Genomic DNA, 121,029 nt, shown 5'->3' on the forward strand with positions numbered 1-121,029 from the left:
ATGTAAGATAGGGAGCTTGACATTTCAGATTGTTGCAGCTTTCTATAGGAGGAAGCTGCAGAAGGAACTACCCAAACCATGGTCCTGCCACACCTCATCAATCCTTATTTAGCCCTTTGCTTGGGTCAACAGTGCTTGGTATTGTTTGGGCTGAGGGTGAAGTAATTTCCTTCACAATTTTATATGAAGTTTCATATCTGGGTCTGGTGACAGATTGAGAAATCAAGTGTTTCAGCTGGAGGTTTAGTTCAACAACATGAGCCAATTAAACAAGGATGTAAAAATGGGCAGAAATCTGGCTTCTGAACACTGAACTGACATTAACTGAAGACTTGCCTGCATTGGTACAGTGCATTCTTCTGTAACCCAGATCCTGTTGCTTTTGTGAGCCACTTTCTTCACACTGGTACTTACTGAGCTGTTAACATCATCCTCTCCTGTCAGAGTCTGTGAGAGGTGGCTAGGAAACTGTCTGGAAAAAAACAGAAAAGACAAATAAGCCCATAAGAATAAAACATGTCAGCTTCTTTGTACCATTCTTGAACAAAAGGCACTCCAAGATGAATGTCAGATGGACATTTTCAAGTAGGTGAGAGAATTTTTGAATGAGACACATCAGCTGGATCAAACTCTGCCTTGGTTTCACTTTCACAGCTTTTGGCTTTGAATTGATGTACACAAGAAGAGAATTTCTATTTTCCCATCTTAAATGACACAGACAACATGAGGTTACATCCTGACCCTTCAGATGCCATTTGGGAAATAGCATTTATCTGCAACAGGCCTTGATGTCATCCAAAAACTTTCCCCCATGCTGTGTTGCTGTGCACCTACACTCCGACTTTTTCTGTCACAAATGGTAGTGTCCTGTCCATGTTGTTTTTTTTTAAAGAGCTTAAAAACCATTTGCTTTAATTTTTCTGAGTGACTGTTTTTGTGCCTCATGCTGATTGCTTCAAAAACCTTGGCCTAACATTTTTACTTTCTCATTAATTGAATGTGTTAAGGAGGAAGGACACCTCTGTTCCAAAGCTGACAGGAATGTCACCCAGCTCATCTAACTCATAAAAGCACTGTCAAGTTTGAAAAAACTATTGTATGTTCAGAAGATACTTTCTACATTACATAAAAGTCTATATAAAAGGCTTGCTTTGAAAAACAAGCCACAAGCACTTGCACCAATTCAGGTTAACAACAGACTTTTCTGGGTGGAGATAAAATAGAACCTGAAGAACAAAAATACAAAGCAACTGATCAATGTTCCTTTATTTATATCCTCTATTTTGACAGCATTTCAGCCTTTTCCTCCTGGAGAACAGTGCTTTGGGATAACAATGTTGTTGAAAAGTGGCAGTGGGAACCCAGCTCTGAGCAGCAGAAGGTGGGCACAGAACCTTAGTAAGGCCACTTGGATTTCCTGCAGACTTGATCCTTGGTGCGATTGGGATCAGTGTGCGCAATGTCCTGGCCTGCTGCCCTCCCAGGAGAATGAAACCAACTCCACCAACCTCAGCAGACTTTGTTCAGCAGACTTATCACTGAGAACAGCCCTTGCTTGGCAGCACAGAGCAACATTTGCCCTTTAGAGGCAATCAAATATGGCACATTCCTTAAACATCTTATTGTTCTTGGAATCTGCTGCAAGGGGTGACTGACCATTTCATCTGACCTTGAGCAGGAGGCTCTAAAGAGCAGGCTCTAGTCTCAGAAACACTGGTGTAAACCTCAGATCAACCAGTGGAGCTATTTTGGATTTTTCAGACAAGAAACAAAACTGTGAGTGTTTTTGAGAGAAAGCTGAGTTAACTCTGCCTAACCAACCCCTGCTTGTTAAATAACATCCTATGCCACACTCCCACCTCGGAGGATCCACAGCCACATCCACCTTCCAAGGTGGTCAAACACCACATCAATGCTTTTGTTGCTGCTATGGCATCATCTCCCCTCAGTACTACCAGACTTTGCCAGTCTGAAGTTATGCTGGGACAAGTGGGGCTAAATGGATGGAAGCCAGCACCAGGCCAGCCTCCTTCTGTGGCCTGGTTCTCTACCTCCAAAACTTCACACCAGTGCAGAGAAGGTGTAACTCTTCTGGGCTGGGCAGAACACACAGCGCCCACTCCACAGGGCTGGCAGTGCCAGGCAAGGCACAGGGCAGTGGGGTTCTGGGGTTATCAATGGCCACAGAGATCTCCAGCTTCTTATCTCATATTGCTTGGGACACCATTCTACCTGGTCTTAGACTTGTTTTACAACAAGTGCTGGGACCAAAAAGGGGCGATGAAGTCACTGCTCCTCTCAGCAGAGCCAGTTGGTGGCACATACCTTGGCTGTGCCTCTCCTGCTGCACAGTCACACAAAGCTGCAGCTGCTCAGTGTGTTCTGAGCCAGCTGTGTGCATCTGGGCCAGGGGCAGGAGTGGGGTGAGGCCACCACTGACACTGTACACACAGGAGGTGGGGCTGGAAACATGCAGAGCTCTCAAGGTCTGACCTCCAAATCCCAGGCTCAGAGTCTGAAAGACACAAGTTTGGATAAGAATCCATTAGACCCAGATTTAAAGGACCAGGATCCTCTCTCATGCAACACAATACTCTCATAAAGGCACAAAGTATACAAACCCTACAACACAGATCTAATGTTTTTCTTCCAATCCTTTAGTACTTTAAATCACTTACAACTGTAGACATGACAAAACATTCAGAACCAGACAGACTTCTTGGCTGTTGGTATTGTCCTAAATGCCTCAGCTCACAGGAACAAGCCACGTTCTGCACAAACAGGCTTAATTTTTAAAGACATCTATGATCACTCCTTACGCTTTAGCTGACCACAGTACAGCTGCAAGTGGGAACCAGGAACAGGCTGGGGATGCATTTAGGTACTAGAATAGCCACAAAGAAATTAATTTTTAATATATCACAGTCAGACCTATGTGTACATACAGCACAAGATTTATAATAACAGAAACAAAGAGGATGGGTCAGATTGTTCGAGCAAAGCCGTATGGTATCCTCTTCCTAAAACCTCTTGTTTTCACACTAACATCTTCCATCTGGTCGGGATCTGACCTCAGCAGCCGGGCTGGACGCATTCAGGCTCTTGTCCGTGGTGTTCCCATATAAGGTGATCTCTCTTCGGGGAGCAGGATTCTCATTCGCTCAGGTTTCTTCCCACTCGGATTTGCTGCTCTCTGCGGTCGAGCTCTGTCACAACTTTGCTCGGCAGCATCTGCACAGCAGTGGCTGCAAAGGGAGGAGAAAGTCGGGGGGAGCAGTGCAGCTGTGCCTGCAGATCCAGAGAGCTGTGGGTTGTTTATTTCCGTTCTCTTTCCTCCACAAGTCACCTCTGCAGGATGTCTTTGCAATAAGCAGCTTCCACAAGCCCTTCCCAAGCTAAATATCTATCCAGAGAACTGGATGGAACTGTAGAGCTGAACTCTTTTAACAACTCTCATGTCAAACTTTCCTTTAAAATCTCTATCACTCTCCATGCAAACTAATTTGGGACTAATTTTGCCCCCAGAATTATACAACAAATAAACTGGAACACTCGAGTCTGTAAGACTTGACTCAGACAGCACATCACCCAAACTGAGATAACTTAAGACAAGTTAAGCATAAACAAATCTCAGCTGCTTCCTGTAGTATTTACCCTAGGCTGCACTGAGAGTTTATAATCTCTATCATATCTGTGAAGATTCTCTTCTGATAAAGAGGTCAAGGCACTGAGCTAAGCCTTGATTGTTTTCTTTCAGGCAGTAATTTTGAATATTCAGACACCACTGTAAATACCAAGCAGCAGGGGGGCAGCCAGGGGGCTGCATGCATGGAGAGCACAAACCTGGTGGAAGAAAGGATCATGATAACTTAAAACTTTAAGGATGACACAGGATCTCTCTCACTTTCCCCAGATTGGGAAGTCCCACAAAACTGGACTCCAATGTGTGATTTCGCTCCTGCCTCCAATCACTTGAGCTTTCAAATACAACAAGCTCAGCCAGTCCAGTTCTAACAAGGTCTGGTCATGGAATCTCCTTTCCCAGAGCCAGAACAATCAGACTTCATGGGTTTCCATCTCACCATCTCTTTTTCTTCTTATCTTGGCATTATCTAAAGTTTCCATCCTTCCTCTTCTTTAACGTTACAGAGACATGAGAAGAGGGGGATGTTCCTTTCCTTCTGGCAAGGTGAGAGGACTGGAATAGTCTCAATAGAAAGCAAAATCTCAGAGCAGCAGCTCCCAGTGCACCCAGCCCAGATCCCTCTCCACCCTCACCACAACTGCCTTTCCCTCAGTGCTGAGGAAGAAAGGATGAGTATCCGTGTTTACAGAAACAGTGTTTCTCCAGGATTAAGTGATGGGGACCTCATAGACACCTCCATCAGAAATATCATTCTGATCTGCTCTCTCTGTGTTCTACATGCTCAAAATACTCATCGGAGAAAACAGTAACTGATACCAGGAAAGCATGACAAAGGAAAGGAGATCTCTTCTGGGAACTTGTAGGTAAATACGATTCCTAAAGGTCAGTATATGGACTGAAAGCACAAAGGAAACACGATCTGGTTTTAAAGTTCAGATCCCAGAGTCAGGAGACTTGGATTACGTTCCTGGCTCTACCACAGCTCTCATGTCCAACCACAAGGCAGCCGTCCATCCCTTCTGTCACTTCATTTAACCAGTTAAGAGCTCAGACACCGATCAGTGTCACTTCCCAGCCTTCCTGTGAAGACCAATAAACTTTATGAAACTACTGTATGAAGCATTTTCTGTTTCTCAGAAGGAAAAGAGGAGCTAATCTAACTTAGTCGCAGTGCTTAGAATTGCAAAGTATTACATTTATGGTTGCTACTTACTGAGTCAAATTCTGCAGTGATTTACAACCTGTGCATTTCAATTGGCACCAATTTAACATGACTCACTGCATATTTTAATCCATCATCTGGGGACTCACATGGGATTCTAAGACTATCCAAGAACCTAATTGAAATAGCAGAGAGGCTCCAAAATCCAACTATTTCAGGCCTAAGCATGGCTTTTGAAGGATCTGCGAGAACAAACTTACAGACTGAGAGATTCCATGAGCGAGTTTGACATTAATTTATAGTCTGGTTTGGATTGTTTGGTGTTTTTGAAGCTGCTGTCCTTGCTTCAGATTTATGCACTACGTATTTATTGCTGCTTTGAGGCACGCTGACAACTGATGTTCAGCCTCGAGGACATAAATTTGCCATTTTTCCCAGATGAAGCCTGGGCCCAGGACTGGCTGTTCCTGTTCCACATGGATCCTCTGCACACCTTTCCATTTCCAAGGAATTAAGTAACCATTCACCTGACACGTACATCAGCCACACTTGACATCCCTTTGTGCTGTCAAAGGATGCCAGAAATCTTAATTAGGTAACTGCAGCAATCTGTTTGTACATCTCCTACACATGCGACAACAACCTCCCTCAGAAGGAGCCGCAGAGCCAAGTTTATCCTCCAGAGGCTGAATCTCGGACCTATTTCTGCCACTCCTCGCACTCGTTCCGTGAAGGAGCCCCACGAGAGACTTGCCCTGTGCCGTGTCCGCCCCAGCGCCCCTCAGCCGCAATTCCCGGGCTGCTCGCGGCGGGAAGGGGACAGGACGGGGCTGCGGGGCGCAGCGGGAAGGACTAACCGGGGCATGCTGTGGGGACACCGGGAGTGCTCCCAGTGCGGCGGGCTCCGCGCTGCCGCAGCTGGCTGTGAGGGCAGCGATCCACGATCCGCCAGAGGAGCCCGGGGCCGGTCGCTGTCCCGGTTTCGGTGCTGGTGCCCTCACAGTTCGGCCGCGCCCCTTCACGGCAAGACCACGCCCCCTCACAGGCCCACCACCCTTGGTCACGCCCCTCCAAACAAGACCACGCCCCCTCACATCGCGGCCCCGGCCCGGTTCGCGCCGCTCGCCGGTAACGCCGGAAGTGACGCCGCGCCCGTGTCCTGGCAACGGTCCCCGCGGTAACGGCGCGCGCGAGGCTCCGGTCGAGGCCTCCTCGCCGGGACCCGGCCCGGGCCCCGATCCCGCAGCCCCGCCAGGGCCCGGCCCGGGCCCCGATCCCGCAGCCCTCATCCCGGCTCCGAGGGGCGGCCGGACCCGGTCACCGCCCCCCCGGCATCTGCTGTGTGTTCTCTGCAGAGGCTTTCCCGAGACACAGTTATGGGTGACCAAATGCAGTTCATTGTTGAGAAGCTCAATCAGGAGCCCTTCAGGAAGAACTACAATTTGATCTCGTTTGACTCCCTGGAGCCGCTGCAGCTGCTGCAGCTGCTCAGTGATGTTCTGGGGGAGATTGACCCGAAGGTAAGGAGGGCGCTCAGGATGCTCACACCTCCTGAGGTGGCCTGACACTGGAATTCGCTTTCATTGAAGCCTGGCTCAGTATAATCCTGCAGCGTGTTTGTCTCACCAAAAGAAGCTTGTATGAATCTTCCAGGAAATAAATGTGCCTGGCAAGAATCCTTCCTGCCTGTACGTCTGAGTGCTCTTGGCAAAGCAGCAAATGCTCCTTGGGGCAGGGCAGCAGCATCCCTGCTCCCCAGAGGCTGCTGACGATGTTTTTCCTGTGAAATTAAAGATCTTGGTTCATACTGACAGTCGTGTTTAGTCAAAGTCAGGCTGTGTCCTGCACGCACCCAGGGCAGGAGCTGATCAAGAACTGAACCTCATGACTGTGCTGTTGCAATGGAAATTATATCCCAGTCCTCGGAGGCTGCCAAAAGTGTGTGTGAGATCAGGAGGGACCATTCACGCACCTGGAGAGTGGGTCCCTGGGCCAGGATATCCGACTTCAGCGTGGATGTGGTCAGTGTGACTGCACAGATGAGATCCCACGAGCAGGGAGAAGAGATTCCTGGAGTAAATTGACAGGAAAATCCATTAGAAGAGAATTGAAGTTTGGTGATTTAAGGGATGTTCTGTACAGAGCATCTCACTATTATGTGTTAAATTAATAAAGTCAATTCTTTCAGTGTTGCCAGATAACTAACATCACTTGGACAAACAAATTTATAAAAATAATAATAGTATACTTGATGGTAGGAAATAATATAGTGTTATCCTAAAAATTAGTAATTAATTATTAAACGGATTGTTTTCTAATAGTAACAATACTTTTTACTATATGAATAATAATAAAGAATAATTACTTATTTAATTTTAAAACCCGTTCAGCATGCTGTGGACATCAGAGAGGAGCTGCCAGAACAAACAGCTAAAAGAATGCTGAATCTGCTTGGAATCCTCAAATACAAACCTCCAGGGACTGTGTCAGACCTGTGAGTACCTTTTTGCCTACAGATCACGTTAAACCATCTTTTTGGGGTTATATGATACTGACCAATAGTCCAGATGAGCACTGCTCCAATGTCCCCATGGATGTTGGGATGGGATCCCAGGTGTGGCTCCAGGTGGGCGCTGTTCCTGTGTCCCCGGGGATGTTTTGGGGTCCTAGGTGGGCGCTGTTCCCGTGTCCCCGGGGATGTTTTGGGGTCCCAGGTGTGGCTCTAGGTGGGCGCTGCCTGCAGTGGCGGCTCCGGCCGGCAGAGGGCGCCTCCCGGCCCTGCCCAGCCCCGGTCCCGGTTCCGGTCCCGGTCCCGTCTTACCTGTGCCAGGTGATCCCAAATCCCGCGCTCCCCCCGCTCTGCCGGCATCCCCAAGGCTGTCACAGGAAATGAGGAGCTGTCATTGCTGGGTTTATCCTTGTAGTGTGTTACGGGGTTTTTGTCTGACTCAAGGCAGAAGAATCTGGAGCCTGAACTGCAGACTTCCAGCTCAGAATGAGTTGGGTCGGAAGGGACTTTAAAGATCACTTGTGTTCCAACCCCCTGCCATGGGCAGGGACACCTTTCACTATCCCAGGTTGCTCAGAGCTCCATCCAGCCTGGCCTTGAATACTTCCAGGGATGGGACAGCCACAGCTTCTCTGGGCGCCCTGTGCCAGGGCCTCAGCACCCTCACAGGGAAGAATTGCTTCCTACTTCAAAGCCCTCTGTCACTGGGAGGCCATTCCCATTGTCCTGGTAAAAAGTTCCTCTCCATCTCTATTCCTTCAGATTCTGGAATGTGCAAATTCCTCAGCCTTTTCTTTTCCAGGCTAATCAAACCCAAGCCTCATCATGAGCATTTTCTCTTCTAACAGCCTGACGAAAGTCATTAGGCAAGTGGAGAAGGAATGTCAAAACATTGCCGATTTTTTGTTCCAAGCCAGCATTCTTTTGTTTGAGATTTATTGGCATTTTCTCCTGGTTGGTTCCATACAGGAGTGCTTTTCGCCAAGGGCTGGTTACTGGAAGCAAAGCTGTAATTCATCCTGTCTTGCATTGGCTTCTTCAGAGGACCAATGAACTCAGGACCAGAGCTTACCTGGCACGTTTCTTGGTGAAGCTGGAGGTGCCAGCAGAGTTCCTACAGGATGATACTGTGGCTGACTTCAACAAACAGGTACCATTCCTCATGAATGCCAACATTTCATCTTAATTAAAGTGCCAGTGGGAGGAGGGAAAAATGAATCAGGGAGTTCATGCTGGCATAATGTCCAAGTGAGTTATGTTAAAAGCTTGTTGGAATCAAGGATAAGCAAAGATTCATAATAAAAAGTTGATGTCTTGACCACTTTACTTCCAATAACCCTGAAATTATGTATTAATAAGTAGCATTGAATTAAAAGGCCTTAAGCCCATTAAGCACCGGGTGCCAAATAATGTTCAGAGCCATTTTGGCTTAGGTAGATGTTAGTTCTTAATTTTTGAGCAAGTTTGAGGGTTTTTTTCCTATGAAATATGACCTGGATATTTTTAACTTTATAAAATTACCACTTCAAACAAGTCCGGAAATGTTAAGACTGAAAGTCGATGTCTCCTAATTGTCCATTGATTGTACTTTTAGTCATGATAGTCCTGTGATGGTATTTGATGCCTAATATTTGTATGAGCCTTACTCCACTTTTTACTTTAACCATTTATTTTTTCGTGAATAAAGAAAAGATTTCTTTTTCTCTGTGCTGACATTCCTACTTATTATGTTCCCACTTCTTTTGTGAGCATTAAATGTTGATTTTAGATAGTCAGACTGGGTGGGTTTGAAATGTAAAGCTTGAAGTGAACCAAAGTTTTGGGTTTATTATCTGAGGTACATATTTACTTATTTTTTTCCAGTTTTCTGTGCCTTTTGTTCTGCTAAACCACAGTGGGTTTGAGTGTTTGTAAGAGGTAACTTGATCTGTTAACTCTGCACCAGCAAAGCTGAACAGTCTGACTTAGACTTGACTAAGCCTTTTATTTTTTTGTTACCTCTAACAATACTGGATTTATACCTTGAAATAACTCAACAGAAGTAGCAGGGAGAGAAAGGAATGCAGATTGTATGTTTTGTTCAGAATGTCACAGTCTTAATGTGTATAAATATCCACCTCCATCATTTCCATTACGTAAGATGTGTTCCTTTTTGGGATTACAGTAATAGAACCATCTCATTAAACTAATACTCTGCTGATTATTTCAAAACAGAAGCTGGGGTAATAGAATGCCTTACTGCACTATAACATGACAATGCAAATATTTAGATACTAATGGAGTAAACAATTAGACTGAATTATTTAGATACAGCCATGCAATGGTGTCTTTTAAGGGAAGTTTCAAAAATGAGAGTTTGGACACCTTTTAACACAGTTAAGTTTTGTGGGTGTGTAGAATCAAGCTAAAATGAACTTTTGTAAATTACTTATAGAAGATACTCAGCAAACCTGCCACCTTCCCAGCTGTGTTGTGATTTAGACATTGGATTAGACATTGGCCTTGGATTTAGACATTGGCCTGCAGCATATAATTTAAGAAATAAGCAACTTCAGCATTAATCTTGTTGTTCAGGCCTCAGTGATTTGCTCCCAGGTGTCAGAGATCTCTTTCCATGCAGGAACCTGGTGGTGGTTTTTTGGTCATTTAGTGTGTCCCTTATTTCAGGTGCATGTGGAGCACCCAAAGGGAAAAGTGAAAACCTTATTTTTGTTGTGATCATCAAACTCTGCTCTGCCTTGTTTGAATCCTGTAATTGGCCTTGAAATTTCATGTTCCAGAAGGGAAAAGTCTTATGGAACTCCTCTTTTGACAGAGGTAGAGACACACAAGGGAAAACTCTTGGACACCAGCAGTGGGAATGCAGTTGCTCAGAGACCACCTGCTCATTTTCATTCTTGTTAAAGGATTTCCAGAGTGCATAAGGGGCATCATGGAAGCCAGTTGGGTTTTACTCCTGCATTTTGTAATTTGTTCCTCCTCATCCAGCCTGTGCATTCCTTGTCACACCATTATTTGCCACTTAATCCAGCTCTTTGTGATTTTATCTTCTCCTTAGCCATTTTATTGCTATTTTTTCGAATTCCTTCCAGCTTGTCAGTGTGTGCTTGCTACTGAAACAACCAGAACTGAGCAGAGTGCTCTGGATGCTGCTTCCCCAGGGTTTTATAGAACGGAGGTGCTGCTTCACTGCTCAGGGCTCTGATGCCTTTGTTTGAACCAAATGGCCTTTGCTGTTGCCATTTGGTATTCACCTTTCATATCAACTGCTCTTTCCAGGAAGTAAAAAATGACTTGATACTCTCCTTTTAGATTTTCCCATCTCATTGAAGGGCTGTTTCTGTGGAGATAATCTTTCCTTCTACCACAGCTCGCGTTTCTCCCAGTTGAATCTAAATTTATTTCCTCTCCATATTTCTAAACTCTTGCTGTCCCCTGTTATTTCTCTACCCACACAGACTTTCACACTGCCTCTCAGTTTAAGATTCCTGGTGGGCAAAGTACTGGTGTGGAAGTAGCACACTGTCTCCTTGTCTCTGAGTGCTGAGCTGCATCTATCAATCTCTGGGATGTTGTGAGGGTTATGCAACATGGCACAGCCATTTCTCACGTGTTCACTCAGCTCTGCTCTTGGGCCACTCTGCAAGTTCAAACCCCATTGCTTCCTTCAGAAGAGCTGTTAAAGCAAACACTTCCTTTTGGGGGTGATTTATATATGTGGCATACAAAGATGTATAGTAAGAGAGAGTAATTTATTAATTTGTCCCTCTTGGGTGACATCTTCCTGTTTTGCAAATACACTGTGTACTACAAAAGGTGAAAATACTGAGGAAATTGTGAAGTTCTGATTGTCTCTTCAAATGGAACATAATGCACTGTGATTTATTTCTGCTTTATAAGTTGACAGGCTTTTGCAATGAGAAAATGCCTTTTTATCTTGTTTTCACCATATTTCTATGTCTACATTTGCTGTTTTAGTAGTAAAACTGTTGATCTGAAAATCTTTAGACACAGAGCTCATTCTACACAATTTCCATTTCATTTCACAGTATGAAGAACTCATGGAAGCATTTAAAAACCTACATAAGGAGCACGAGCAGCTCAAAATATCTGGTTTATCAACTGCAGAAATAAGAAGGGTAAACAAACTCCACATTTTTTTTTCTTTAGTTGGTGTTTTGCATGTCAGTTCCATGTTTGTTGGCTTTGTGGACAGTGTGAAAGCTGTAGAGGCCAGAGCTGGTGGGCACTGCAGCTGCCTCTTGAGCTGCTCTCTGTTGGCAAACACAAAGTCCTTGCTCGTGTTTAGAGCTGAGATTTCTGGAGCAGATTGGGGAACGAGACTGCCAAGACTCTGTGCAGCATGATTTCCAAATATTGGAACTCCATTTCCTCTGAATGCAGACTGATACAAAGCCTTTTGCTTTCCTGATAGCAGCTAATAATTCCAGAGGGTGTTGAATGAATTATGAACTTAAATCAACAGAAATTATGAACCCACGTGGCTCAAGTGTTAAGTAGAGATATTTGCTCTGTTTCAGCAAAATAATTAAGCTTGTATAAACTTTCCAGTGGACACACAGAGAAGCCAAGCCAATGCTGAGATAAGGTCTACATTTGGAGAATTCATTTTCCTTTCTCTCATAACTATTAATCTGCAGAGTCTTGCTGTTGTAAAATAGGACTAAAGGAGAATAATAATAATCAGATACATGTTTCAGCACTAGAAAATGTTTCTTTTAAGACAGTTTTAATGTAAAAACTGGCAGCAGACATCTCTCATAAGCAACTTCATGCAAATTGGTCTGTCAGGAAGTGGGTAATGCTGATGACATTAAGAACATATGTCAGACTGCATCAGATGTTGAATTCATACTGATTCGTTCCTTAGTGGATTCTGTTTGTTTGTTTTTATTTTAGAGAAATCCACCTGCTTTTATTTTAAATGTTCACTGTAATACTCAAGGATGCAGATGAAGAATGTTAGCATAAAGAGAGTGGGAACTGTGGGGGAAGTAAGAGAGAAGAGAGATTGGAATCCTGGATGTTTGATCATAGATCAATAAAATTACAGACGCCTCCGTGTATTCAGGGAAGAATTCTGATTTTCATATTAATTTGAAGAGAACTTAGTCCAATCCAATATACATGGGGAATAAATTAATATTTCTTTATCTGTTTTTCCTGCTTTTTAGGACATCAGTGCAATGGAAGAGGAGAAAGATCAACTGGCCAAAAGAGTAGAGCGTCTTAAGAAGAGGGTAATAAGAGAAGTAGCACTCCTACATTTCAGTGTCATAATCCTTGGCCTGCAACTCCCATGTTGGAATGCAAACAAGGATTAAGATAAACACACTGTATGTCTAGGAAGGAATCAAGTAACTAATTGACCTACAGGGAATCTCCCCAGGCGTTGATCCAGAGCTTTTAAGAATCTCGAGTCCAGTACTTTGCTGTCATTTCTGAGTAGTAACGTGTATGGAAGGGAAGTGCTAAGTGGGCTTGTGAGACATATGATCTCTTTAATGTATTTCTCAGCTATCTGACAGCAACATGCACTATTTATCCACTTGCTGTAGGTGGAGACAGTACAAAATCATCAACGGATGCTTGAAATAGCAAGACAGCTTCGCTTAGAGAAAGAGAGAGAAGAATCTCTGGCTCAACAGAAACAAGAACAGAAAAGTCAGGTACTGGCATAACAACACACCTGTTAAAGAATTGTTGATGTTTGTTTGGGAATTGTGCACTTTAAAAATACATCAGGAACAGCAGTAGATGGGAGAGTTTCTCCCAACCCCAGAAAATTAAATTCCATTTTCAAGATCTCTGTACATTTTAAGGGAAGAGGCTTGACCCTGCAAGTTTTGAACACCACACTGAAGGTACTTGGCTGCCTCAGCTCCCACTGACATCATCCTTTAGCATTCCCAGGAAATGTTCCATGACTTACTGCTGGAGCACCCAAAGGGAACTCTTCACATTTATGGTAGTGAGCAAATGTTTCCTTGGTTTGATTTCTATCTCTGTGATCTGCACGAAGGTTCCAGGGGCTGAGCAACACAGCAAGTACCTTGTATTTTTCTTGGGTGGGGGCAGTTTGTATTCAGTATCAACCTGGGGATTTAGACCCCTGCATTTGGGAAAAATGATGTCCTGAGAAGCCCTGGGAGCAGTTGACATCTAAGTGTAAGGGTGGGGTTTATTCTGTCCTGTGTTGTCAAAACAAGATACTTCAATAGAATCCAGTGCCATTTTGTTACAGTGTCTCACCAAATTCTGTAGCCTGAATTTCAACACTATTAAAATGGGAAAAGCTCTCAGATTTCTGATATTGCAGCCTTTGTCTGGATGTGGGAATCAGTGGCCTCTCAAGGTGCTGGGTCTTTGCTGGAGCCTGAGTAAAATCATGACTAAAATGAATGTGATGTCCAGTTAATTCCAGTTCTTACTACACATCTCTCTAAGTCACAGAAATGCAAATCAGCTGGGGCTTGTTTGGCCGGAAGCTTTCCAGACTGCTCTTGGGATGGACAGTGGATTGCTGTGACAACTCAGCTGCACAGCTGTATAAGGAGAGTTATCTGCTGCAATCCTGATTCCTGCTGCCTTTTGTTGTTGTTGTTGTTGTAATGCTCAAGCCACTCATATTTTTGGTTGAAAATTGTTGGATGAATTTCTGCCATCAGAGAAAATATCACTTGGGAAAACAAGAACACTATTCTCAATTAACAGGATGGAATATCAAGTAAACCTAGGCCAAGTTTTGAAAATTTGGTCTGGCACATTTCCCTTGTAAAACAGAAAATCACCAGGCATTAAAGCTGCCATGTTTTGTGTTTGGGGCTCTTTTGGGGCTCTGTGGGTTGAGTTGTTTGCATGTGGATTTCCAAGCAATGACCCTGTGTGTGTCCAATTGTCTCTCCAAAGTTGTTCCACTCGGAGCAGAGGCTGCAGAGAGCCCAGGTCCAGCTGAAGGAGATGCAGAACATGGTGGCAGATTCCAAACCAGAAAGTGAGTAGGGCTTTTCCTCTTCCATCCTAGGTTAGTGTGGTGCAAAACATGCCATAGAATGGTGTATACATGACTTCCAAAATGATAGAATCTGACTACTTCTCAATTTAAATTTAGTCAACCAAGTCATTGTCCTGCTCTTTCAAGAGCATTTACTATTTCAGTTGCATCACACAACTGCTTTGGCAGCTCTTCTGAGTTAAAGGATTTTTCTCAGTCACCACCTCGTAGCAATGTTATTACTTTATAATTTTACTTTGATTTTTTTTTAATGATTCTCATCTCCCACTGAACCAGAAGTGGAACTAAAGGAGTATCTGAACCATCTCACAGGGACTTGCAGTGGATTTTATAACTGTTCCTTTTTTGCAGTAGCTATCAGAGAGTTTCTACAGCAAAGCTGTGTCAACAATTCTATTTCAGTTTCTGGGTTTTTTTAAGGCCAATGGAAACTCGATGGGTTCAGTTCACAGAAGCAAAGGTAACATAATAAAAAGCCAGTAAACATGGCATTTAATCATTGAGATGAAAATAAAGTTAACATATTTAATTTCCTTATCTCTAGTCCTGCTTGCAGGGAAAAAAACAAAAAGTATTTAGATGTTCCCAATCAAAGCTTGGAGTCATTACTTAAGAAAACTTGTGTTGAAATTTTGCCCAAACAAAGACCTCAGGACTCAGCTTTGTAATTGCTTTCCCCAGTTACAAAGGCACTGCCTGTAGAAGCAATTGCAGAATGCCAACTGTGGGGTTTTTTAATAATTGAAATTAGGTGACCACAGTGCACTGAATGGGTTCCATTTATTTTAAAAGCTTTGTTGGTCTACAAGGTAGCACAACTGATTTCATTCTGAAGATTCCCTTTGGCTGCAGTTTGGTTCCTCAGCTGCCTGCTGGTATCAGCCCTGTCTGCTGACAGTGCAACAGCTGGATCAGTCAGATCCTTCCCTTTAAAGGGAACTTCCTGCATTTTTAATGCTTCAGGTGTTTTTACTTCCTAAACAGGATAAAATGTTCAGAATTTTTGCTAATGAGCAGAAGCAACAATTCTGAAGCTTTGTTGTTTGTCTTAGGGATTTGATTACTTCACTTTATAATTAATTTTATATTTAAAGAAATGTAAAGGAAACTGTAAGGAAATGCAACTAACACATATTCATGAGTGCTATTGAGCTGTGCCAGGAGAATTTGCCTTGTGGTTGGTGGGATTTTAACTCTTAGAAACATCATCTTTAGAAGACTTTGTATTGTATCATTAATTGTTATGAGCTGCTGCAAAACAGCTGGAAGTGCTGCTGCTTCACAGAACACTCCTGCCCTGCTCATTCATTTCAGTCCTTCCCTGTTTATTAACTGCAGCCTTTCCTCCTGAAGTTTAATAACTTCAGTACTACTCAGGATATTGTTTAAAGAAGGATTTGCTGCTGGTAGCACTAAGTAACATCAGTTTTCATATTCTGGAGGGGTTTTTTGTGGTGTTTGTTGGGTTGAATATGAGCAGTATTTCTGTTAACACTGAGCTCTGGTCTGAATAACCACAACCCAGCTCACATTTACTCTGCAAGATTGACATAATTTTGCTCTGCTGCACAAACAGAAATTGATAACATGAAGAAACAAAGCAAATCACTGCATTCTTGGTCCCTGTCCATTTTACAGGACATTTCTGGTTACTTTATTGGCAGATACAGGAAGAAGTGAATGAGTAGTTTGAAAATATTGATTAAAAGAATGTGTTAAGATGATCTGTTGGTGAACAGTAAAATGTGTAATTTATAAACTTCATCAAGTTAATATGAAAAAATAGATTTAGAACACTGAGAACTTCAAAGGTACTTGTCAAAGAGGAATTGCTTTGTACAGATGCCTATTTTATTTCATTCTTGATGAAAACCAGAAATTTAGGAACCTATCACTTAAATATTCCATTTGGTATAAAAAATTAATATTTTTCTCTTCCACAAAACGATCTTTTCCTAAAATTTCAAGTTTAAATAATCTCGTCCAATACTGCAGATATTACAATTAAAGTTGTAGAAGTATTTGGTAAAGGAGACTGGCTTAGGTGGAACTTTATTTCATCTTCAAATGATTTTATTTGTTATAAAGTCACTGTCAATCAATGCAAGGTCATGGTAGAGCACTTTTAAGATAATTTGATATCTGTGATGAGAATACAGGTGTGGTTGGTGAGATTGATGATGTTGCTGCAGTTGATTTTTTTAAGGCCATTAACTCTTCTACCCCATTTTGAACAAACAAGGCAGCAAAAATTCAATGTGGTCTCTGTTAAAAGGATTAAAAGGAGTTTAGTGGAAGGTTTAGAGAAATGGAATGGATGTTTGGCTTTTTTTTCTTGGTTGGTATTTACACCAGATTCCTGAAAGAAAATAGCAAATGATGACTGGTGGAATAAAAAGAAGGAAATGGCTGAATAATGAGGAGACCCTTGATTCCAAGTGACCACAGTGACTTGGGAAGCCAAGCTTGTGCCAACAGTATTTATTTTAAGGACTAACCAAATTCCAGGCTATTCCTCCAGGAATAATGTATATGCAATGTATTTCTGGCATGTGGGGCTCTTTGCTAAGAAGTGTCTGAGAAGAATCTGTGGGTCAGGAATGGGAGAGCTGGAGCTCCCACTGCCATGGATGAGGTGCCTTCCCTGCTTTCGTTTCTGGGAGAAAATGCCACAGGAAAGTTTCTTTACCTCTGGGTTTGGCTCTGGCCCATCCAGCCCTGCAGCCCCAGGCCAATTCAACATTCAGGAAGAACACTGAAAGGTCAGAGAGGTTTTCAAAGAGCTCTAATAATAATTATAAACATGAAAAGCAGAACTTAGAATCACAAATTCAGGAAGAGTTTGGTTTTTCAAGGAAATATGGAAGGGGTGATTGATCTGCCAGTGTTTGCATGTCCCAAGCCCGTGTTCAAGAGAGGGAAAGTGGAAGTGGTGTTCTTGGAATCTGTGGAGGAAATCATTTCAGCTCTGTCTTTGTGGCTGCAGGAAGGGAAGGGAAGGATTTGATGTTGGAAGTTTGTTCTAGACTTTGTCATGGCCTTCCCATGTGATAATAAGCCAGGTGTTGGCAGAGAGTAATGAAATGGGTGTCCCTCTCTCTTTTTCCCACCTTTTAAAAACTGAATTCCTGTTGCAAATGGTTCTGGTCCAGAATGCCCAGCTGGCATCCTGTAGTGGGATTCTGAGCACAAAGTTAATCAAGATTTAGCTCCATTAACAGAATTGTGCAGAGAAAATTGCCTCTCTTCTACATGACTGAGCAAGCACGAATAAACTCTTTCTCCCATTCCTCTCTTTATAATAATAATAATAATAATAAAAAAATTTGAATGGAAAACATGAGGAGTGCTCTGAATAGCTCTCCACATGTAAATATGTGGTTGGCAGAAGCTTGCTAAAATAACCTGAGGGCACAGAGCCAGATTTCTGTGCTGCTTACGTGTGTAGATTTTGTAACCATAAGTCAATGTTGAAACATTAAAAACAGAATTTATGTGTGTAATGGAAAGATCTGAAGTATGCTGGCCTTTTTTCCTCTCTAGCCTGGGAATTTCAAAAGAATGCTTTTCACTGAAAAAATCCCCAAACCAGGAGCTGTCCTGTGTTTTGGTTTTTAAGGTTCTGTTAAGCAGCAAAAGTAGCTCTTAGGTAGTTTTTTTGCTCCATGTGTTGAGTTGTACAGGAGGAAAAGTAAATCCAGTGCATTCAGGAAAGAAATGATATTACTCATGAGGGATGTTGACATCATGTCTTTCCCCATCAAGAAATCAAGTTTTAACTGGCTTTGTTGCTCCATGAGGACTCAGCACAACACAGAACCACTCAGAGGGCAACAGGACTTGGTAGCAGCTCCGAGGTTATTTGAGAAATAAATCAGATTGTGGTCAAGGTTATAGCCCATGAACTCAAAGGTCTCTGCTCTTATCAAAGAGGTGGTTCTTTGCTAAGTTTCTTGTCATATCTACAACAAATTATTCAAACATGTACCTTTTTATCAGAAAACTGGAGTAGCACAAGAAGTGAAGTGTTGGGTATATATGCAGGTTTCTTTGCTGCTAAAAGCCTCAAGAAATCGATTTAATTAAAATATTAATATTTCATATCAGAATAATGTAATTGATTGCACATTGATTTCCACAGCACAGATCTTGGTGATAAATATCAGACTGGGAGGGGTGCTCCAGTCAGTTCTGAGGTGATTATTCAGCTCACAGGCTACGTGGGAAGCAGCTTTGCTGCTTTTGCAGAGGTGGGAGATTTCTAGTGCTACATTAAGATGTGATCTCTCCTGCCCAGCTCTGTCATGGGCTGAGGAAGATTGGAATTGAGTTCTTCTGGAGGAAAGGAGTGGGAGATCTCTCCCAGTAAGTCCCAGTGTGTTTCCCAGGGTGCAGCTGCAGTGCCAAGTGCACGATGGCAGAGGAACTCCACTCTCCCACTCCAGAACCAGTCTGGGGGCTCTTTGTTTTGATAAATGGCCCCTCCACGAAGGGGAAAAGGTCCTGTGGATGTGTTGTTTTCCATAAACACAGAAATCAACAAACTGGGAAAGAGGAACTCCCACTCATTTTTAGTTTGTGTTGACTTTGTTGGCAGCACTGCTTTCCCCAGGGCCTGTTTTTTCTCCCAGTTCTTGAGGTTTTCTCAAGAGCTGATGGCTTATTTCCCTTCTGGCAGCTCTCCTGTCAGAGTGGGCTGGGAGCAGGGCTCAGGAGGATCTCTCAGGACACTGATTTAGAGGTAAATAGCAGCAGAAAAACAGGGGCCCCTTTTCCTGGGCTCTTTCACTTTGTTCTGACCTTTCCCTTTGGCAGTCAGGCCTCTTAGCCTGAGAACCAAAAGCTGTTCTCATCTCCATCCTTTCCCATCTCTGTCTCAGCAGCATCAGCTGCACTTTTGTATCTCTGTGCTCAACTTCTCTCTGCTTGTGCAGTAAATGAAAGAGATGGAGATTGTGAACTTCTTGTTTTCCTTGGCATTTCATCCTAATTCCATCTTCTCCCTAATAAGGAGAGAACTAAAATCCCAACCATAACAAGTTGTTTGAAAACCAAAAAGAACCCTGGATCACCTGGATCATGAAAAATACTCTGAAATACCCATTCCCACTCTCATCTGACGTGCAGCTACTGAATCTTGTAGTCCTTGGCACAGTTGTGTCTGAGGAATTATTCACTAACTGCCTGTTGTCAGTGGAGACTGTGCAGTGTCATTTAAATAGATGTTTCCTTTTATTCTGTTGCATTTTTCTATCTGTGAATTGTTCTTATCTTGAGTTTATTTATAAATGATCTTTTAAGAAGCCTGAATTACTCTGCCTAGAAAGAGCCAAGTCCTCCTAAGCCTGATAAGGTGTAGGTGCATCAGGCTGGTGTCCAGCAAAGTTTATAAATGGGGTTGCTTTTTTCTGTTGTTATTTTATTGTTATTTTCTGCATTCTCAGTCTATAAACTGTCCTGAGATTAAATGTTTGTTCTTTCAAGAAGAAATCTTTACAGGGAGGCAATCTTTGTTCCAACAATGTGAAGGACCCTTAGAGTACATTAAACTGCTCATTTTAAGGCCTTTTAAAATGTCAGACAGAAAAAAAGTTTTATTTTAAGCATGAATCTCCAAGGATATAATAAATCTATCAATGAGCTAGGCCAAATTAAGATTTTTCTACAGATAAAGGTTCAATGGCTGTTTATATCAGCAGTGTGTGTTGAATTCTGTATCTGACTCAGCTGGAGTTTCCTGTGAGGTGGGGTTTACTTGTTATTAATGAGAAGTATCTCTCAAGGAGCTGATAGTTACATGTTCAAGATAGAGGTGCATAATAAATCCTCTTATATTGTTTAAGATCCAGATTAAAAATTTAAATCAAGTAACTCCCCCTTTCTCTGAGCATTGAGGACTCAAATGTTCTGCTGTTATTGTAATCAGCTGCTAAATACTTTAATGTGTTGGGGAAATCAAACTTAATTATCTGCCACATTGCTTTTATAGACACTCACTGATTTAATTTGTTTTTAAGGTTTAATGAAGAAACTAGAAGAGGAGATAAATTTCAATTCCTACCTGGTAAATGAAAAAATACCCAGAGAGATGGAAAGTAAAAAGACTTCAGTGTATTTCTTACAAAAGTTGGTTGCAGAGCCAGCCATGACTCGAGCTGATCTCACTGCCCTGGAAAGTGAGGTGAGGGCCCAAGGTTACCCTGCATTTGTGTTCTGTAGCATGCTCTGAGCTGCCTGGACTCTGCAATGTTCTTATCCCTGCTTCATATCCCAGTGAAAAGGTTTCATTCCCAAAGCATCTTCCCCTCAGTTGTAAAAGCAAAGGTGTCTCAATCCCTAATTGCAAACTCTCTGATAAGGTGTTTTTAAATACCTACAAAAGAGACAGGAATAAACCAACCCCAAACCAAACCCCAAACCCAAACATTTCCTCAGGTGCTATTGAGAAAATTGTGGTAATTCAGCACTAAAGGGCTGATTTTTCTTCTCTTCAGATTTCACTTGTTTGAAACTCTCCCTGCCATCGAGGGGGTTTATCCAGAGCTTCTGGAGGGAGCAGCATCCCCTGAGGGATGTGTCCTCACAAAATGATGCCTTAATCCCTGTGCAATGGCTCAGAACTCCTCAGTGTTTGGAAGGGCCCTGCATTGTTTGGTTTAGTTTTTAAGAACAAAGAAAATTTAGGCATCAAATACTTGATTTACCTTTCCAGGTTTTTTCATAAGTTAAAAGCAAATAGTCTTAGAAAAACCCTTATTTGTCAGATATATCCAGAACCTGCAGAGAGGTTTGTTCCTACACAAGAACATTTATATATTAACTCAATGAAGTTTTCCTATTTGCATAATCCTAAATAAAAGATTAAATGAAAAATACAATGTCCTAGAAGAATTTAGAGGAATGCTAATTATTAGTATTTCTATTGATGATAACGATGAAGATTTACACCGATGTTAGAGGGAAGAAGAGCAGTTTCTTACCAGCTGGTGTTTAATACCCCTGGGATTTCCAACTCAGGCTTTGCCATGAAATGGAGATAATGAGGAAACAGAGTATCCATCTTAAGGGATGACAGCATTAATAAATGGCAGATTAGGGCTGAAATAATAACTCTGATTCAGCCTCTGCTTTCCTAGATTAGTTCCTCTAATCAAAACAATATTTGTGGCTGCAGTTATGTTTTTCAGGCATGCTTGAAACCCTGTTTTTTTCACATTTCTTTTCCAAGAGTGTTGTTGGGTTTATCGTAATACTTTTAAAAGCTTCAAGTTTTTCCCTCTTTCTCCATGATGTAACCTTTGATTTGTTATATTTTGGAAGTATCTTCTTCTTGAAAGATAATAAAAACATGTCATACACTTGGCTGTAGTCACAGCATGGCCTTAGGCAGCTTTTTTTTTTTTTTTTCTTAAGTAGGCTTTTTATTATCTCAGTGCCTTAAAAAGGAGCTGAAGTGCACCAAGTATGTTTCCACCGTGCATTTTATAATATAAATCCCAGGAATTTATTCACAGAAGGGAATTCTTATGCCATTTTCAAATTCAAGCCTGTTCTACCACTAATAGAATGGAATTTGCAGGAGAGTTTGGGTTTTTTTCTCCAGGTGTTGGAGTATTTTTAGTCTTATTGAGCAATTTATTTGAGATTCTCAGTTTTCCAAGCACATGGATGTTGCTCCCAGAACTTCCAGGCTGATGCCCAGCACTGTCCCTGTGTTCTGGTCTGACTCCCTGGGATTGCAGCACATGTTCACACTGCTCCCTGAGCAGCAGCAGAGAATTAGAGGAAGGTTGCTGTGGCTGAATTCCATGGCTGGTGGGAGTCCCAATGCCCTGGGAAGGCTGGAATCTGCACTCTGGTGTGGCTGAGAGCTTCAGAAACTTTGGCTGGGGTGAAACTCAGCAGTTTGAGACTCAGGACAACCAAGTGCATCTTGTGGCAGGAGGAAGAAGACCACAGACCTGGAATATGATTGTCTGTGGCTCTACAAAGTGTTGATGAAATCTTTATCACTTAACCTTTATTTGCTTCCCTTTGAACTTCTGTTAAATGGTTGAATGAAAGGGAATTTTAGTTCCTGTCAATACAATTACATTTTTCACTCAGTATATGGCATTTTCTTTCTTCTGTACCAACTCACTGCATTTTGTCTCCACATGCACCAGTTTACTTCATTTTCAGGGCCAACATCATGGTTCTGCCTTATCATAAAGGCACAGAACTGGAATCCAAAAACAGCCTCTTCCTGGCCAATACTTAATGACTCACAGAGCTTTTTGGGTCTGTTTCTCTGTTTTAAAAGAAGGAACTGGCTGGATTGTAAATCTGGGTTGCAAAGCATTTAATTCTTGGAGAAGATAAAGACACCAAGCTCTGTTTCCTTAGTTTTCCACTGTGTCTTGCAGATAGAGGAAGTCACTGCACAAATGAATCAGCTGATTGAGAAAAGGATCATCACCTATGAGCCAACTGATAGTAAATTCTCCATGTATCGCCAGCAGGTAAGGAGGAACAAAATGTGTTTTAAGCAGAAGCAAGAGGAAAAAATCAGTCTCTGATTGGTTTCCATGCTGATTTTTTCCTTTAGTTTATCTAGCATCATCAGTAGAAATGCATAATAATGGAGGTCAGAAGGAAAGCAAAGAGTGTTGAACATATGTAGGGCTGAGTCAAAGATTGCTTTTAGTCATTTCAGTGAATCTTCTGACTGCTGTCCTTGCAGCACAGCAGTTCTGGAAGGGGCATTTTGGATGAGCTATTTTGGTAAAGTTCCAGCTGTGGATGGATTCTTACAAGGCAGCTTGGGACAGCCTGCTGCAGCTCTGTCCCTTCCTTAGGTCTGACCAAATGCCATTTTTCTCCTTTGCATCTCTTAAGAAGGAATTCTTTGATTCCTCATCCTGAGGCTGTAAAATAATCTTGCTATAGAAGAGGCTGTCTGCTCCAGTCTTAGTAAATTCTCAAGTTATAAAAAGGATTGATAGACTCAGAGATTTTCAGAGCTTACACAGGAACCTGAGTGATTCCTTCTCCAGGCTACCTGCTAATTTTATGGAGGATCTTCAGTGTGATGCTTATGGCCATGGCTTGAAAACTCAAAAGGCTTAAGTAAAATGTACCAGTAGGAGGGAAAAAATGTGGATATGTACTGCAGTTCAGTCACAAATGCAAAGTGAAACTGTTTTATTTTGGAAGAGATGCTCTTCCTGAGAGAGAATCCTGCTCTGGAATGTGCTGGACCAAGGAGGGTCCACCTCAGGAGCTGAGGTTGCTGCTGGGAGCTCAGAGTCTGGGGAGCTTTTTGCTTTCTTCTGCCAGGGTCTGTCTTCTGTTTCACAAAATAATCAGCTCTGTTGTCCCCTGGTTTGTCACCACAGACACCTCGTGCAGCAGAGAGCTGAGCTCCCACCCCAGCACAATTCTGTTGGAGATTTATTTAGGGAGAAAGCTGGTCCTCTCAGCTGAGTGTGAGAAAACTGCTGTGTTTTGGCTTCATTTTTTTGGAAGTTTTCCCTTTCACATGAAGAAACCAGCCATGCCTCAAATTCCTGTACCTGCCTCTAAATGATGTGTTGTGTTATTTTGGAGTATTTTTCAAGAGGATACAGAAAAATGGGTTTTTAAAAAATCCTTGAACCAATGTATACTTATGTTGCCAAATCTGGTCAAAACTCAGGTAATATTAAATATTCAGTCTTGTATAAAATATTATTTTTAAGTCTTTTATCTTCTAGACTAAGAAAAAAAAAAATCTGTAATCTACACTATTTCTGTACTTTATTACTTTATTCATCATCTTCTAGCTATTTGCCAAAATTTAGTGGCTCAGTTCTGCTTTAGTGTAACATATTTCTGTAGGTTGGAGTAGGTTGGAGTTATAAAAATCTGTATTATGACATTTGTGAAGTCTTGGATAACTTTCCAGTTAAGCCATGTTGGTGTATCTTACATATGCACAAAGAGGGACTAAGCAGAAGAAATGCAGCAGCTAAAATGCCTGCTTTTTTCCTCAATGAAAACGAAAAAATGAGGTGAAGAAATGTAAATCTAAAATGTAAAATACATCAGCTTGAGTCTGGGCAAAAAGGCTGTGCTGGAAACCTCATCCATTCTGGAGAAAGTTGAGATGCTGCAGCCAACTTCAATGAGGTTGTGGTTTAACCTGCTGTCTATAATTTATACATTTTATCTAAAAATCATTTTTGTCCTGATTAAACAAGGCAATTTTACGTTAATGATCCTGCAGGCTTCTATCATTTCCCGGAAAAAAGAAGCCAAGGCAGAAGAACTTCAGGCTGCCAAGGAGGAGATGTCCAGCCTGGAGAAGCAGGTGGAGCAGAAGAACAGTCAGGCCCATGAGCTGGGAGGCTCTGAAGTCCTGACTGAGGATGAGGTAGGGATTTGTGGCTATTTTCAAATGATTAATTTCTCTTACTCACATTGTGCCTAATCCATTGCAAGGTGTGCAAGGACACAGTGTTGGGCTGGGTTAATATTCCAAATAATGGCAATATCATCACAGTGGTGTGGTGGTGAATAACTAACCAGAAAGGTCAGTATGATTAGAAATAATATTAAAAAGTCTGTATGATTATAAAGCATAATACCAGTGATTATCAGAGATGCAATTAGTCCTGTGGTATTTATTACCCAGAAAAGTTTTTACTTAAAACCCAAATTTCTCAGACCCTCCTGAGGTTCAGCTGTGACACCACTTTGGCTGGCACAGACAGTGTGGCCCAGGCACAGTGAGATTGGCAGCTGTACTTCTCAAAGCAGCTTTTTCTGCTTCAGAAGTTTAAGAATAAGGGATATGCAGTTTGGTACTGGTTGGCCAGCAAAATAAATTGACTTTTCTTCAGCCAGTAATTTTTTCCCAGTTAGGAAGAATCCTGCTAAGGGAACTGACAGGCAGAGTCACTAAACTAAAGAGAATTTTATCTGCATCATTCTCTGATTTAATATCATTCTCCCATGGATTATCTTTGCACTGCCATCATTTAGCCAGAAGCACACACTCTTTGCTTGCCTGTTCTCTGTTTTTGTGCTTTTTTAACATACTACGAAATACAGGGAACTCCCTTTTTAGAAGGAACTCCCTTCCTAATCCCATAGGACGTGGCTGCTCCACAAAATCAGTTACTTTTAAAGGAGTCTGAAAGTGTGGATGAAGAGTTCAGGTGGGAGGAATGACACAGAGATGTGGAAATTGGTTTGAAGATGAAGATGTTGGTTTCTCTTCCCATCACACACTGTTCCCTTTCCCTTGGTAGCAATAATAGGGAACCCACTGCATTACATTTCTCTCCACTCCAAGGTTTTCAGCTCCAGTGGGCACATTGCTGGAGTCTTTGACAAGTTTTAAAGCAAAAATTAAAGCAGAAAGCTGACAATTTGTGTTTTGTGACATGTGATGGAAAGAAGTGTTTAATTAATCAACAAGAATGTATTACCAAGACAGCAGCATATGTTTTACATTATCTGCACAGGCACTGTAAGGTAAGAAATAATTGTGCCTATTCTTCAGGAGACAAGAAACTGATCCATAGAAATTTGAGGAGAACTGGGTAGGAAGGAAACTTCACAACATTGTGAAAGGCTTAGTAATGAAAAAAACTCAAGTTAACTGTCAGACACAAGGAAGTGGCTCAAGACAGAAAAAGGACAAGATCTGTTTTGGACATGGCCTGCATTCCTTTTGTTTAAATATGTTCTGCTTTTGACTTTTAAAATATTTTCAAGTCTTCATTTTGCAGAGAGAAGGATAAATGAGCAATTTGGAAAAAACCACTGGCTTAAAATCAGAAGTGTTTGTCTTTTCATAAGAAGCATTTCCTGATTTGTAAAATATTTTCTGCAAGGAAATGTGTACTGGCAAGGAAGTCAACATATAAATCCATGTCTTGTTCATGTTTATTACTTCCTTAGGTGAAGTGCAGTGGTACTCACAGGCACCAGTGCAAAGCAGTAAAAAGGGTGTTTCCTGTGCCTGAAGACTAGGAAAAGGTTTGAATTCTTGATGGGTTTTGGTCACTTCTGTTTCAAAGGTCATGGTTTCCTCATCTGGAAAGTGGAGACAGTGATGTTTAATTCTTTGTAAATGTCTGCTGCCAGAATTGCTGCCCAGGGCCTTGGTGCTGTAGATTCTGCATCTCCTCCAAGTCCATGGCAAATGCACAGAGCCAGTTCTGCCTCAGAGCAGGTGTGAGGAGCCAGGGCTGGGATGAGACAGGGCTGGCAGGGAAGAGCTGATGAACCAAAAGTGTCATGAGCAGGTTCTCCCTCCCCAGTGAAAATCTGGGCTCCTCACTCCCAGCCAGACTCCTGCTGCAGATTTGTTTCTGGTATGTTCTGCTTCAGGATTTGTATTTTCTGGTTCAGTGCTCCAGCTTTGAGGCAAGAGCAGAGGAAATGTTGATTAATGTGGTGGTGAGTCAGTGCTGCAGTTCTTGGGGACAGGAGGAGTTTGTCCATTCAACCTTCACTTCACACTCTGACAGCCAAGAGCTTCCTTGCACTTTCCTCTTCCAGTGACATGTTTGACATTTAGTTCCTCCATTTTTAAAAAGGCAGAAAGAGGGAGTTTTAACAAATAGCATTGTTGTCTTAAATTTAAATGGATTTTTAATCCTATCAAAGTGTTATAGTTAAATGAAAGCATTGTTTTTCTCCTATACCCAGCATTTCTGATCTTTGCTTACATCCCGTGGCACTCTCAAGACTTGGCAGTGGAGGAATCAGCACCTTCCTAGCTCGTGCTCCCAAAGCAGCATTTGGATCTCCAGTTGAGGTGCTTTTAGCCTTTCCTTCACCAAAAGGTCAGGCCTGACTTAGATTTTTAGGTGCTGGTGTTTTGCTTTCTTCCACAGTCATGAAAAGCATTCCACTGGCTGTGAGAGGTTGTACACCTGGATGGAACTCAGCAGAAACAGCAGGAATTCACTTACATCAAACACAAGAAAGTAGGAATAAATTGTCTTTGTGGATTATGAAGTCTTTTTAAGTACTTCAATCAAAGTGCAGTGAGCAGGGGGCACAGTTGGCAGCTCCTCACTGCAGCTGTCAGATCCTGAAAATTAGGGAATCACATGTTGACACTTGGAATGCTGGATGGTTCAATTACAAGTGATCCTAGGTAAAGCTGGGCTATTTTTAGCCCTTTACACAACCCATTGTACTTTCCAGAGTTCAGCAAGGGCCCCAAGAATGCTGAGTTCCCCGAGGATTCAGAGTTGTCTCAGAGCTGTGCTGAGCTGCAGGACTGGGAATTAGGCTGGTTTTGAGAACAGGGCATGGGAGCTCCTCTCTCTTGGTTCACAGCTGTGGGAGGTTTGCACGTGCATTTACTTAAGGAGTTTGGTTTTTTTTCCATATACAAATGCTCATCCATGCCTACTTGCCCCTGGGAAAACAAGACAAATGTTTCCATTTGCAAATAGAGAAAGCAGCCTCAGACCAAAGATCTTGCCACTTTTCCTCAAGAGCTGTTGATCCACCTGAATCTGCCAGATTTTTGCTGTGGAAGTTCCCTGTCACCTGAACCAAAGACATGCAGAGATTCAGGGAAATCTCCCAGAGCTGAGCACTCCCTCAGCACCCCCTGCCATGGATAAATCCTGGATCTCACTGACCTGTGAATCTTCCCTGAGCACTGAAAATGGTTTTCATTATAAATATTTAGATTGATTCAAAGTATTAGCAATGGCTGCTTTAATACTTCTTGCCTGACCAGAAGCAAGCATTCCTGGAAGATGCTAAGGAAGAGTTTTCCTGGCTGAGCTTTGCCATGAGCAGCCTATAGGATACTTTCATTTTATTAGACTGAGCTTCTGCTGCTCTTATCTTTTAGAAGCTCATCTTTCTATGTCAGAGTTATTAACTCTGTCCAACACTGGCTGTACTAGCTTGAATTTAGAGCCTCTTAGTAAAAAAATATGAAAAACCTGTCATGTTCAGGAACTTTTCCTAACTGGATTTTAATACTTTGGACAGTCTGTATCCCATTAATTAGTCTAGTTAGAAATTAAAACATCTATTCCTCACTTACTAATGAAAATAGATATAGTCAGCTGAGATTTTCTGCTGCATGAATCCAGAAATACTATTTTAAAAGCCTTGACTCCAAAGTGAGCGATTTACCTGGGATTTGTTCTTTGGAGAAAACAAGCTTTATCCATTTTCTCCTTTAATGATAATCTTGGAATAAGAACCTTGTGAAAACTTCTCCTGGGGCAAATGTGAGGTCAAAGGAGATGAGGTGAGGAGCTTGTAGTGAAAAGCCAAGGCTGCACAGGAGAGCTGGGCTCTGGTCCTGACCTCAGAGGGCACCAGGCTGATGTCCTTTCCTGCAGGGGGATAACCTGCCAGGCTCTGGGTGCCTCTGGAGAAGCCATTTCTACATCCCTGACTGGACTTTTCTTTAGAATTGTTATGGTAATTCCTTCACTAAGTGTGGAGAGACTGAATCTGGTACCAGCCCCTTCCAGACTCCAATAAATGGAGAAGCATAAAGGAGGTGCATTGCTGGATTCTTCCAGTAAAAATGGAGCATAATCCAGGGAATCTGCCCAGGGATGGTGCATGACTGTGTTATATGAGAAATCAAAGTCCTGTTTTCATTCACTGTGTTCCATAATCTGCATTCCAGGCTTGTTAGGTTACAGTCACCCATAAAAATAGCCAAGTGAAAAGGCAGAATCTTTGCTTGCTTTCCCTTGGATGGTTTTTGTGTCTCCAGGGGCTCTGACTGGCTGACACAGGCTCCAGGCTGGTTTGCTTCCACTGCTCCCTTAGTGCCAGCACTTGGTTCTCATCCAGTCATTTCATCTCAGAAGCTGAAATAACTGCTTGTGTTCAATTGCCTGAGAAAGAAAAGCTACTGGTGGCCATGGCCTTGACTGGAACATCACTGCATGGGCAGATCCCTGGGAATTCCAGGATGAGCCTGCTGAGTTTGGACACAGGGAGCAGCTGCCTTGGTCTGTGGGAAAATGCTGCTGCTCAGGAGTGGATTCCTTTGGTTACTTCACTTGAAAGTGATGTTGCCAATGAATGCTATTTCTCTGTGAACTATTCCAATTATTGAAAAGACCTTTCACCACAGTAAAATGCAGTGTTTTGTGGCATTGATTTTTTGTGTACACAAGAGGTGTATAAAGCCTCAGAAGCAATGCTCACACAGATGAAAACATTGGTATTTTATATGTTCTTTTAATTTTTGGAAACCTGTGGAATGACTCTCAGCTTTTAGGCTGAATAAACCTAATTTTGCTGTGAGATCCCTACAAGCTGTTGATTTAAGTAGAGTCAAATCTAAGAGCTCCAGCTCAGAACTTGGCCCTAGATCTAAAGGAGCCTTCAGTCAGTGAGATTTTTAGGGGCTAATCTGTGCTGCCCTTGGAGTAAATCAGGTCCTTTGAACATTTTGCCAAATTATTGGTTGATTTTCTACACAGATGATCACTTTCCTACTGTTGTTTATATCTGTTTTACCTTGTTTGCTGCAATAAAAGCTGTGTGAAAGGTGAAGTTTGCTTTAGAAAGCCAGAGGTTGTGCTGACATGCACCTCCTAAAAGGAACAGATTTCAGTTGTCACTGTGAACAACTTGTAGTTCATTTGGGATGAAATTTGTATTAAATAGTTTTAAGTTAATCAACTAATAATAGAACAGTGGTGGAATTGGTTCGTTAATCAACAAGATCCTTTGACTTCCATTGTAAAATACATTATGCTTTGAATATTGAATATGCAAATACCCTACCTCCCACTCGAGCTATTTTCAAGACCTTTAAAGTGAAGAGAATTACAGTTTGCTTTTCATCCTGGGATGCACTGACAGAAGATCATTCAGATTTGATAGCTCTGTGTGGTCACATATTACGTTTAATCCTTTACCTCATTCTTTATTATATTCTACTGGTCAAATGAAATGTCCCAAGGATCAAGACAGATGGCTGTGCTTTCCCTTTTTTCTTCAGCTGGTTGGAAGAGATTGTATTTATACTTTTGTAATCCCTTGGAAATCACAGAAATCTTGGTATTGTCTAAGCAATTGAAGGGAAAAAAAAAAGTCTTTTGTATTAACAAAGAGGATGTGATTGAATTTGCTAAGAAAAGGAATGAATTTGGTGCTACAGTATTAAATGTGCCAGTAATGTAGCAGAGAGTGTGACAGGGGCTCAGGTGACCTTGTGTATCCTTGTCCTGGGTAGTAGCAGGATGTAGGATGTTATCCCAAAGCCTCTCAGAGGCCAATCTGCATAGAGCACATTGAGTAATTTGTGGGTTTGTTCTTTCACCAAAAACGTTTATAGCTTTTGGCTTTATAAATAGTTCTGGAGCGTAGCAAGAGAGAGGCAGCTTTGGCCTAGATATTGCACAGGATGGCAGATGAACAGGGTTGATTTCATTGTGGGCAGTTTGCCCAGGACACTTTTTATAGAACATACAGTTACTCTGGGGGTTCTTAGCCTTTGGTCACATTGGGGTTTGGGTTTATTCTGTAGAAGGGGGAGGGATAATTTCACAAAAAGAAAAATTAATATAAATTTTGAAATTTAAGTTCTTTTATGTTTGAATTTCAAACCTGTATCAGTTGGAGTGGGATTAATTTTCCTCCTGGGGCTGCCTGGTCTGTGCTCCCTGCACACACTGAACACCTCCTCATCCAGGAGCATTCTGAAGCCTGTTCTTACATCATCTACTCTCATAAATTTTATTTGCTTTTCATCTCTGGATCTGAATGCATTTTTTGAGCTGTGATTGGCATTTACCTTGTAGCTCTCATGTAAAATCCAACAATAAGAGCTGAGACTGCACAACAGATGGAAAACATTAAAGCACAGAAAAATCTTACCTGTTTGTTGCAGCCCCTGTGCTTGTGTTCCCAATTGAACACACACGGTCCAGGTGTGAATTAGCTAAGGCTGTTGGACTGTAAGGATTTTTATTATTTTACTCAGTTTTTAATAAAAATATAAATTCTCCATTGCTTTAGATTTTGAGTGAAATAGATACTGCATTTCTCTGTTTCTATGTTTTTATTTTCCTGGGTTTGAAAACTAAGCCAGCAATGTCATCCAGGTCTGCAGCAGTCAAGGAAAGAGAACAACAAGTTTTAACTACTGAGAACATTAAAAAAAAAAAAAAAATCTTTTCCCATGTCCTCTTTCCTTCCAATTTGGCTGCTGGCTATTACCATGTTTTGGTCTGCAGGGCTGGGGCTCTGTTACAAGTGCAAATTACTGTTGCATTAAGTTTTTATTATCCATGACTCCCATAACGTTTAGCAGGGAGTATTTACTTTTCCAGCTGTCAAATGGTGGTGAGCAGAAGGGAGTGATCTCAGGCTTGCAAACGAGGGAGCTGGGACAGAAAGCAGAGGAGCTGCTTTCCTTGATCTCCCTCTGTGACTGAACGCAAAGCTGAAAATAAATAGACCCTGGGCATCCTGAATTCCAGCCCTCTGTTCCAACCACTGCATTTTGGATGTGCAGGACACAGAGCATTATTCCATTTTATGCTGTGCTGAGGCCCTGTTGCTGCTCTCTCCCCCCAGTTCAAGCAGTATGTGAGCAAGCTCCGGAGCAAGAACACGCTCTACAAGAGGAAGCGGCAGGAGGTGGCAGAAATCACGGCCGAGTTCGGGATCCTGCAGAGGACAGAGGAGCTCCTGCGGCAGCGCCATGAGGCCACTCAGCAGCAGCTGGTACCCTCAGCTGGGGCTGCTCCCCTCAGCTGGGGCTGCTCCCCTCCCTCCCTGCCCTGGGAGCAGCCTGAGCATCCCAGGATCCTGCTGGGATTATTCCAGTGTGTGTCACTTTGTGCTGCTCCCCCAGCTCCTGCTGCCCTGGGAACAGCCTGAGCATCCCAGGGATGCTGCTGGGTATTGAGTATCACCCCCAACTCCTGCTGCCCTCACTGAAGGAGTCTTTGGGGTAGAAAAGGTGTTTTTGGCTGTTAACTCTGAGGCTGCTGTACTTTGTGTCCATCAGAACTGGTCTGCAGCTTCTTTTTAGACTGAGGGGCCTGACCCTGCTTTTTAAAGTGGATGGTAAATCTGTACAAATGCTGCTTAGGGCAAGGCTGGATGCTTAAAGTACTTTTTGGTATCCATAGATGTAGTGAGGGCTTAGAGAATGACCAGCAGCAAATAGCATCCAAGTTACTGCTGTAAAATATATAGGAATAGAGCAGGCAAGAAGGATACATTCTAACCCCAGAATATTTAGAAGAAAATGTGTTTAAATTTAGGACTGGATGAATCTTCCCTAAGCCAGAAGGATTTCTGCTCTGGATAACTGTAAAGCACCCATAATTCAGGAACACTCTGTGGTATTTTCTTCCAATCCCTGTATTCTTGTTACCAAAATACTTTACAAAATAATTTGCTGTATCTTCTGATGAAGCAGACAGATTTTATACATTGAACTTCTTCAGAGCCTGACTTCCAGCCCACTTTGCTCTGTGGAAACTCTGTTCACTGAGCATTGGAAAACCAAATATTATATTTACAGAGGGGTTTTCTTGTCCTGCTGTTCATGCATGAGATAAAATCTACTTTTCTGGAAGCTAGATTAATATATTATAATAAATTGATTAATAAAATAAATTAATTACAGTACTTACCTTTTCACTTCTTCACAATATTTGCTGTTTCTTGGTTAATGGACTCACATCCAGCATTTACTGTTTGTGTCTGCAGCAAGCAATTGAGGAGAAGAAAGGAATCTCTGGATACAGCTACACCCAGGAGGAGCTGGAAAGAGTCTCTGCAGTGAAGAGTGAAATGGATGAAGTGAAAGGCCAGACATTAGATAACATGTCTGAAATGGTGATTTTTGTCTTAAACTATTGCATTTCCTCAGTTTGAGTATCTGGTTCCTCCGCATATAAAACTCAATTTAATGTTTTTGGGCTTATAGTTTTCCTTTAATCTGTGTTTATATATATATAAAAATATTTCTAACAAATACATCTGCAAAGATAATCTTGACAATGTTTACTAAAATGTGCATTTATTTTCTTTAAAATCCTGCAAATAAATACTTCTTTTCTCCCCTCCAGAAACTTTAGGGATATCAAATCTTCTTGTCTTTGATTTTTTTACTTTTTTTTTTGTAATTTCAGAAGTGGTTTCAAATTTGTTCTTATTTGACACATTATTTGAAAGAGACGAATGGTTTGAATCTGTAATGGAGGCTTTTTCTAAAATGTTTGTAAATCACTGGATTTAAGCATTTGTTGAAAAGATACGTAATATGCTTAAAGAGCTAAATAACTTGTCTTTTTCCTTATAGCCTGATTTTCAATTGCCCTTAGAACTGTCATGTTTTAATTTACCTGCCCACATAGCCACAGAAGCAAGAAAGAACTTGAATTTCTAATATAAGAGAGCAAAAAGCAAAATAGCATCTTTTTAACTCATTAGGGCACTTCTAAAATACAATGGTGTAACTAAAATAGAATTGCTCTCAAACAGAAAGGTGGATGCAATTTGAATTTTCAGTCTAAATATATCAAAGTGACTCAGTTTTAGCATTTTCAAGCTTGATTTAACCTATGCAAGTGTATTTGTTTTCTTAAGGATTTCTTCCTTTCTCTGAGCCCCCTCTGTGCACCCCCTTCATCTCCCCTGCTCCTTCAGCTCTTTGGTGTCTGCCACAAGGGCAGTGCCCTGGACTTCTTTGGGATGTCCTCAGTTGGAACAATGGGAGCAGAATTTGCCTCATTTGTGGGAATGACCCCACTGCCAGATGGGCTTTTCCTCTTTCTTAATTAGGCCTGAACTTCAGTTGGATAATTAAGGTTTCATCACACATTTTTTCTCTCTGTATTTTGGTTTACTTCCCTTTCTTTTCACATTCCTAATTACATAGATGTACAATTAGGATTATAGAGTTCGTGAATATTATTTTGTCCCTTTCTCAGGTGAAGAAACTGAATGCCATGGTGGCAGAGAAGAAGGCAAGCCTTGCGCCTGTCATCAAAGAGCTGAGGCAGCTGCGTCAGAACTGCCAGGTTTGTAGAAACACTCCTCTCTTTCTGTGTAAACCAAGTCAAACCCACAGATAAATCCAATTTCCAGATCTGTGAAGGGCTCTACAAGGACATGATCAACTCTGAGGGAAAGCTGGAAATAGCAGAATGTGTCAACAGTGTTTGCAGCAAGCAACGTGCTAAAGGTTGGGATTTGTAAAAGCTGACAGTGCAGGCACAGAATTCAGTCCTTTATAGCAATTTAAAAAATTACTACATCAGGGAAAAATGTGAAAAGTCATAGTTCAAACCCAAAGCAAAGCTAGTTTCAGATTAGTTGCAAAGCTATTTCTGTATTTCAGCACTGGTGATCCCAACCAGTTTTTCTGAGTGGATTGCAGATAACTTCTCATCCAATGTTGGCTGCATTGATCTAATTCCTGCTTTAGTCTGTAGCTCTGACAAATTTGTCCATTTGTTCTCAACATTTTATAGAGAGCTGGGGAAAAAAAGTCTTTTGGTGTACAGCTGCCATAAGTTGGCTTATTACCATGGAATTAGATAAACTGATGCATTTATCTATCAGTGAAGTTTCCAAAAATCTTACTTTTGATGGTTCCATTCAAAGTGTCAGCAGATGAAATCCAACAAAGAGGCTGATTGTGTACAAGTGGAAATCTGGCTTTTCATAGGGAACACTTACAGTGATCCTTTCTCAATGTCTATTTTTATAATTATTTGTTCTTTCTTCTTGCAAACACAGCCTTGTTACCCTGGCAGGGAACAGAGGGAATCTCCTTCTCTCTGATCCCCAGAATGGGGGGGGTTGGTGGCTTCCCCGTGTAACCACAGCCATGTGCCAGCAAGGGTCACACTCCAGGAGCTGGGCTTGGTGTGTGAGGGGCCTGAGTGTCACATGCCAGCCAAAGGAAGATTTCACTGATGTGCCCTTTTCACCCAGGAGTTAACTCAGGAATGTGATGAGAAGAAGATCCAGTACGACAGTTGTGCAGCAGGGCTGGAGACCAATCGCTCGGCACTGGAGCAGGTGAGGTGGGGCTGGCTCCTGCACAGGACTGCTGCTGGCCTGAGTGCTCCCCTGCCATGGGAGGTACTTATTTGTGCTTTCCCCTGAGAAAAGTACAAATCAGTGAGTCATTGTGAGCCCAGGCCATGCCTGGAGCTGCTCTGGGGGGTGGCTGCAGTCACACAGGTCCTGAGCAGCAGCACATGGGCTCAGGGTGCTTCATGCAGCTCTGATCAGCAGGGATGTGAGTCTGCCAGAAATGCTGCTGCCCTGGACAGTGTCTGTTAAGGAGGAGTTTGACCATAAAATAAAGATTAATTGATCAAGACAAATCTTTATATGTCGTTAGCAGTTTCACTGCATTAGCAACAAATTCAGTAGATAATTAATGACTGAAACTGGTGGTGAGGAGACTTCATTAAGTGGGACTGTCTTGTATTCCTGCTTTGTCTCACTCCATCACTCTTGTGAATTTTGACTGGGCTTGGTTTCTCAAGGCCTCACCCTCAGAAGAATATACTGCAAGGTGAACAGGGAGTTTAAAGTGTGGGTGGATATACACAGTTATTTTCCTGCTCTAAAAGTTCTTTCCTACCAGATGGACCTGGTATGAAATGGACCTTCCAAAGGAACTATTTTACAACAGCAATCAAGGCTTTTCTTCCTGGCAGACAACACCAAGTCATTTTCTACCATGTGGTGACAATCACATCCACTGACTGACCTGGGCATGAGTTGAACTGTAGAATTCAGTTTTCCAGCTGACGGTCTGGAAATCACCCAGTAACAGAGTTCTGGAATTGCAAATGTTGTGCAGCCTGGAATGTGTACAGGAATTCCATTGGGATCATGAAGTTTTTTGGGAATGGGAGATGTAGAGATGGGAGCAACCCACTCTGTCCAGACTCCTCCATATAATTATTGATTGGTGATTAACATACTATTGGCATGTCTGTAGTTTCTATCATGCACTTTGCAGATGTGTTCCAGGAAATGCTTGTTCACAGCTCTGCCTGGCACTTCAGATGTGCTGAGGACCAGGAGTCTTGGCAGCACTGCTGAAGTGTCTTGTTACAAGTCAGGCATTAATAAAAACCTGTTAACAGCCATTTTGCATCTCTGACTGTGAGTGAAACTGCAAATCTAAAAACACTCAGTTGTCCTTCACTCTAAAAGAGACTTGTGAGAAGCCCAAATGTTATAAACATTTGAGAAATTATCAATTCAGGATTATTACTATTATTCTTATTATTATTAATATCATAAACTCTCATGGTTTTTATGGCAACACAGGGCATCTCCTGGGAGCTTGCAGTCACCATGTGCTTTGGAATCTTTCTCTTTTCCCACAGGAAGTGAAAGGGCTTCTTGAGGAGTGTGCCCAGGAAGAGAGCAACTACCGTTACATTAACTGCATGAAAAGGGTGAGAGCACAAACTGTTCACTGTGAAATGAAATGGCAGTTATAATATACACACCCATAGATGTAATTGATGGTGTGTTTCTTCACAGAGCCTGGAGATCCAGCTGCAGCGTGCCAAGGAGGAGATGAAGGCCTATGTGTCCCCAGACCCGCAGGAGCGGCGCAGGGCGGTTCGGTGAGCGGGGCAGGGCTCTCTCCCCTTGGCAGGATTCTCTCCCCTTGGCAGGATTCTCTCCCCTCAGGGTGACCTGAAGGAGATTCACAAACTGAGGCTGAAGTCAGGAATTTTCTCATTGGCATTTGGGCTGGAGGAGTTCACCTGATAAATTTAGAAAACGATAATAATCTAAAAATAAGCATCTCGGATTCCAGCCTATACTGCTGGGATCGCACAAGTCCTGTCAGACATAGCAGGAGACTTGCCCCTCCCACTGGAGATTCTCAGCCCAGGACAGGCTTTAACTGGCAGCCCCACACTCTGAGGATGGTTCTGCACCATCCCATGAACCTCCATCCTTACCCTCAGTTTCACTGACTCCAGTAAAAAGCCACTTCCTTCATCCCATGACTCTTTTCAGGACCCCTCGCCTTTGACTGGCAGTAAGAGAAACAGGAAATACTATAAATTGAGCTGCTGATTATTTTTGGTGTAGTTTTCTATTTTAAATAGAAATTTTTCCTGCCAAAGATGGAAATGTTTTCTGAGAATAAGATATTTCGGATTCATTATCTGTGCTAAGTCTAAATGTTACCATGTCATAGATATTTTTTACACTTAACTAAGTGTAACTAAACAAAACATTTTTGTGAAAGTATCCTGTTGAAAATTTTGTGTATGTTCAATCTTCTAATACAACGTAAAAGCTGAAACAAAATTCAGGCAACAGTCAACAAACTGTTTCAAAATTAAGCATCAGGAAAATCCAAAACATTTATCATTTCCAGTTGGTAAAAGTTTCAAAATACCCAGGGCTTATTCTTCATAATTAGCTTTTCAAAGTTTCAGAATATTGCATGTAACAGAAATTCTGTTTTCCAGAAAAGTAAATCTTAGATCCTTGTTATCAACAAAATAATCCAGTTGGTGTCAGTAGTTTTACAAGGTGGTCTTTGCTTTCCCACCACAGTCCTATGTGCTGAAAACATTTATCAGAACAGTTTTAAAATTCATGTTTGCTCAGTTTTATGGCCATTGATAGGGAAATGTGTCAGACAGTGAGAAAACTCCAGGGATTCTCTCAGGAGAATCCATCAGACCCTTTCCTGAAGCCCCTTGCACTGGTACCAGTGGAGCTGCATCTCCATAGTCTAGAAGAGGAGGCAGAGATCTCCAGGAAGGGAAGGCCCAGAGTAAGAGACCTTCTGCAAGGATGTGAGGCATGGGAGTGCTCAAACCCTGGGTAGTAAAGAGTGTAGCAAAGTGAGAGTAAGCAAAGAATCAAAACTTCAGACATTGGGGAGGGACAGGAGAAGGATGAGGAGAGAAAAGGTGATGGAGGCTGAGAGGGCTCTTGCTCCATCTCACAAAATAATGAAAGGCTGTAAGAAATAAACATTTATCTAATGAAGGAAAGATGAATCAGCACAATTAAGCAGAAGGCTGAACAGATAAAACCTTAGTGATGATGTGAATATTCATGAGGATGAGGACCTGAGGCAGCAGGGTCAGACAGTGGGGAGTGGGAGCTCAGATTGGTTCCCTCCAACTCAAATCCTTGGGAATTGAACATCCAGGATGTGGGGATTCACACAGAGCAGCCATCAGAGCCCAGTGCTGGGGAGGAGCACGAGCCCAGGCATGCAATCCCAGGTGTGGGGAGGGAATATGAGCAGGCTCTTACCCCTCTGTGCTGTCCCTGTTTCACTTCCCCACTGTGGAAATGATCCTCCCACAGGGACCAGCCAGTCCTGACCTTGCTAAGAGGTCACAGAGCTGTCTCATTTCAATGAGTTACAGCAAGGTTCAGTAGAGAGATCTTAGCAAAATATAAAATGAGACGATGACATTTTTCTCTAGATATCCCTTTAGAACCTGAATGTATTTTTCAGCAAGTGCTGGAATGTAAACGGAGTAAAAATGAACCATAAATAGAATTGCACTTTCCTAACAACGTATTGAACAAAAAATGTCTTAATTCAGACCCTCTTTATTGAATATAAACTCTCTGTTCCGTAGAGTCACTTGTCAGGAATGTGAAAAGTTAATTTTCTTTTCTAAAAATAAAAAGTTGTGGGGTTTTAACAAAGTTATTAAGTTACATTCTTTCCAGTCATCATTATAAATAGTAAAGAAAAACTTACTAGGAAAGACATAAAATTTTCTAATGATTACTTTGAAAACTCTACTTTAAAAAAAAAAAAAAAAAAGAGGGTGTTCTGGAGGCCAAATGTGTGAGAACATGCGCTGTGTGCCAGGGCAAAGAAGCAGCTTCAGCCAGGATTGCTGGGATCAGTGGGACAGCACAGCACCTGGAGCAGCCTCAGCACAGCTCTGATCTGTTCTGGCTGGAATTGTCCAAGAGCAAGAGATCCTAAAGTGATCCAGCTCTGTTCCTGTGGAGGCAGGACCAGCTGCCCCAGGCCCAAGTGCTCCAGTCAAAGTCCTGCAGTACTTGGGAGAAAGGGAAGGAATAAGGGAACACAGAGCTTTGGGTCCACACAGCTGCTCTCACTCCAGGAAACCCTCAGGTTCTGGCATCGTGAAGGGGGGGGGCATTTCTTTCTGGAAATTATGATTTCTGTACTCAGAGGTCATCTACCCTGAGCACTTCAGAAAGCTCTTTAAATGAGCTGCGTTATTTGGAATTCCATGAGCTGATTCTCACACCAGAAAAATGTAATAATTTCACACAAAATAGAATTGATTTTTTTTTCCACATGGCTCAGTGCACAGGTTTTTTTTTTCTATTGTCACATTTCAGAAAAGCTAAAGTCCCTGTGTTGTCTGTGGACAGTGCTGTTGTGGTTTGCATATTTTACTGTCAGGGGTCATGTGTCAGCTCTGGGTATGGCAGAGAGATGAGGCCACCTGGTACACACAGAGGTGGCCAGCCAGGGCTTTCCATGCTGCAAATCAGCATTAACACTTCTCAGCCTGTACTCAGGCCTGAAATGTGGGGGCTGTTTTCTGGGAGAGGAACATGCAGCACTGCCACTGCACTCAGTGGCCTTCTCAGGCCTGGGCTGAAATGCAATTCCCCCTCATTCCTGGACTTTCCCCCTCATTCCTGGACTTTCCCCCTCATCCCTGCAGTGCTGCATTCTCAGCAATTAAGGGCTGTGGGTCTGTAAATTCTGACACCTGTACAAGTGAAGCTGTGGCTCCCCTCCGGATGCCACCAGGATAAATTAATTACAAAAAGGATCAGGATCTCATCTGCATGGCCTCACTGTTGCCCTCAGGCTGGAAGGAGATCATGCCTGCTTCAAAAATGTAAGAGACCTTAGCCAGTATCACTTTTCCCAGCTGCACAGCTGAGACAAGGAGATCTGATCCTTCATATCAAGGATTCATTTTGTCCAATGACAAAAAGGTTTCTTTGTGTTTCATCTTCTGTCTCATTTATGAACCTCCCAATACTTCCATCATTTTCCATGTTTGCATCTTTATTCTGCCCTGTTACATAGAGCCAAATCATGATAAAATCATTTTATGTTTCCTTTAGAGAACAGTATACACGAATAATCCTTGAACAAGAAAACCTTGGGAAGGTAAGAATGAGGCTTTTACCTTGTACAGCCATTGTGCAGTTTGTATTTTTGTGGGGCTGTGGTCAGTCTTTTATAAAAAGCATTGTGCAGCCTACAAAGAAAATTCCATCACTTCTGGCATTGGGAATTAATACCCTGGAAAAGGATCCTGCTCCCTCCTCAGGGCTTGATTTCCTGCAGGGAATAGCATGAGCTGCTGTAAGGGATAGGCAAACAGCTCAATGTGACAGCACATTCCCTGAAAACCATTTGGATAAGACCCTGAACAGGGGCATAACGAACTGTGCCAGCTCAGATTTTCTGCTGTATATAAAGCAACCTGTTGAAGACAATAAATTCTGAGCCTGTCACCCTTATCACTGCTGCTAAAGGCCAGGAGATCAGCAGTGTCAGACAAAAGCAGTTGTCCAGTTTTAATCTTGTCTGAAGCTCAGATCAGCAGGGACGAGGCTGGGCTTAGCAAGTCACACCAAACAGCTTTTATTAATTTCCTTTTCTTACTCAGTCTGAGTGATTTTTACAGGTCTGGGCTGCCTCTCTTAATAATCAGGAGAAGGTTTAATTGTAAAACATTGATTTCGTGTTAGAGTGTCTTGGTATGAATCCATTGCAGGTTGTTCCTTGTTACTGCAAGGGCTCTGCATGGAAATGATGTCAGATTTTTAGCATAAGTTCTCAAATAGATAAGACTAGACAGTTAAAAACCATGGAAATAGTTGTCAATCCATACAAAGATCTAAGTCCCAGGTGTTAATGCCTTTAGCACTTGCAGGGAGTGTTATCAGTGTGAACTAAACAATATTTCCATAGCATATAAAAATCTCTATCACTCCAAGCTGCTTATGTGAGGAACTTTTGTGGTGTAGAGCTGTTGCAGAAACCTGATATTTTTGTATTTTTAACAGAAACTACGAGAGAAACAGAAAGTTGTCCGGGAAAGTCACGGGCCGAATATGAAGCAAATGAAAATGTGGCAGGACTTTGAGAAATTAATGGAATGTAAGAGAGAATGTTTTCTGAAACAACAAAATCAAGCAGCCATTGGTCAGATCATTCAGGAAGGAGGTAAAGATAGGCTTGTATTATGAATTCTTCCTCCTGATACCCACATGAAGTAAGAGGACTCTTGTTAAATACTGTTGCTTTCATCAATTCTACGATTTTTGTACATGGTTTGGTTTTGGTGCATAAACAGAGAGAGCAAAGAACCCCTCTGGAAGCTTTTGCTCCAGTGTCTCAGTGCCCATGTGCCATGGCTGGAAGCTCTTGGGAGGGCTGCACTGGGGTGAACCTGCTCGTAAATCCATGTTTTAGGAGGCCAGGAATGGCATCTGCAGGGAGATCAAAGGGAAACAAATCCTCTGCAGGGTCACAGAAAACTCACGTAATTGCTCTGCCTGTCATTCTCTATTGATAAGGTTACAGTTTTGCAAGGCCTGAGAGTCTTGATGTTGTATAATTGTGGCCCTTCTGGCTTGGCCCTGTTGTCCCCATTGTCCTTACCCACCCAGTGTGGCAGCAGGAGCTGTTGGCCTGGCCCCAGCACTCCTGGCCATTCTTTCCTTGCACGGTTGAGCTCAGCTGATTGCCTGGAGAACAATCACTTGGATTCTGAGCTTTTTCCATTATCTTTTGCTGTTGTTGTTTTTAACAGAAGTTTTTTCCTTGCACATTTACCCCCTTTATATTTTCTGAGAGTTAAAATGTAAAGGGAGCTCAGCTGAAGCTTTCCCCAGGGAGGAGTTTTGAGCTGTTTTGTCTGCACAGTGCAATTCCAAAGGGATTACACACACAGAGAGGGTTAGCCCAGGGCTGGAGGTTATCCATGGATGCAGATATGGCCCAGGGGTTCTTGCATCTGGCCTGGAGTGCAGCCCTGAGCTGGGAGCCTCAGGCAGCTGTCCCTGCCCTCAGAGGTGGGATGGAGGTGAGGACTGAGAGTGTCCCTCACATGTCACCATTCCAGATGAGCAGCTCCTGGCCCCTGTCACAGATCAGCAGCACAGAGAGAATTCTGTGGGACCACACAACTCCTGCTGTTCTCTTTTGGCTTACTGGATTTCTAGATAGGTTGGTGGGGTTTTTTATAGTTTTTTGTGCCTGAAGTAGTGTCTTTTTTCAGGATATGAAAAAAGTAATTTTGCTTTCTTTGATACCTAACTATGAGATCTTTTGCTGGTTTCTATATCCAGAGAGTATGGTAATTATATATAGAGTTCCTGGTTTGCCTTTGCATTAAATATATTTGTTAACAGGACTAAAATAAAAGCTGGCAAAACTACATTTTGACTGCATGGTATTCTTCTTTTTCACATTTTTTAGGTGAAAGAAGGAAATTGTTGGTGGCTGAGCCACAGGAAAAATGGGTTATTTAATTACATTTATTTGAGAAGCTTCCAAAGGGATTGCAGTGAGGAGTGGGTCTCAGATCCGCAGATCCCAGGACATCCTCATGCCAGCCCTCCCACACTGCCAAATAGCTGGAGATAGTTTTTCCCAACAGCTGCACCCTGACCCCACTGTCCCAGGCCAGGGAGAGCAGGGTGCTCCTGGCACAGGGTGGAAGGAAGGCACAGGCACAGGTGGAGCTGTGCCACCACCCCCTGCCTCCAGGAGCTGATTGCTGCAGAATGCAGTGAGGCAGGGAAGGAATCTCTGGCAGGGAGAAGCTCAGGAAAAGCCAGGCTCTGTGGGGTGGGCACAGCCATCTCCAGACACCTGGGTGCTTTGTGCCATCATTCCCACACTGCATCTGCCCAGGGTGCAGAGCTGCAGGAGCCATGGCAAAGCCATTCCTGGACTTCCAACGGAGGCGTTCGCTGAAGGCTTGACAGCAACAGGAAAATAGCACAGACAAGGAGATGTGAGACACACTGAAAACGTGGGATAATCACCAAAAATGGACATTTAGGTTACTTAGGAATCAGCCTGTGGTTCAGAGTCACTAGACAGGACAGGGAGAAAGGGGATTTCATAGACTGGAAGTCAAAACTTTTAACCAAACCTTAGAAATCCTATTTGACTGGATCATTTACACAAAGATGTATGACAGGGATTAGCCTGCTGCCCAGGAAAAAGCAATGCCTTGGAAATTCACAGCAGTGATGTGGAGTAAGACTGAGTACAATCATTTTCTGGTTTTTCTGTTCAGTTACCCTAAAAATAGTTCATCTTTCTTCCTTATAAAAACAGTTTATTGCTAGTTACTCAAAGATGACGTGATTGTTGTTCTGATCTGATTAGTGCTCTGTCATTTGTGCTGCACCAGGAAAGGGCACACATTATACACTGCAGCAGCAGCAGCAAAATGACTTTCTGAGATGAAGCAAAAAATCATAATAACTGTTATCAAAGGAAAATTGGAAAAACTGAAACACTATTTTTAGCTTTTTATACAAGTGGACATTTAATGAATGCAGCTTTAATGGATTCTGTTCACTGGCTTTTCCACCTAGTTCAGGATTTGGTAGGAACAGTCAAACATTTTGGAATTTCACAGTTTTCCTATCTTGCAACAATAAGCTAACTTATCAGTTTTTTACTTTGTTACTATTAATAGCCTGTCTGGTTAATAAGATTAAACATTCTAAATGGGAAAATACCTGCATTTCTATTGGGAAGGTCCGAATAAATCAAAAATTTAGGTAAATTTGGGGCAGTAGCACTTACCAAATTTGTCCCAGCTGGAACACCAATCTGAGCAGTCACACAAGCAGCAGCTCACTTTCTTTCCAAAGGCTTCTCCTTATCCCTATCCAGATCTGGATGAGAAGGCATCCCAGCTATAAAGCTACTGTAATATTCTGCAGATTTGGGGGATTTAGTGATGTTGATTTCAGCTGTCCTTGGAGCTACAGCAAGATCCACATGGACCTGAGAGATGAAATAGTTCCAGACATTAGAAATGGGCATGAGAAAGCAGCACATCCCCTGTTTTGTGGGAGCAGCCATTTACCATCTGAGTATCAGATAATTTGGTTTATATTAGAGCTCCCATCTTACTTCCATTTGAACTATAATAACTAAAATGGATGTTATAACATTTCCTTTGCTACCCAAATCTAAGATTGCTTCTTTTCCTCTCTTTACTCTCATGGACATTACTACTGAGGATCTCACATGCATATAGGTGCCCACAGCCATGAAGGTTTTTGTGTTTAAATATTCCAGTTTGCAGAGGTTTCTTGACAAGACTTCCCTGCAGTGTGATGCTGCTCTCAGTTGCAGAGCAGGCTGCAGCAGAGGTGTTCAGCAGTGCCTGGAGATGCCCATGTGTGATGTACTACCTATGGAATCAACATGGGATCTTGTCCAGGAGCTGGAGGTGCAGCTCAGAGCTTCAGTGCTCTGTGTCTGCCCAGAGGCAGCTGGTGCTCACTCCCTGGGGACTGTCCCCAGAGAGCCATGGATGCAGAGCCCATGGATCCCTCTCTGGCAGTGCTTGGCCAGCCTGGAGCCAGCTCCCCCAGGGAGGCAGATGGTGACTGACTGAAGACAGGGGACTGGAGGGAGCTCTGTCACCTGAAGCGTCCCCTTGGGGTAAGGCTGTGACACAGTGTGGGACACTCCTCCATCACCCTGGCTGGGACAAGGGCAGCTCTGGGTTCTCTCCGGCCCTGTTTGCTCAGAGCTCATGTAAAAGGCAAATCCCAGTGCCCGGGGTTATCACTCCCGGCAGGAGGTTCCTGCCCAGGGAATGCCGTTAACCCTTCAGCTGCCTCACTCCAGTGCGCTGGAACGGCACTGACATCCCACGGCCGTGCCAGCGTTCCAGTAAGGAAGTGTTACACGAATCAACAACTTTATCACAAGGTCCCACCTGTCTGGCAACACCCACGTGGGGAGTTGTTTTCTAACAATCAGAATCTGACCTATTTCCAGCTCATTTAAAGAGTTCTTTAAATTCTCTCTCTATTACAAGGGGGCTCTCCAAACTCCCGAGGCAATCCGTGTTATTCCAAGGGCACTGGGTGAAAAGGGCATTTTTCACACTGGTTTCCCTGATTCCAGGTGGTGTCATCCTGGGTGAGCAGCTCTGGGGACTTGGAGAGGGAGCAATCATGTCCCAAATAATCAGCAGGAACTGGGAGACAAACCTGACTTTCACAAGCCCTGACTTCAGTGGGAGTTTTGCCAAAACAAGGTCTGCTGGATTTAGCTCTGTTCTTCATCCTGACAGAACAAGCAGGAATTAAAGGGCCCATCATCAGATTTATAGCACACTGAAAATAAAAATAACAGTAATTATCTAAAATAACGCCTTTCAGCCAACACAAATCAATGTTCCATTGGACATGTTCTAATTTATAACAAAAATTAAGTGTTTGTGGAAGATTTTCTCAGCACAAACAATCGAAATAACAAGTCTTGAGCAAAGTGGTTTGATTTTTTGTAGACATTTATGAGAGGCTGTTGCACAAATCCAGCGCTGAAATATTGAGTGTTTATCATTTGATGAAAACTGTATTCTTTACCTTGTATTTAAAGGCATTGTTTATATTTATTATTTTAAAGTGTATTTTTGCCTTTTTTTTTTTTGCCATTCCATTCGCCATAATAATGAAAAAACTCCATTTTTGCTAATTAGGATACACATCCAGGATTTGTTGAAAGCCAGGAGCTGGAGTTTTTTTCCTGCAAATTGATCTACTCAAGCCAATGTCGATTTTCCTGCTTCAGTTCAGTCTCTTAATACACAGTAAGATGTCATTTTTAACCTTCTAAGTTTTATTGCAACTGCTCAAGTTCTAAACCCACTCATTTATACAATAAGCACTTAATTAAATCTACTCTTGAAATAGGATAAAGCCCAAACCTTTTTGCTAATACCAGGAAAAATGCAGTTGACAGGAATATGGGAAATGGGATTTTACCAGCTATCAAAGAGAAATTCCTTTCTCTCTCCCTACTTATTTTTCCTGGAATGGAATAGGAAATATGCTTTGCTCTTTGGGAGCAACAACAACAATCATAAAGATTTACATCACATACAAATAATGACCAAGTAAGGGAAGTAATGAAGGAAAATTTCTTTATACATTTTGCAACTGGTTCATACTGAAAAAAACCCTAAAAACCATTAAGATTCTCTGCAGTTAAAATTAGGGGGGTGGGGGGGAATGTTTGGATTTTTGAAACTGGATTATTCTTTATTAAACAGCAGTTGAAACTCTAAGGTTATAAAGAATTAATAATTCAGCAGTTTACTTGGTTTACACTACCACAGCATTTTCTGGTGAGTAAACCAGGGTTTAGGCATTTCTTTGCAGTTATTACAGAAGTTTTAGAGCCATTAGTGAAGAATTACCAAGAGCAAAAAGGGCTGATTAATTACTTTGGGATTCTAAAAATGGAAACATTTAAAATTAAAATCACATTAAAATCGTACATTTTGGTTATCGACTGCTATTTAAATGTTGCAGTGCCCTAAAGCAGCTTTCTGTGGACTGCAGCATTAAAACCTTGGAGATTTTATAAAGTATTTATAAAACACTGTCCCCATCTCCCTCGTTGTGTGCTTGGAGCCTGCCGTGTTTTTATAGCGCGTTAAAAAGCAAACAGAACTCTCAGAGCACTGAAAGTCACCCACAGACAACCTGTTCCACAAATACTTTACACTGATCTTACATCTTCTGGCCCAAAGGGTTTCTCTCCTTGGTTTTCCCTTCCTGTGGGCTCGGGGAGCAGTGAGGGGAATTGGGCAGTGCCAGCATCATCCTGACATTAAATCTCCTCCAGCAAACGTCTCCCACAGCTCCTGACCAGGCTCTCACAGCGAGGGGCAGCGTGCCTCACTCACAGTGGGCTCTTGCTGTGGTGTTACTGCTCCTTTTGTGTTTTTTATTTACTCTGCTGCACTTCAGTATTTCTATGGGAAATGCACCACTTTAAACTCTCACACCATGAAGGTTCTTTTCTGCTTCTTGGTTTAACTGAAGGGTGATCATAAAACACAAGGAGAGGGAAAGAGGGAACTCATCTACTGGAAAAAGCACTATAAATATTTTCCCGGGGTCATGGACACAACCTTGTATCACTTCACCCTGTGTTGTGGAAAGAATTAGACAACTCTTGCATGAAATATCTAAAAGGTGTTTACAATCCAATCCCAAATTAACGTGGCTTTTTCTTTAAAGAAAACATCCCCTAATTCTTAATTCTGTTATCAAATTTATTTTCAGCCTTTGAGGGGATTCACTTGCCGGTGACTTGGCAGTGTCAGACAAATGTTTGACTTTTATTCTGACACTTGTTGAAGAATTTGATTGAAACTATATATGTCTAGATAACACCCAACAAAGTGCCCCTCTTGCGTTTGTTTCGAGATATTTTTGGAAACAACAGAGGCGACCTTGGACAGAGCTGCTTTTCCAATTTAGGAATTCATTTGATCTAAGAGGGTAAAATTATACTCTTTAATCCTTTCGTGTACCCACAAACCAGACAGTTTAATTTTATGCTACTGCAGAATTGTTTTTCTGTACCTTCTTGGCAGTGTTGATCTGTTTAGGATAAGAATTAGTTTGGGTAATCAACAGCTACTTTCAAATGTACACATAAATAGTTTCTGATGTATCACATGCCCCTTAAAAGTATAGTGTAATGCAGAATCTCAGCAGCTCTTTATGTAACACCTTTGCTCCTCTAGAACCAGTGCCAATTAAAGGTGTTTGCCTTTGTCTTTGCTTAGAAAAATGGGATTTCAAGGCAGAGCTCACAGAGACTTGATGTAAAATCTAAATGGGGAGTGGAAGGGGCTGACACTTGTCCCCTCCAGCACAAAGGGTGTTTGTCAGGTTCCCAGTGGAAAAACCAAGGTCTGGAGCCAGGTCCTCTCTCCCCCAATTGTTCTCTCCTGACTTGGGTTGCCAGCTGTGCAATTGTCTCTGCAAGGTTTTATTGCATCTAATCACTTAGGATGTGTTAAATAGTTTGCACTTAATTTTCTATACAATCAATATATTTTAATTCATTTGTATTGCTCTGCTACAGACCTCCTGCACTCAGGGACAAAATGGGATTAGTTTGTGGCAATGATAATGCAGTTTCCCTGCTGGAAACAAAAGGAGAACTGACAGAGTAAATGTTCTTGTCATTTATCCTGTACAAGATTTGCTCCCTTCAATATTAATGTTGTCCAGTGTTACCTAATGATCAAATTCAAGGAATAACATGGAAACTAAATCTACACATGCCAGTGGGATTTATCTGGGATAAGTGGCATATTCTAGGGAGTATATTGTTTATATTAATTTGATCACACTCCGTGTCAATGCACACTTTTATAGCTCTGTTACACTCTGACTCTCACTGATGGCTCAAGTTCGAACTCCAGAATATCCAGTTCCCTGATTTTATGGCATTGTCATGTAAAGTATTTGTGGACAGCTTAAAAGAAGCGACTCTGATCCTGTGAATCCATGTGACTACATTGGCACACCCACAAATCAGGTTAAAATGAACTATTTGGTGCAGCAGCTCCATCACAGAATCTCAAAATTCTGTTGGCCATGTAGCCAGATCAATAAGTTGCTGCATTACTGCTTTTTTCTGGATGAACAAACCCCACTCTGGAACTGAACAGAAGCAAAGTAGGAATCCAGTCCCTGTCTCTGCGCTGTGGTCTCAGGGCATGCCCAGGATTCCCAACCTGATGTCCCTGTGAAACCTCCTGAGGCTGATCCTGAATATTGTTATTCAGGCCCCCAAGCCCCCATCCAGCCCGAGGTTTGGGTTGCTGGAACACAAAGGAATTTGTGTTCTCAAACGTCACCAAATTTCCCAGCACACGAGTCAGTGTCCTCACCTGGAGTATCCTCAGCTGACCCTGCCACTGCCTGAAAAGCAATTCAGGAGTGAAATCTCTGGACATTTGAGATGTGAGAATTCATTGAAAAGTGTAATGGAAAGGTCAGAACAGATAAAAACTAAACAAACATGATACAGACAGAGATAAAGGCAATTCCTGAAGGAGCTTTTAATTATATTGCAAAGAGGAATTTCAAACATAAAAAGCATCACAACTCCTTCATGGAGCTAATGGAGTCAACAAAATGAAATGTGAGAGTTTTCTCCTGCCCTGAGATTTTTTTGTAATGCCAGAGAGATAAGATCAGGAGAAGCCCTGTGTGCAAGTGTGCACACAAGGTTGGGTCTCACTTAGAAATCAGAATTCAACCGGGAATTTGTGGGCTCATTCTTTGTACATTTCAGTTGTTAACAAGTGTCTACTTTGTCCTGAAGCTGAAATATTAATTATATAACCTGACACTGAAAGAACTGGGAATTCTATTTTTTCTTAGAGGAAATGAAGCTATTTTTAATATTGTATTATATTATTGGAATATTGTGCAATATTGTCTTCAAAAATTGCAAAGATTAATAAATGTGAAAGAGCTGCCAGAGAAAAACTGGCTGGCTTGGAGCATGGTAAGGGATGGGAGAGTTTGGGTTTCTGGTTTACTGCCCCAGGCAGCTCTGGACAAAGCTGCTGCTTCTGCCTGTCTGTCTCCTCCTCAGTGTGCTGGAATTGGCTGGATTAGTCCTCAAATAGAAGAGCAGCAGATTTATCTCTAAGCACTAAATCTTACTTTTACATATGAGAACAACTCCAGGGTAACCTCAGTTAATGAATAACCAAGTCAATGGTGAAAGCTCCTATTTAGTCTGATAAATTTGGCCTTAAAAACTTTTGTTGATACAAGCATACTCAACAGGGGAATAAAAACATTTTCCACCATGAGAAATTCAGGGTTGAGAGAAAGAAAGATAATTAAATATTCATATAATTTCATGAAAAAAAAGTAATGTTTAAAAAACCCCCACAACTTTAGAATACAAAGTCAAAATTTTCATGAGAAAATTTAGACTTTGGGGAAAAAAAACCAAACCCAGGTTCTTTAGTCAATACAAAAAATTAAAACCAATTCAAAATGCTATGACAGAGAAGTTCTCTTCAGACCATGTACAGCCTGTTACTGAGTAGTTCATTTGGAGTCAGATGAACTCCTCATCACAGGCTCAGCAATGTTTCCAGTATTATATCCCACAAGGAGAGACATGAATACTGGAGTTTCATAATAAAGGAAATTTCTTTGATACAACAGCTGCATCAGAGCCAATTTCACCTGCAAACACAGAGTGCTAATGAAATTTATCTTTATTTGAAACAATCCATATGGGTACATCCAGTTTTTATGAAAGGGCATTCAGCAGAGAGGTTTGTAATGTTGTGGCTTCCCTGGTGCATAAATATTGAATCCCCAAACACAACATTAGCTAATTAAGTTGGGGGTGATTATTGGCTGGAGGAAAAGAACACATTAAGTGAGCATGGGTTAGGCCTGCCCTCTCACTGCACACACTGTGGTTGCTCCCTGAATGCAAGGAGGATGTGGGTTTCCAGGAGATTAACCCCAGCAATAATTTGCACCTGGAATCTAAAAGGAAGCCAAAAAAAAAATTGGATGGAGCTTCTTAAGTTGCGTGGTGCTGCATAGACTGTGTGGAACTTCAGCCAAAGCTTGCTCAAAACAAGAATCCCTCCAGTAAAATGGTGGTGAGAACTCTGCTTTCAGCTGAAGTTGTTCCTTGGCACACACCAACACATTCCATGAACAGTCAGGAGGAAAACCCAAGAGAAGAGGTGGGACTGTCCTTCTCTGTGGCACCTCAGCCTAAACCAGCCTGGAATTATGGTGACAATGTTTTTTTCAGTTTTTTCAGTTGTGCTGGCACAACTCTGTGGGACTGCACAGTCAGGCTTATCACAATCTCTTGCTGAAAGATGATTATTAACTCAGTCGTTCAGTTTATGGCCACAAAACAAATGAGAGCACGACTGAAGGGGTGGAGAGCTGCAGGTGAGGAGCTGGGAGAAAGGAACATGAAGAACAAGGGCTGGAGCTTCCTAAACTATCCTCTCCCTCAAAAAAAACCCAATTTCTGCAGAGCTGCACCTCTGGCTGCAGTCCCTGTTGTCCTCAATGTGCTTCAGGGACAGTATGAAGACAAATTAGAAAAATAACAACTCTTTTATTAAAAAAGCTCCCAAGCCAAGGTGAAATTTTCCCTTCATCAAAACCTGCTCCCCTAATGGATGTTGAGTGATCACAAAGTTAAACAGCAGAAAACAAGACAGAGTTTTATCACTTAAGAAATGCCTACCAGGCAATCAGTGCTGGGAAGGCAGGAAATTAATACTCATAACTTCTGGTTACTCTGGCAGCAGGGTCGTGCTCCTCTCCTTCGTGTGAGTCTCAGAAAATGAAATACCAAGATACAGAATGATCACCTGGGCTTTTGATTTTCCAGGGAATGCTTTTCCCTGCATCACCTCATTGTCCTCCCCTCTGAGAACGTATGCATCTGTTAAAGTGGAACATATAGTTCTGGAAATGTGTCGCCTACACGATGGATAAATCAGACTGAGCCTCTTTCCTGATGTAATGTCTTGGACAGATCCCTCCTGAGCTCCTCCACAGGAATTTGGAACAAACAAAGGGAAATCAGACTGCCCTAATTAGTGCACCCCATCATTTACACTGACTTCATGACTTTTATTTTATGCCACAATAACTCCCAGACACACTGAACATGTTCTGTGTATTGATAGGTAATATGAGGTAAAATACAAGAACGGGGAGATTTTAAAAATGCTTATGCCAGAAACTGTGGAAAACATCAAAATACTGCAATCCAGTTGTGGGCTATTATGTAATTCAAGGAGACAATATTTTTCAATCTCTTAAGCAATGAAAATTTAAAATATGCAATAAACTCTACACTGCCATGTGTCTTGTTTATGGTCAGTTTAAGGATTGCAGACTGTGTCAGTCTGGTTTGGGCTTTGCCTTTGCCAAATTGAGAGAGAAGTTGTAAAGGAAACATTCCTAACAGTATTTTTCTGAGTAAATGCTTTCATCCTTAGTTTTATTAAAAACACACATAACTAATGCAAATGTAATAATAACACACCTCATTGCCAGCAGTTCGTGCAATATCACTAAGATATGCATAAAAATGCCATATAAAATCAAGATGTCTGCTTACAGGAATGGTTAGACTCTCCTTAAGATTAACAGGATGACAATTTCTAGGGGAATAATTCCCTCCTGCTCTCAGTATAGCCCCTGTGCACGGGATGAACTAACCTCTTTTGAGTCAATCAAGTCACACCTACCTGGGATAAAAGAGTGCGACCCAAATAATCCATAATTAGATCCTCAGCTGCCAGCACTATCAATCTCCTGAGGCCAGGGGTGGCCTGAGCTGCCCTCGTTCTCCAGCTGCATTTCAGGGAACAGGATTCATTCCTGAAAGAAAACATAAATTTTTCAGGCACGTGGAATACTAAAATAATGTTGTTGGACATTCATTGTCTTGAAGTATCTTAATTTGTTGCCATTAGCATATAATCAGGAACCAGGTGATGACCTTGCCAAGCAGAACAGCAATTATGTTATTGCTCATGCAGTTGGGGGCTGCTTGATGCCTTTTAATGCACCTTGAAGGGAAATTCAGATGCTGTTCAAACAGATTTAAGATCTTCATATTGGGTTCAGTCTGCCAAAATCACTACCCAAAAGTTCAGCTGCACACACCCTGTACACAAATTCATTTTTAGAAAGCCAAAAAACTGGATCAATACTGAAATTATAAAATAATTTATTTCCTTATTATTCTCACATATTGGGTGTTTAATATCTCTCACTTTTCAAGAACATGATATTCTTGGGATAATTCAAATTGATGCTCTCTGTTTCTAGCACTACTTTTTCAGTGGTCATTACATAAATGTAATGGTTACATGTGGCTTTGAAATTCCACAATGATACCACTTAAAACAAAAATAAATATTTCCATTTTAGCAGCTTATGATGTAATTAATTGGAAAATGTTGCATGCAAAGATTTTAATTTTATATAGAATCCCTTATTCACAGCAGAGCCCTTATGACACTTAAATCTGTTTGAAAAAGAAAATCTTATTGGTATCAGGTACAAATAAAACTCATTTCTTTCCAAAACCATCTGGATCAAATCCTTTCAAGCACTAACACGCCGAGGCACACAGAATCCTTCCAAAGGATCAGAAGGCCCTCACACAAACTGCAGGGATTTTTTCCTCATTTCTATGGCATATGTTGTATCAGAAAATCAGTTAAAAGAAATTTCATGCTCAAAATGGAAATCTTTTCTCACATGTACCGCAGCCAGAAATTCCTGTGATGGCAGAATTAAATTTGGCGTTGTTCTCAAATGGTAAGGAAGCTACAATATGGAACAATTACCTTTTTTTTTTATTCCTAACTACAGAAATTGTTACTTTCTCTGAACATTTATAATCATCTTAAAGACTCATCAGTAGCTGTCAAAGAAGTCCATTGTCTCTGCCCAGAATTTCTTTTGAATTTTTTAGAGGAATTTGCATATGTGCTGATCTAGAAGAAATAATTAATCCCTTTTTATGTAAAATGCAATGCGTGCAGCAGATGGGAAGTGATATTCACTTACAAACACATGTAAGCAGCATCTTAACCTCAGCTGAGATTGTTTTTGCCACAACACAGAAAGGTGGACTGCTACCAGGGGGCCACAACAAGCACATAAATTAAATTCCAGACTGGTCAGACTGGTGAGAGAACAATTTTGATGATTTCAGTGTCTATTTTCTGCCAATATTTTTATTTTCTTTCTCTAAAAATACCCCTAGAGGAAAAAATCTCACTGCATGTAACTTCTTTCTGTTGAGTCATTTGGTTTGTTTATGAATCCTATGTAGAGGTGCAGTTTTCCAAAACGCCTCCTGCATGCAGAATAACTCCCCTCTGAACAGACTCTCTACCTGAGCATCAGGGAAACAAATAAACCTGTAGCTGAGGACATTTCAAGGACAAGGAAAATTACTGTTGAGAGAAGAATTATCTGATTTGCTTCATGTTTATTTTTACTTATCTCCAGCAATCTGCTCTCCAACAGAAGATACTTATTTGCAGAGGAGAAAACTGTCTCCTTCTTGGACTGATGCCCAACTGGAGCAATGGTGCCACTAAGGACAAGAAGTACACTTTGACCATGGATTAACTCGTGTAACAGTGACCAGTGTTAGAGAAACAATGGTTTGGCATATATGTCAACTAGTTGAGGATAAATTCTTGATTTTTTCCCATCACACTTCTTCCCCACTAGGCTAAGTCTGCCTTCCACCCTGGAGGTGCACATTCCCAAGTAAAATATTCTACATGTAAAATTTTAAAATTAATTATTCCCAAAGAACTCGTGTAGGGAAGCTCTAGGGTACAGCTCTGTTAATTTATTTTACACATGCTTGTGCCAAGTTAGGGGGTTTTACAATTTCACAAGAAGTCTTTCTTTGAGGAACTGCTTAGAAAAACTTGTTCAGTCTTGGTGTCCTGTGACAAAGGAACAATTCCAGGTTACCAGCTGCAGTCAGTAAACCTGACTGCAGCAGCCTGGTGGGTACACAGGTTAACAAGCAGAAAAGACCTGTGAAATTTTTTTGCTGCAACTGAATCACTAAGAAAAGTGAAAAAGGGAAAAAAATAAGGCTCAGCCTTTCCATCTGCTTAAGGCTCAACCCTTATTTTTAGTTTATTTCTCATGCAGTGACTTTGTCTTGCAAACTCTTTCATGCAAGGCATTAACTAAGGCTGAGTTACTGGTGTGCCAGTGATGGTATCCAGTAGTTACTGAATATAAACCTGGGTGTTTGTGTGCTCTGAGTCTTTGCCTCAGTAATATCTTTAAATATAATAGTCTCTGCCTGTTGGCTTGTTTTCTCATAGGGAGGGTGACAGAACATTTTGTGTTCTCTTATCTTCAATAGCAATGAAACAGGAGGAGCTCCACAATGCGAAACCAAATCTACTGCTATTAATACAACATCCCAGCCACACAGAAAAGAGATTTGTTTATTTACCAAAGCTAGAGATGCCTCTCTCTGACCTTTCTTGTGCTTGTGTGCTTTAGCTGGGAATAGATTCCTCAGAACTGGGTGCTCTTTTAAAAATATACAGTAAAAAACATACACACAACACCCCCGAAACAGAGCCCAGGCTGCAGCCCAAAATGCATGAAGTGACACACAGCTTTGGGGAGTTAGAAGAAGCCTAACTAGGGCACAGTCCATATTCAGTTTTGATTCCTCTGCTAGAGCTCAGAGATCAGCCAGCTATCCAAAGCCCACTCGCCTTCCTTGCTGCCACTCAGCGACACGTTCTGACTATAACCATACATGGGCCCATTTCTGTCTGAGGCCCAGCAGCTCCCTGCAGCCCAAGAAACCTGCCAGGATGGATCTTCTCCTTCTCTGCATCATTAAAAAGTGCTTCACACTGGAAGGTACTTGGTTTAAAAAGCCCCAAACAAACCAGAGATTCTTTTCCTGGAATTCACCCTGCTTTACCTGGGCTTTAAACCAGTGAGAATCTTCCCATACACAAACCAAACATTTTTTAACTCTTTTTCACAGTTGGTTGTGTTTAGTGACTGCCTGGACAACTTAAAATAGTATCTGGAAGAGTTAAATCTTGCATTAGCATTAGGGATTCAACCTGGTTTAACCCCACAGACTCAGGATTTTTTTGTTAAGCTGGTGCATCTCTGGTATAGCAAGAACTGTAGCTGGAGTTCTCCACAGCTCCCTTTGGTGATCCTTGCTGGACAGCCTTGTACTGAAGTTCCTCAGCTTTCTGCTCCTCAGAGCAGCAGCCCTGCACCACAACTGGCAAAAAGGAGTGTGGGTTGGCTCCTTGGCCTCTGAGTTCTCCAGCTCATTAGCACATTAATTTAACTTACCCCTAATTTTGGTACCTGCTCCATGACTGGAATTTTCATCTAAGCAGACTAATAATGACTTACAGAAGCAGATCTGGGAGTAGGAACAGAAACAAAGGAAGGAACTGGCCCTGTGTGTCCTGATTCTACAGTAATAACCATTACACCCTTTATAAAAGGGAAACAACAGTTATGCCATGTCCTCCACCAAGAGTTATGACAGAAGGCAGCACCCAGGCCCTTGGTTTGACAATGTCAATCACATGTAGAATTAGAAATAGGAGGCAAGAGTCCAAAACATGGACTGTCTTTTCTGGATAACCATTGGCCAAAATGATCTATAAATAAAACCTTCAAATATTATTCTCAACCATATATCAGTCTAGAAGGCCAAAAACCTGTCTTTCATTACTCCAGAAACTACTTCACACTTCTGAAGGAATTGGTTTAGGAGTGATGCATCCCCTCATGCTCTGACCAACTTCACACTTCATTTTTTATCCAAATCTAAGTAACAGGCTTTGGGGACCTTGTCTTTATTCCTTCCTACTCAAGTCTGTTCCATCTGCCTGATCCCCTTGGTGACTTTATAATACTTCTTTTGTGTCACCACAACTCCTGCTGCCTCCCAGTCAAGCTTCCCACACCGATCTGCACTCTCTGCTTTTGCATCTTCACTGTCTGCATCTGCAAGCACATGAACAAGGGCTTGTTTGTGTGCACCAACTTTACTATGACCACTTTCACAATTCAGGTTCAGGCAGAGAGCTCTGCACACAGAGCAAAGCTCTTCTCCGTGGAAAAATGTCAAAAAGCAGAAATTAGGGGAAAGTTCTGTGAGGAACCTGTGGAAAGGGGTCCCTCACCCTGCCTGATTCACAGCTGGGGCTTCTCCCTGGCAGCTGAGACTGGTGATATGAGAGGTTAGGCAAGAGTGGGAGCAGATTCCTGTGGGGCTTCTCCAGCCAAATTCCTATCTAGCAGAAGGTTGCTACAGCAACTCTGAGCCTCCTGAGATACAGAAATTATTGCAATGGTGCTGAAATGCCTCCCCACTGCTCTGAGACAGGATAAGGATAATCCTTTCCTTTGATACAGAATGGTTGCCCACTGCCACAGTTCAGCTCTGTACAAGCACCAGGTTTCCTGAACTTGCCAGGAGCTCAAGGCTACTTTTCCCTTTCCCTCATTTACATGCAAACACAGAAATAATAAACCTAAACATCAGACAACAAGAACTACAGTTCCAACACCTTTTTTTCCCATGGAGACCATAAGAGAAAAACCAAATCATGTGGCAGAAGTTAATATACTGCTGAGTGGGCTGAACAGAATTTAGCAACCTGTACAAAGCCAAAATATGTATTTTCAAGAGTAGAGTTTGTGGTTTTCAAAAAACACACAGATAGAATAAAGCATAAATAAAGCAAAGCAGGACAATACCCCTCAGAGCTTTTCAATGACTCAATGTCAGCAGGTTTTTGGCTGCCCCCAGCCTGTGCTTGTTTTCTTCTGGCATCTGTCCCGCTCACAGGTCGTTCAGTCCACTGGACTATGTAATAAATACCAGACAGAGATGATGCTTTAGACAGAACAGGAACACTTGTGACTGAAACAGGTCCTGAATCTAGAATGGGGTGGCCTGAGGACAATGGGGATGTAGAAACAGCAAGTGGTGTATGCTGTAAGTGGAAAAAATTTCACAGAACTTCTCCCATTTCCCTCCTTTTCACTTTTCAGCAACCCAGTTTGGTCTAGGAGCCAAAAATGAAAACAGCAGAATCACTGATCTGAAGTAGTACCTATGCTTACCTGAAATAACTGGATGACATTTTAAATTATTTCTTTAAAAACAGGAGTCATAAGTTTTGTATAGATGCCCAGCTTTAACCTGAGCATTACATTTTGGCCACACCAAAAAAGACTAAATTTCTCTTAAAAAAGAGTGAATTATACTGGGTATAAATCCAGTCAAATCCATGCAGTTACCTCCTGGCTGAATTTGGCCTAACATGCCTAAGAACCCCTTGGGATGGTTCAATTCCAAGCACTGCACTAATCCAATCTCCTGCAGCTGCTGAATGCTGTGATATTTGGTGTCAGCACACGGCATCTGAGACTTTTTGACACAAGCTTGGTGCCATTAATAGAGTATTTCATTGCTTTTTCACTTCTCACCAGGTCTGTGAGCTTTTGGATTAGCACTGAAAAGCTTCAGAACAAACCCTTCTTTCAGTGTCACAAAATATCTTTCTTAAGTCAGAGAAATTTTTTCTTTTTTACTTCTCTCAGTTTAGTGTCTACTGTGAAGATGATTTTCAGAGATCAAGAAAAGCATATAATGTTTAAAACAAAACATTTGTTAACTTAGGATTTCTTGGATATTTCTGCTTTCTTATTTATACTACGTCCTGGACCTTGTGAAATCACTGTTTAACTTTCAGTATTATTTATGGAAGCAAGCCTGTTGCTGTTTCCAGATCTCACAGAGAACTTTCAGTCTGCAGTTTCAGTACCAGGTGTATAGTCCTGGTTTAAATTAATCAACTAAAAAAGCAATATAAAATAAGCATTTAACCCTCTCTCACCCTGGCTGGGTCTTCACAGGTAGGTTATTTTTCTACCTCTGAGCTCTCTCATTGGAGTCAGGCTCCTGAGTCCTCAACCCTCCTCTTCTGTTACAATTTGGAATTTGGGAATGCACAGCCTTTTCAGGGCAGCAGAAGTAAGCACTAGTTTTGGGGCTTTTCTGAATTGCACAGAGAGAGATTTGAAATATTGCCCCCTTGGTTATACACATAAAATACCAAAGCATGGAAAGAGATTCGAGGAAATGAACAAATTTTATGAGGCTTTGCATGCTGTCACTATTGATCAAAACTCTTCAATCCACAGCAGAAAGAGGCAGACAAGGCATAATGATTCAGTGCACTGGATGTGTGATAAATCATTATCAACTTCTGTGCTGTCAGTGTGACTACTCTGACTTAACAGCCACAAAGGAAAAAATCAGCTTCAAGTGGGACCCTCCTGAGCACATGGCCCTGGATTTGCAGGCTGTAGCTCTATGTGCTGTCCCTCAGCTGCAGAAACTGAGTGCAAAGAGATTAAAAATGTGAGCAAATCAGAAATCAACATTCTGCATTCACTTGCATGGGCAGAAGTGACTGTGCACACAGGAAATTCACGGGGCTGCTCCAAGGAGCCTGGAAATGATGAAATAATGACTATAATGAAAATGATGACAGCAATAAAAAGTAACTAATTTAAAACTCTGCTGAGGTGCTGCCTTACCTTGCAGTCCTCTTGCTGACACCTGTAGCTTTGTGTCACATGGCAAAAGACACACGGGACCATTGCTCAGGCTCCAGCACCACACCAGCATTGGGGAAATCCACTCAGGAGGCTCCTGGGATCACACACAGAGATTGCAGTCTGATGCTGGTAGAAGGATGGAATATGTTGTTTTCCAAATCTGCTGTTTTCTTTTAAACCTGGGGAAATGCATCCCCAAGTCTTTATTTAAAAGAGAAAATAATGGGACTTCAAAATCAAGCATGCAGTGAAATTAGAAAATTTCAGTGTTAGAAAAAGAAGCCAGGAATCTTGTAATTAAAGATATGCATGGAAAGGCAACCTTTATTCTGGCATTTTCTAACTTCAGTGTACTTGCAAATTATGCATATTTTGGCAAAGATTTTGTATCTGTAAAATGTATATATTATATATAGAACTGAATTAATCTCTGATATATTTTTGCCTCATAAATACAGTTTCCTGTTTCCATGCTAGAATCTACAGCATTAACATATTCACATGCCAGTTGCTGGATTTATTCTTGATAATCCAAAGGCTAATACTGGATGTGCTCAGCCTCTCCAAATTTCAGCCTTATCTAGAATTTTTTCTGAGTCACCCAGATAAATTATCTCAATGTCCTGGTAAAGTGACTTCTCTTGTCCAGGGGCTCTGGAGAGCTCCAATTTTTTTTTCCACATCTGACACACAATTATGTGTTCAAATGCTAAGACTGATGAACAGAATTTTTCTTCTATTTCACTGATTTATTTTTGAGACTGTGTAATGTTGTACCAAGAATTTATAAATAAAAGTAGTTTTAAAACATTATGTTAGCAAGAGTGTGGCAAATTTATTTCAGTGTGTGACAAGCCACAGAAAGAAAAAGCAACACAATGAATCTGAAAATAATCTTCCTGTAGAATTGGAAAAGTGGAAGAAAGGCTGGAGAAGGAGAGACACACTAATTCATCTCCTTGCAAATCATGTAAGAATGTGACATATTCATTTGTACTTGAACAGAGTATTTCATTCTCCAGGAAAAAAAATCTATAAATTTTTTCTCATAAATTAAATAAATGAGCTAACAAATTATAAAAGAAAAAAAGAACATATTTAACTTCTATTCCACTCAAACATTGAATTATACACATGGTTCATTTTCATTCATGTCCTCTTTCTGTAATAGAAATGTTCTGCAAAAGCAGCAAAACTGCTCTTTGCTGCTGCGTTCAAGTGGAAGTTTCTCTGTGTATTATGCAAACATTTCAGTCCCATTTATTCAGTGAAAAGTGAGGCACTCAGAGCCAGGCACTGAGGCCTCTGTTGGACCCAGGAGTCGAGCACAGAGCCTTCAGTACTGCACCGGCACACCCATCCCGTGGCCCTCTTCCCTCTTGCTGCCTGGGGACACTTTCAGGGACAAGAAGGCAGGCAGGGCACCAAGCACCCTCTGACAGGCTCAGAGATCTGGTGTGCCCACTGGAACCACTCCAGATGCCAAGACCACAAACCATGTTGGGATCAGGAAATCCTGACTGCCTCCAGGGAGGGGTTAATGAAGGATAAGTGTGTACATTTGCTGTTTGGTGCTCAAATAGCACTTCCTTGTGACAGTATGCATTACTTAATCTGCAAAGGTCAATGGATTGCTCTTTAGTTCCTTCCAAATGCCTGTGCAATGAACTTTGTCATTTTTCATACACATTTCTCAGCAAAGAACTGGTGGTACAGGTTTGAGGCTTAAAATGCCTCTTCAGCAGCAAACAGCTCTCACTGCACTGTATTTCCACACTCCCCACACAGCTTCAGAACTGTCAGAGTCACTAAGAAGAGAGACTCTCCTGTAGCCTCCCTCTAAATTTGCACAGAGCCTGCACAAGCTAAACAAGAAGAAGTACAATTATTAATTTCCTTTTAATCCTCTTGTAATATAAATGATCAGCCAAAGTATTGAATGTGCAACACAAGTGCAAAGAGATGTAGGAAAACTGAGATAATGTTATCAACCTGCAGTGTGGCTGTGGTCAACAGCAGCTTGGAGGAACAATTTACTCTGCATTAGATCACTTTAAAAAAGAAGTGGAAATATTGCAGGTCAACAGCTTGTCCAAACTGCAGAGAATGGTATGAATGAGCACAGCCCTAACCCTGGGAGCTAAAGCACACAGCTGCCTCTCCCCTTTCCCCATGTGGTGCTCCACTGGAAGCAGGCATGCTGCTGTGGACACCCAGACCCCAGGTTTGGGATATATTCTGACCCAGTGTGGATGGTTGGAATAGCACTGGAAATCTCCATGCAGCACCAGGACAGCAGGGTTTAACTTAGCAGGTAGTGGAATGCACAAGCACAGCACAGAGACAAGACTGGGGAATTAGGCTGCTGGCAAGTAGCAGCTGAAAGCTGATTGAACACAACAGATTGGGCTTTCAGAGTGGACAGATAGGCAGCAGCTATTTAAATGGAGTATTAACAGTTTTGCTCTTAATTATTTCCAAACCTTCCAGCTAATGCAAACTCAGCATGGCATGTATTTTGGCCCCAATTAATTATTTGTTGTTTCTGTGTGAATCCAGCTAAAAGAAGGCTGAGTGGTTTGTTGGGAACTTCTGCCTCTTTAAAATCATTCTCTTAAGTGCTTGGCTTACTTCTGCAAGCAGCTGTCATGTAAGTAACTGAATCTATGCCTCACAAAAATGGCCACTTTCTCCATTTCAAGTGGAATTTCTTTCTGAAATGACACTGCCCTGCAAGCCAACAAATGGTTCACCAGTGGCAGGTGGAAGGCCATGAAACTCCAGAGCTAAATGTGGAAACTCTGCGCCTTCAGAAAAGGGAGATTCCTGTCTTGCCTATCTTGCATCTTACTTTTTAGTCTGGGAGGAGCTGACATTGAGGCATTTCTATGTCTGGAACAGCTTTTTCTAGAATTTTCTGGAAGTATTTATTAGGAAATTTTCCCTCAGATCCTCGCATAGTTAGTCATGTAAAAGCCACAACAGCTGGTTTACATATCAAAAAATAAACAATTATGAATAAAAATGTCAAACCTCTCCTAAACATCTCTGGAATAAGAAAATGATCTTCCTAAAAATGTTTGAACAGACTGCTTTAAAGCAGCTATTTCCAAAAGAGGTCTCTTTTCATATCTGTACTTTCTATTCATCCTCCTAAATACACATTTTGTATAAAGTACCTGAGATCTCTCATCAATACTAATCCAATATGGATCCAGACACACAATAGCACTTGTGACAGATGGGACAGAATGTCCTACATGACATTTATTCAGCTTGTGAGAGGACAGACATATAAAGCTTATGGCAGCATTAAGTAAAAAAGGTTCATGGAGCCAACACATGGTCCAGCGTACGGAGTGTGACTGACACAAAGCCAACCCATCCCAAAATCTGACACATATTTTCACTGTCATGGTGAATTTATAGCCTGAGATTTTTATAGTCTCTTCAATTTCTGCTTTTTATCTCATTGCACTTAGAAGGAGAACATCCTCTCATGGAATTGACTTGAGAATGAATTTAACTGAGCCTCTTTCCCAATCAGAGTAATTGAATTGATGCTTCTTTGAGCCAAAACAGTAAAAAAAATAAACTGCTGGTACTGCTTTGGTGTATAATGGCTTTCAGGCCTCTGGTTTGGATGATTCAGAAGGAATCAAAATGTACAGAAAGAGTAACAAAACCCAGTCTTGTGTCAGCCAGGATCAAAAAAAAGGATCAATTGGCAAGTCATGGTTTCCAATGGCAACCACAGTTTTTCAAGCAAAAATTGTTAATGGATAGGAGATTAAAAAAAAATTGGACATCACATTTAGTAGGAGTTGAAATGAGCTGCATACATCCCATGCCACATGGAAAGACATCTCTTTCTCACCAGCCAAATGTCTGTACAGAGAGAAACATAAAAGCAACAGAAGCTGTTCATGGCTGCAGCACATCACAGCCAGCATAAAATGGCTATAAAATGCCCCCAATTCCAGTATTTTGAGGCCTTAACAGGTATCACAAAACCACTCAAAAATGTTCTCAACATATCAGAACACTGAATGCTCCAAGTTTTCTTATAGAAGATGAGCATCCCCAGGCTTTGAAGGAATACCTGCCAGATTCCCACAGCTTGGTGATTGGACATTTTTTTTTCAAAGTGGTGCTTGCCTTTAAAAGTCAGTTTAATCAGAGGAGATCTCCCAACTTTGCAGAACACCAGGGAATTCTGCACAGCAAATATGAATTAGTAAATCCACTTATCCCTCCCCACAGTTGTCATAAACAGGTGCTGCGTGAACACAGGCCAGAAACAATTCATGTCTTCACCATTCTCAATGAGATTTTCATTTGTCTTTCTTCTTAGCTTTTTTCTGTGACATTTGAAATGAGCAGACTCTTGTACCCTCAGAGTAATCAAGTCCACATTTGGGAATGGTACATGAACTCTACACACTGCCCTGAGGCCCTGGCCTGAAGGAATTCCAAGTGTGCAGAGATGGAATATGCAAAGACAGGAATAGGAGGTGGTTTAACCCTGCAGGCAGCCAAACACCACACAGCCTCTCACTCACACCTCTCTACAGAAGACACTGGAAGGAAAATTAAATTAACTCTGTCCCAGGTAACACCAGGACAGAGCAGCACAGTGACATTGCTCGCTGTGAGAAGGAAAGTGCATATTTGGACTGGGGAGGAAGAGGGGCAGGAAAATTATGTGATTTGGAACAACAAATGCTTCTCCCTCCCTTTGCACGGGTACAAAGAGCTCCACAAATGTTGTTCCAGTTCAGTGCTGCCACAACTCCCCATGTGAAGGCAGCACCAGCCAGGAGTGGAATAGCAAGAATGCTGGTTGTGTTCTTTCAGTGCTACAGAATTTCTGGCTGCCACACCTAAATTATTCCTGGAGTACCTGGTGCTCCTCCTCCTCCTCCTGCATGGCTGACTGAAACTACAACATGGCCCTAATTTTGCAGCAAGTCTCAACAAGAACAGTAAACAATCCACAGCATTCCTGGCATCCAGAGCAGACAGGAGCAGGAATTGTCTTTTAGCAGTTGCCATGCACAAGAGACAGAATGTGTTTTCCAGTTAGGAATTCTGGATAAAAGCTATGAACCCCAGATAGACAGTTTGTTCTACACCTTCCATTTCAGCTATAGATTCTTGAATTTGCAGTCAGATATGGCAGGACAATGTCTGATAATGCTTTTGCTTTCTCTTTCAATCCAAGCTTCTTTTCACTACTCCTTTGAAGGCAACATTATACAAATGTGTCCAAAAAGGAAAGTGTGGTGCTGCATGTTCTTCACATTTCCAGTAAGAAAATTAGATTATTTAATTTTTCATTTTATTTAATCATCCTCTGATATATTGATCTCTACAAATTTATATGCATTTATTACTATATAGTAACTGATTTTTTTTACTAAATGCCATAAGTAAGGCAGAAATACAAAGTGCTTACCCACACAAACCAGTGTTAGAATTAGAACTGTATTTCTTAAAATTTGAATCCTTTGTTGGTTAAGAAAAAAGTCAGAATCTTCATCTACTATGCACTTGGATTCTAAACATTATCTTGCCCAGTTCAAAAATCCTGTATTATGTCTCCAGCTGGCTTTTTCTTAGAGTTATACAGCTGGAGCACAGAAGGGTTCTGAAATGTCCCAACTGAATTTCAAATGAATATCAGAAATAGGCAAGGATATACATGATACATGCAGAATATGTGTCTAGGGAAATCACAGAAGATCTAGTTTCCACTAGTTGGTTATACATAAATTATTTAGGCAGTAAGCCTGTTGATTAGCTGGAGGCAAAGATATCTATTTTAGGTGTACTTATGGTCAGGATTAACTCATGAAACTTGGATGGCATCTCCCATAAAATGGCTAAAATCGTTTCAGCAACCTCCTGCCAAAATTAGACGGTCTCTTTTTTATCACTTTTATATTTTTTAAAATTATTTTTTACTTTTCCTTAACAAATAGGACACAATTTTTGAAAATCATGTGACAAATGTCTTACAAAAGCACACTAGAAACTATTTAGGGTGACAGGAGAAGAAAGAGGACTGGGAGCCAGGAGACCATTTCTATTTCTAGTTCTGCCATAGACTGTGTGACTGTGACTTTGAACCTCAGCTCCCGTTTTTGTGAAATGGGGATGACAATCCTGTTCTCTCAGGGATATTTTATAACATAATTTTCATTTCTTTAAAGTTTATGAAATGCTCGAGACCCTTGATTAGAAACTGCAAAGGCAAATAATTAATCAAGTAACAGTAAACACAGTATCAGCACTATTATTATTGCTAATAATAATAATAATGTTTGTTAATGTTATTAATATCAAATTATAAGCTCACTAGTATTCTTCTGACAAAAAGCCCAACCTGCACAGAGCAGGAAAATCATTGTAGCTCACTTCTAGGAACAAGAATGCTGCCAGCAGAGTTTCAATATGGAACTAGAAAAGAATTCTTTAAGTTCTCCATCTGAGCAATTGTAGGTGGTAAAAATGAATATATTTTCAATAATGCTTTGTGACATGGGAGTAGAAGCAGCTTTAAGAGCTTAACAGTATTTTTAAAATATGACTCAGGGGAGGTTTTCTTTTTCTAACAGAACTGGGGGGGAAAAAAACCACCCAGGAGTTAAACAATCTTTTAGAAACCCAAAACCTTGAAATAGAACAAGAATTGTAGGTCAGGATAATTTGAGTTCACATGCAACATCATTGACATATAATAAATCTATGCATAAAAAAGCAGAAAAAAGCTGATGTCGTCTATTGGAAGCATTGAGTTCTGACAGATAAACTGCAAGAATTTCTGTTCTGTGAGTGACCAAAACCTACCAGAGGTAATTTGGGAGCTTAAACCCCTTTGAAAACCTGTCACTTCTGTGAAATACCTAGACAGATTGTATTAAGTGGTAGAAATGAGGTGAGGAAATGGAAGCATAGGAGATCAATATAACATTTATTCCACTAAAGATAAACATGTTCAGGTTTGGTTAGAGTCACATTAATAGAGGATGAAGGCAGTCCAGCAGGTTTTTTTCCTCCTGAATAGCCCATGTTAGGAAGCATTTGTGAAAACCTTAGAAAGGTAGGGAAAGGTGACAGACTGTAATTGTACCCACTAATCTTACCACAAAAATATTGCCTTTTAAAAAACAAAACCCATGTGGATTGTGGGTTACACAAATTTCTGAGGGTTCAGACTGGAAGACTTTAACTGGTAAACCAAAGAGAGCATTTGGTTTCAATCCCTCTTTTTGTCTTATTTCATGACAGAGAGAAAAAAAAATCACCTCCAAAGAATTTTATATTAAACAGAATTTTGGAAATTCAATTTAATATACCCCATAACCAATAGAGGAGCTGGTTTAATGGCATACAAGAATTTTATCAGTGTCTGAAAACTGAAGGGTGTTACTTCACTGTATTACTAATAACTACCTGTGAGTTTGGAGGAAATCCTCCACTAGAAACACAGAAACTTCAGCTTGTCTCATACCACAAAGTGTCAGAAGTCTAAGAAAAGTGGAGTCATGTGCCATTAGTCTCAAACAATGCCTGAAAATGGAGTCATCTCCATGAGTAAGAAAAGCTGTTCAGTGTTACATCATTGCTACTCATCTACATGGAGTGCACCTACATGTCTTCCTTTCAATCTTAAAAAGTCAGAGAGTGTGACTTCTCCCTGTGATTCAGCAAATACTTGGAATGGCAGAAGCCATGGTGGAACTGTCCATGGCACCGTGCAAGAACTCTGGAAAAAGGGAAATATTTATTGTTGTACAAACACCTTGATTAATGCCTCTGAAAGGGTCAAGAGATTAAAAAACGGAAGAAGTTTTAAAACCAAGTAATTCAGATTCACTTAAACCAGAGTCTTACTGCACAAAGCCTGAGTAACTCCTTTGCTCAGGAATTGGTGGCCCACGACCTCCAGAAAATGAATTCAACTTTCTATTGCACTATTGAGTGCACTCTCAATTTGAAGTTCTGCAGGTACTACACAACATGATCACAGCCATGACACCCTCACCTTGTTACAGACAGAAACCACAGGGCAGGTCTGTAACACCCTACAAACAACAAACCACCAGTTTCCAAACGTTGTGCTTGGCCATGCAGCCCCCTAGAAGCTCCCAGCCTCATCCACAGAGAGCAATACTGAGATCCAGGAGACTACAAGGAATATTTACAAAAGAAAAAAATGGCAGCAAGCTGCCAAATTAATCAGAATTAGACCATAATTATATGGAAAAATCAGGTCAGGATGAGATAAGAATTCAAATCATGTGGGCACCAACCAGTGCTTTATTTCTAAAGTTGCTGTGCATTTTTTAAAATAACAGTCCAGCTGATTTCTTTTCCAGGGAACTGACTCACCACCAAAATAAGGAGAAATTATTTTTTCAGATATGTATGATGGACGTTGGTTCTGATAAAATGTTTCTCCCTCCCATACACCTAAATCTCCTACTGACATCAGTATGGGATGCACAGATTTTTCAGAGCAGGGAAATTGAGATTTTTTGTGGCAAAAACTCGAATGGAGTCTTCGGAGAGGAACCAAATGACTCTGCATAAGATATAGAAATAAAATAAGAGATCTAGCAAGCCAAAGTGTGATCTCTCATAGTTACTGTCACTGAGACCAGACTCTGTCTCGCTGCTTCTTTACACTTCCAAGGCAGCAAGGAGCTGCTTTGTGCAGGAACAGAGATCCAGTTCTAGAAATCTCCCAGCAGCAACACCACCTTTGTGTTCACAGTCTCTCAGTCTCTGTGGAAGTCAAATTCTACCTGCTGCTGACACAGGAGCACACATTGTCTAGGAATAAAAATTATTCAGAATAAACTCAGATTATCTTAATTATCAACATTCAAACTCATATTTTATCACTTATTCCTCTGCTGGGTTTGTATAGCTGTTTCATCTCAATATTTTTTGCATTTTGCTGTTTAAGCTATAAGCTTCTTAAAGGGGGAGAGAGGTAAAAAAAACCCCCTTGACATAATACCATGAATTCAAAGAGCAAGCTGACTGTAAAAAATAGTTACTATATTTAAACTGCATTATCCTATGACAGAACTGCAGATTTAAAACCTTTCCACTTTGATACAGCACTTTTGCAGCATTTTAATATGCCTTAGTAGATTGCAATTGGCTGAAACATTTTAATAACTGTAATTTCAGAGGAATAAAATAGTACTGTGGGAGGAAGAAACAATGTCCCCATTTGTCACTCACGAAGACTTGTATTTGAAATCAGCCAGGGTGATGAAGGCAGTGAGTTTGGTGGTCTCAACATAAGCCCCATTAGGCAATTAGCCAGTCTGCAAAAATCATGACATAATTTGGCACAATTTCGCAGAATATTCTCACTTGGTCTATGTTCACTGAAAGAGATCCTATTGCAGGTCAGCATTCTGTGTTTTGGCTCAACAACTGGCATTTTATGTTGTGCTCTTCCATGCTGAGTTTAGCTCCACTCAAAACTATTAATCTTGTTTGAAAATTGAGCTACAAAACATATGTGTTTGTGTACAGCAGAAGACAATTCACATTATGACCAGTAACTCTGCTGTGAATCTGCTTTGCAGCAGTAGGGATGACTTAATGTTATTGCAATTTGAAGGAAAGCATCCTGCAGTCCTCTCTCAGGCCAAATTCCCATTTACTTCAATTAGTAAGCATTACAGGAACTGTTTTAATGCTGCTGCCTGATGTGTTGGCTGCTTCTTCTTAATATATTACAGTGAAAAAAGATAGTAGGCCAAATGTACAAATATACACTTCCATGACGTGCATGGAATCTCAGCAAGGCCAAAACTGCCCCATTTTGTTGTGGTTCTTTCCCAGGTACCACTCTTAGGGGTTCCACTCTAATGACAAACTGCAACTTTGCAGCAGCAAAATGAATTGATTTCCTTCCTTAAAAATGGAGATTGCAAAGCTCTCTGCACCTGCTGGAAGCCTGGAAGCTTTGATGAGCTTGTTTGCTTCAGGCAGAGCCGAGGTGCTGTCATATTGATTTGGGTCAAAATAGCCATCTTTAGCTAAGCATGTCCTTTAGATAACCATCCTCTTTAAGAGACAAGACAAATGCCATGGAAAGCTTTATGAATCCTTGCAGAACGATGGGAAACAACACTGATTTCAGCTCACAATTCTAAATTTGTATGATCTCAAGTGATGCCAAATTTAGCAGGTACTGCTTCTGCTGCAGTGTCTACACGGGTATTTGTAGCTCCTTCTGCACTGTGCTGTCTAGACCATGAATTGTATCTGCAAATGTTTCTCAAATGTGTGGCTGTCAGAGGATTTGGAAGGCATCACCTGCAAAGGAACTCTCAGCAGTGGTCCTGCACTTCTAGGGAAGGACAGGCAAAGGACTGTGAAGGAAATGCAGAGGTTATTCTGCCCTGGAAGAGAAAGAACTGTAGAACAGTATTTAATTCAGTAATTCTTCTCTCAAAATTCACTGAGCCATAACAGAACACGTGACAGAAATAAACACAGGCAGAGGACTGTGCTTCCAGGTTCTTTCCAGATTTTATCTAGGGTGGAAAAAAGGGGGAAGAATCAAGTTCTCTGTACTGAATGGATGAGGGAGAAACAACGAATGGGAGCTGTCAAACTGTAGCTGAACTAGTGAACCCCAGAGAATGCCAAGAGTTCTCCAGGATCTGCCTTCCTAGCACCATTTCCTCCTGTTAACAAGTTAGATAGAAAGAACACAGTAACTACTTTATTCTACCCTCTGCCAAGATCTAATTGCATGTGCCATGTCTCTGGTATGCTTAAAATAATTTTCCATAAGGCCTTTAGGAAACAGGCACAAAAAGGAAACCAAGAATGACATAGGAAATACAAGACAGCAATACAAATAAAATGAAATGTGACCTGGGTTTCTTTCTAGTGTCATTTTGTTTTGAGAATAGTTAGATGCCTAATTGTAATACTTTAAAATAGTGAGAAAATGAAAGGCAGGACTTTCAAGTCCATTACATGTGCACTTGTATATGAAGGCTAGTAAATATACTTGTGTGTAAAAATAATGCTTGGTAAATGTATTTTTACAAAAAAAAACTTATACACTTATAAAAAAACTTATAATCCAGGTTGTATTAATGTGATAGAAGGTAAGAAACTAGTCATAGAGATACATTGAGCTGTTAGTGAAATACATTAATTCAAGTAGCTGGCATTATTCCAGGTGGAATTATTGTGGAAATCATGTATTTTTAATGTTGCATATGTACATGTTTTGGGATGGTGGCATCACAGGTCCATGCCATATCAAGAAAATTATTAAAAATGGTTAAAAAATTACAGTAAATTGTATAGATTTCATGCACCTATCACGTTGACATTCTTCACCCCTGTAACAGGCTAAGTCTATTTAGGTGTAGTGTGATGTATGAAAAGCAACATAACTGTACTGATGCAATATTTGGCCATACTGATTAATCCTGCTGATAAGCAAGATGAAATTAATATGGGCATGGCATGGAATAAGTGATTGCCTTACCTGAACTAGGTCATCAGATCTAGCTCAGGAATTTTCATTCAGAACTGCCCTGTGAAGTGTAGGCTGTCAAGTTATCCTTCCTTGGACCTTGGCCATTCACAGAGGAGCCTTTTCGAGCAGTTCAACTTTTGTTAGAAAGGATATAGGGCCACACATAGCCTAGAACACCAAAATTTTACATGGGTTGTCCCCTCTCCATCCCTTTTCTAGGACAGAGGTAAGACTGAGATATTTCATTCCAGATCAGACATGCAGTTTCTTATAGCGTGGTGCTGTGGGTGGTTTGTAAGTGGTGGAAATGCAGATTGTAGGTAGGATCTGCATTTATGTAAGCTGGCACACATGTAGGGATCAGCTCTGGTATTTGCACAGGCATATGTACACAGGAACATCGCTTGGAACCAAGTTGTCAAGGTGTTTATGCTGATCTGCTCACTGTGTTGTGCGTGTGTGTTGCAGGTGTATTAATGACAGTTGGTGCTGATTTCTCTCAGGTTTGTGTTCACTGAAGTTCCCATAACTTACCGGGTGGGATTGGGTGGATCAGTCAGTTTTCTGTGCTCTCTACCGGTTCCTGTGCCTGTGCCAGAACCGAGACACAGTGCTGAGGAAAGCGGGTACCTCACCCCACACCGGCGCTGAAATCACAGCGTGCAGCTCATTCCCCCTCACGTTATCGCCGGGGCTGAGTGTGCTGTCACCGGGATGTGTGCGACGACATGTGGGGACACTGCTCAGTGCCAGCGCAGGGCACGACCTCTGGGGAGTGACCCTCGCCACAGCACCGAGGCACACGGCCCTCACCTCTGCACACTCGTGATGCATGAGGCTCCTGTCGCGATAGAGGCCGGTGCAGGCCCACAGAATCAGTCTTTAGGGTGGAAGGGACCCCTGAGATCACCCCGTCCAACCCTCTGCCAAGGCCGGGTGACACAGGAATGCGGCCAGGTGGGTTTGGAATGTCTCCAGAGAGGGAGAATCCACGGCCTTCCCCTCACACTTTGACCGGATGATGCTCCTGTCGCGACAGAGCGCGCCAGCCCCACAGTCACCCTTTGACCGGATGATGCTCCTGAGGCGGGGGCAACCCCACACTCACCCCTGGACTGAATGAGGCTGCTATCACGACAGGGTGAGGGCAGTGCTCACAGGACGTCTAGCTCTCCTATCGCGATACGCCGGTGCAGCTCTGCGCCACCCCGCGCGCCAAGACCCCAAAGGCGGGCGGCTCCCCTCAGGCGGGCGGCTCCCCTCAGGCCGCCCCGCTCCCCCTCACCGCGGGCTGAGGCCGGGACAGGGGCGGTTCTCGCCGGGACAGCAGCAGCGAGAAAGCGGCCACCACACCTGCGGGGCTGTCCCTGTACGCAGCGGAAGCGGCACCACCACGGTGTGAGGTACAGCCGCCGCCGGGCCCCGGGCGGGAGCACGGGCGACAACGGGACCGCGCTGCGCAGGGGCCGCGCCGCAGACATCGCCTCCGCCCCACGGGCGGGGCCGCCACATGCCCGCCCCGCGCCCCGGCCCCGCCAATGAGCGGCGTCCACATGCCGCGGCGGCGAGAGAGCGCCGGGCGGCCCCCGAGTTACATTAGAGCCGCCGCCGCCGCTGTGCGACCGGAGCGAGCGGAGGCAGCGGCGGGCGCGGGGGAGCCCGAGCCGTGACGGCGATAGCGGCCTGGGCCGGCCGGGGGGATCGGGCTGCTAGAGAAGAAAGAAAGGGGGCGATCCTGACCTTTCGCGAGCAGCGGGGCAACTGCGGCTTTTTCTCCCCCGCGCCGTTATCGCCCTCCGTTACCGGGGGCGGCTCGGAGTCGCTGAGGCGAGCGGAGAGGCCGCTCGGCCAGCTGGACGCGGCCCATCCCTGCAGGGACCCGCCGCGGCCCCGAGGCGACCGCGGCTCCGGGGGCCCACGCGCTCCCACCCGAAGTCCCTCGTCCCCGCCGGAGAGGCGGCTCGGCTCCCTCGGAGGCGTGAGGGGTGGGAGGGGGGGTGGGGGCTTTATTTTTTAAATTTTTTTTTTTTTAAGGGTGGCTTTCCCTATTTTTTTTTTTTTTAATTTTTAATTTTTTTCCTGCCCCTCCCGGCCTCCTCCGCGAAGAGAGAGGTGTGCTCGGGCTCCTCTGCTGCGGGAGAGGGTCTATGGTGATAGCACGGGGGTGGTGAGGGCTGAGGAGGGGTCTCGCCGCCGCCCCCGCCGCCGCTGAGGAGGAGGAGAGGGAGGAGGAAGAGGCGAGGCACGGCACCATTTGCTGCTCCCTGCCCCAGCCATGGAGAACGCGCACACAAAGACTGTGGAGGAAGTTTTGGCTTATTTCGGCGTCAACGAGAGCACCGGGCTCAGCCTCGAGCAAGTGAAGAAGCTGAAGGAGAAATGGGGCTCCAACGGTAGGTGAGGCGGCCCCGCCGCGGGGATGCTGCCGCCGGCGCTCGCCCTCTTCCCCCTCTGCTCCCTTCCCCAGCCCTCTCGCCTCTCCCTCATCCTTGCCGGGGCCCTGTGCGAGGCCTAACGCGTGTGCACTGGCAAAGCCGGCATCTCTTCCAGGACCCGGAATAGGAGCGAGGGAGAGAAGATGGCTGACTTGAACTCCACCTCGTGGGTTTCTTTCAATCCCGAGCTCACAGGGCTGCTCTTGGGAGGAGGGTGTCACCTCCGTTCCCTTTCACCGTAACGGTGGGAAACCTTCTTCCATTCTGAAATGAAGCGCTTTGGGGTTTAGGATTTACCTTTTTTTTTTTTTTTTCCGCTGTCTTGACCTTCATTTTCCCCAGCTTTTCAGCGCCTTTCAGCCCCTTACTTTGTATTCTTCTCTCCAGTCGGGACATAAAATTCAGTCGATTTTTTTTAATCCTCACTGCTTGGGTGTCCTAGTCCTTTCTGAACTCCCTTTCCGTTGTATAAAAATGAAAATCTGTGAGAAGATTACACGGTGGAGGTGGTTTTTTTAGCTTTAACACTGCTTTTATACCTCTTGGGTTACTAAATCTAGTTGCAGGAACAGAAAGGGGAGAGCAGAAATAAGGACATAACATTAAAATGGAGGAAAGAATCTGAAATATTTTTAACCAAGTTTTATGGTTTGTATTTTTTTTGAAGTGAATGTGGAGGAAAAGCTTTGTCAGAAAGCATTTGAAAAGCGTTTTGAGCCTTTGACCCTTTGTGTGCAGCAACACCAGAAGTCCCACATCTGGCTGGAGTGATGACTTGGCTGAATTATAACCCTTGGCACATTCCCGCGCACCTTTATGTGTCTTAAAATGCAAAACTCTCAAGCCCATTCACATACTCTGGTGAAAAGAGCAGCCTTAGTGGGGCTTCCAGTGTGTCTGTCATATCCAACCCAGCTGAGCGTGCAGTTCAGGAAGAATATCTGGTGTGGATGTCTGATAATGCTCTAATGTGTTTCTTCGATGATTTCTTTTCTTTCACATGCTTCCTGGAAAAATCTTCCACTGACAGAGCTGCCGGCAGAGGAAGGTGAGCATGGTTATGAAATCTTCTGCTAATTCTTGTTGATAATTCATTTTTGTAAATGTCCATGACTCAATGGCTTTGTCACATATTGCAGGAAAAACCTTACTCGAGCTTGTGATTGAACAATTTGAAGACTTACTAGTTAGAATTTTGTTGCTGGCCGCTTGCATATCTTTTGTAAGTATGATTTTTTTTTTTTTTTTATTTCCTAGGGTTCTGTATGACAGAGTGACATATTCCAATGTATATGACCTGTGCATACTGAAATTATTCTTGCTTGCTGGATAGATGCAAGATTGCTGTCTCTTAAATGAGTTCCTTGTGACGAGGTTTCTGCGTGCTAGCCAACATAAATTTTGGGGAGTCTTTCATTGCATGAGTCATAAGTACATAACTACACCAGACAGGTATTTTAAAAAGTGCTTCTCATTCAGCCCAGTTTGCTTATTTGAGGTGGGATTTCCCAATGCTGCTGTTGGCTTTGAAAGCTAACCTTGAGTAAGTAAGCGTTTAACTGGACATTCTTCTTGCCTTTGGGTTAATCTTTATCAAGCTCGATGTATAATCATTGGAAGACGTTTTTGGATGCAATGCAGACTGTAAATAGAATCTGCATGGCGAATATTCCAGTTGCCTTCCCTTCCTGATAATAGCAAGGTGACAGTTGTTGCTTTTGACAGTGACAAGAATGTTGACGGCTGTGATGGCACCATTGTTGACCAAATTTGGTAACTGACCTTTGGATAGTCAAGTCATCAAATGGACATCTTGCTTTGCATACAGGACTAAAAGAACAAGAGCTCTTAACTTTTTTTTTTTTCCTAAAAAAAGCATGATTAGGCAATCTTCGTACATTATGTGTAAATGGTATGTGCTTGCTGAAATACTGGAAAACGGAGTGAAGACTCAGAGGAGGAAGGTGAAGGCTGTATTTCTTGGGGTGCTGGACAGCAGAAGCAAAAGCTTGCAGAATATTAAATTGTTTAGGTAGGGAGTAAAAGTTTACAGTAGACTTTGCCCTGGAGTTGTAATTAACTGCTTGAAAAAAAATAAATGCTGCAGCTCTTGGGGGGAGTGGAAATTGTGGTGACTCTTTAGCTAAGGGCAAGCTAATTAGGATGGGCAGAGGAGAATGTGCTCTGGAGCTGTTGTGTGCTGGGGGAAGGGTTGCCCTGGTGCTGCAGTTTGTGCTGTGCTGGGGATCTGCTCTCCCCACACCAACACCTTCCAGAGGGCTCTGGCTTTGGGTCTGTAATTCACCAGTACCAGCTGAGCAGTGCCTGGTGACATCAGTCCTGACCATGGAGACAGATGTGCTTCACTCACTCCTCTGTTTCCTGGAGAGGAAATCAGGCTGGCTATTGAAAATTGAATAAACAGTCATTCAAAAGCCTCTTTTTTTTCCCTCCTCTTTCCCCTTTTCCTCTCAGAGGGTGAGAAAGGGATGTCTTTTTGTTCCTGAAAAGTCAGGAGTGTTTCTACCATCTCATGAGACAAATGACAGCACAGAAGTGTGTTAGCTTTCCATGCCAAAGTAAATTAGTTGTTTTTATTATAAACAAGTAAGTGAAAAATCAGATTTCCCAAACTAAAGCTTTGATTATGGAGTCTGAGGAAGTATGAGACCAGACTGACAGAGGTCATAGAACATACACTGCTGAGTCCTCTTGGAAAACTTGATTAGTAGCTGAATTCAGTTGCTTTTTTCAGTATGGTTAATTTTCCTATCTAATTAAGAGGAGACTGTAGTCTAATAGAGTGTGGGATAGATCTGGGTTCTCTGCTTCTGTTCAGCTGATATGGTACATGACCTTGGGCTACTGCTCTGCCTCTTCTGCCTTCTATTTTGGATTTAGAGGCACACTAAATTGATGTTAGAAGTAAAGATTTTTCTCTGGTGAAAAGTAAAAACCCCTCTAGATTATAATTATGGTACTTTAAAAGATCTTCCCCTTTGTGTTTGTGTCTGGTGTTTTCTTTGCTCTGAAGGCAATCATCTTATCTGTTTTTCTTAGGTTTTAGCACTTTTTCTTGATGAAAGCATAATACAGACTTTTGTAGTAGCTGTAAAGCGCCCTTGGATATGTTGATACAAGGATTGCATTACTGCAAAAATAGGATGTAATTACATCACCTAAGTTCTGGTGTTCTTGACCAGCTGTTCATTGTCAGTTTAAAAAAATTAGGATTGAGGTATGAGAGAGAGGATCTTGAAGTGTATGGATAACTCTTTTTTTCTTTTTGTGTTGAAGGAGTTTTTATGGTGGTTGTGTTGCAATCATAAATCATATTAGTTTATTGCTGTTAGAACTGCACAGTAACACACTGTAGCATCTGTAACACTGAGACCTGCACTGGATTTTGTGCAGAAACATCCCTTCTTATGCAGAACATAAACTTGTGTTCAGAGTGCCTTTTGTGCCCTCTGCTCCCACACTGCCTGTCAGGTACGTGTCAGTAAAATAACTCAGAGCAGCAGCTCAATCTGTGCCAGCCAGGCTGATTGCCGGGGTCAGATGCTGCGTGCTTGTGGGCTGTGGATCCTGTGTCCTACATTCCAGGTCAGAACTGCTGTTAGGGATGTGCCTAGTTAGTGAAAGCCTTAAGTATGGCTTTGGAAGAGAAACAGTATGAATAATTTCTGATGGTGAGTAAATGGATCTGTGAATAGACTTGTCTTGGTCTTCTGTTGGATCCGTGAAGCCTCTGCAGAAATAAACCTGTGGAGTATTCATGGCTTTTAATTCTTGATACTTGTGTAGCATGTGCTCAGATCTGCAGTGTTTACTGAAAAGAACAGCTTGCTTTGCTGTATAAATGATTTTGACAGGTTGCAAAACGTTAACTGCAGCTGATGTAGAATAATTCCTTGGTGAAGTGTGGCTGCTTTAAGCAGTGGTGTGTGCTGAACTCTGCAGTCTTAGCTCTGCATCACACAGTGGATTTCCTCTTACAAGGTGCAGTGTAGGCTATAAACTCTACCAAACCTTGAAGTATTTGTACAGCATCCTGAGAGCATTCCCTCCCCTCAATTATTCCTTTGATTCCTAAGCCGACTTAGAAGTGAATGTCCTGAGAATGTTTTCTAATAGTGGATATCTGTGTTTAGATTAAAACAATACACTGTGCTTTAGCCCAGAGAGTATAATAGCCTGTAAATTAGCATGAGTGAAACCTAGCTTGTGGTAAAAGGTGAGCAAAGGTCCTCTTGGAAGAGTAGGATGTGTTGGTAGCAGTGTTGCAGGCTTTGCCCTGAAGTCACCCAAAAGTTACCTGTTAAGGTCAGCAGCAGTGAGTGTGTGGCACAAGATAAGGGTTGCTGTGGAACGTGACACTGACATGTTTTTAGCTAAACTTAGATTGCTCATTAGCATGAGGGTAGGGGTGATAAAATGTGAGAAGTCATTGTGATTCTATTTTATGTTGGAAAAATTAAACTGTGGGTGACAGGTATCTTTTTTCCTCCTCTTATTTTTATAATAATATATTTATTTTCAGAAATACAGCGTAACATTGATGGGTGCTTACAGTCTGTGAACTCAGTAAAATTCATAATTTTGTGCTTATACACGTGGCCAGGATGTCTTGGTTTGTGTTTGAGATTTTTTTTTTTTTCCCCTGACCTCCTTGCATAGCAGACAAAAATTTCTACTGAATCATGGAACTAAAATTGGGAGGTTTTTCTTTCATGTTACCTGGTGTCCAGTATAACTGACATGGATGGAACAGGACTACTGAAATAGTTTGCATCTGCTTATTTTTATGCTAATTTGTATTAAAAGGAGAAACCACTAAAAGAGAGGTTTCTGAGCAGTAGTTGATACTCTGTCCAAAATATATTAAAACTAAAATCACATTATCCTGTGAGAAGAAAACTCTTAAAAGCAGTCCACACATTTTGTATGACCTGCTTTAATTAATCTGGGACTTCTTTTTATTGGGATGAGATCTTACCTCTCCCAGCTTGCATCTGAGTTTCCCTTGTCGGAATGAAAACCAAACAAAAATCCCTGTTTGGTTGCTGACAACAAAGTATTTGCTTTTCCTCTGTTAGTGGTGAGCTGGTACAGCCTACTGGGCAACACAATTCTGTCTCCACACTCCCATTCTCCAATGCAATTGTTGTTACTTAATGATACATAGTCATCTGAGGTAACTTGCCTCCATAAGTTCCCTGACAATAGAGATCCTTCACTTGTAGAAACGGAAAAAGCTGCGAGGGCACTTGTGCTGTTTCAGCCGCTTCCATCAGCGCTCACCTCATCGCTGGCTGACTTTGGCATTGTACCTCTGTCCCCTTATTGCAAATAACCAAGTGCTGTTTGCCTGTCATTGTGTATCTTTTGCCTCAGAGTCCTGCAGGTCCACCCCATTAGGCTTTGTTTAAAATAGGCTCTGCAAACCATAGCTCTGGCAGCCCTAAAGCAGATGTGCTGAATGAAAGTTGTCCTTTAAGCTACTTGTGTTGGCTGTTGGTATGGGGCTTTCATGTCTTGCTATTATCTCCCTTATATTTTTAGGCTTGCATTTCTCTTGGGCAATTATCTTATTCTTTTCTTATTCTTCCTACTCTTTCTTAAATACATGGTGATTTTACCTATTGACAGTAGTGCCTGACCAGAGCATTAGAGATCAGTGACCTGGAAATGAAGCTGTTCTCCATGAGAGTTTTAAGTGATTAGGGCTGAAACATGGTGGCGCCCTTCTGAGTAGAAATTGAGGAAAAAAATGAGATCTCTCACTGTAAGCCTCTCCAGGGTCTTAGAAGTGTGATAGTGGAAACTTTCTGACAAGGACTCAGTGACTTTGACAAGAATTGTCTAGTCTTTACCAGGCCTTGGCATATGGTATGTTTTTACTAAAAATGCAAAGTTAAATATTTGTTATTGCATGTGCTACTTCCTCTTTGTTTTCTTTGCCTTAGTTTTGTTTTTTTACTTCAGGCTGTGATCAAATAATAAACCTGATTTGTTACAGAATGTGTTTTGTGTCACAAATATCCTAAGTGAAGTGTTAGCTGTAGTCTGCTATAGCAAAATCAAGAACTTGCAATGTATTGGATTATTTTATGTCTTATGTTTACTAAACTGTTCTAGATCTCGAGCTTGGATTGTTCCAGTGATAGTAATTGTGTAGAAATTTCTGGAGAGAGAAATGTGTATTGCTGGCTTCCAGGGTTAACTAGATACTTCACTTTAGTCTTGTCACAGATTGATAATTTCACCAAAAAAACAGCAGTGATGATTTAAACCTTCAGGCTCTATACTCTCAGGATCTCTAATTTGAGTTCATCTACTCTTTTTGAAATAATGACTTATTGAAAGAAAAGATCCCTTGAAAACTTAATTTTGGCTCTCCTTGACATACTTGGATCTTGCTGTCCTTGTAGCTCCTTTCCTTACCTCTGGAAGTTGTGGCCTTTCTCAATGTTATTTTACAGCACACATCGTCTTAAATCGGAAAAGATTCTGGTTTAACGTCGTGTAAGGCAGATGTTTTATTCCAGTTAACTTTGTAGGTGCCTTCTCAGATAAGCACATCACAACATAATTGATTTTATTTGCTTTTGTTTGGAAGCAAAGTGGGCTCTACAGAATTCCATTGAAGAAAGGGAGGGAAGAAACAGATTCTGCTGGCAGCGTGTGACCTCGTGTACACTGAGAGATCTGGAAATGCCCCGTTGGCCTCTCCTGTAGCTCCATGGGCAGCAGCAGCTCTGGTGCAGAGGGGAGGCTGCCCATGGCACAGGGATGTGTGTGGGGTGAGCAGGGACAGCAGGGCCTGTCCCACTTCCCCCCCAGGGCAAATGGCAGGAGCTGTTCCAGGGGTTGGAGAGCACCAAGGTGTGGAGAGAACCCAACTAAATCTGTTCTGCAGGGGGATTTTGCAGCTCCTCAAAGTGTTGTGTTACCAGTTGGAATGTTGCAGTTGTATTTATCACAACCTGGATCTTACAAGTTTATCCCTTTGTAATAAAAATTTCTTGTTGCCTTGGATTTGCTTGACAGTCTGTTTTCTGCTTGAGGCTTTCATGCTGCTGCTCCTTCCTTTAGACATCCTGGAGTGTCTCACAATTGAGCAATAGCTCGGAGCAGCATGTTGGTGGAATCATGGGCTTGCTTTAGTAACAGTTTGCTCGCTGCAGTCTTCTAGTGATTCAGAGTGCTGTTGCCTGACTACCAGCCCTAATTATCTCAACACGTTGTTCCTATTTACTGTCACTTTCCAGGCTTCCTGTTGCTCAACATGTTGATGAAAACGCTCTTCCTCTCTGGTCATGTTAACTTGACTTTTCATCAGTGACTCCAGCACTCTGCAGAGGCCCTGACACATTCAAGTCAAATCAATGAGAGATACCTTACACTGGAGTGCACTTTTAAAACAAATTAATGAAAATATAATCTATGTGGAGGCATTTATGCAAGTCCTCAAGTTTGATTTACCTTTTTAAACCCAATTTTGAGTTTTATCAGTTACTTGGTTTACAATCCAGCTTCAGCTATGACTATTCCATTCACTTAGATGCTTCAATGTGACAGTATTTGTATTTAAATGAGTAAATGATTGGTTTTTGTATCTACTTACTGAAAACTTGTAAAACTGTTTCCATTTGTGTGGCTAAGTTACTGGTAAAGGGCAATTAACTTGCTTAAAATTCAGTTTCTGGCAAGGTTTTACTGTTTTAAGTAGTCAAACTAATCTGTTTGACTGTCCTGTTTTATGCAGTAATTGAATAATATTTTTTCATTGTCATAACTGTTGTCACAACTTCTCCTTTCACTTCTGAAGCAACAGTAGCAATTGTTTCCCAGATAAATAGCTTACTCCTATAAAAGAAGAGTGGCCTCTAAAATGAACTTTGTACTGCTTTAGTAAAGATTCTTTTTCTCCTTTTCCATTGGTTTTGCCAACTCATTCATGAATTACAAAACTACAAACTTGGTAGATTCAGGGGTTTCCAAAACTGCTGAAGTCTGAGCAGTTGAAACTTAGCAGGCATGAAGTTTGCAAGGTGTCTGTGTAAATCAGGAATTTAAATCACTGTGTTTCTCCTGCAGGTCCTGGCCTGGTTTGAAGAAGGTGAAGAAACAATCACAGCATTTGTAGAGCCTTTTGTAATCTTACTTATATTAGTGGCCAATGCAATTGTGGGAGTGTGGCAGGTATGCAGAGACTTTTACAAATCACAACTGTTTTGGGGTTTTATGGTTTAAGAGGAAGCACTCTACCCTGTAGTGTTGGGTGTTCCTACAAAGCAAGTAGGATGTGTTGCTAACTTGGGATTCCTGAGAGTCAGCAAACCATAAAGCTTTTCAACAGAAAGTGTTGACTTAAAGGTAAAATGAAAGCTTCAGAAGTGTTGCCAGAAAGGCAAAATGCCCATCAGTGTGTTTGGCCACAAGCTGCTGAACCCATGAACAAGACAGGCCAGAATTAAGCCCTGAATTCAGGCAATAAATCAGGCCTTGCAAAGCTAAGAACAATTGGAGTGGTTTGCTTCCTGACTAAGGAACAAAGGATGGAACACTTGTAATCTTGTTTCTTTTCTGTTTCCTCTTGAGACAGCTGTTGTGTTTCAGTAAATTATTAATACAGTATTAATTCTCCCTGTTCAACCACTGTGGTACCTATTGAGTGTACATCCAAAGACTGCATGTCTGTCAAAAGGCACAAGTTTCTGATGAAAACATCTAAATACCATGAAACTTTTGCTGCACTGTCAGCTGTGACATTAATTTGATGCCTTTTTATAAATCATGTAGACAGTAGTATCATAACATAAAATCACACTTCGTGAGATGCCAAAACAAAAAACGTTCATTTCACTTCACTTTGCTAATTTGATCACTTTTGTTAGAGAGTTTTTTTTTCTGCAGATAAAAAATGTTCTAGGATTTTTATGGTAAGTTCTTTGTATGATTGGTTGGTTTTGTTGGGTTTTTTTCCTAAGTGAGGGTACTAGCATGACATAATTACTTGCTCTCTTAGTGCATGATACTTCATGCTTTAAAAAATATCAAACTGGCCAAAAATTAAGAGGAGTCATGTTACTAGGTTACAACAGATTAGAGAGTACCCTGCCTGCTGGAAGAAGTGGCCTTGAGTGGCATTGCTGCCCATTCTTGTGCTCTGCTTTGTGCTATCCCAGGTGAACTGATTGAAGAGTGTTTCTCAAAATTCAGTTTTTAGCAGTACCCAGCTTGCTGCCTATCCTGCTGGGGAGAGATAAAGTTGGTCAAGGGGTGACAGCACTGCCCCTTAAATGACATTTTATATTCAAGTCTTCATAAAGTAATTGTGCAAGAGTTAAACATTAACTTGAAACTCGTGACTTGCAGTTCTGCAGGTACTAATTTTAAGCATGAAATGGAAGCTAATGTCTGTATAGTTTGAGGATTTTTCCTGTTATAGGAAATAATCAGGTTTTTTTTTTCTGATGTCATAATATGCAAAGGATATCTCTATGTATATTTCTACATGCATGGAAATTCATTGTGAAAGAGTTGCTGCCCAGATGAAGTGACTCATTCCCTTGTTCTAATGGGCATGGAAAATCAGCCACAGTACACAGTCTCCACCCATGAATGTATCTGTTCCTACAGGTACCAGATGTGGGCACTGAGTCACAGCTCTGCTGCCCTCAGCCTTTCCTCTCACGTGCACCTTTCCCCAGGAGCACCTGCACTGCTCCAGGGCCTGCAGGGTAGTCTGGCTACCATAACTCCAGGCAAACTGCAGCAAAACGACCCAGTCTAGCACTGTGAGCTGGCTGAATGAGCTGAATCGTGGAATTGTTGGGGGTGGAAAAGATCTTTGAGATCAAGTCACACTTACTAACCCAGCACTGCCAAGGCTGTCACGAAACCAGGTCCCTGAGGGCCACATGTACATTTTAGATACCTGCAGGCAAGGTGATTCATCCACTTTCCTGAGCAGCCTGTTTAGATGCCTGACAACCATTTCTGTGAAGAAATTGCTGCTAATACCCGTTCTAAATTTCTTCTGGTGCAACTTGGGTGTTTATTCTTGTTCTGTCCCTTTTCTAGAGAGTGACAAGGTCCCCTCTCAGCCTCCTTTTCTCCAGGCTGAGTCCCCCTCCCAGCTCCTTCAGGTGCTCATGGTGCTCCAGACCCTTCCCCAGCTCTGTTTCCTTCCCTGGTCATGCTCCAGCCCCTCCATGTCCTTCTTGTCAAGAGGGGCCCAAAACTGCCCCCAAAACTGGAGATGCCTCAGCAGTGCCCATCCCCTGTGCTCTAATCTCACTGGCTGCACTATTTCTGCTCCAAGTCATGTGCCATTGGCCTTCTTGGCCACCTGGCTAAAATTCACGTTGAATTTTTATTTCTCTGTTTTGAAGAAAAAGTTCTGTTAAAGTAACCTTCCTTTTGTGGGACTTGGAGGTTTTGCCTCACAGTGGCTCATAATCCACAGAAGAGCAGTGTTGGTGTTGTAGTGCTGAGGAGCAGAATTAATTCACCTGGTGGAATATGGGGCTGGTATTACTTGCAGTTTTATGGCTCTGTGCTGGTATCTGCCCTGCCAGACCCTGAGCTGTGCCATGTAAATGTTAGTTCCTTTAGGTAGTTTTGGTAACAGTCATTTTCAGCTGCACTGTTACAAGGAACTAGTGAGTTCCTCAGCTTTTGAATTTTTGATGGTTTTGTTTCTGCTTTGACATGCAGGGAGGAATTTTTTATTCTCTGGAAAGGCTGATGTATATTTGAAGGGCAGATGTTCTAAAAACTCTGTGCACTCTACCATTATATATAATTATCAGGGCTAAATGACGTTTGTTCTTGTCAATAGGCAGGGAAATGGAAAATAAGTTCTTTCTCCAAGAGCTGGAGAAGGAGCACTGATAAGCTGCTGGTTTCTGCAGTTGTTCTTTATCCAGGTGGCATCACAATACTGACACCAATCTCTACCAGAGCTCAGTGAGAGGGCTGCAGCTGAGATAGGAAAGTTGATCTGTTGATGGAAATCAAAAGGTTTTCCTGCATGGGGATTCATCTGAGTTTGTAAATTGTTTTGAGTTCTGGGGAAGTTTCTAGTGTATGCTTTAATTTCACTTCAGCATGACTTGAGTTGCTGAAATAAAGTTGATAATAAGTTGGCTTCATCATAACTTGATCCTTGATTTGTGTCACTAAATTAAACTCTCACCTGAGTGTAAACTGCTCCAGCCAAGGTACAGCCAACACCTACATCCACAAATCTTAATTCTGATTAGTGCTTTTTTTAATGTCAGAAAGCATCCATACATGACATGGAACAACAATTTCTGTGTTCTAAAGGCCCACAAATACTGAATTACACTCTAATGATTCCCAGTCAGCAACCTCATAAGGGGAGGGGACACAAAATGTTCTGTATGAAGAAATATAGCTGAGCTGAGTTGGCAGCATTCATATGATAATGCTTTTGGAAAATCGGATATGACAGGCTTATTTTCCTTGAGGGCTTTCAAAATTACACATTTTTGCTGTCTTTTAGGAAAGAAATGCTGAAAATGCTATTGAAGCTCTTAAAGAATATGAACCAGAGATGGGCAAAGTGTATCGACAGGACCGAAAAAGTGTCCAGAGGATTAAAGCAAGAGACATTGTCCCAGGTGACATTGTGGAAGTGGCAGGTAAGACCCACTTCTGTGGTGCATGCAGGCATTAGCATATTAATGTGAAATTGTGGGGCTTTGTTTTAATGATTTGAGGTCCTGGGGGGAGTTTTCAAACCCTCCTAAGTATATGCTTCACTTAAGAACAATCTTACTCCTGTTCATCTGTAATTACCTTAAATGTGCATGTGTACGGAGGGGATTGTTTTTCAAATTGCCACTTAGTTTAATTGGTAGGTCTGAAAGTAAAGCATCTTAATTGGAGTTGTGGTTTTAACACTTGCACAAATTTAAAATTTTATTTTCTAGTGTCCGGTTTCAGAGTGTCTTAAAGCTTCTTTTCTATCACAAAACAAATTTTGTTCCTGATGTTAAAATGTCTGGAGTTTCCTTAGGTTTGGGAGTGCAGAGATTATTTTTTGGTCACAGTCTCTTATTTCATCTGAATGTGTTTCTCCAGCTCTTAGCCTTGTAGTAGCAGTGCCTTTGAACTTCTCTTCACAAATGTCTTCTGTCCTCTCAGCAAGAGTGACTGCCACGTGACTTCACTGTTTTCTCATCTTCCACAATTCTTTATTGCTCCTTCTGACAATTTGCTGTATAGATCTCAAATACATGAGCTATGCAGAGTAGAGCTCCCTGTTTCTCCTGAATAAGTTTTTGAAGTGCCAGTCTTAAAAGCCTGGACTTTTGCCTAGAGCTTTGTAATACCTTAGTTTTGCTCTAAAAGCTGTGTCTTTGTCTGGAAGGAGGGCAAAAATAGATGGGTTATATACTTCTAGCTAAAATTCCATCATTTTGGTGATAATGCCATAGTAATAAATTTTTCTCTGAATTGGGCTCGACTGTTCCTTCTCAGATAAAACTAGGTGGCTCTTGCTGAGTGTCAGGAGTGTTGCATGTTCAGATTTTGTAGGTCATTATCCACTGTTAACTGAGTGATTTTTCCTTTGGGAACAATGCAGGGTGTACATCAAACTTACTTTGCACTCGTGTCACTTTGATTTTAGAGGTGGTGTGGCTGTCTCAAGAGGAGATAAATATATACCCTTAAACTTGACTATCCTCCTGTTTTAATTAGCAGGCAAAGAGAGTGTGCACTCAGAATGAAGTTGCTGTTGGCTGCCTGCCCAGCTTTCATTCCTTGAGAAACTTTAACATTGGCTGAGTCCTGTCTGAAGCCCCTGCTTTGTGCACAGGGTGATTCAGCTACAGCTCCAAATCCAAAGTGGTGATAGTGAAGTTAAGGGTGCACTGTGATGCCTTGTCAGTGGCTGTGCTGTGCCTCACTGCTCCTGCTCTGCAGGGCCAGAGCTGTGTGCTCTGCAAGGGGGGCTGTTTCTGCTGTGCCTGATGTGTCCTTTTGAGGCAAACAGAACTGTATCAATTACAGACTCTGCAGTGGATGGCTTGGCCAAATCCTTATCCTGTTTTTAAATGTCAGCAATGGAATGGTGGTTTTGGAAGGAGTTTTCATCATGGGAATACACTCGGGTTGTGTTTTTTGGTACTTTAAAGCAGAGTTGGTAGAATTGGGAGTTGATGACTGTGTGTTTTGCACTGGTTTGGGGTATCACTGAGGAGAAATGCTGGATTTTGATGCTCTGGCATGTATACAGAGCACAGAATGCTTTCTCCTTGATTCACTGCTGTTTCAGAAGAGGTACAGATTGTGTATTCATCTTCAAATTTAGCTTTGCCTTTATTCTGTATGAGAACACCTGGGGGATGTGTGGGCTTTTACTTACCTGCTGTATATTGTCAGTACCAATAAAATCAATTACTCTGTTTAAAAGGCCTGTATCTGAGTGAGAAAAACGAACTGGGAATAACCAATGTGCCTGGAACACCAGGCTGCCTTTAACCAGCATAGTGTCCTCTTTACCATAGGGTTGCTATTGCAATAGTAAAATCTGCTTGTAGAACAATGACTGATAGCCCAGCATATGTAGAATTATTTTTTTTTAAAGATAAGGACAAGCTTAAGCCAGTAGAAACCCAAAAAATATCCAAGTTTTATGACTGTCCTTTGAGATAGGTGGTCTGGCTCATTGATGGATTGTAGAAGCTTTTCTGGGTCAAATACTCACTTAAATTAGTGGATCAAACAATACACTTAAATTACCTTCACTTGAAGCTGCAGTTAATTATAAGTCATGTGGATGTTTAATAGAGAAATCAGTGCTTCAGTGTAACACAACTTCTGACACTGAAACAGTAAATTCTTGTAGCTAGACAATGATGAGTTTTAATTGCAAGCAAACTGAGAGAAGCCACAGAGCAAACAGAGAAGAGCCACTAAATGCATCATGTCCCAGTGTTGGTGTCAAGACCTGGAGGTGAGAGAGACTCTGTGCATGCCTGTGCCTCAAGTGCAGGAGGACTGTGATGGCCTTTGACATGTGGTTTGCACAAAGATGGCCATGTAGGGAAGTGACAGAGCCCTTCATGCTGGGATACATATCTGGCTCTGGAATTCCTGGCCAAGTGCCAACGACATTTGTGTGTCCAGGCAAATCTCTTTCAACCCTGTGGCATAAACAGCCAGGTGATTGGCTTCTCCCCTGTGCTGATAACTAATAGTGAGCAAATTCCTACAAGTCATCCCTTGCAAAATAGTTGTATTTAATGCTGTAGCAGCTTTGCTAATTTGAAATAGCTGTGTGTGGGTCTGACACAGAGAAAACTCAATTGTTGGAATTGTTAGGTTGCTATTGATACATGCAAATATTAATTTCTTAAATGCATGTTGTGAGAAGGACTTTCCTCCCTGTTCTCAGAGCTGCAGTGTGTGATGGTTACTAAGCTACAGAGTCTTTCTTAGAATTGATGAAGTGACAGACATCCAGATGCTGTCCTCACATGGCTTTTCAGTTTGCCTGCCTTTAAATGGATTATCCTGTTGTTGCAGAACTGGAGTTAATTGCAGGGTACACTCTAAATCTGTAACCAGAGGCTATCTTAATAGATTAGATACACTTTGATTTAGTTAAGTTTTTTGTTTTCTGGGTTAAAGTGACATTTAAAGAGAAATTTAGAATAGAATGGCCCTACTTCTTACAAGTTTTATATGGAGTTAGCCTGAATCATTGGGATAAACTGGTTGTAAATAATGTATTCTTTTAATAGAAGCACATTTGGGAGCAGAAATGACCTTTGTTCACTTCCACTATATTTTCCTGTCTAAATTTTCTGGAGCAGATACAGTGTATCTGATTTTCTGTAATTTAATAAATGAAAGTTCAATAGTTGCAGTCAGTAAATGACCAAAGCACAGCCACAGTAGTTCCTCTTTTCCCTGAATTTCTGAAGGATGGTTCTTGTCATCTTCTACTGTATCTGTAAGTACTCAACATGTTAAAAATATACACAGAATTGCCAGAAGCTGTTGCTTATTAAATTAGTGTATATTCCAGAAAACTTAGTTTTATACCTGGCACAGAGTAGGCAAGAACTACTTCGAGGCTTTTCATTCCAACTGCAGAGCACTTCAAGACTCTTGGGTGCCTTATAATAAAAGAAAGATGAATTTTGGGATGAAGGAGGTCAGGAAGGAAGATTCTTGATGTGAATTATGTCACTCCCATGTGGTTGTGAAGAGCTCCAGGTTCTCCCTGGTGGTACAGCTGAAAACGTGAATGTTGCAGGTCTTGTTCCAAAACATCTGGGTCCTTGTGCCTGTGTTACTTTTCTAACAACCAGGATTGATTTTCAGATTCAGTGCTAGAGATGCAGGTTTACTTTTTCTGGGAAAGTATTGAAATTGGAAAAAATAAGGAAAGGAAAAGGATTGATTGAGGAAGGCTTAAGCCCAGAACAGAGACCTGCTGGAGGCTGTCCTAAAGCAAACTGCTGAGAGCTTCTCTTGGTGGGGAAAAAGACTTATTGTTGTGGATGTTTCCTTACCAGGTGCAAACTGTTGGGTCTGGTTTTAAAGCATTTATTTTCCCCTTTTCCTGAAGTACTGCTTTTGAACCAGAAAAGAGAGGAAAATAAGATCAGTGGTTAATAAATACATGTACAAGGGGTGCATAAATCCGTGAGTTTCAGTGAACGTTTTGGCCAGCACATCAGAGGCAGCTTGGGGATAACCAGACACAGTCCAAACTCCATTCCATACTTCACTGGAGTTATGTGAGGTTCAGCTCAGGGCACGGCCTAATCCTGTGTCACTTTTAACACACATTGGAAATATTGCAAAACACATTTCCAATTTTTACCCCAGTTCTTGTAGCATTTTCCTTCAGAGTTACCAAACTGTTTGGTAAAAATAGCAAAATAATTCTGGTTTAGTTGCTTGAAAATTGAGAACATACCTGATACTCTGTACTCTGACAGAGCTGATACTGAGTGGGTTTTATTATAAGGACAAATAGTAATGAACAAGAAGCTTGGACATCAAGATAATGTTCAGTTACTACTGTATTACCCTGGCAAAGGAAGCTCTTTTTTTGTGGTTTTTTGGTTTTGGGGTTTTTTTAAGGCTAAAGAAAACTTACACTTGAAACTTGCTGCACTTCCAGAATTCTGACTTTTGGTTCTGTTACCCAAATGCAGCATTAGTGGGAAACAGGACTGGAGTTTGGTGTGCGGAAGTTGTTGTTCTCTACCTGACCTGGCTTAAGTTGAAGCTTAACTTACCAGTCTGTTCTTTCTGCTATTAGATATTTTTGTAGGCTGATCACAAGAGTTTTCCATCTAGCAGGCAGTGGTATAAATAGATCCACTAATTAAAAGCTAAAACTAGACAAATGTGGTTGAGAAATGGGTGCAGACTTAGAAGCAGGGTCCCTGTCCATCAGCACATCTTATCTAATGTTCTGGTGCCCTCTTCAGAGAGAATGACAAGTCTGTTTTTAGAGAATGAAAAGAAACAAGTTTAAGAAAAATTTGAGTCCTTTGTACTGTTTACCACAGTATATCCATTTTTCTCAACCCTCAGTTCTGACCTGGAAATACTTTACTCCCAGAAAGCAAAGGTTTTTCTGTCCTTTTGGCTTTCCTTTATAAGAAAACAATAGATATGTGTTTAAATTTATCTTAACCCAGGAACCTTGAACAGTTCCTGGGTTAGGATGCTCACACCTTGCATACACTGCACAATAAGCCCTGGGGATATTTTCTGTCTGCTCAGAATGCAGAAAGTGGATGATAGGGGCTGTTTCATGCACGTTGTCTAATGCAAAGAATGAATTTAAATGTATTGTTCTGTCACCTTGTTAGTGAAAGCAAGTGCTGTTTTACTGCTATGGTTACAACTCTTGGACCTTTGCTGGTGTAATCTGTCTCGATGGAAAATAAATTTTACCTTCCTGGTTTGGAGTGGAAACTCAAACTTAAAATTTGATTCATAATCTCTCATCTAATTTTGACACTTTGACATTCTTGGCCTTGTATGAAAGTGTAGCTGGACTCAATTATGTTCCTGTTTTGAAGAGCTTCTGATTTTTGATACCATTTTATTATGTCCTATTCAGGAAGTGTTAAATAATTAAAAGCTGTTACTATGGAAGAAAAATTGTGTTTCTGATGGTCTAAGGAAATCAAGCACAATGGGAAGATGAGATTGTCTGTGTACAGGGGGGGAAGAGCAGCTAAGCTGAGCTTGTGTTAAGGAAGTTTAATACAAAAACCAGTTCTGCTGGAGCAGCTCTACCTCTAAATAAAAGCAAAATCCTCAGCAAATCCTCAGCTCTGTTGATTGAAGTGTGTAGGATCCCTTATCTGTTATTTTAAATGTATTCATTTCCTTTCTTAAAATTTGGTGGGTTTTGGCAGTTCATTTGGGGACGCTTTTACACAGTTTCAGGAACTGTTTGTGTTCAAAAACTGTTCAGCTATGGAATGATTGAAGCTGTACTGATAATCTTTATTACAATAAAGTCCAGTTCCAACCCCCAACGTGCTGATAGCAGATCCAGGGTGACGCTGGCTTTGGTTAATGATAAACATAAATAAAGTGTGAGGTACATGTTGTATATGAGCAGCTCCTGATATCTGCAGGAAGAATTCCTTTCATTTGCTGTGTTCACAAAGAGGGACTTGCTGCTAACAGATACTTTTTTCCGCTAAGAAGAGGAATTGTCCTTGTAACACATTAACATAAAAAAGAAGCAAAACTTTTTATGTCCTTGCCTGTAAACCTGAGCAGGTCTCCAGGGGTGTGTGAGGGTCAGAGTTAACAGAGCTGATATTGGTGTTCAAAGTACACATTTCAAGCCTCAGTTTTGCTCTGAGGACAGTTCTATAGCATAGTGGCTTTTGGGGTGCAGTTAATGTTGCTTCCTGAGCCCACTGCCGCCAGCAGTTTTGATCAGAAAATCTGGAATATGGATCTCAATAGACTGTATTGAGAGATGGTCTAATAATTCGAGACCTGAAAGATGTGTATGGTCCTCTTGTAGTCTGAGGTTCTTTGTTGGTACCCAGAAGTAACTAAAAATACAGGGGACTGAAATCCACTCAGCTTTAATAGTTATTTTCCCTCCACCTTCATAGTTCATGGAATGTGTCCCACCACTTCTGCCCATCTTCCTGGGCTGCTTAAAGCACAGTCTGCCATAGCCTGCAAAATTGATATTTTAGCTGTAGAGGTCTCCCAGGGAATGTCTCAAGCCATTGTCTGACAGAATTCTGAAATGAAATATTTAATTTTATTGCTATGCTGGAAACTGGTAAAGTATTGAAAGGGATATCAGTGCTCAAATGAAGCACCCAGGTAACGAATTATCATTTCACTGTAGGACTTGGTCAGTGCCAAGGATAAAATTGAGACTCAGGTTGCTTAATAATACATTCTGTACTTGAAGTCAATTTGGGACAAGTCTGTGGAGAAGCAGGGTTGGACTGTGTAAAAATCAAATATGTCAGTGATTGTTCATATGAGGGGAACTTGACCCATAACCCTGCCACAGCCCTGGGAGCAGGAAGATAAGGGCTCTGAACCTGAGCAGAGAGGCTGCAGTGTTGGGTGCAGTCAGTGGGAATTTTGGAAGGGAGCATTGCTGCTTAGGTGGCTGAAGAACCCAGTATTGAAAGTACTAAATTATCCATGTTTACAGTGAAAAAGCAAATGACATAAATTTTAAATTCATGTTGCAACAAAGGACTGCTCCAATTTTTCTACCAAGGAGTAGAAATTGTAAATTGTCTGTTTCAGTAGACTCATGCACAGTTAAATAAAATGGATATTTATCTTTCTTAACCCCCCTGTCACCACCAGGTTGTTTTTAAACAGACTCATTTATTGTGGGCTGAGGCTCAGTATTAAAATTCTAAAATTCTGTGCATGGATAAAAGGATTCTGTGGGTAAAGCTGTAATGGTTCAAACCAAACCCTTCTCCCTCCTCCAGACAGCAGCCAGTGCTGTACCTGGTGGGGCTGTTTTAATCAGTAGTTTTGTATTTGCCTACATTATGTTTCAGAGCATGTACCTGGACAGTTTTGAAAGCAGCTTATTTTATTTCTTCAGAGCTGTTGTGGAAATCAAGGGACTATTTAGGATTAAAAACATGGGTTAAAATAATGGATGAAAATATTTCTGCAACTGACTTTTTATTTTAGATGTCAGACTATGGAATTATATCATTTACTGTAGCAGCTCTGTGCTGAGCAATACAAATACATAATCACTTCCTTATTTCTTTCAAGACTTGGGTATTATTTCCATTGGTTCTGTGGACTGAATTATATGAAATTTGGAAAGCCTTCCAAAAAAAACCAACATTTTTCCGCCTGTTTTAAAGTATGTGTTAAAAAAGCCTTCTCTTTGTAGATGAGATCTGTGGTACCCGCTCACTGAAAATTTCCTGTGGTTCCTCTATCACAGGATGGCTTCCTATTTATATTCCATTTCAGTTGTGCTCTTGAAAGTATATTCGAGAGTATAAATGCCTTAGTCTCATAGTTGTTATTTTGCAAAGAGCTGTTTAAAATGTCTCTGTAATTGACCCTGACATACAGCTTTCCTGCCTATTGGAAATGCCTTGAGTATTTTACTACAGCCTTCCCAGTCAGAGAGGGTGAGTGAATCATGTGTCTTATAATCGTTGAGATAAATTTATAAAGCTGCACTGCCATAATAAATTTACCACTTCGGTTCTGGAGATTCAGGCAATTGATAACAGCAGTAGTAGTTTTCATGGAAATACTGATGTTGAATATCAACAGTCTGTTAGAGGGGTCTCTCCAAGTATTTTAAGTCTTGTGAATATTGAGTTTGAACAACTTGGAGCAGTTCAAAAGGAGGTTAGAAAATCACTTGTGAACTTTGCCATATGTTCCGTCCAGTTGCTTGAAAGTTTTAAGATTTTTTTTTTAACAGCTTCTTTCTTGTGTTCTGCATCTCCAGCAGTGCTGCCAGCCGTGGTGGCTGTGGCTGCCTGCAGTTCTGCAGTGCTCTGAGGATGTTTGTGCAGGTTGCCAGACCTCTGAGCACATTGCTCTGAGGGCTTGCCCTATCTGCAAAGCAGCTGCTACTGTGTCTGCAAATAACCCTGCTCAGGACACCAGGAGAGCAATTGAATAGTTTTGCCTTTTTTGGCCTAGGTCACCATTTGTCTAAGGCTATTTTCTCTTGCTGCTCAAGAGCATTGTGGCTTAAATTAGTATTCACATGGTATAATGACACATTTGTGGCTGGATTTTTGTCCCTTCGTATACACACGCTCACAAAAACACACATCTCACTCTACAGATAAAACTGTACAAACTTTGGCTGGTTTTAGTGGTTGGAGTTACTCTGAATTTACAGGAAGTCACATGGGGCGAGTTTTCCTAACGTTTGAAGTAGCACTTGGTTCTCCTCTTCAGGGTTGTGTTCCACAGTTTTTCACTCCAGGGTGTGAGGGGTTGGATGAGCCGAGGCTGTGACACCACTGTAGAGCTTTTCATGGTATTATTTCTTAATGTGCATTATTGCTGCTGATTGCATAAGCAGTTCCTGCAGGAATTGCAGCTTATTTTAATTTCACTGCAGGGACACAGATTCCACCTACTGAAAAGATCAGCTGTCTTTTGTTAGTTATTCTCCCTTCTTTATTTCCGTGCATTATTTTATAATAATATAGCTGACATTTGAATGCTTGCAGTGTTAAATTACATTAGGAGTGTTCAATCATGTGTTAATTAGCAATATTGACATGCAGAATGTAGAACCCCTCCAAGTGAATCAGAAATGTGCTTCATTAATATGCTTTAGCAAGTTAATTTGCATGAAGCCATTTATTTGCAGTAGGCACAAAATGATAGAACTTTAGTTTTTTTCTTAAAAATTAGGAAAAGATGAGTAAGAGGAAGTAGGAAGGGAGAAGATAATGTTGAGATGTTAGGGATGCTGGAGCTCAACTGCCAACTAGATTTATCACTGCCATTTTTAGGAGTGTGGTGTTAACTTTTATCATCTGCTGCCTTGGTGTCTCAAGTACTTGTTAGTGGATGTTTTGTTGTTTGTGGGTTGTTTATTTTTTTTTCCCTTCAGTATTCTCTTTTGCAAAGTAGAAATGTGCATGACAAGATAAACACAACAGAGATCTGTGAAAATTGTAACTGGGATATGGATTGTGGTTATTTAATAGAGCAGCAATACTGGAAAATAAAGCTACTGTGTGATCTGAGGTTAACTTCCAACTCTGAAACATCTGGCAGCCTTCAAAGTGTAACTTTACAAGAGCATATTTGCAGAAGCACGTTATTCTCACAATTGGTGCCAAAGAAAAGGAAAATACAACTTCTTTTAGTTTTCTAAATAAATAGATGTGAATAATGTGATTTTTGGAGAGCAGAGGACTCACTTTGGGCATAGAGGAAACAACTAAAAGATTCTGCAGGACCAATTGTTCTGAAAAAGGAACTTGGTTCACCTTAGCTACGGTTCTTGATTGTTTATAAATATGTCTTTTGAAATTGATATCTTGCTCTTGAGAATGTTTTCCCTTTTCTTTCAAGTGGCCATGTGGTCAGAAAAACAATCCAGCGATTTACAGCTTCTTTCTTGGAGGTTAGGTAGGGGCAAGCCTAAATTGCAAAGGTGTATTGGAAAATGGGAATATTGCAAGTCACAAAAGCAGCAATGAGCTGCTGGTGATCTGTCACCTGTGCAGTTACTGGAAAGTCATTTTTCTGGCTGATGGAGGGAAGGGACATTTGGTTAGTCATCTCTCAAACAGCAAAATTCTGACTTTGTCTTGTCATTTCTTTGTAGTTGGAGACAAGGTTCCTGCTGATATAAGAATTACTTCTATCAAATCTACAACTCTAAGGGTAGACCAGTCAATTCTCACAGGTACAGTTTCTGTGACTTTTATGTAATTATGTGCATAATTGAAAGTGCTTTTTCACCATTTATTTGCAATGATCCATTAGAAACAAGCCTGCAGCTATTGAAGTTTTCTGCATTCAAATGCAGTAAATTTCTCATCTGGTAACTTCTAGAGTGACTGAATGTGTTGCTTCATCATTGGCTTTGTTTTCCCTTAAGTGGGATGAACATTCTTACTGAGTCTTGTAATGCTTTTTTGGCCTTCTCCTTTCCTCAGCAGACACAAGCAATTTGTGGAAAATTAGAAAAAAAAAAAAAAAAAAGGGATTTCTCATCTGGTTCACGGAGTCTTCTAGGTTTGAACATCGTGTCACCACTCTGATCTGAAAGTATGTAAATCTTACTAAATGTCTTCTGCAACAGCAGAGAACAATTTTTGCAATGCTGGCAGCTTTTAAGCTGCTGCCACTAAAGACTCAGTGCAGTCAAGCCTTATTTGCTCAAATTCTGTGCACACACATTCGTGTGTTTTCTGGTACCAGCCCTCAAATGCAGGAACTATTTTTAGAGTCCTTTTCAGATTTGTTGAAAACAAAACAAAGTAGCAGCACTTCTGAATATAGGAAAGAAGCTGGGAATCAACCAAGCATGCTACAACAGTTTTCTTTCAGCTGGAACATGGAGATCTGTCTGCCTGTTTTGGTAGCATAAATTATTGTTAACTAGCTCTGAATTTTAAAACAGTAAAGTATTCATAGGAAGCCTGTTTTTCATCCTTGAATCTGTCTTGAAACAGGCTCCAGAATTTCTCACCACAGATCCTGAATAACACAAGACTGATCAAGCTTTTCTAATGTTTAGCATAGGAAAATGGATGCACTCCATGCCTGTAAAGCTGCTGGAATGAGTAGAAATAGCCCATCAGAATTCTGTAAAAAGGGACTGTTCCTTGCCTTGATTTAAGGAACAGAATTCTTATTTTAAAGGAAGCCTTTGCTGTTGCAGCCAAGTTGATGCTTAAGTCTCCTGTTGGGTAAAACAGGACTGAGGTCTGAGATGCTGCTCAACAAAATCCTTTTAAAGGGAGGAAGCTTTGGCTCTCTTGAGCTTACACAAAGTACTGTAACTCAGTGCTGAAGCTGAGAGCACCACCTTGTGAAATCTGGTGTAGCAGTGAACATCTGCTTTTAAAGGAAAGAAACCTTTCTGTACCTGTGACATGCTTGTAGAAACTGGTACAGAATTTTTGCTAAAAGCCAGACATTCAGCTTTCTTGGCCAACTGAAATGTTTCCTGTTTCACTTAAACAATTAAATTAAGATCATTTGAAGAAAGAATTTTGACATCCTAAAGATTAGAGAGCTGAAGATTCCCTCAGGAATCCACATAGAAAATCTCTTCTTAAGACTATCATCTTTATTTTAGGTGAATCTGTGTCTGTTATTAAGCACACGGACCCTGTGCCTGATCCTCGTGCTGTGAACCAGGACAAGAAGAACATGCTCTTTTCTGTAAGTCATTTACTTTGAGGTTTTCAAAACATTTATAAAATAACACTGAAGCTGATAAAAAATGTGCAAAACTTCAGGTCTTCCCCCAAAAACTGCATGACTTTGCTATGTTCTCTGTACATATCTCTGTGTGTCTCCATACACATTGAACTAAATTAACTTTTAATAAAAGCTGTCCTCAGGGGAAGATGCTGGATGAAACCAGTCTACATGAGGAAAATTATTTTTGTCCTTCACAAGGAAGTCTTGGAGGGGTGGAGCACACATACTTTTAGTTTTCTCATGTAATAGTTCTTCAGTGTGATTCGAGCCCACACAAATTGTGGTGTCGTGTAGCTAAAGTTGAGAACTGACTTTCTGTATAGGAATGAAATAGCTTGTTCAATTTATTTGAAGGAAGGATTAAATGTCTTTCAGATAAGAGAAAAACTTTTTGCTGGCAGGCAGCTTAATTTTACTGTTCCTTTCCATGTTAAATATGTTCACACAGGGAGCCCCAGAGAACACATCTATTACTCATAGCAAATAACATTAAATCTGACAAAATCGAGCCCTAATTAAAAAAAAAAGAGGTAAAACGCCTTCAGTATTCCAGTTGAAACATATACTGCTTGCTCAGCAGCTGGGTTGGCCTGTGGTGCTTGTGAGAGATCAATACTGACTCATTTTGAACCTGTCCTGGGAGCAGAAATTCCACCCTGGAGTGTTCCCTTACAGACACAGGCAGTGTCATCCTCTTCCTCTTTACCCTTTTCCATACCCTGGCTGAAGCACAGTCTGAACTGGAATGTGGTGGTTTGGTTCAAGGGGGTTTTTGCGGTATTTTTTGTTTTGTTTTAGTTTTTTTTGTTAAATTAAAACCAAACAAAAGAAACTCACCCACAGAACCTGTTTGTAAATTGACTCCAAGTTTTCCCTGCTCTTCCTTTACCTCAGGGTACCAACATTGCTGCTGGGAAGGCCATGGGGGTGGTTATTGCAACAGGGGTGAACACTGAAATCGGGAAAATCCGTGACGAGATGGTGGCGACCGAGCAGGAGAGAACCCCCCTGCAGCAGAAGCTGGACGAGTTCGGGGAGCAGCTGTCCAAGGTCATCTCCCTGATCTGCATCGCTGTGTGGATCATCAACATCGGCCACTTCAACGACCCCGTGCACGGCGGCTCCTGGATCCGCGGCGCCATCTACTACTTCAAAATCGCCGTGGCCCTGGCCGTGGCCGCCATCCCCGAGGGCCTGCCCGCCGTCATCACCACCTGCCTGGCGCTGGGCACGCGCAGGATGGCCAAGAAGAACGCCATCGTCAGGAGCCTGCCCTCCGTGGAGACCCTGGGCTGCACCTCGGTCATCTGCTCCGACAAGACGGGGACGCTGACCACCAACCAGATGTCCGTGTGCAGGGTACGTCCCACGGCTGCTCCTGTTCTCCTCAGCCACTCCCAGCACCGCTCAAGTTCTCCTGATCCCAGCTCTTTAGATTCTCATGTCACCAAAATCCTGCTCTTTTCTCCTGAGATAAGCCTCCGCTTTGAATTCAGTTTTCCACTGTGTAGTTTTGAAGGCTTTTGTCTCTTTCCTTATTTAGTCGTGGCCAAAAATAGCTGTACCCACACTCATGGAGGAGAAAGTTGTTTGTAAGCAGCTTTCCATTGACTTGCCTGTGAGCCTTTCAGGTTCCTGGGAATTCTTAGGTGTGATTTATGCCTTTTTTTAGAAAGGTACACTGTAGAACAGGCTGTGTATCAGTGTCAAACACTTGCCTCTTCAATTGAGAAAGACAATAGTAGAGAAACTTACTGTGAGAAAAGGAGATTTACTGCAGTAACTTTGGTAATCAAAGGTGTTTTCACTCCTGGGTGGTTCCACCTTATTTGGTTATCTTGCCTTCAGCGGCTTTGCTGGTCTGATGGGGATCACTGCAATGTTTTCAGTGTGCAACACTGACTAATCTGGCAGCTTGAGGTGCAGTTCACCGTGTCACCAGCACTGCCAGGGTCATATTCAGTGTTGCTGTATTTTTAGGTAAGCATGAGTTCTGTGCCTCTCCTCCCCTCTCCCCAGTACTCTGGCTTGTGTTGGCTAATTTGTGACTTTCATTGCTAGGCACTTAACATAATGCATGTTTAGTTGCCAGTTTGCCCTTCTGTGTAGGGATTTAATGGAGAAAACGCTGAATTCTTCTGTGTAATAACTTTAGATGTTCAGTGGCACAGCAACTCCAGCATGCAATGTCCAGAGGCTCATTATGTTGGGTTAGAATTCCAAATGTGTGCGTGTTGGGCTCTGCACACCAGTGGTGAAAGTTTGTAAGCCCTGAGCACTTTGTTCTCATGTGATTGATGGCTTTTTCTTCCTAATTGGTGGTTGACTTGTTCTACTTCCTTAAGTATCGTAGTATTTATACCTAAGAGACACAAAGCAGCTGCTCATCAGTATTCCAGAGGAGGTTACTTGCAGTAGAGTTGCATAACTGCCCTAGTCTTTGCAGGGATTTTTTCATCCTGCAGATGCCAAAAGCAGGAGGCTTCCCTGGTTAACTCATCATTTAAGTTGTGTTTGTTTAATAGCTCAAAATGCTCTGCTCCTTATTTAGATGGCTAAATGTTTTAGATCTTGTCCAGCACAACTTGGTTCCTTGTTAACCTCTGAGGGCTGCAAAAGAACATGAATTGAAGTTTGCAAAAATGTTTCAAAATTCTAATACCTGTAACAATGAGTTTATTTTATTGGGCTGTGTTTTGTGAGGATGCTTGTCTAAAACAGAGGGCACACAGTGAGGGGAGAGGGGGACATTGCTAAAATGTGATGTGACAAAATGGCCTGTGCTAACCAGTGGATCAGAAGTTCCATTAGGATACACCATTAATTAGTGAGAAATTATCTTCTCCAGTGCTACTCCAACAAGCCATGAAAGTAAGACAGCTTCAGGCACTCTGGTTTTTATCTCCATCCTCTCAGATGTGATTCTGCCTGCAGCTCTCCTAGAAAGGAAAGACTGAGTTGCAGATCTCTTAGAGGTACAACTGCATCCTTCAGATTGGTGTCTGAATTTGAAAATATCATTTCACCAGTGCTAGAAGAGCACTGGAGTTGGCTGATTGATTTAAAGTCCCAGTGTCCCATGTGGTAAAGTGACTTGTAACTGGAAACCAGGACAGGAAACACTTCTATTAAGAGAAACTGGCCATAGTCTGGCTCTTGCTGAAACCTCACCTCTTAGATCTCAGCTCCTCCTATTTGTAGATGCTTTTATTTTGATTTTAGGAGAAATTGTCAGTGTCCAAGCTGACAGTGTCCAGTGAACTGTTTGACTATTCCAAAGCAGAGCATTAATTCATGATTTGTGTAACATGAGAATTAATTTACAGGTGTGAAGCTTAGGAAGAGCTTGGATCTAGTGAGGATTGTCAGGTGGTGTGTGAATGGTTTTCCCAGCTGAAGTGGACACAGTTCTGTGGTTTTCAGCTCTGTTTTCCAAACTCTGTAGGCAGAAGGGCTGTTCCCTGGACTTTGTGCTTCAGTTTATGGAGCTGTTCAAACCTATGTGGGATCCAAGGGCACAGAATCAGGTCTTGTCTGGTTTGTTTATTCAGACTGAACTTGCCTCTTGTATCTGCTTGCCTAAGGCCTGTTTAAATCTCTTGCTTTAATTATTGTTCAAAGGTAGTAACACTTCTAACTCTCTAATTTCAGATGTTTATCCTGGACAGAGTAGAAGGAGACAGCTGCTCTCTGAATGAGTTTACTGTAACTGGTTCAACATATGCTCCCATGGGAGAAGTGTAAGTGTTCTGTTCAAGTTAAACATTTGTCTGTTCATGCACACACTGTTACTTTAGTCTAGAAAAGGGATGGATGCAATATTCAATAGTGATTGGTAGTAAGTGAAAGGTCAGCCAGTGAGAATGCACACTAAAGGGCTGGGGAGGAAATAATTAACAGGAAAATAAAGGTAAATTGTAGAAAAGTAAACCTTCATAAAACATAAAAAGTCTTCAGTATTGCAGTGTACCCTTGATAATCTAAAAATTAGTAAGGGGTAGAGAGGATTTCTTTTGTTGAAATCTTCCTGGACTGAGATGAGCTATCTCAGTGCTTTTAAGTGAGGTTTACTTTTCTTATTTAAAAACTGGGTAAATCTGAAGAGGTGAGCATTTGCTAATCTGTGAGCTCAGTTTCCAATTTCTCTGCCTCAGAGAATGGGGAAGTTGTTTTTTCTGAGGCATCTTCTGAATGTGTTGGAGTTACCTCTTAAATTGACTGTAAATTCCTGTCCCTGGCCCTCAGTAGTTTATTGGTGCATCTGTTGGTGTGTGTTTGTCCCAGCCTTTGCTATTTGAGCTGCTGTTAAACCCAGTCCTTTAGGAAAGGAATGAGGTTTGGTTTACTTTATCAGCTGCAAGTCTCTCCTAGTGAGGTAAGTGGCTCATCCTGGAATCATCCTGGAAACTTCAGGAATTTTTAGGACTCTGCTTCTTGAAGAAAAGCCTCTTTTTACTGGGTTGCTGCAGCTCCTTTTACTTGATCAGTCGTCCATGTGTTCTATAACCTTATCAATTCAGTTTTACTTGCAGAGTAGGACTCTGCTGTGGATGATGTAGAATTTAATTTCAGTTATTGTAAACATCTCAGCCTTGTGCAGTTTCACTCTTGTGCTTCTGACTCCTGCAATCTTGCCCATCTCAATAATGATTATCTCTGTTTAATTTCCATAGCAGTTAAGACCCTGGTGTTCCCAGCAGCTGGAAATCTTAAATCCCCAGTTCTCTTTTTTCTTTCAAAGCTAATTGCTGTCAAAAGCTTATGCTTTCATTTCAGGAGGCAGCATTTGCTTAGACAAGGTGACTCCAGACCTTGCAAAACTCCCAGCTATTGCACTTTAGCTGGGCTCAGAAGAGCTCCAGATAAACAAAATAATAAAATAGAGTGTGGTGACAGATGTGGGGGATAATGAGACAGACAGCAATGTTTGTTAATGTGCTGTTTTCCCTTGCTGAAGTTGAGGGAATGTGAACAAGCGTGTTAAACTCACTTCATTTGGGGACACAAAGGATTCTGAGAGGGAAATTGCCTCAGAAAGGCTCTTACTGGAGCACAGGGAAACTCAGCTCAACTCCAACCCTGAGAGCTGCTTTATTTCTGCATTTATGGGCAGCTTTTAAAGCAGTGGCTTTGGAGGGATTTGAAGTAAGGTGACTGACTTCACCTTGGATTGCAAACTGTCACTGAAAATGGAGTTTGGGGGGGGATAAGATGCAGTTAATCCATTGCACTGCCCCAGAGCAGGACCTGCTCCAGATATGAACCATTTCTGACAGCTCTTCCTTGGTGCTTCAGACACTGTTGGCTTCCTCAGCCTATTCCATTTCATAACCATTAAGTGTTCTTGCCCAAAATCAGTAATTCTTCACTTACTGTAAAATATAGAATACCTAACTTTCCCCTATTCATTCAGAATATAAAATCACAAATATTTATTACTACAAACCTCCCAGATTTCATGCTGATTTGTTTTCCAGGGATACTGGGAGATTGTCAAAGTTTGGAGTAATTTTGCCATGTCTCAGCACACTCAGTCTTACTGCAAACTGAGAGCACAAACCCAACAATAATTAGAACTGCAGCAAAAGCTGGCAGATTGCATCTGACCTTCAGATGAGTTCATCTTGAAAAACCTGAAGCCATAAGGAAAAGAAATTCCTTTATCCAGAACTGATCCCAGCACCTTAGGCTCTGCATTTGTTCTTCAGAAACTGTTGATAAGGAACACAAAAACAGGGGCTGTAAAAAGCACACCCTGGTGTAACAAGTTAGGAATATTCCAATAATCTGGTGTTCTTCGAGTTCAGAACAGGTGAAAACAGGAGGTTTTGGGTGGGATGGATGAGGTGACAGCCTGAGAGCTGGACTTTAAAGCCACAGCCTATGGCTGTAGGATTATATGCCAGACGAACCATTAAAAAAGATTCTTTTTGTTCTCGTGCTGTGTTACACAATGCTGGAATTTGTTTGCAGTACCACAAGTGAACAAAAACTTACATAATGGGACATGTCATAGTCTGTGTTGTGAATTCTTAGAGTAGTGATCCACATCTTTCCACCATCAGACCTTTTACCCACTCCTTCAGAGCTTTAATAAAAGATGTTCTCTATTAGCTCTGGCATGGTAATTTTGCTAAGGGAAGATAACAGTATTGAGCACTGTCTTCATTCTCTTGTGCTTGCTGTAGAAGTCTGGGAATGTTCCAGAAAAGGAATCAATTCACTGTTTCCAAGTGTGAAAGCAGAGAAGTTGCTTCTTTCTTGTGATGTCAAAATGGTGCTTTACTTCAGGAAAATGTACCTTCCCTCTCTCTGAAGCCTTGAGATACTGATTATTATGTGTGTTTCGCTACTAGAAAAGAGATTTTTTTTTTTTTTTCTCCTGGAGTTAGTCTTTTGAAATGACCTCACTTTTCATGGCTTTAGGAGGCTCACATATAATACAAATCAATTGTTAGGAAATCAAAGAGGAAAATCTGCTTTAATGCCTGCCCAGTGCATGCACTTCATGCATTGCAGTAAAGCTGCAGAATGTGCAGCAGGAAGGAAGCTGAACTCCTCAGGTATCCTGCAATATCCCTCTCCTGCTTGGAGCTCCCCTCCCAGCCCTGCACAAGGTCAAACAGTGCCTTCCTGTGCTCATCACTGAGCCCTTCTCCAGGCTGCTGTGACAATGGCACTGCAGCAGGTGAGGTTTTGTCACTCAGGGAGTGATGTCATCAGTGATCGCTCATGATTCTGATCCAAACTTCAGAACTCCCCTTTATCAGTCCTGCTCTTCCCAACAACCACTGTACTTCCAGGTCCATAAATAATGAGCATTGTACTAAATGGAAATGCAGTAAAGAGGATGAAGAAAATGAGATGCTAATGCTAAATAACTAACTTCAGTCTCTTCCTTTTCTTCCTCTGGAAAGGCATAAAGATGACAAACTCATTAAATGTAGCCAGTATGATGGTCTTGTGGAACTTGCAACAATCTGTGCACTCTGCAATGATTCCTCTTTGGATTACAATGAAGTAAGTTCATATCCTGGAACAGAGGAGAGTGTGGGAATGAGGATAAGTGTTCTCATCTGTCTGTGTAATACCTTTCAGTGCTAAATCCCCTTCTAGTCAGGGGGGGAGAGTATTTAGGCCCTCTCAAGTATTAATTCTGAGAATTACTTGTTTGTTGAACACTGAGAACTAAATCCAGCAGCAAGTGTAATCTGTAATTTGGAGATCTCCTGATGCTGCTTTCTGCTTTGCCTTGCTGCCTTATGGTTGCTACCAAGCCTCAAAATGTCTTAAATGCTTAATGATAAACTACTGACATCTCTCTCTGCTGCTCTTGAGAGTAAAGGCTTCAAATTCCTACAAATCGAACTCCTCAAAGCTGCTTTTTTAAAATAGCTTTACTTGTTTCATGAGCCACATGAAATTTTGTAAAGCTTTTTTTTTTCCTCCCCATTGTGACACTTGAGCTTTTGTCTCTGGTAGGTTCCAGGTGAGGTTTAAACTCCTGTGCTTTTGTTTGCTTTGTGTTAACTCAAGGCTAAGGGAGTTTATGAAAAGGTTGGTGAAGCCACGGAGACGGCGCTTACGTGTCTGGTTGAGAAGATGAACGTGTTTGACACAGACCTGAAGGGACTCTCCAGAATCGAACGCGCGAACGCCTGCAACTCGGTGAGCCCTCCTTCGCTGCCATTGCCTGGGCACACAGCTCTCTACTGTGCATCACCTAAATGCAGTTGATGCTTTTTGTTTTAAAAAGGTGATCAAACAACTGATGAAGAAAGAATTCACTCTGGAATTCTCCAGAGACAGGAAGTCCATGTCTGTCTATTGTACTCCGAACAAACCGAGCCGCACGTCCATGAGCAAAATGTTTGTTAAGGTCAGTCCCTGACTGGAGAGAGAGGTGATGGAATGGCTGCAAAAGATTTTAAAAATGAAAAATTTCAGTGTAACTGTAATTTAAAAATTACTTTAACTTAAAAATGACAGTGCAACTACAGCTTGGAGTGGGAGGATGGACTTAGTAATTTAAGCAAATGTTGTCATGGAAAGGGATTTATTAAGCTAAATTACTTCTTTTTTTTGCCTCTGCAGGGTGCTCCTGAAGGTGTGATTGACAGATGTACACATGTCCGTGTTGGAAATGCTAAAATACCTTTGACCTCAGGAATTAAGCAGAAAATAATGTCTGTCATTAGAGAATGGGGAACTGGCAGAGACACATTGCGTTGCTTGGCTCTGGCAACCCATGACAATCCTCCCAAAAAAGAGGAAATGAATCTGGAGGACTCCTCAAATTTCATTAACTATGAGGTAAGATCAGTAGCACTTTTTCCTCTCCCAAACTGGAGAATGGTGGCTTTTTCTGTTTGATTATTCCTCGAGGAAGGCGCATCTGAGAATTTTCTTTCTGGGTATTTTTGATGTCAGACACAAGTTCCCCACTTGTAGGGAGGGAATGTTCAGTCTAAGAAGAGACTTTGTGTTTTAGAAGAAATTCTTGACAGCAGGTTGCTTTTTTTGGCTAAAAGCCCAAGAAGAAATCAGTTAAACAGTCCAAAAATTGCATTGTAGTTTCAGCTTTTACGGTTTTTCAGTTTGGCATTGCTCAACTGCAAGACTTTTTTGGGAATTTGTAATGGAACATACCTCTGTGAGAGTCAGGTTTGCTTCCCTGCCTCTGTGCTGTCAGCTGCAAGGGCTCAGTCCATTATCATCTTAGCTGCTCTGTAATTTTCCAGTGAAATCTGTATCTGGTATTTAGGAGAAAAGTAATAACAGTTGCATGAGTTTTTGGCTTGTCTTCTCTCTGCTCCTGGCACTGATGATAAAAATGAAAGACCCAATGCTTGCAGGTTGAATTTGCAAGGCTGGCAAGTAGAACACGTTTTAACTTCAAATTAGTGCATTTGAAGCAAAATTTGCTAAGGCAGGACAAGGAGTGATCTCAAATATCAGGACACAGGTGTAACATGCAGGGAAAACAATTCTTTCACTGCTGCCAGAGGAGAAATCTGCAGGATCTTGCACTAAAACTCGCTGGATCTTGTTTCAGACCAACCTAACCTTTGTGGGCTGCGTGGGAATGCTGGATCCCCCGAGGATTGAGGTGGCTTCCTCCATAAAGCTGTGCAGACAGGCTGGCATCAGGGTTATTATGATCACTGGTGACAACAAGGGCACGGCTGTGGCCATTTGCCGCCGCATCGGGATCTTTGTGGAGGACGAGGACGTGTCCACCAAAGCCTTCACGGGCAGGGAGTTTGATGAGCTGTCCCTGGCTGCCCAGAGGGATGCCTGTCACCATGCCCGCTGCTTTGCCCGGGTGGAGCCTTCCCACAAATCCAAAATCGTGGAGTTCCTTCAGTCTTTTGATGAGATCACGGCCATGGTAAGTGATGGTTACTTGGTTTGAATGGCAAATGATCTTTAAACCCTAATTAGGCCTTCTCTGAGTAATTCCCCATTCTGGAAAACACTTGTTTCCATGTTTCCCTGCATTTAGTGAGTTTTAAGGATCCAAAACCACACCCAGTGCAAAATTCCTTTCTGGATCTGTATGTTAGTGCCCACCTTATTTACTTGATTCATTTCCAACCCTGAATTCTCATTTTAGACTGGTGATGGTGTCAATGATGCCCCTGCACTGAAGAAAGCAGAAATTGGAATTGCCATGGGTTCTGGTACTGCAGTAGCCAAAACTGCTTCTGAAATGGTTTTAGCAGATGACAATTTCTCCACAATTGTGGCTGCTGTGGAAGAAGGACGTGCAATTTATAACAACATGAAACAGTTCATCCGATACCTGATCTCCTCCAATGTTGGGGAAGTTGTTTGGTAGGTTTAAATTGATTTTTTCTTTGAGCTAGAGTAGTGATGATGGAGTCTTCCAGTATTTCTCACTAAAAGCAGAGGAGGAGGAGGCTCTCCAGGTATTGGATCTCTGTGGAAGTTGCATGTTTCTGGCCTGTCTTTAGTGAAGAATTGTAGCTTGCCACATAAGTTGCACAGTTGTATTTAGAATATTCTAGCTCAGCAGGTAATGCTTTCCAGTTATTTCTATGATTGGAATTATTCTCTAAAGAAGAAAAACCAAAACCTTAATCAAACAGTACGAGATGTGGAATTTCAGATAACATAGTCTCAGGCATAGCTTAGATGTTTGTTTGACCTCAGGTTCCACGAACATGGCTTGTGTTCCTCTGGGAGGAGCAGTGGTGACCCAGCACCACAGAATGCATTGCTGGTGACAAAATGTAAATATTGATCTCCTCACAGTCCTTCCATCAAAGCAGACCTTTCCCAGAGTGGGATAAAGCACAGCAATTGTGTTGCCTTGTTTCTTGTCAGCTTTAAGGCTGCCCTTCATATGGCTCTCGCTGCAGCCCCTATTTCTGTTTTATTTATTCACACAGGCTCGGAGCCATCAAAGTTACAGGCTCAATAAACTTCTGCAGGGAATAGCAGTAATCTAGGGAAATGAAGGTTGGTTATTTGAGCCAAAATGTGTCTTTTAAAAAGTGGTTTGCAAGCCTTTACCCATGTGTATGTAGATATTTAGCTGTACAGACAAGTAGAGTGGAGAAAAAACAACCCTAAAGTCAAAAGTCTTCAATTTTTGAAGTTATCAGAAGAAGGCAATGCTTCAAAGCTTACATGCCAGTGGTTAGTCTTTGCTCTTGGATATGTGTTTAGTTTTCTGATTGTGAATATTCAGCTTGTGATCTTCAGTGGGTAAGAGAGAACAAAAGTGCTGCTGCAGGTTTAGGCTTTAAACGTTCCTGACATGCACAAGAATAAGCTTGTAACTGGTGTGTTTCTTTGTAGTATCTTCTTGACTGCTGCCCTGGGTTTTCCTGAGGCTCTGATCCCTGTTCAGCTGCTGTGGGTAAACCTTGTGACTGATGGTCTGCCTGCCACTGCCCTGGGCTTTAACCCTCCTGACCTCGACATCATGAATAAGCCCCCGCGCAACCCCAAAGAGCCCCTCATCAGTGGGTGGCTCTTCTTCCGTTACCTGGCTATTGGATGTGAGTACTGATGGCTTTTTTTTCCTTAAATAAACTAAGACATGAATTACAACTTATTTTTTTTCAGTACTGGAAGTCTTGAGGCCTTGAGAAGTTTAAGTGTGACGAGTGGGGTCTTGTCTTGCATACAGTTCAGAGTGCTGAGAAAAGCTCTTTGTTTCCTTGCAGGTTACGTTGGTGCTGCCACAGTGGGTGCTGCTGCTTGGTGGTTTATTGCTGCTGATGGTGGTCCAAAAGTTTCCTTTTACCAGCTGGTATTTGCTCAGTTTAATATCTTTGGGGGGAGAGGGGAGGTTGCTGCTGCTTTCATACTTGAAATGACTGTACAAACTCGATATGGTTATGGGAATTTAAATAATTAAACATTTTCAGACTTATCCCTGTAAAACTTGATCATGATTAATTAGTCTTGATAGGAAAGCTCAGAGGTGGGATACCTGAGCTTTTAACAATTTGAAGGACAAATTGTTGTCTTGTCAGTGAAAGCCTAAAGAGGATTTTTCTAAAACAGGCAAAAGTTTGTAAGCACTGGTTTTAGGAGTCAGAGTAGAAACTTCCCTTTCTATAATACTCACTGCTTTTTTCCTGGTTGCCTATTTTACCTTTTAAAATTTAACAAGCTGTGGAAGTGAGTTGTGTCTGTTCTATTCTAGAGCCATTTTCTGCAGTGCAAGGAGGACAATCCAGACTTCTATGGGGTGGACTGTGTGGTGTTTGAGTCCCCGTACCCCATGACAATGGCTCTCTCTGTGCTTGTCACCATAGAGATGTGCAATGCTCTCAACAGGTTCGTATGTCCCCACAGGAAAGCCAAGCCCCTGCATAGCTTATCCAAAATCCTGCTTTTTGTGCAATTTGATCCTTGGTGAACAGCTCAGCTAATGAAGAGTGAGTCACATTTCCCTTCTGAGTTCTGGTAGTGCAAACAAACTGACTCTTAGATAACATTTGAGATCTCTTATCATAAGGTGTATTTTTAAGTCTGCCAATTCATTCTGGTATTTTACTAAGCACAAGCAACTGAAATATTTTCCATTATTTTTAATCTAAGCTTAATCAATCAGATTATCCCTACTATGTTGGTATAAAGTGATATCAAGGAGAACTAAAATAAGAATGCTGAAGATATGGAAAATAGTTTTTCCTGCCCTAAGGGAATGTGGGTTTAGCCAATTAATATTAGATTATAAATGGAAACCACTAAATAGCACAATGTCAAGGGTATTTTTCTTCAAATAGCTTAGAGGTCAGTTAATTTAAAAACAAATAAACTTGAAATACAAGTGCACTGGGGTAGTCCTACATAAAGATACTGCTCTACATCTGCTGCTCTGGATCTCAGCCCCTTCTCCAGCACAGCCTAAATGAAGATGGAATCAAGAGCCAGCATTAAGAAGGTGAAAGTTTTTGGCCCCATGTCAGTCTTTCAGTGACCTCCAGCAGAAGTGGGTGAACCTGGGGCCCTGGTAGACTCAGCTCTCTTAGGCTGCCATGTCCACACTTCCCTTTCCCTCCCATGGAGAGGATTTTGGGGTCATAGTGAGAAGAATAGACTAGGTCAGGACAGAACACTCGAGACTTTGAAGAACAGACCTGAGGCTGATGGTGGCTGCTGTGCTAAGCTGACTTTCAGGCCAGCTGAAGCTGCAGCATCCAAACTGTGTCCTGAGCTGTTTCCTGCCTGGGGTCCCTGTGCTGTGCCAGGCTGCTTTGTGGTTCTCAGAGCTTCCTGTTGGTGTCAGAGTCACACATGAGCTGTGTTTCTGTTGCAGCCTGTCAGAAAACCAGTCCCTGATGAGGATGCCCCCGTGGGAGAACATCTGGCTGGTGGGGGCCATTTGCTTGTCCATGTCCCTCCACTTCCTTATCCTTTATGTGGAACCACTGCCAGTAAGTGCTCATGCCTTACCCCATCCCTCAACTTCCAGACAGAGCAAAACCTTGGCTGGGGCTGGAGGGGGAGCTTGGTAACCCCTGCCTTTTCTTTCAGATTATCTTCCAGATCACACCTCTGAACGTGACGCAGTGGCTGATGGTATTGAAAATCTCCCTCCCTGTCATTCTGCTGGATGAAACACTTAAATATGTGGCCCGTAACTACCTGGAACCTGGTAAAGATGATAGTGTGCGGCCTGCCACCAAACCCTGTGCTCTGTCAGCATGCACCGAAGGAGTTTCCTGGCCGTTTGTGTTCATTACTATGCCCCTGGTTATCTGGCTTTACAGCACAGACACTAACTTTAGTGATATGTTCTGGTCTTGACTGACATGGTGACGAGTTTTACATTCAAAGGAGAAAAAAAAAAAGTTTAACTTAATTTTTTTATTGTTTAGAGCAACTGTCTATTTCTGCTGAATTTTCACATGAACATATTTGCCGGTGATGGAGGTTTCATAATCTAGATTTTGGTTTTTTGCTTTTTCTGACTTCAGTGGGGGCAATATATTCCTCTTTTATACACAGTTAAAGTGTCCATTGACATGTACAGAGAACTAACACTATTTTATGCAAATATTTTTTTGTAGATGAAAAGCATGTACAGTGTTCTGTTCAATAGTCTATTCATCATGTAAAAAAAAGTAAATTTTTTTTGAGCCAGCGGACACTATCAAACTAAATTGGCAGCAGATTTTAGGGAATGAATGTGTGTTGTCTAAAACTAAAAAAGCATGTAACTGTTTGTCTTCTGCATGATCATCCAAACTTAATTTGTCATAAAGTCAGGTTTTGTTCACAAGCAGAACTTTCTGCACTGGGTAGAGAGTCCTGCTCCCTGGGTCAGGATTTCTTCTCGGTCCCCTCTTCCCTCACTCTCGGTTCTTGACTGTCCTTGTTTACACCACTTTCTGTATGAGGTATGCCTGATCTTGCTCGTGCAGAAAATGCCATTCCAGGTGCAGCCTGCTGGGGTTCTTCCATACTCTCCACACACATAGGGTTGTTTTTTTTAAGGATTATTTATTTGTCTATTGTATTTTATTGTAACAGACCTTACTTTGCCAGTGTTGCCCATTATGCAGGGATAGGGAGGGCTACTTCTGTTTCCTTAAATCTAAAGCCTTTTTAACACACACAATCTGTTTCAATTCAAAAGAGGGTTTAAGTTGGGGTTTAATACCTCTTTTACACGTCAGAGCTTTTATTTTTCTTTCTTTTTTTTTCCCCCTTTAAGAACAAAATTTGCAATGAGACCTGAAGAAATAACTTGCACTGCATAGCTAGAAATTGGATTTCCTACACTTAGGGCACTAATGCTCAGTTGTATACATGGAGTTACTCTGCTGGCCTGTTGTTAGCCTGACTTGAAGTAACAAGCTCGTGTGTGTTTTTTGTAAAATCTGTAAATAGCACATGACCAAATTGAACATATTGTATAGAACTATTTTTATTTTAATGTGGCACTAACCACCTTCATTATTACGGTAAATGTTAAAGCATGTTTTCAAATTCAGTCCTGTATCAACAATGTGTAAGTCATTAACAGTCCTAACTGTGGTGTTTTTCTCCAATGCCTTCCAACTTTCATCGACTAAAGTGAGTATTTTTCTCCCATTTCACCCTGCCAGTGGTGACTTGCTGTAAAATAGCATATGCTGTATACATGTTGAAGAATAAATAGTAATTTCCTTCATTCCCATGCTGTGTTTTGTCAAACTCTGCTGTGCTACATTATTATCACCACTTTAGACTCTTGTTTTGTGGTCTGAAGCTCAAATTACTGATTCCAAAGGCAAAGCACTTGCTTTTGGTTTAGTGTATTTTAGGGTCTTGTTTTATAGCACCTGGGAGCCTTAGTGCCCCAAGGTCTTACAGCTTTTGGTCTTAAGTTTGAGATAAAATCAGACAAATCTGTAACTTAAGACCCTGACAGCTGTTACCGTGAATGTTTAGTGTCCAAAACTCTCTGGTACTCGTGGTCAGGTGCTGGTTTACTCCAAAGCTTTTCCCTGCTCTGAAGCAGGGGCTGTCCCTCAGAGCTGAGCACCCTTCCCTGGTCCCTGCAGTGCTCGAAGGGCAGGTGCTGCTCCTGGCAAAACCAGCTCATTATTTGTTATTTGCCATCTGAGAAGGCAAAAGAACAGTCTCAGCTTAACAGGGCAGTCTTTGAAACCTGCCCTGGGGTCACTGTGTCTGTAGAGCAGCAGGTGCTGTTATCTTGTGCTGGCTCAGTCTGCTTTAGAAACCAAATTCAATCAGCTTTGTGATCCCTCTTGGAGGGGAAGGAAAGGATAGTTCCAGGCTATGTTCTCTTGCTGCCAGCTGGAACCCAGCGAGCACACATAATTCTCTAGGTTTAAGCTCTCAAGTGGAGAGGTGCTCCCTCGGAACACAGAGGCTCTATCAGAAATTCCACTGCATTGTGATAATTTGTTTATAGAGACTTTGACTTGAGTTGATGCTGAAGTGGCTTAGAGGAGCTGGCCTGATGATGTAGCAGGTGCGTTGCCAAACTGTGAGCATTCAAATGCCTTTTTTTGGTGTGGAAGAGCCAAACTAAGGTTTTGCATTCTACAAAACCACTGGCCTTCACTGGCCTTTAGCTGTATCAATAACAAATGAGCAGCATGAGACCTGTCCCTGGGGCTCCTTGAAACAAAAAATAATAGTTCCTGTGATGTGGGATTCCTTGAGATCAAAGTGTGTACCAGTGTCTTATTTGCTGGAAACAAATCAGCAGTTTAGTTCTGTGTGCTCCCACTGCTACTGACAGACATTTCCAGGGCAGGAGTGCCACTGAATCCTTGAACACGGGTTCTGCTGAACCTCAGAGCACCATGTGGTGGCCTTTTTAAAGCCACGTGTGTGGCTGCTACCATGAATAATTCTGCTTCTTGTACAATCCTGTTCCTGTCTTTCATCCCAAATAATTTTGCCATACACCCCCTTTTTGTCTCTCTTAAGAAGTTGAAGGGGAAAATGACTGTCAGTAAGTAGAATTCAGAATATTCAGAATTCAGCACCTTCTCTGTTGGATCTGTCAGTGTTGAAGATGAATCTTGCTGCTTGTCATGGATTTCCATAGAGATCTGAGAGCTCATTTGTGCCACTGTCTCAGAGGCACCTGGGGTAGGGCCTTGTGTTCCTTGGACTTTGCCTTCAAAGCTGGATGAGTGGTGGGCAAATGGAGATGTTGGGATCCATCCCTGCAGGCTCCTGAGCTTACAGGACAGTCAGGTTTTACAAGGTGCTCCTACAGAGCCCAAGCAATCTTCATCTGCCCTGTTTTTCCTCTATTTCTCCCAGTCTTGTCCAAGTTTCCCTGCAGAAATGGAGCCATAGGGTTCCCCAGGATCAGCAGCTCAGGTTGGATGGCAGCTGTGCTGTGCTTTCAGCATTCTGTTCTCCAAGTGCTGTAAATCCCACCCCTGGCTGGTTGGGATTGGCCAAATGTTCAGACCTACCTGAGCTTCCCCCTGGGCAGTGAAGCATCCTGCCCTGGAATCACATCCTTGTGGTCCTGGAGCTGGAGTGCTGGGTCTGGGCTTCAGCCCTGGCAGCAGATCAGGCTGGGGGAGGCTGCAGCAGGAGCTGAAGAAGCTGAGGGCTTTTCTGTCATAGAAAGTACAGAACTGCAGTGCAAAGTTTGTAATTTCTGCAGGAAATGTCTGAACTAAAGTGTTTATCCTTAGCTGTATAGATCCTGTCATCTTTCAGCCTCAGTCTTTTCAGCTGGAGAAGCCAGGAAGGGAGGACTTTGCAGGACAGACTCGTTTGTTTGGTCCCAAATGTTTCCTCTCCAACCTCCCCAATGCTGGGGTTGAGGAAGGTAACTCCTGTTGAGCCATGTTAGCCCACAGACAGCAATTCCTTGTTCAAGCAGGACTAACTCAGAATTCCCCAGGCTTGATCTCCCACTCCATTCTTAAAAAATAACTTCATTTTTTTCGTTTCTCTTTGCTCCCATCTCACCAAGCTTTTTCATCTCTGCTGTTTTCTGGATTCCTTGGTGCCCTCACACATCACTGCTTATTCTCTGCTGTGAGAGGGGTGTGTAAGACCAGGATCAATCGTGTGATTGATGCTGCCTTATGCTGGGAACACCAGAAAGGATATTGGCTTGTGCTGGGAACCCACTGGGGTTTGGAATGAGAGCAGCTCCTCCTGAATCCTGTGTTCTGTAGCAAGGAGGATGCTCAGGCAGCTGCAGTCATGCATTGAATTTTTAGCCAGGAGCTTTTGTCTTTGCAGTGCCTTGGGCTCTCTCTGCTTTCACGTGTGAGCAATCCAAAGTGCTGAGCTACACAACGAGCTGCTCCTTCTTGCTGGCATCTGAGCAATAAAAATAGTTCATACTTGGTTTCCCAAAACATTATTGCAAATAAATGAGTACAAAAGAGGCTGCAGAAAAACATTTCTACTGGTCTGTCAAAGTGCTCCGAGGCGGGTGTTGGTAGAGAGGCTGCTGGGGAGGTTCCTGGTACGAAACTCAGTTTTTAATCTGCTGATAGAATGCAGTACAGCAGTGCCAGCCCGACACAGCTCGAGCCCAGAGCTGATGGTACACAGCCCAAGGGGGCTGAATGTGCTGAGATGAAGGGAGGTAAAACCAATAGAGTCGTCTGTCTCTTGCACCTGTCTTGTTTACTTTTTTGCACTTCTAACCATTAACTGTTTCCCTAATCTCTGCTAATTACATCCTTAATTGCATTAATATGCATTTTCAAATCTTAGCAGGAGAGCCCAAATTTTAGTGTTGAAGCAGTGTTTGGAAGAGCTTCCCTGGAGCTGTAGGGACTTAGAGCAGTCTCTCCAGACACAAGGCTGACCTTATGCTGTGTAGGGGTGAAGTACAGCAGGAGCTTTAGGACCTTGTACTCTACCCTTTGCCTACACATTAATCCGTGTAGTTTAATGACTTCTTCAAGGCTTTCCTTCTGCTTCCCAGAACAAGCTGCCTGGCTTGGAAAAGGGACATTGTTAGGTCACTTTGGGGCCAAGCCTGCCCTAATGCCTCGACTGAAAAAACAAGTGCGTAGTATGGAACTTGAAAGTAAAAATTCCAAAGAAGTGAGAATTGTCTGTTGCCACTGGTCAGGCAGAGAAAGGCAAGAGCTAATTAAATGTGTCTTAATTGTTTTTCACTGCAGTCTTGAGTAGGAAGTGCTGGCTCTGCTGATAATCAAGGGAGCTGAGCCTTAATCCAGAGGATTCTGAGATTCAAGAACAAAGTAACCTGAGAGTGTCCCTTCAATGACAGAGCAGCCAGTTACCAAACTTAACATTCTTTCTTCTGTCACTGTTGATCTTAGTCTTGCTTGTATAATGATACTTAGCATTCATCCTTTCATTAACTGATGCCTTTTCTTTCTTTCCTTTTCAGCAATACTGGAGTAATCGCTTCCTAAACAATTTTGCAGAAATGTAAGGTTGTTTTGTTGCGTGCATGTGTTTTTAGCAACACATCTACCAAAACTTCTGCATGTATCGTGTAAAGATTCTTTGCTTTCCCTTAAAAACAAAACTCATTGTGTTCTCTGTGGAAGAAATGTGTGGTACCATTAGGACTTCATGATACAGATGTACAAACGTGCAATATAGCTTACCAAGTTGGAACTCTCTCCAGAGAAGTTGGGTTTCTGTGCTGCATGGAGAAGAGTTTGGTTATCCTTGAACAAGAACTGCGGAGCTGTCAGCTGATTTCCATATTCCTGTATGTAAAATGTCAGTTTATACAATGTACAATATCAGATAATGCATGCCTTGGGGTGTAGACTGATTTCTCTCTGTATTGTATCATCTGAACATCCTACTCCAACAGCTTCTGTACAATGCTCTCCTATTTATAAATCCATGGAAACGATTACAGATGAATGTTAAACCGTAAGCCTCCACTTCATAACGTTGGATTTTTTTATCATCTGTGCAAATCAACCTCTTTTGCACTGTAATGTAACTTATTTAAATCTAAGGCAGTAAGACAGATGTTGGTGCAATACAAAATATCGTGATGCATTTATCTAAAAAGCAACAACGACGTAGCCAGTTCCCACAGCTGCATGTGTGACCTTTAGAAGTTGTAAATAAGATCAATTGTCTATTGACATGCTGACAGTAAAGGAGCATCACACCTAGTTTCATTTGTATCAGGTAAATAAATTTATTCTACAATACGTGCTCGGCGTGTTATTTGATGCACTTTGTTTCCTGCAGGTCCCTGCCTGGGCTCTGCAGCGCGCTCTTATTTTAATGCCAGGATGACACTTTTAGCACCAACACCATTGCAATCTTTCCTCCTAGAACTATGCAGATGCAGCTGCTCCTCGGCAGTATTGACCTCCTCGCTGGTGTGATTTCCTCTGTCCAGGGGCTTGTGTGTGTGTTTAAGGGACACTGTCAAGTACTTTGATCACTCAGTTTTTTTAAAATGCTCCATTGTTTGTAAAATCCCTCTGAGAAACGTAAAATAAACAATTCTTTCCCAACTACATCTTTTTTTTTTTTTTTTTTGACTTTTCTATTTTCCAAATTGCTCCAGCCTAAAGTAGCTCCTGGTCTCTTCCCTTTCTGTAGGCAAAAGGAAGATGAGCCAAACGGGTTTGCTACACTACGAGCATCCTGCTGGGAGTGCTTGGCTCACTCCCTTCCCCAGACCAGGGGCTGCTCTGCCACGAGCTCACAAGGCTGCTGCTGGGCAAGGCTAAAGCACTCCCAGGGTAAGAGCTGGAATTTCCAAGTGTCCTGTAATGCTCTGCTCCAAAGCCCAAACACCAGATTTTGTTTGGAATAAGAGACAACTTAGGAATGTGTTTTACGTTAAATGTAATGCCTGTTAGCCTCCAGCCCCTGATAGCAGCACCCTGCTGGCAAACAGCGTTATCCAAATGAGGTGACACGTCTGAGACCCTTCAAACGCAGCGGTGTGAGGTTTAAAAATACAGGGGTCGAATTCCATGGTCCAGCAGCTCTATAGGATGGTGGAGGGTGAGTTAACGCATCGGGCTGAGCTGCTGGCAGCTGCTTCCTACTATGGTAGTGCTGTGCCCGGCAGGCTGAGCTCTGCTGCTCGCCCCGGGGCTGTCAGAGCCTCCCTTATCTCCCCCGCGGCTCTTCCCGCAGCCGGAATTAGAGCTGGGCCCTGGCACACCCGGCCAGCGCTGTCAGCACCGCCCCTCCCGCTGCAGGACGGCCTCAGCGCCTCCCAGGACACCTGAGCCCGGGGCAGGTGGGGGAAGAGCCCCACGAGCTTCTCTGGCCTTTCACAGCCTCAACCTGCCTGGGAAAAGGTTTCTCAGAGCCCGCTCCAGCCCAGCTGCTCTCCTGCCCTTTTCTCTGCGTGTGGAACTTCTCCCCAGCACTGGTGCCAAAAGGAAAGCTCGGCCCTGATGGGAATTCATCAGTTATTCAGCACAGAGCTGTATTCCTCTGCTGGTGAGCAGCTCCTGAGCCAACTCACACCAACTCACACCTTAAACGTTGCTTTAAATGATCTGCAAGTTGAAGCAGAATGAGTCCCCCAGCTGGAGTTCAGCCATGTGAGGAGAACGTGATGCTCAGTGGGTTGCCAAGGTGCTCAGTGCAAGAATATGTGGTAAGAGATGCTGAAATAAACAGCTTCATCTTCCCCCTCCTCCTCCTCCTCCCTGCAAACCCCCAGCTCTAAAGCACCACATGGATGAGCCCACTGACAGCACAGAGCAAAGAAACCACTCCCAATAGCTCAAGTTATGAGGCATTATGGACATATTACATTAAACTCTAAATACAGAGGGCAGGCAATATCCCTATTTTTACCTTGAGGTGGATTTGAGTATGATTAGAGCCCACATCCACCCCCAGGAGAGTGGGTGAGAAATGAGAGAAGCTCTGAGCACCTGAAGAGGTTTTCTAAAGATCTCATCCCAACAGTTTACCCACATGGAGGTGCAGAGAAGACTTTGGGCATCAATTTATCAGGCTCCAGGATTTACCTCATACCCCAAACCATCACCCTATTTGCCACTCTGCTGTTTTGATGGGATGATAGGTGAGGAAAAGGAATCTGATCTCCAAACTCACAAAGTCCTTGGCCCCTCTGGAAGCTCTTGGAAAGAGAGAGGCTTGTACAGAGTAAACATCCACTGGGGACCCACTCCCACACCCCAGACTTTGCAAAGCAAAGGCCACGCTCAAGCCAGTAAATGAAAACTGAGATTATTCTTTCTATGTTGTTCCATCAAGTGATAGGGACTGGCCAAAGGGCTTTCCTTAATACATAAATTGTTACACTGAAGTTCCCCAGATGAACATTTTACTTTTTCCCTCTTTGCACCAAAATAACTGTATTTTATTATCAATTTCCTTCCCAAACACCTAGTCTTATATACATCCTTGCCTCCTCATGGCCAGCTTCCAAAGGACATTTTAACCAAGACTATTTAGCTTGAGACCATAGGTTTATACTGAGCTTAAGCCCTCCTAAGGTCACTAAATTTAAGACAGATCTGGGTTTTTAAAATATATTTGGTTGTGGTATGTTTGTGTAACTTGAAATAACAATGGCAGACACAGCCTTTGAGATTTCCTTACCACTGAGGTCTAAATGAGGGAATAAGGTTTGCTGAGTCAGAAATCCTGCTTCTGCCCTGCATGGATCAGTTTCCACATCACTGAGCTCCTGAAAAGCAAGAAGGGAAGAATCATCACACAAAGAGGCTTAATGAGGAAGACAGTTACTGAAAAGGGGGGAAAAAAGTCCTAGTTAATCAAGAATTTCTCTGTAATCAGCAGCAGCAGCAAAAGAAGCACCTCAATTCAATAGAGAACACTGATACTGGCCAGCAGTCCTCAGTCCCTCCTTTATTTCTGCTTCACAATTCCTGAATTCCCATGATCCAGAAATCTTCATAATTAGAAACACTGCCACTATTGCAGGTGATATCAGCACATGAGAGGAGTAAATGCATTATTTAAGCAATTTCTAACCACAGCATGAATGTGTGCCACTTTCAGACTCTGGCAAATTCAGCCTTTTAGCCTTAGCCAAGTCTATGTACAGTTTGAAGAAATTCTGTCCCTTTCTCATCTCTTCCTGTCAAAGCAGGAAAGAGTTAAAAGTTAGTGATGGAATATGTGGTTTAAAGTCAAGGATTTCAGGCAAACAGGGGCACTCTGCCCTTACCCAGCACCTCAGACACACCAACACTTCACAGTACAACTGGATGGCAACAGATTTCTTGCCTCATGTCCAAACTGTTCCACTTCCATCACTGATCTAACACAGCCTGAACTTCAGTTCTTGGCTTTTTGATCTTTTCTTCTTGGGTGCAGAGCATGTGACTGAGGCAGGGAATGAGGTCAGCTGCTTATTAAAGGCTAATTGTTACATTCCCTGAACTAAATGCCTGTAACTGCATTGGAGAGTACCAGACCCCTGCAGAACCTGAGATCACATTCTAAACTTAAAGCAGTAATGAAGGCTCATTAATAGGCAAGCAGAATCCCTCTAGAATTCTGAAATGAGGGCCAAATATATCTCTCTATACAATCTCAACATGAATGGCACCTCAGAGTTCCACAGCCACAGTGCAACTCTCAGCAAAGATGACACTCAGCTACGAGGGCCCAACACATCAGGTACTCACCAGGCCTCACCTGCAGACTCTCACAACTTCCCATTTCCAGTAAGGAACCAAGTTCTCAGAAAACCAAAGCTGTGAGGGTACAAATCCCTTTTGACAGCCATCTCTAGGTGTTCTGAGCTGTGCCTGGACTTGTTTGCTCAAGCTGCACCCAAGGACTCAGCTTGAAGTAGTTTTAGTTTTCTGCCTGTTCTAAAAGCAGAGATGATCAGATTATCTACAAACACACTACAGAATTGTGTGTTTCAACAGAACTGTGGCTCTCTTCTATGAAAATACTTCAGAGAAATGTGCAAAGCCAGTGGACTCCACCTGAAATGAATGACCTATTCAAAGGAACCATTAGAAAGAAATGGCTGAAAAATACAGCACATACCTCATATACTCCTCATCAATTATATGTACCCTGTCTTTAGTTTAGTAACACAAACAACTTAATTTTCATTCTCAGCAGAGGTCTGGAATACAATTAGAAAGCAAATGCAGCTACCCAGCTTTCAGCTGCTGAATGCTGAGTGTGAGGAGAAAGCAAAGCTTTTTTATATAAAAATAGATGCTTTTAATATCTTGCACGTTTTCTCTGTTATGAGCCACGTGATGAGCTGAAATCCATTCACTGCATCCCACAGCAACAGCAAAGGGATGAACAGGACAAGGCCTCTCATCTGCCAGGAAATCATTAATGAAATATTTGCTCTCCCTGAGATGTTACACATTTGGTGAATCTGCTCACTGGAAGAGCAGGAGCAGCTCATGCCAACCCAACTGCCATGACAGCTTTGCTTTGCTGCTCTTCCCCTATCACCTTCAGGGAACCATCACTCACTCTGGTATTTTGGAAACTCTAAAGCCCACAGAATTCCAGAGAGAACAGACAAGCAGCTGTTTTCTTTTCTTAAATGGATGAACTATTGGACTCCTGCTCTGTAAGCCATGACACACCAGAACATTTCCAAAACAGACAATAATCTGTCTCTTTTGTTGTGCATTTTTGATACAACATCACAGAGGGATATTTTACCCTTATCTGCCTTTCAGGGAGAAGCTTATTTTCCATGTCATGTGTTTGTAACAAACAGCCATTTTTCCTCCAACTGATACTCAAAACTATTTTTTTAGCTGTCTAAAATGTCTGTGTGCTCCAGCATACCTGTGGTAACAAAATAAATACAAAAGGAATTAAACTCTTGATATAGAGATTATAAAACCACATTTTGGTAAAGACTAAGGAAATCAGAACTGTAAGAAAAATAAGTAATTCCTCTTCCCACACATCAAGCCCACAGAACTGAAACAGTTTCTAGATTACCCAAAGCAGTTCACCCTTGAAATGCTGAGGCTGGAAATTTGTACATGAAGCAAATTTGTTTCAAAAGGTGAGGGAAAAAGACA

General features: G+C 42.0%; 2 protein-coding genes and 1 long non-coding RNA gene across 5 annotated transcripts; 2 read left to right on the forward strand and 1 right to left on the reverse strand.

Moving 5' to 3' along the window:
- Window positions 1-338: 338 nt before the first annotated feature.
- LOC115484581 (uncharacterized) lies at window positions 339-8,273 on the reverse strand. 2 transcript variants are annotated; one of them, XR_003945243.2, is made up of 4 exons: window positions 7,365-8,273; window positions 6,781-6,878; window positions 2,326-2,515; window positions 339-472 (listed from the first exon to the last, which is right to left on the reverse strand). It is a non-coding gene; the product is annotated as an uncharacterized LOC115484581 (long non-coding RNA). The 2 variants fall into 2 exon arrangements; XR_007778919.1 differs by lacking the exon at window positions 7,365-8,273 and having other exon boundaries at window positions 6,781-7,051.
- Window positions 6,046-42,776, forward strand: IFT81 (intraflagellar transport 81). The gene is made up of 18 exons (XM_009092454.4): window positions 6,046-6,328; window positions 7,199-7,302; window positions 8,287-8,467; window positions 11,367-11,456; window positions 12,513-12,578; window positions 12,897-13,007; window positions 14,248-14,332; window positions 20,371-20,534; window positions 22,759-22,854; window positions 24,600-24,746; window positions 31,913-32,062; window positions 33,059-33,187; window positions 34,285-34,374; window positions 35,294-35,380; window positions 36,712-36,783; window positions 36,872-36,957; window positions 40,448-40,493; window positions 41,399-42,776. Exons 1-18 carry the CDS (start codon window positions 6,185-6,187, stop codon window positions 41,579-41,581), a joined length of 2,031 nt encoding a protein of 676 aa, XP_009090702.1. The 5' UTR covers window positions 6,046-6,184; the 3' UTR covers window positions 41,582-42,776.
- Window positions 42,777-73,132: 30,356 nt separating this feature from the next.
- Window positions 73,133-116,190, forward strand: ATP2A2 (ATPase sarcoplasmic/endoplasmic reticulum Ca2+ transporting 2). 2 transcript variants are annotated; one of them, XM_009092458.4, is made up of 21 exons: window positions 73,133-73,534; window positions 74,607-74,624; window positions 74,716-74,798; window positions 81,680-81,784; window positions 85,116-85,254; window positions 95,439-95,519; window positions 96,921-97,006; window positions 97,943-98,407; window positions 100,700-100,788; window positions 103,966-104,068; window positions 104,585-104,716; window positions 104,805-104,927; window positions 105,143-105,361; window positions 106,104-106,439; window positions 106,665-106,885; window positions 107,876-108,078; window positions 108,247-108,332; window positions 108,732-108,865; window positions 109,851-109,968; window positions 110,069-110,189; window positions 115,401-116,190. In XM_009092458.4, exons 1-21 carry the CDS (start codon window positions 73,417-73,419, stop codon window positions 115,412-115,414), a joined length of 2,994 nt encoding a protein of 997 aa, XP_009090706.1. In that variant the 5' UTR covers window positions 73,133-73,416; the 3' UTR covers window positions 115,415-116,190. The 2 variants fall into 2 exon arrangements, with proteins under 2 accessions (XP_009090706.1, XP_050836728.1); XM_050980771.1 differs by lacking the exon at window positions 115,401-116,190 and having other exon boundaries at window positions 110,069-111,710.
- The last annotated feature ends 4,839 nt before the right edge of the window (window positions 116,191-121,029 follow it).

The sequence above is a fragment of the Serinus canaria genome, chromosome 15 (genome assembly GCF_022539315.1).
Source record: "Serinus canaria isolate serCan28SL12 chromosome 15, serCan2020, whole genome shotgun sequence".
In the NCBI taxonomy this organism is placed as follows: domain Eukaryota; kingdom Metazoa; phylum Chordata; class Aves; order Passeriformes; family Fringillidae; genus Serinus; species Serinus canaria.

Coding starts and splice junctions, on each gene's coding strand:
- IFT81 (XM_009092454.4), top strand. CDS start 6,185: ATGGGTGACCAAATGCAGTTCATTGTTGAGAAGCTCAATCAGGAGCCC. Junction 11,457..12,512: donor CAACTGCAGAAATAAGAAGG/GTAAACAAACTC, acceptor CCTGCTTTTTAG/GACATCAGTGCAATGGAAGA. Junction 40,494..41,398: donor AACAAGAAAACCTTGGGAAG/GTAAGAATGAGG, acceptor TATTTTTAACAG/AAACTACGAGAGAAACAGAA.
- ATP2A2 (XM_050980771.1), top strand. CDS start 73,417: ATGGAGAACGCGCACACAAAGACTGTGGAGGAAGTTTTGGCTTATTTC. Junction 81,785..85,115: donor CAATTGTGGGAGTGTGGCAG/GTATGCAGAGAC, acceptor GCTGTCTTTTAG/GAAAGAAATGCTGAAAATGC. Junction 104,928..105,142: donor TGAGCAAAATGTTTGTTAAG/GTCAGTCCCTGA, acceptor TTGCCTCTGCAG/GGTGCTCCTGAAGGTGTGAT.